A 138327-nucleotide genomic window follows, 5' to 3' on the forward strand; every position below is an offset into this window, starting at 1 on the left:
GCAGGTGGCGTGCAGGTGATGTGCAGGTGTGTGCCTGAGCTCACGTGGAGAAGGGCTCTGTGCTCACTTTGGTGGCCTTGACCCTGAATGAGGCTGTCCCTGGGTCAACTGGGCCGTGGTTGTCCTGTCATTGTTTCCTTAGATTCTGACCCACTTTCTGCACTTGGAACTTCAGCACTTGCGATCTGTCAGATGCCAATGTCCTATGAATGGCTTCTCTTTTTTTGCTTAAGTTAACCCAAATTGGCTTCCTCTGCAACTGAGTAACCCCCCCCCCGTTGGAATGTGAAGTAACGGTTGTGGTATTGGGTGCCCTTCTGCTGTTCCTGACTGTGAGAAGCCATCTCTGCTTCCCATTCATTCCTGAAACAAATATTGAAATCCACAAGTTCATTCCAGTCCACCAACATAGGGGTCATTCTGGTTTTCTGTCTTTCCATGTGTGTCCATACCTTCTTCAAGAAACTAGTTTCCCATTATTGGCATATGTTTGCTCATTTCTTTTTCCCCATGGCTGTCACTAGCTGCTGCTCCTCCCTGCGTGGCTGCTGACCTGGTCCTGTGAGGCTCTGCTTCCCCTTGCCTGGACGCCCTTCACCATCCCCAGGAGGCTCCCAAAGCACCCTGTTGGAGCTCTGACACCCCGGCAGGGCCATGCCTGAGTGCACCCACACCCAAATGCCCTCCCTGCTTGAGTCCTGACGCTCCTCTCTGACGTTCTTGGATAGAAATCATCACACTCTTTTGGGGACATTCAACTGCATACAGCCCACCTTAATCTTTAATACCTGCCGACTCTAAGGCTGTACTGGTTAGGAAAGGTAGAAAAGGGGGGGGGGGAGAAGGGGCGGGGCCGGGAGGGAAGGGGAGGAGCAGGGAGAGGAACAGTCATAGTGGTCCTGGATCTACTTTGATGTCAAGCTGAGCGGGTTTCTGAGTGGAAGTGGGGTAAAGAGGAGGAGAAGAGAGTATGACTTCAAAAGCTTTGGCCTGAGCTGCTGGAAAATGCAGCTAACATTTACTGAGACAGGGGGGACAGGCTTGGAGTGGCAATCTAGAGCAAGGTTTCTACGTGGCGAGTTTAAGACACCTATAGGTATTTGGGCAGGCATGTCTGGAACTCTAGAGAAGGAAGCAGGATGAAGAGCCGTACTTGGGGGTGAGCAAGAGTTGGATAGTGTTTACAGTCTTGGGCTGGATGAGATTGCTCTGGGGCTGGGTGGAGATGGCAGAAGCAAGTGGCTCAATCCTATGGTGGAACAGAGCCACGTTTACTCAGAAGCATTTAACTTGCTTTCGGTTTTTTGCAACTAGATAGGTAGGTAGGTGCCATCCTAAATTAAGGAGATGATTTTATTTCAGGAGGCTTCTGTTGGGAAAGGTGCCTGAATTTTAAGAGATGCCCCTTCAGCCTCTAGCAAACTCCTGCACAGCAGAGTTTCTTCTGGTCTGTGTTTGAAGATCTATTTTAATGGATTTTCTAACATTGAACTATATGAGTAATTCTCGGCATTTGGCCATGGCATGTCAAAAACTTCCTGGAGGTTTTCAGTTGCCACCTGTCAGCTTGGAATTCTCCAGGTGATATTCACAGGGAGATTCATCTGCAATTTTCCCTTCTTCTGTTACCATGTTACATTTTATGTTCTGTGATGCCTTCTCTGTACACATAATTGCAAAGATCTGCAAAACATTTTTTTTCTCCTTATGTTGAATCACAATGACCTGTTGATATTTTGAAATAATTTAATAAGATTAAATTATTAATTCTGTAAGCATGTATCATTTGCCAGTCTCTTTAACAGGTCCATCTTTTCTTGAGAATATTTTTATAACTTACACGTTGTTCCTGAGGAGTCATGTGTTTATTCCAAGTTTTCCAGTTATAAGCAAGGAAGTGAACACAAAACTCTCCAATGAACTGGAATCCTTCACAGGGACCCCCTTCCTGCTCATCATTTCCATCCTTTGGTCCACATCCTGTGTGAATCTGGACTCTGAGCTACTGGTTTTGTTTTTTGTGCTAAGCATTTCAACTTAGGTCTCTGATTTGATTTGGCTTTTTCACTATGATCATTTTTCTCCTTTATTGTTGTCTATGGATGGTTTTCTTTTTTATTCTGTCTTATTTTTGTTTTGTTGATCATTTAAAAGTCTCCTTTATTTTAAGAGGAGTGAGTTGCTTAGGATCTTGCTAATTTGCTGAGCCTCCTGCCTCAGCCTCCAGAGCCACTGGGATTATAAGCGTGGGCCACCGCGCCTGGCCTCCTTTTAATTTTTAATGCTCTATTATTTTCATACTTTATGGTTTGTCGAAAACAGTGCTGGAGCTGGGGGTCTGCACTGGAGCGCTTGGTCTTTTCAAGACTTGCCCAAGGGCTGGGGATGTGGCTCAAGCGGTAGCGCGCTCACCTGGCATGCGTGCAGCCCGGTTAGATCCTCAGCACCACATACCAACAAAGATGTTGTGTCCGCCGAGAATTAAAAAATAAATATTAAAAATTCTCTCTCTCTCTCTCTCTCTCTCTCTCTTTAAAAAAATACAAAAATAATAATACAAATTAAAAAATAAAAAAGAATGGAATAAAGGTATTGTGTCCAACTACAACTAAAAAAATAAATAAATAAAATTTAAAAATTAAAAAAAAAAAAAAAAAAAAGACTTGCCCAGGAGCTCTGATTCTTGTCCAGCAGAGGGCACACCTGGACTTGGATGGGCTCCCTGCCTCCGCGTGAGCAGCATCCCCTGCTGGGAAAAGGAGTTAGATCGTGAATCTCCGACAAGGAGAATTTTTGTTTGATGAGTCAGTGCATCTATTTGCCCAGGTGTTGCAGGATCAAGTGGCTAGAGGACAAAGGCAGGCGTAAAGTGTGTGCAGTAGCCCTGGGGTAAGAAAAGCAGTAGGGCAGAGGACACCTGAGCTTTCGCTCAGACAACAGGGGACGGGGGGCAGGGGGCGGGGCTCAGTCAGGGGACCCGGCACCGGGCTGGAGTCCCGACCAGAGGAAGCGGGGCCGCTCCTTCAGCTGCAGCGGAACGCCGTCGGGCGGGATCCCAGATCTTCAGATATTTCATGGGAAGCAAAGCATTCGGATTATCGGACAAGATCTCCAAATTTTAAACCACAATCAATGAATCTAAAATATTTGGAGAAGCCACAAGCAAACTGAATGCAACCGTGAACTGGAAGCTTTTTGGCGCGTGGCGCGGGACTCGCTGTACTCACTCAGCACGGGATTCCAGTTATTCAACACTTCCCCCTAGGGTCAGGAAAAATACAAGGACGTCTGCTGTCCACACTCTGGTCAGTACTGTACAGAAATGGCTAGAGGGCGCAGTGAAGCAGGAAGAGAGTGAAAGGAATCGGGACGCGAAGGGAAGAAACAAAGCGTCATTGTTTTCAACAAGACCGTGTGTGGGGAGAACCCCAGATGTCCCACCGCGCAGGTTACCGGCCTTAGCAAGTGCGTTTAGCAGAGTAGCTGCGTTCGAAGACCAGGAGAGAAATAATAATAGCAATATACAACACAATATACACCGTGCTCACACATCAGAACTTGTGCTATTTTAATTCTCCAAGACCCGGGGTGTGGAGGTGTCTCGCTCAGAGCTTTGTCCTCCCAGACCCAGCCCAGCCTGGCAGGGGGAGGCGGCAGGTGGCTGCCAAAGAGCCCAGGTGTTCTCCGTCTCTGTTAGTTCCTGACGTCTGTCCTGTTTTTTCAAGACCATCCCATGCTACTTTTCTGCTCTCGAATGCTACCTACCTCTTTCTTCAGGCCCTTTCACATACGGATCGTGGTTGTCTGTAGATTCCCTGTGAAATCCCACCAGTAGGCACAACTATAATGCATCAGTTTTAAAATGTGTGTGTGTGTGGGGGGGGATTCCCTGTGAGATTAGGACACCTCTGCATTGTATCCAAATCTGATTCTGTTGCTTGGTTTGTCTCTTCAGATTACAGAGACGTTTTAAAAGTGGGCCGAATATGGTGGTCCTTTGATTTTCTGGGGGACTGGTTCTGATACCATCGTGGGTACCCAAATCCACAGAGGTTCAAGTCCCTTCTGTGGAGTGGTGTAATATTTGCATATTTGCATAACCTGTGGGCTTCCTCCTGCACGTTCAACTCTCTCTACATTACTGAGAATACCTAATGCAGTGTCATGCTGTGTATTTGTTATGCTGTGCCATTTAGGTAATAATGATCATAAAACAGAACCTGTCCGTGTTCAGTACAGATGCAATTTTTAAAAAATCTGTATTAGCAATGGGTTGATCTGAGGGTGCAGAACCAGCAGATAAGAAGGACTGTGTGCCTATGAGCAATGACGAATCTGCAGCAGCAGGAAGCCAACCCTCATCTCCAGTAACCAGCCCAGCTGCCAGTCCACTGCCAGAAGTCAGGCTCCTAGGAGATCAGACCCCTGTCTCCAGCAGCCAGCCCAGGAAGCTCAGCAGGGACTTCTGCAATGATTGACCCCAAATGGCTGACAGCTATCAATAACTGACAATTATTAATATTATTAGTAACTGGTAACTTCCTGGATTTTCATCCCTATTTCCCTCATGGGACCAATCAGAGAAAGTCAAATATGCCCCCTCCCCGGTCCCAGAGGATTCCTCGCTCTGGTTAGCCTGCAGACTGCTGCTACACCAAGGCGTCCGACAGGTGTGTCCGAAGCCCGCCCCTTAGCCACCACAGAGCTCACCCCCTCTTCTGCCTGTGTGGAGCCTCTGCCAAACACAAGTGGTGGTGGCGGCTCCCTCTGGGTAGCCAGCTCGGATGCCTGTCCTTTGCCTGTCCTCATTGGCTTGGACTTTATTTCTACAGTGGGTTATTCGTTTTCATTTTGTATCCATGGGCTCTGGAGAGGTTCTTGTTAGAAAGCACAAATGTATGTCAGCATGGGTCCCAGAAGCCCAGGGAGGGCTTGTAAACGCTGAGACTGAAATCATGCTTCTTGGGGAGGCTTCTGCCCCTTCGGGTGCTGGGCAGAGCTGGTAAAGGGTGCAGGCGTGAAGGTTAGGGAAGAGGCTGTCGGGCAGAGGGCATCGGGGTGCAATCAGGATGGGCACCGCTCCAGCTGTCCTAGTGGGGGAGAGAAGCACCAGTGCCCGGATTTGGCTGAAAGTTCTGACGTCCCCAGCTTTGGGAGCAGAGATCCCCAGGCTGGCTGGTCTACCCCCAATCCTTTGCCTGGCCTGTGGGCCCCACGCTCTGTCTTCTTCCATGGGCTTTTTCCTGGGGCTGGGGGGGGGGGGCGTAGCCACGTGTTTGGTCTGTGGAGGCTCCGGCTTGCATCTTCCCAGTTCAGGGTCCTGGGAGGAGGACAGCGGCTGTTTGCAGCAAAAGTCCTGGGACTTGACTCACTGGAGGAAATTGGACGTGGCCCCATCTACGAGCTGGTAAAACTGCCTGCCTGGTTGTGGGGGATGCGTCCTGCCAATTGGCCGGTCACAGACTCCCCAGGAGCAAGGGCGGGACCCACCATGGAAGAGTGGTCCTCACCAAAAAGTAAAAATGGGGTCAGAAGGGAACCAGCCCTGAGCAGTCAAAACCAGCAAGTAAGCCATGGAGCCCAGGAGGACAGCCCTGCGGAGTCCCAGGGACACTTGGGTTTCTCCCGAGCCTGGGAAGCCCAGAAAAGGTAGAGCGGGAGTGAGGATGAGGGGACCAGACTCAGGGAAGCCGCTGCAGACCGAGCTGTTGTGTCACCACCCAGACGCCCTGGAGGGGGCTGGGCGCCCAGGCTGGCTGCACCCTTTCTCCTCAGTCCTTGACCCTGCTGGCCCCAGGCCGCCAGTCCAGCCTGTGCCCTGCCGTGGTCCCACCCTTCCTTGGACACGTGGCAGGGAAGCTCCTGGTGCGGTGGGTGGGTTCCTTATGTCTGCACACTGCGGCATCAGTACGCAACTTCCTTCCTGCTCTCGTCATTTCTAAATTCCCCGCTCCTGATGTGCATCAGAGCCTACGTTAGAGAATGAGGTCGTCCTGGGGCCAGTGTCAACTCTCCGACCCGGCAGTGCGCTGACCTCCCTGTGACTAATGAGGGCAGTGGCCAGAGGGTGGGCAGGATCAGGGGGGTGGGGTTGGTCCCATGGAGCCCCATTGCCCGACAGAGTCTGGGGTGTGCAGGAAGGCATGCGCCACCACAACCCCTGCTCCCCACCCCTGATCCCCAGAACCACGGGCCCCCAAACTCAGTCTGCCACATTCAGAATCTCCCCAGTTTGCACATGACTTTGGGGCTCCATTCCTGGTATGGTTTGGATGTGAGGTGTCCCTCCAAAAACCTCCTGTGTTAATGCAGGAATTTTCAGGGGTGAGCGGTTGGCCTGAGAGGGCCATACCCTAATTATTCCTTCCTAGTTTGGGTGGACTGTCTGTGTGGTGACTGCAGGCTGGCAGGGGTGACTGGGGGAGGAGGTCCCTGGGGTTGCCCTAGTGTAGGGTTGATCTCCCCATGACCCCTTCCTCTCTCTTTCTCTCTCTGCTTCCTTGATGCCAGGAGCTGAGCAGCTTCGATCCACCCCTCTCCCCCAAGGATGTTCTGCCTCACCTTGGGCCCAGAGAGAAGGAGTCGGCCATCTACCAACTGAGACCTCTGATACCATAAGCCAAAATAAACTTTTCCTCCTCTAAATTGTCTTTGTCGGGTGTTTTGGTCACAGTGACACAAAAGCTGACTAAAACAGTGCCCTTCTCTGCATTCGCAGCCCATCCTAGATTCTGGACCTAGGATGGGTCTGTTTCTTGTCAGCCCTTCCATGGTTTCAGGATTTAATATCATTCAAAACACTCACAGAAACACCCAGAATAATGTTTGGCCAAATGCGTGGACACCTGGGGCCCAGCCAGATGGACATCTGAGGTGCAGTGTTTCCCCGTGGTACTTCCAGCACGGAGATGGATTTATACCCAGCTGTTAGAGCCCCTGGTGATGGTCTTGTCCTCTTTCCATTCAGACCTGTGCCCTTTATGGCATCGCACAACTTCACAACTTCAGATACCACCCGGATCCTCAGGATTCTGTGTTCTCGTGTCCAGCCTGAACTCTTTCTCCAGATCCACGTATTCACCTCCTCCTGCCTTCTCTCCACTTGTGTGTCTAATGCACACCCAGCCCAGCCTGTCCCAAGCTGAGCTCTGACACTGGTGCTTTAAGCCCACCATGGCTCAGACCCCAAACACTGGCTAATTTTTCTTCCTCTTCCTGTGGCATCTGACCTGTCAACAAACCCTGTCTTTTCACTCACTTCTCCACCCTGCACCACACCCATCTGGACCCCAAGTCCCCATCTCCTATCCCTGGCATTGCAACTGGCGAGTTTGTGCACCAAGTGGGGTGATCACTGGAAACAGGAGAAACTCCTGTTGGAGAACAGTCCTCACAGTGCGCTCAGGGGATGGCTCATCTTAGGCGTCACCGGCACTGGGTCACGGGTTATCTGGACGTTTGCTCAGACGTTATTCTGGGTGCTTCAGTGAGGGCATTTGGAATAAGATCGACATTTATATGAGCAGACTTTGAGTTAATTGTGTTGCCCTCCTCAATGTGGGTGGGCCTGGGCCTACCAGCTCAATACCTGAGTAGACTGACAGACCCTCCTGCAAGTAAGTAGATCTAGTTTGCTGACTGCTTCAACCTGGGGCATGAGTTTCTCTCTACCTTCAGGCTGGAGCTGATATGTGGGCTCTTCCCAGCTCTCTTCCTGCCAGCTGTGGACTCCAACACCAGTGGCTGCCCCGGGGTCTCCAGCTTGACAACTACATATCTTGGAATCTGTGATTGTGTGAGCCAATTCCCTACCCAGGACTTAACTCTTATCCCTGAGGGACAGCTTCCAGGAACCCCAGGGGTGCCTGAAGCTGCAGATAGTGCCAAGTCTCCGACAAGCATTGAGAACTTTCACATTTTCCCTGAAGGGAAGAAATTTGCATTTCTCTTTGGCCAATCTAAATTGTTGACATAATTTTTCTTGTGCTCTGGGGACATTAATAAGTAAAGTAAGGGCTACCTGAACACAAGCCCATGAAATGGCAACAGTTGGTCTGAGAACTGAAATGGTTAGTAATGGGAGGGTAGCCTATACAGCTATGGAATATGCTAGAAAAAAGGAAAATACATATCTTGGGCAAGATAGAGCAGGACAATACATGATTTCTTCATAGTGCTTAGAATGGGGAGAAATTAAAATTTCTGGTTTGTGGATTTCTGGAATTTTCCTTCAACTTTAAATTATTGTTGTTGTTGTTGGACCATGGTCAACTGTGGGTAACTGAAGCCAGAGAATGTGAAGATGTGGAATAAGAGGGTCTACCACAATAAATAAACACATGCACATACAATCGGTTTGGTTTCTCAGGAGAGCCCTGATAAATGCATTCAGCAATCGTCAAGTTCATGCAACAGCCTCCAGATCTCTCCACCATCTGGCCCAGGACAACTTCCAGGATCGCATTCCCCCATTTCCCATCCGTCACTGTCCTGCCGTCACCTGGCATTTCCCATGCCCATCACCTGCGCTCCCTTGGGGTTCTAGGGGTGCCTTTCCCTTGGAATGGACCACTTTGCCTAGACACTGAACTCACTTCCTTGCTCCCCTCCTGTCTTGACAGGAGGCATCTCGGGCATGTGGCCTTCCCTGGCCATGTTACCAAACACAGCAGATCTCAACAGATCCTCTTCAGCACTCCTGATTTCATATTTTTCCTAGAAAAAATCATTCCCTGGGAGACTATGTTTTAATTTCCATAATAAAAGTCTGTCTCCCCACTGGAATTTCTGACTCACCTCCCATCCTGAACTTATCCTCTGTGGTATCTTGGTGCCCTGTGGGTGCCATGAAGAATGAAGGAATGAAGCTTAGTGCCAGGCATCTCCTAGGCACACTACACACATGAATCAAGGGACCCTCACACAGCATTTCAATGATTGACTCTATTTTCCAGATGAGCAAATTTAGACACAGAGAGTGCAAGTGACTTTCATAAGGTTGAACAGCTACAGGCCAAGTCTGGGTTCCTCCTCGGGCACTTCATGTCCTCCAAACACCCAACTCTAAGGCCTGATCTGGACATCATCACCAGGCGTGAGGACAATCACAGGGTCAGTGACACAAATCCAAGGGATCAGGAGATGCCATGGTAACTGACCAGGAGGGTCCACATCTTTCCTGACTGTTATGGGCCAGTTCACATCCACGTGGTGTGTGTGTGGCTAAGAACGTGCCACCCTTCCTGAGGGGGGACACCCACCACCTGGACACAGCCCAGCCTCCCCTCATCACAGCTCCTGATGTGAAAAAGTGAATTTGCTCTTTGTTCCCCCGAGGAGACTCAATGAGCCTCAGGAAAGGGGGTCCCCACTCAGGGTTCTGGATCTTGAGTCTGGGCACATCCTCCACTCCCAACTGTCCTTCCTCTTTCCCATCTGCATCCACCCCTTGACGATCTACTGCCGATTTACACCATTTTGCAGGGAGGCACTTCCAGCCTCCTGTCTGGACAAGACTCCACCCTCTGGGGACCTCAGCTCATCCCTGAGGCAACTGTAGTCTTGGGGAGGCAGCTGGTTCCCAGCCCCACCTCAGCACCAGCAGCACAAGGCACTAGTTCCCCTTTGGAGGGTGACCACAGCTGTCACTCACCACTGGCTTCCTGCCAGGGCTTCCTCTGTCCTGCCCCACCCCAGCTTCAGAGGACCCTGGACTGGCTCTGGCCCTGGCACATGCAGGATGCTGCCCCTGCTGCTGCTGGCCCTGCTCTGGGCAGGTGAGTGGGCTGAGGGAGGGGCGGCCAGGGCGGGGGTGGGGCTGAGCTGAGCCTCTGTGTCCCCCCAGGGTCCCTGCAGGAAGATGCAGGGTACAAGCTCCAGCTGCAGCAGTCGGTGACAGTGCAGGCTGGCCTGTGTGCCCTGGTGCCCTGCTCCTTCTCCTACCCCTGGAGATGGAGGGATCCCCCCAGCAAGCTCTACATCTACTGGATCCGGTCATACTATGATGGTCCTGTGGCCACAAACAACCCAGACATGGACGTCAGAAGAGAACACAGGAATCGGTTCCATCTCCCTGGGGACGTCAGGGACAACAACTGCTCTCTGCTCATCAGAGACGCCAAGAACGAGGACACAGGAAGCTACTTCCTGATGGCAGATATAGGATGGAATACAAGATATACTTTCAGAGATAAGAAGCTGACTCTGCAGGTGACAGGTAGGCGGGGCCCAGGATGGTACCCAGATAGTGAAGACCCCTGGAATAGAACAGGGTCAGGACATTAGAGCTGTCCCTGCTCTGGTCTTGGGGCCGGGGTGCTCAGAGGTGGTACTGGACCCAGGACCAGCTGGGACTCTGAGGCTCCAGTCACTCTCAGCGTCCCCTGGGTGTCCCCTCTCTCTGGGGCCCAGGCACTCCCTCTCTCCTCCTCAGCCCTCACAGAGAAGCCCGTCATCCACTCTCTGGAGCCTCTGGAGTCCGGCCGCCCCACAAGCCTGAGCTGCCGCCTGCCAGGGTCCTGTGAAGGGGGAAGGCCTCTCCAATTCTCCTGGACAGGGGCGGTCACTAGCTCCATGGCCCCCGGGGCCCTCCAGTCCTCAGTGCTCAGCCTCACCCCGCGGCCCCAGGACCACGACACCAACCTCACCTGTCAGGTGAAACTGCAAGGATCTGAGGTGACCACGGAGAGAACCGTCCAGCTCAATGTGTCCTGTGAGTGCAGGAGGCCAGCGGGGTCCCCAGGGTATTGTGAGCAGGGTGTGTGTGTGTGTGTGTGAGTGTGTGTGTGTGAGTGTGTGTGTGTGTGAGTGTGTAGGAATGTAGAAGGATAAAGTCAGACAACTCATTTGTGGAACTGAGCGCCTGGAGTCCAGGTGGGGGGTCAGAGGGACAGCACCCCCCCATCCCGGTGTCCATGGCCCCCTTGGGCTCCTCCATGGCCCACGCCCTTCCCGCTGCTCACTCTGAAGCAGGACCCTGTCTTTCCTCCCAGATGCCCCTCAGAACCTCAGCGTCGGCATCCTCTTCGGAAGCGGCACAGGTAGGAAAGCGCTGCCCCTCCCCGGCTGGGCTGGGAGGTCTCCGAAAGCCCAGGGCTCAAATCCCAGGGATGGGAACCTCCGTCCTGGGCCCTCGCGGGGGCCATCCCCCACCCTCAGCAAGGTCTCCCATGGACACGCCCAGCAATGCATTTGGGAGTCCTTTTTCTCTTCTTTTCCATTTTATTCCTGATCATGATAAAATAAACATGTACAAATTACCCTCCTGGCCACTTCTGGGGGTTGGCCTGGGCAGTGCAGCGGTCTATTCACAGGGTCATGCAATGAGTCTGCAGAGCCTTCCCCTTGCAGAACTGAAACTGCCCCTGAACAGACCCCTTCCCGCCACTGCGGCCTCTGCTCTCTGCCCTAGGCTGGCGCTGCGCCCTGCTCCTGCAGTCCTGTCCACCTCCTCTGATGGGCGGCACCTTTCCTCTTATTGGCTCCTCCATCCCCAGGGCCTTCAGTGGCCCCTCTCCCCACTGCTCCTCCGGGACCTCTGTTTCTCTTTCTCTTTCTGGGTGATCTCATCTCTCCTCCCACCCTGCCCTGATGCCCCCCCCCCAGCTCTCTGGCCAGCTCCTTCCCTGGGCCACCAGCTGCACACTTAGCGGACTCCAGCCGGTGCCTCCCCAGCACCCCTTCCCTTATCCAAGGGGTTATCTGCACATGCACCAAGGAAGTGCCTTTACCCCAGTTGTGACCCTGCATCAGTGAGTTCAAGACCTTTCCTTCTGAAGTCACTCTCCTCCTCTCCTTCCCCTTGGCCAGACCCAGCCCAAGTCTTGTCCTCAAACCTAGCTTCTACCTTCAGCCTCTTCCCAGCCTCCCTACCTCCTGTCCAACCTCTCCCGTCCAGGCCCTGCCTGGTCCCTGCAGGATCTTCTGGTCCCAGTGCTGCTCCTGTCCTTTCCCTGTTCCCAGCTCCCTTCAGCTCTGCAGAACCTCAGGACAAAGCCCGCGGCCTGCAGCCTGGCATGGAAGGCTCCAAAGTCCTGACCCTGCTCTGTCCCAGCCTTAGTGCTGCTTTGGGGGCACCTGGTTCTCATCGCTTGGTTGCAGATGTGTACATCTTCCTGGACCTCAGAGCTGGGTCAATTGCTGGCCCATGGCTCTCTGAGTCACCCCTCCCTGTTACTATGAGAGCCATCCTCCTCCATCCCGGCTCCGCCCACCTGTCCTTCTGCCCACCTGGCCTGACCCCAGGGCACCTGTATAACCTATCCCTTCTCAGTCCTTGCCACATGGTCTTGTCTTTCTGCTTGCTCAATGGGAAGAAGGAGGGAACAACAGACCCGTCAGCTCCCTGCCTGCTGTGTCTCCCCCCAGCCCTGAAGGTGGACCCACATCACTGCCTGTCCTGGAGGGTGAGTCCCTGCACCTGGTCTGCATGGCGGACAGCAACCCGCCTGTCTTGCTGAGCTGGTCCTGCAAGACCAGAGCCCTGAGTCCCTCCCAGGTCACAGCGTCTGGGGTCCTGGAGCTGCCCTTCCCGGGGGCTGAGGACGAAGGGGAGTTTACCTGCCAGGTTCAAAACCCGCTGGGTTCCCAGCAACTTTCCCTGAGCCTCTCTGTGCAGAGCGAGTAGCAGGGCAGGTGCTGGGGTGGCAACCTGGCCAGGTGTTTGGGTGGGCGAGGGCTGAGGCTGGGGACAGAACATTACCCCTCCCCTCTCCCAGGAAGCTCTTCTTCCTGCCTGTGTGTCCCTGAGAAGCAGGAGGGCTCCTGGCCCCTGGTCCTCACCCTGGTCAGGGGGGCTGTCATGGGGGCTGGCTTCCTCCTCACCTATGGCCTCACCTGGATCTACTACACCAGGTGAGCTGGCCTAGCCCTCTCCAGGGAGCCCAGGGAGGGGTCCCAGAGTTCTAGGAGGGCTGAGCTGTCCTGCCACCTGGAGCTAGAATTAAAGTGGCAGGCCCTGATCCGAGGCTCATGTTGGCTCTGCAGGTGTGCAGGTGCCCAGGGGAGCAGAGCCTAGAGGCCTGGCTGAGCCCTCTACCCAAGACAGAGTGAGGTATGGACACCCAGCCCAGATGGACCTCCCTGCCAGCTTCTCTCTGAAGACCCTGGGCTCACCTACTGACCACCTTTTTGCTTCCTGCCTGCCCATCTGCCTACCCCACCCATCCCTGCTGGTCTCACTCCACTGCCTGATTGTACCATCCTACCCCTTCTTTCCTGCCTTTCTCTTCCCCCTCCATCCCCAGCCCTGCACAGGGAGTGAACTTGGCTTCCTGCCCCAAGACCAAGAACTTGCCATCTCAACACTTAAGACTCTGGCCTCAAAACTTCCTGGTCAGCAGAGACCGGAATACACGTGGCATCCTGAACCCATGAATACACGTGGCGTCCTGAACCCAGCATTTCTTTTCCAGTTGAAGACTCTACCTCATTATAATTATTGTAAAATATTGTAGCATTTAACTATGAGTACACACTTATTAAACAATGCAACATAAAATTGATTTCCCTATTTACAATCTCTGCAGCAGTTTCTGGAACACAATTATGTCTGAACGTTTCATTCCATTTTGTTGGACGTATTTTAACTAAGGCTTGATGTGCATTTTCTTCCTTCCTTCCTCTCTTTATTTGTGCTGGGAATGGAACCAGGCGCCCCTACATTCTAAGCAGTGCTTGCCGGAGCTGACCCCGCCCTGTGTGTTCATTTTTTTGATGCATATGGTCAGTTGAGTAAGACGAAGATCTGAAGAGCGCGGTAGGCAGAAGTTCCCATGTGGGCACACCCTTGACTCCACCACCCAGTGCAGCCTGCCGATGTCCAGCCCCCCACCCTTCCATGGCTCTCTGGGCCCCTCCAGTGCACCCACCTCCACAGGGGCCACCAATACCTCTTCCAACCACATACTTCTGTATTGCCAGAGTCTGGGCTTCCTACCCCTGGTGGGATAGTGTGGGGCCTCCCTCCCACCAGTTCTAGGATTGAATGAGCAACTCTGCCCAGCCCCAAAGCCCCAGGCAATTTTAATACTTTTATTTTGAGACAGGGTCTTATTAAGTTTCCCTGTCTAGCCTTGAACTTGTGATCCTCCTGTCTCGGGCCTCCCGACTCACTGGGATTACAGGCGTGTCCACCCAGCGGGCTCATGTTGACTCTCAATATGGTTTCTCTGTCTTATCCATGATATGATATATATGGATAGTTCATTTTTGGGTTTTATATTGTTTTTGTATTTAATAGCGTATTCCATGTGTGAATGTATCCCTGGTACTTTACTCTTTCTAAAGGGTTTTGACATTATTCAGTCATAAAATAAAAAGAAGGGTCAGGAGTGGGATGAGGCAGCTACAGGGGAGGGTGAGGCGGGAGGATGGCAAATCTGAGGCCAGCCTGGGCAGTTCAGCAAGACGCTGTGTTCAATATAAAATAAGCAGGGCTGGGGCTGGGGCTCAGTGGCAGTGCACTTGCCTGGCATATGTGAGGCACTGGGTTCGATTCTCAGCACTGCATAGAAATAAATAAAATAAAGGCCCATCGACAACTAAAAATATTTTTAAAAAATCGTTAAAGCAATATAAATAAATAAAATAAGCAAAAAGGCTTGGGATTTGGCTCAGTGGTAGAGCACCACAAGGTTCAATCCCCAATATAGGTAGGTAGGTAGGTAGGGAGGGAGGGAGGAAGGAAGGAAGGAGGAAGGAAGAGAAGGAGGGAGGAAGGGAGGAAGAGAAGGAAGGAGGTAAGAAGGAGGAAGGAGGAAGGAAGGAGGAAGAGAAGGAAGGAAGGAAGGAAGGAAGGAAGGAAGGAAGGAGGAAGGAAGGAAGGAGGAAGAGAAGGGAGGAAGGAAGAGGGAAGGAGGAAGGAAGAAAGGAGGAAGGGAAGGAAGGAAGGAGGGAGGAAGGAAGGAGGAAGGAGGAAGGAAGAAAGGAAGGAGGAAGAGAAGGGAGGAAGGAAGAAGAAAGGAGGAAGGAAGAAAGGAGGAAGAGAAAGAAGGAAGGAGGGAGGAAGGAGGAAGAGAAGAAAGGAAGGAAGGGAGAGAAGAAAGGAAGGAAGGAGGAAGAGAAGGAAGGAAGGAGGAAGAGAAGGAAGGAAGGAGGAAGGAAGAAAGGAAGAAGAAAGGAGGAAAGAAGGAAGGAAGGAGGAAAGAAGGAAGGAAGGAGGAAAGAAGGAAGGAAGGAGGAAAGAAGGAAGGAAGGAGGAAAGAAGGAAGGAAGGAGGAAGAGAAGGAAGGAGGAAGGAAGGAGGAAGAGAAGGAAGGAGGAAGGAGGAAGAGAAGGAATGAAGGAAGGAGGAAGAGAAGGAAGGAAGGATGGAGGGAGGGAGGAAGGAAGGAGGGAGGGAGGGAGGAAGGAAGGAGGAAGGAAGAGAAGGAGGGAGGAAGGGAGGAAGAGAAGGAAGGAGGTAAGAAGGAGGAAGGAGGAAGGAAGGAGGAAGAGAAGGAAGGAAGGAAGGAAGGAAGGAAGGAGGAAGGAAGGAAGGAGGAAGAGAAGGGAGGAAGGAAGAGGGAAGGAGGAAGGAGAAAGGAGGAAGGGAAGGAAGGAAGGAGGGAGGAAGGAAGGAGGAAGGAGGAAGGAAGAAAGGAAGGAGGAAGAGAAGGGAGGAAGGAAGAAGAAAGGAGGAAGGAAGAAAGGAGGAAGAGAAAGAAGGAAGGAGGGAGGAAGGAGGAAGAGAAGAAAGGAAGGAAGGGAGAGAAGAAAGGAAGGAAGGAGGAAGAGAAGGAAGGAAGGAGGAAGAGAAGGAAGGAAGGAGGAAGGAAGAAGGAAGAGAAGAAAGGAGGAAAGAAGGAAGGAAGGAGGAAAGAAGGAAGGAAGGAGGAAAGAAGGAAGGAAGGAGGAAGAGAAGGAAGGAGGAAGGAAGGAGGAAGAGAAGGAAGGAGGAAGGAGGAAGAGAAGGAATGAAGGAAGGAGGAAGAGAAGGAAGGAGGAAGGAAGGAGGAAGAGAAGGAAGGAGGGAGGGAGGGAGGATGTAGGAAGGAAGGAGGGAGGGAGGAAGGAGGGAGGGAGGAGGAAGGAAGGAAGAAGGGAGGGAGGGAGAGAGACAGGGAGGGAGGGAGGATAGAGGAAGGGAGGGAGGGAGAAAGGAGGGAGGAAGGAAGGAGGAAGGAAGGAGGAAGGAGGAAGGGAGGAGGTAAGAAGGAAGGAAGGAAGAAAGAAGGAAGGAAGGAGGAAAGAAGGAAGGAAGGAGGAAAGAAGGAAGGAAGGAGAAAGGAAGGAAGGAAGGAGGAAAGAAGGAAGGAAGGAGAAAGGAAGGAAGGAAGGAGGAAGAGAAGGAAGGAAGGAAGGAGGAAGGAGGAAGAGAAGGAAGGAAGGGAGGGAGGAGGAAGGAAGGAAGGAGGGAGGGAGGGAGAGAGACAGGGAGGGAGGGAGGAAAGAGAAAGGGAGTGAGGGAGGAAGGAGGGAGGAAGGAAGGAGGAAGGAAGGAGGAAGGAAGGGAGGGAGGAAGGGAGGGAGGACGGAGGAGGAAGAGGAGGAAGGCCACCCTGGTGGCCTGGGGTAACCTGGGCGGCCCTGGAGGTGCTGTGCGACAAGGCAGACAAAGGAAGGATCCTGCGCAGCCTGTGGAGAGAGGATCTAAAGGAATCAAACTCAGAGGAGGGGAGGGCCGGACAGTGGCCAGGTGGGGCTGGGGGCGGGGCGGGCAGGGTCAGAGCAGCTGCCCCAAGTCCTCCTGGGCGTGTCCCTCACCTTCCAGGTGACTTTGACGGTGGGCGTGTCCCTCACGGGGGCGTGTCCACCACAGTGGGCGTGTCCGCCGCGTGGGCGTGTCCATCGCCATGGGCACAGCTGGGCGGCCCAGGTGCACAGTCCTGCTCCTTCCTGGTTCTTCAGAACGCGTCCCGTCCTCCTGTTTTGATGTAAATCTGTTCAGTGATTTCGGACTGGACTTTAAAGGTCATTACGTCGCGTTGCCGCGCTCCAGAGTCAGCCCTGCTCCTCCCCGAGTGTCCTTTAGCAGTAATTCAGTTCGGGATAAACTGCAGCTGTCCCTTGGCCCCGCTCCCAGCTAGGATCCTCCTGGCTGCTGGGGGTGAGCGCTGCTGCAGGGCCCGGTGTGGACCCGGAGTTGTCCCCGGAGGCTGGACTTTCTCCTGTGGCTTCACCTTAGCCTGGCGTCCTCAGTTACCCTGGGCTCTGCCCCAGCCTCAGGTGAGGAGAAGGCAGGGTTTCTGTGGAGTTCAACCACCCTGCTTTGCACCACAGCTCTGGCCCGCATCCTGCAGTTTCCTGCTCATTCTTTGGTTGGTCCCTCCGCCCCAACACCAACACTTTGTTTTGTTTTGGTTTTTTGGACTGGGACTGGAACCCAGGGACCTTTAACCACTGAGCCGCATCCCCAAGCCTTTCTATATTTCATTTAGACACAGGGTCTAACTAAGTTGCTTAGGGCCTTTGCTAAGTTGCTGAGGCTGCCTTTGAACTTGTGATTCTCCTGCCTCAGCCTCCTGAGCAGCTGAGATTACAGCCATATGTGTCCTCTAAAATTTATAGGTTAAAACATTTTTTAAAATATTTTCAAAGTTGTCGAGGGACATTTGTTAAATTAATTAATTTATTTATAATCAGCACTGCAACTCAAACCCAGGGCCTCGCAGGTGCTGGGCAAGGCCTCTACCACTGAGCCCCATATAGGTTGAAATCTGAACCTCCCAGATGAGGTCACTAAAAGGTGGGCCTGAGTCCTGATGGATCTGCCCTCACTAATGGGGTTAATGGCCTTGTGAGAGCCAGGAGGGTGTGTGCCACCCCTTCTTCCTGTGAGGATACAGTGAGAAGATGACAGCTACACAGCAGACACGGAACCCCCTGGTGCCAGGATCTTGAGCCACACTTCCTGGACACAGAAATGTGAATAATGAATTTCTGGTGTTTATAAATTACCCAGTCTCGAGTATTTTGTTAGAGGAGCCCAGTTGGATTAAGACAGTTGTTCTTCTCTTTGATTATTGTTTGTACTATTTTTGTTGGAGGAGGTAGACTGGACCTCAGTGGTGAAAGGAGAGTCCAAGCAAGAGAGAAGCTGAGCTCAGCTCCAGCAGATCCATGCCCTAGGGGAATAGCTCGTCTTCCCATACCATTCCAACAGACTTCACAATATTTACATATTGGAAACTAATTGATAGTTTATAAGTTTAAAACTATGGCATGTGTGATTTTTCAATGAACAGCAATCACTATGAAAATGTAATCCAAACTACAATGAGCCTGTAATCCCAGAGACTCGGGGAGGCTGAGGCAGGATTGCAAGTTTGAGGAGAGCCTCAGCAACTTAGCAAGACCTGTCTCAAAGTTAAAAAATAAAAATGACTGGGGTTGTGGTTCAGTGGTAAAGCACCCCTGGGTTCAATCCCCAGGACCAGAAGCAAAAGCAAAAGACAAGAAACAAAACGACAGTGACGTGACACTTCACGTCCATTGAAATGGCTATTAGAAAACCAAACCAGAAAATAACAGTTGTTGGTGAGGTTGTGGAGAAATTGGAACACTTGTTTGGGAATGTGAAGTGGTCCAGCCACTGTGGAAAATGATAGAGCAGCTCCCTGCCCCGCCCCAAATAAATACAGAATGACATGATTCAGCAACTCTACTTCTAGTAGATACCCCCCTCCACGTTGAAAGCAGAGGCTCTAACGGGTATTTGTGCACCAATGTTCATTGCACCATTCTCTATGATGGACAAAGCATGGAAGCTACCCCAGTGGCCACTAGTGCTTCAAAGAATAAGCTGAAGGTGCACACACAACAGGACCTAGTACCAAGCCCTAAAAGCCCCCATGCAGGTTCCAACATAGATGATTCTGAAGACACCTTGGGAAAGCACCAGTGGCTCCTGCTACTCGTAAGGGCTGTGCAGCCAGACCCACAGAGACAGCAGGAAGAAGAGTGGCTGCCAGAGGCCCAGGGGAAGGGAACTGGGTGTTGGTTGGTCACAGGTGCAAAGTCGCAGTTTGAAGATGAGAAAATTCTAGTTGCCCAGGAAGTGAATGTATTGAATGCCACTGAATAATACACACACAAAAATTGTGAAAAGGGTAAATCTTAGGTTATGTGTATTTCCCCAAGTAAAATATTTTTATAGATACTGTAAATCAAACAAAACAAAAATGGAACCTAGGTATCCTACCTGATGAAAGCCAGCTTGAAGGTGGGACGTCATAACACGGAGGCTGTCCCTCAGCTCAGCCTGTTCCCTCAACCACCTGCTCACCTGGTTGCCAGGAATCTAGGACTTTGGACTGCACTGCCTCTGTCCTCCACAGGGGGGAGCCCTGCAGTTGGCAACACTGCCTTATCCAGCATCCTATCAGTTTCCTCTTCAGCTCATCCTCCCAAATCCTTCACATCCAAAATTACCATTGATAGTTCCATCTCATACGAATCTCACATCAATAAAAATATCATATACCTATGTATGGACTCTCTCAGAGATCAGCTCCATCACCATTCTTGCATGTGAAAATGGCTGCTGCTTTGGCCCCAGTTCAGTGATTTGGGTTCCTTTACATTTGATGGGCACTGTGCCCTGAAGCAGGCGAGTCTGGCCTCCTCCCTACTCGGGGCCCAGCTCTCCTGATAGAGGATATGGGGTAATTTCCTTCTCTGCCTCTTTAACCGTGCCTTGTGGTGTCTGGTTGCAACTTCCTCTCCCTTCACCCACTCCATTTTTTTCTCACTCCTAGTGCACAGGACAAGGTATGGGCCTATGTGCATAAGACTCTTTGAAAGACCTAGACACTCCTGCCTGAAGTGTGCTTCTAGTTTTGGGCGGGACTGAGGCTGGAGAAGCTGGAGGGAGCAGTTTGAGGCTGACTCTGCAGGTATCTCTGTCTCTCGTCCCCAAGGACAAGCAACCTGATTCTCTATACCTTCTACTCCTTGGATCCTGGAATCCTGAGATCCCGGACACATGGTTACCGTGTTCCAAGGACCCCATACAAACAGGGTGAAACTATAAAATACAAACGTCAAGGTCAATGTCACTTCTTGAGTTTCCTCCAGGACAATAGCTGCTCTCTGAGCACCAGGGAACCCCAATGGGAATCAGTGTGGAGCTCTACATGAAGAGGGTGTGGTATGCTATACACCTGTCAACCTAAGGAATCACTCTGATAGTGACGGGAGCATCAACTCTCCAAGACGGATAACAGAGGAGGAGACTGGGGTCAGGTCATGGATGGAGTTAAGATGGGATCCCTGCTCATCATGAACCTGGAGCTAAATGGAGAGGAACCACCTTGTGTCTAGTCCCAGAAAGATGCTTCTCCTTCCTGTGGAGAACCTGAGACCCACTGCTACTTTATCCAAGTCTCAGCGGTCACCTAGTCTGAAGGTTCCCATCAGGGGCCTCCTTTGTAAGCTGGAGTGGCCATGGCGAGAACCATCCTCTGTAGCATGGCCTGTGGACCTGAATTAGGATGTCCAGCTCAAGGCAGGCAAGATCTCTGAGGTTCTGGGCCAAGGGCAGGTACAATGTGGGGGTCATAGGATCCCTGTTGACCTCCTGGGCCGGGCCATTCTGGACCTCAGTGTGGGGAGCCATTCTGACACGTGATTGGGTGACTCCCGTTAAGGGCCTGAGGCACTCTGGCTGTGTCGGAGTTATCCCGACCCTTTCCTGATGAGAGAGCCCATCCGTGTGGGGGTGTGCGTAACCACTGACCCTGGAGACCCAATCACTGACCCTGACCTTGGAGTACAGCCCCCCCTCAACCTTCATTGGATGGAATTCTCCCCTGAATCTCTTGTCCCCCCAAATAAAAGGCTGATCCCCGGCGTGTTCGCTCTCTCTCTCTCCTGCTAGCCCAGAGTAATCCTCGCTGCCCTGCTGAGCGGCTGGAGGCAGGGAAACAGGGAGACCGAGCCGTCTCGGACCTAGCATTAAAATAAGGTACTGTCTGTGTGTTTTATTTTGATCTCTTCTAACTAACTGAATGCCAGAACCTCATTAATGAAACCACTGCGCAGGCCGCGTGGTAGACCTCAGAGCCTCTGGTGTCCTGCCACATCTCTCTGACCCCCAGTGCAGTTCAACACCAGCCTCTGCAACTTAGCAGACACTGTCTCAAAATAAAAAATAAAGAAGGCAAGGATATAGCTTAGTTGTAGAGCACCCCTGGATTCTGTCCCCAGCATGCATGTATGTAATGTATGTATGAATGAATAAACAAATACCTCGTAGGTCAGGAAGCCACTCAGGGACTTGACTATTTATGTCCTGTCATGAACAGAATGTATTTTTTTGAACCTATGCAAATACGTTGCCATAAAAATAAGAATATTTCATACGAGTTTCCAAATTCTGGAAAGGAGAATAAAATAAATATACCATTTTTGTTTATAAAAGCACATTTTCTCAAATTGTCAAAATTATAGACAGCTTAGAAGAGAGGAAAGGTCTCCTTAAGACTGAAAAATGAGGCAAAAACCAATCAACCACATTTCAAACAAAATGTCCTAAAAGTTATAGTTTTCCTCATCATCAAGTCCTATGTTACCAATTTTTGCTTCCCCTGATCTTGGGTTGGCTATTTCAGAATCCCAGTTTCCCATGGGAGTTCTGGAAATTTGTACCCAGTCAGAAATCTGTATTTATCAGAGCATTTTTATCAATATTTTGCAAATAGTCATTATGTGTTGAATATCCAAACATTGAATTGTATCACATAGGTGTCTTGTAGATTGTAGCTGCTTTCAGAAACTTGCAGGAAGGAAAGGGCATACAGCAATTTGAGGTAACAGTTAGATTGATGGCTGATGACATTGTAACAGGAGATTTCAGATTTCTAGGAATTTCAAACAATTGTTGGAAGCATCTGCAGGTAGAATGACATCACATATAAGTAACACTCATGTAGAAATGTACCTCGTGGAGCAGAGCTTAGTGCCGAGACCCACCATCAGTAGCAGAGGACTTGGGAGGGGCTAGCACCAGGATATGCCAGCGCCTCTCATTCACATCAAACAAACTAATGAGGTTAACATGCCTCTTCATTAAGAGAAAAAAAAATAATCTTTTGAGATAAGCCAAGGACTTTGCTGAAAATTCACCAAGTTAATTTGAGATCAAAAAGACCAAATTTAGAATAAATTAGCATCTCAGGCTGCTGCAAAACCATAGTAGTCACAGAGTGTAAAGGCAGACGCAGAACACCACATAGCTGTAATTTTAAAAAGAAAGAAGGAAAACAAAACAAAACAAATTATTTTCCCAGGCATGGTGGCACATGCCTGTAATCCCAGCAACCCACCAGGCTGAGGCGGGAGGATAAGTTTGAGGCCAGCCTCAGCAACTTAGTAAGGTCTTGTCTCAATAAAGAATATAAAGGGCTGTGGATGAGACTCAGGGGTCGCGTGTCCTTGGGTTCAATCTCCAATACAAAAAATAAAAATAAAAAAGAAAGAAAGAAAACAAACCCCAGAACAACAACCAGAGAGGCCGGCCAATACTACAAACAAACAAACAAGTGAACAAAAAACAAACAAGCACAAATCCCAACTATGAAAGAAAAGAACCAACAGAGGGAAAGAAATTCTAAACTCGCCTCAGTGCATTGTTAAGTTCATCTTTGAAAACAAAAAAGACTTGTGAGTATCGTTGATCTGATCTTCATCTTGACGCATCGATTCCTCTCTCCCAGGCTGCCCAGGCTCTCTGATCTGTTCCCTTTTTCCCTCATCCTTTTCTTCTTTCTCTGTGGAACGATCCTCTTATGTTAACATGAAACTGTTCTTATCCTAAGTGCAGATCCACAACCTCAGTGCTTTCTCTTGTTAAAACCGTATCCCAACTTCTTGAGTTTGTCAGATCTTATAATTAATTTATGAAGATCCGTGCATTTCGACCCCCACAGTGCTCGGTCTCATGTTGGGGACACGGTACAAGCAGGGGAGGTGGGAAGCTACCTCCGCCCTGCTGTCTGTGGCTGTTCCCCTGCACAGCTGTTTCCTTCCCTCTGTTTCTAGCAGTTTGGGTTGCATGTGTCAATCAGAACTTGTAACTAGTGGGAGTCGTTGCTGGTGTGCTATGGCTGTCCCCCCTGGAACTCCTGTGGAAGTGGAACCCCACTGTGGGATAGGAAGAGGTGGGGCGGGCCCTTGAAGGGGTGCTGCGGGCTCTGCCCTCCCTGTGGATTCCCGAGCTGGTGGATGGACAGGTTATCTGGAGATGGGTCTGCTGTAACAGCCAGCTTGGGTCCTGTCTCTCGCCAGATGCCACTATCACTTCAAGACTCTAGCAACAAGAAGGCCACCACACAGATGCGGCCCCTTCCCCATGAAGCAGAGCCATGAGCCCAGCCATCTCTCTTCTTCATAGCTCGCCCAGTCCCTGGCACTGTGCTGTTAGCACCAGAAAACGGACTACGACAGTTAGGACGTACATGCTGCTGGGGAAACAGAATGACCTCATCCTACTTCACCTAGCCATGCATTTTGGATACACTGTGACACATCTGTCCTGAATCCTAAATTATCACTTTCATACTTAACACTGGCTTTGAGCTGGTTGTCTCTGGTCTTCCCAGTTCCCCTTCTCTGCATCCAGATCTCTAGTCTATTTTCTGTCCTCCTCTATCATCTCTGCTGACGTGTGTGATGGTTCCTGTGGCTAAGGTATCTATCCAAGTTCTCTGTTCTGTTGTCCTATTGGTCAATTCCCATGTCAATACAACACCGTCACAGCTTTTATAATGTAAGATATCGTGATATCTTGTGCAGCTACTCACTGTTCTTCATAATTCCTTGGCATACTGGGACATTTCTACTTCAACATAAAGTTTACAATACAGTCATGAGTTCCCCCCAGTCCCCGAAGGATGTCATGACATAATGTTGTGATTCTCGTGATTGATCTGGGTGAGGTGATGTTTCTGCAATGTTGTTTCCAAACCCATTAACGTGACATATTTTCATTTTCTTTGCACCTTGAATGTCCTTAATACAGGTGCTCTATTTCCTCTATAGAGGTGGTGACACCATGGTTTTGTTAGGTAAGCCTCTAAGTGCTTAGATATGTTCTAGTTTTATCATAATTTTTGATATGTTAAGTAAATTGAGGCCCCAAACAATCATTTTTTGCATTTTATTTAATTATTTTACAGTAGAATGCATTTTGACCCATTGCACACAAATGGAGCACACCTTCTCATTCCTCTGGCTGTCCATGGTGCAGAGCCACCCCAGTAGTGTGATCATAATGTATAGGGGTAATAATGTCTGTCTCATTCTACTGTCCTTTCCACCCCCACAGCCCCACCCCTCCCCTCACTCCCCTCTGCACAAACCCAAGTTCCTTCATTCTTCCCTAACCCTCTCCCCACTATGGATCACCATCCACTCATCAGAGAGAACATTCGCCTTTTGGGTTTGGGGGATTGACTTATTTCCCTTAGCATGATATTCTCTAATTCCATCCATTTACCTGCTAAGAGGCACAATATAATCTTTTAAAAAAATTGTGTTTGTAGTTGAGTTTCAATGGAGTGCCTTCATTTTTGTTGTTGTTTATTGTATGTGCTGCTGAGGATCAAACCAAGGGCCTCACGCACGCTAGGCAAGAGCTTTGCCACTGAGCTACAGCCCAGCCCCACAATATAATCTTAAAGATTTCTTTCTCTTTTTCTGAGAGCCAACAGCAGTTCCTGAGCTGGGCAGCTCCAAAGCAAAGTGCTTTGGGGGCTCCACGGAGGGAATGCAAGGGGGTGGCATCTGGGGGACAGATACAGAAGATAGCAAACGTCCCTGAGGCCACAGTTGTCCAGCTGACTTTGTGGATCTATCAAAGGTCCCTTAATGAGTGTTGGCCAGCTCTGACCTTCTTCACAGCAAATAGCTCACACTTTGCTTTGCAACCCCACATCAAGGGGGGCTCAAGTCAGTGACAGCCAGAGCTGGTTTCAATGGCCTGGGATCCTTCAGACCTGGTCCCTGTTTGTGGTTTCCTCCCACAGACACTACTGCCAACAGCAGCGTTTGCAAGATCCCATTTCTGTTATTCCTGTGATACGGAAATACACTTAATTTCTGTAGTTGGACTAATCTCTGGCAGCTTTGCTGACTCCCCTCTTGAGCCCCAAGTTCATCTGGTTGCACTTGGGGTTTTTCTGTCTGTGCATCACATCCTTCATGAAGAAAGCCGTCTTCTGGTCTTTCTGCATTTTTACGGGTGCCCTATGGTGGTACATAGTGATGGGATTCGTTGTTACATATCCACTCATGCACACAAAACAACAATAAAATGAGGCCAACATCACCCCCAGCACTTCCCCCGTCCCTCCTAACCTCCCCCGCCCCTTGGTCCCTTTCCTCTGCTCATCTCTCTATGGTTTTCATGAGATACACCCCAACTTTCTTTTCCTTTTTCCTCTCTAGCTTTCACATATAAGATAAAACACGTGACCTGAACCTCCTGGGTTTGGCTTACTTTGCTTAACATTAACATGGTCTCTAGTTCCATCCATTTTCCTGCAAATGACACAATTTTACTCTTCTTTATGGCTGAGTAGCACTCCACTGTGTGTATATAGCCATATTTTCTTACCATTCACCCATTAATGGACACCTAGGCCACCTGGCTGGTTCCATAGTGTGGCTATTGTGACTTGTGCTGCTATAAACATGGGAGTGCACATATTGCTGTAGTTAAGATGACAAATTCCTCAGGATAAAAACCAAGGAGTGGCCTAGCTGGGTCATATGGTGGGTCCATGCCTAGTCTTTGGAGGAAACTCCATACTGATTTCCAGAGTGCGTGTACTAATTTACACTCCCACTAAGACAGCAAAAGTCTTCCTTTCATCCACATCCTCTCCAGAATTTATTATTGTTAGAATTCCTGATGACTACCACTCTGACTGGTGTGTATGAAATCTCAGTGTAGTTTTAATTTTTTTCTATTCTCAATTCTTGTATCTTTTACTTATTTTCATGCCTTAGGACCTGATGCTGCTGTTCCATTTGGCGTGATGTTTGCTGAAGACACCTTTTAACTTGTCGGGGGAAATTGCTCTTGTTCTCAGCTGGCTCTAAGTTATCATGAAGGCCTTTGAAATTCCCAGTGTTGATCTTTTTATCTCTTCAGATTTAATGAGTTAAGGGTCATATGAAAACAGAAGCCACACTATGAATTTAGCAGAGAGATTGTGTGTGTGTGTGTGTGTGTGTGTGTGTGTGTGTGTGTGTGTGTAAAACTGAAGTTTGCCTCCAGGGGCACTTAACCACTGAGACAGAGCCCCACCCTTTCTATTTTTTTATTTTGAGGCAGGGAGTCACTAAATTGCTGAGAGTTATATTAAGTTGGTGAAGCTGGCCTTGAACTTGTGACTTGTGATGCTCCTGCCTCAGCCTCCCTCTTCACTGGGATTACAGGAGTGTGCCACTGTGTCCAGCTGTCCTTCCTCTTTCCCATCTGCATCCACTCCTTGACGATCTACTGCTGATTTACACCATTTTGTAGGAGAAGCACTTCCAGCCTCCTGTCTGGACAAGACTCCACCCTCTGGGGACCTCAGCACCAGCAGCACAAGGCACTAGTTCCCCTTTGGAGGATGACCACAGCTGTCACTCACCACTGGCTTCCTGCCAGGGCTTCCTCTGTCCTGCCCCACCCCAGCTTCAGAGGACCCTGGACTGGCTCTGGCCCTGGCACATGCAGGATGCTGCCCCTGCTGCTGCTGGCCCTGCTCTGGGCAGGTGAGTGGGCTGAGGGAGGGGCGGCCAGGGCGGGGGTGGGGCTGAGCTGAGCCTCTGTGTCCCCCCAGGGTCCCTGCAGGAAGATGCAGGGTACAAGCTCCAGCTGCAGCAGTCGGTGACAGTGCAGGCTGGCCTGTGTGCCCTGGTGCCCTGCTCCTTCTCCTACCCCTGGAGTAGGAGGGATCCCCCCAGCAAGCTCTACATCTACTGGATCCGGTCATACTATGATGGTCCTGTGGCCACAAACAACCCAGACATGGACGTCAGAAGAGAACACAGGAATCGGTTCCATCTCCCTGGGGACGTCAGGGACAACAACTGCTCTCTGCTCATCAGAGACGCCAAGAACGAGGACACAGGAAGCTACTTCCTGATGGCAGATATAGGATGGAATACAAGATATACTTTCAGAGATAAGAAGCTGACTCTGCAGGTGACAGGTAGGCGGGGCCCAGGATGGTACCCAGGTAGTGAAGACCCCTGGAATAGAACAGGGTCAGGACATTAGAGCTGTCCCTGCTCTGGTCTTGGGGCCGGGGTGCTCAGAGGTGGTACGGGACTCGGGGCCAGCTCGGGCCCTGAGGCTCCAGTCACTCTCAGCGTCCCCTGGGTGTCCCCTCTCTCTGGGGCCCAGGCATCTGGCTCTCTCCTCCTCAGCCCTCACAGAGAAGCCGGTCATCCACTCTCTGGAGCCTCTGGAGTCCGGCCGCCCCACAAGCCTGAGCTGCCGCCTGCCAGGGTCCTGTGAAGGGGGAAGGCCTCTCCAATTCTCCTGGACAGGGGCGGTCACTAGCTCCATGGCCCCCGGGGCCCTCCAGTCCTCAGTGCTCAGCCTCACCCCGCGGCCCCAGGACCACGACACCAACCTCACCTGTCAGGTGAAACTGCAAGGATCTGAGGTGACCACGGAGAGAACCGTCCAGCTCAATGTCTCCTGTGAGTGCAGGAGGCCAGCGGGGTCCCCAGGGTATTGTGAGCAGGGTGTGTGTGTGAGTGTGTGTGTGTGTGAGTGTGTGTGTGTGAGTGTGTGTGTGTGAGTGTGTGTGTGTGAGTGTGTGTGTGTGAGTGTGTGTGTGTCTGAGTGTGTGTGTGTGAGTGTGTGTGTGTGAGTGTGTAGGAATGTAGAAGGATAAAGTCAGACAACTCATTTGTGGAACTGAGCGCCTGGAGTCCAGGTGGGGGGTCAAAGGGACAGCACCCCCCCATCCCGGTGTCCATGGCCCCCTTGGGCTCCTCCATGGCCCACGCCCTTCCCGCTGCTCACTCTGAAGCAGGACCCTGTCTTTCCTCCCAGATGCCCCTCAGAACCTCAGCGTCCGCATCCTCTTCAGAAGCGGCACAGGTAGGAAAGCGCTCTCCTGTCCACAGCTGAGACCACCTCCAAGTACAGGGGACTCAGCTTAATGGAGTTGGATTCAGGAGCAGGAAGGAAGAGCCATCCCCTTCCATCACCTTCCCTCTGTGCACCCCACGTTCACACACTAGGTTCTTCTCAAAGTCACAGCCTCTGGACCCTGCCCAACCCTGTCCCTGCCAGGTCCACTTCTTACTAGGATCTCCAGGACCCACAGATCCTTGCCACCCCACCTCACCATGGCTCCGCTCTGGGGGCTCCTGCCCCTGCATGGCCTCCTGAGCCCTGGTCCTGCTGCACTGACCTACCCTCTTTCCAAGGCCACAGGGCTCTCTGCTTTCTCTGCCACACAGTCCACACATGTCCCTGTGAGACGCTGAGACTCCTCTCAAGACTCGCAGCCAAAGTCTCCAGGGTGTAAAGGCCAAGCTTTTGAGAACCGGGGAGGAATCCATTGGGGATGGGCCAAGGCAGTGGGGAGGTCCAGTCAGACCTGGGAGTGGGGGTGGGGGCTGTGCCCACCCCCATGAGTCCCCCGCTGGCGGTCTCTTAGCACCTCTTTCCCCCCAGCTTTCCTGGAAGGCCAGGCTCTGGTGCTGTGCTGTGCTGCAGACAGCAACCCTGCGGCCCAGCTGAGCTGGTTCCAGAGGTCCTCCACCCAGAACGTCTCCCAGGTCTCTGACACTGGGCTCCTGGACCTGTCCCGAGTAGGGGCTGCGGAAGGAGAAGCCTTTACCTGCCGAGCTCAGAATGCACTGGGCTCCCAAAATGTCTCTGTGAGGCTCCACAGAGACACTTTTTCCTGTGAGTTCGGGAACCCTGAGGTCTGGACATCTGGATTCTGGAGGAGGGGCACCTGCTGACCCTCCTGCACCTTCCCCACAGACCCCCCAAGGCTGCTGGGACCCTCCTGCTCCTGGGAGACCCAGGCTCTGCTCTGCAGCTGCTCCTCTCACGCCTGGCCGCCCCCCTCCCTGCACTGGCGGCTGGGGGAGGGGCTGCTGGAGGGGAACAGCAGCAATGCCTCCCTCAGGGTCACCTCCAGCTCCGCGGGGCCCTGGGCCAACAGCTCCCTGAGCCTGCACGGGGCGCTCAGCTCCGACCTCAGGCTGAGCTGTGAGGCCCAGAACACCCAGGGCACCCAGAGCGCCACCGTCCTGCTGCTGCCAGGTCAGGGGCCTGTCGTGGAGGGAGACAGGGTGTCTGAGGGGAGCCTCCTGGATCTGAGGGAGGGGGGGCTGGGTCTGGAATAAGCGGCTGGGAGTGGGGCCCTTGGCTTCCTGACTGAGCCAGCCCTGAGCAGCTCCGGGAGAGTGAGTCCTCTGCCCCTTCTTCTCTGCAGGAAGGTCCAGGCCAGGGGTGTTGCTCGCAGCCCTTGGAGGTGCTGGTGCAGGGGCCCTGCTCTCTCTCTGTCTCTGCCTCGTCTTCTTTTGCATGTAAGTCTTGGTCCTGGAGTTGTAATTCAGGATCTTTAAGGTGCGGGAAGGCCTCCAATGATCAGGATGGAAATAAAGATTTTACTACTCACAGACCCTGGGGTTGGGGGGGGGGTGCCTGAGGTCATGCGCATGGCAGTCAAGGAGCACCCTGGCTCCTTGGGGGGGGGGTAAGGCATTATCCAGACAGGTGGATTCAGGGGGGTTTAATGGAGCAGGTGAATGTGAGCCCCAGGGAGTCACATTCACACGGTGACATCTGTGTGGTGACATCTGTGCGTCCATGCAGGGTGTGGGGGCAGGGGCCACTCAGGTGTGCTGTCTGCCGCTGTGATCTCCAGGAGCAAGGGGCTGAGGCAGATGTCTGGTGGAGCACACTGAGGGACGGGAGGAGGTGGAGAGCTAGAAACGGTGGCTGAGCCCCGCTTCCAGCATCAGGAGCTCAGGCCAATGCAGAATGGCTGCTGAGGCCCCACCAGGTCACGAGAATCCACTAGGAAAGGACAGGGAGGTACGCGGCAGTGAGCAGCGAGGAGCCCCTGGATCCCAGAAACGCCACACTCAGTAGATGCATTCCTGACAGCCCTATTGGTCCACACTGCGTGTACTTGCCATTAAAGGGCTGAAGGTGAATAGCTCAAGGGCTTTCAGCGTGTTCACAGAGGAACGCACCCATCGCCACCATCAATTTAGAAGGTTTTCATGAGGCCAAAGTGAAAAAGGGTTCCGCTCCCTCTCGTCGTCACCCCCCCGATTTCCCCCCCGCCCTACCCTCTTCTGTCCCTGGCTTGGCGTAGGTGAAACCCAGTCCTCTCACTTCGCACAGTGTCTTCAGGGCTCTCCCATGTTGCAGCCCGTGTCAGAGCTTCAACCCTCTTGGTTCCTAAAGGGCACTGCTTGGGGGCGGGAGCTGGAGCTCAGTGGAGGAGCAGGTGCCCACCATGCTCAGGGCTCTGGTTAGATCCCAGCATTGGAAAAAGAAAACAAGGCTCCAGTAATATTCCACCGTACGGATGACACACATTTCCTTCACCCATTCACTATGTGATGGGCACTTGGGTTGTGTCCACCTCTTGGCCATTATGAATAACGGCTCCTATGACCACTCATAAGCAAGTTCTGACGTAGAAGGGGGTCCTGTAGGAGTGGAAATGCAGGCTCAGGCCACTCAGCCTCGTCCCTGGGTGGGCACGGGATGGAGTCCTCTCACGTCCGGGCCTCTGGGTCGGCTGGGTTCTCCATCTTCGCGGGGCAGAGGCAGGCTGCCCACTTGTGCTGGAGCTGGTCCGACTGCCTGTGTGTTCCTTCCCTCAGAGTGAAGTCCTGCAGAAAGCACGGGCCTGGGAAACCAGAGGTCATGGATGACAGGGACCCTGTCATGGACACCGTCCCCTGGGTGAGTGATGTGCGTGGGGTCATGGGGCGGGGCGGGGAGGTCTGTGCACGTCCACACTGAGGCCTTCAGCATTTCCCACACCTGCTCCCCCCTGGTCACCTGGCAGAGACCCAGGAGGTGCCCTCTCTCCTGTTCTCGCCCTTCATCTCCTGGAGCCAGTAACGGCTACGTCTGCCCAGCCTTCCTTCTAGGAAAGCTAACTGGCCCTCGACTCATCCTCCTGCCCGAACTCTGCTGGACACTCAGTCTACCTCCCTCCTCGCTTCTGCCTTTCACCCTGGACACAGGCTGCCAGAACCTTCTCCCCAAGGCTCTTACCTTCCAGCCTACCCAGAGCCCTGAGTTGTTGCCCCATTGCTGGGAGAATCAGGTCTGCACTCCCGGGCCCATCGTCTGATGGCCAGCCCTGTCTGTTCCCTGCCCTCTGGTCCAGCCACAGTGGCCTTCTCACCGTTCGCACACAGAGACACACACTTGCAGCTGTGGCCTCGGCAGGCACAGCTCCTCCTGCCTGGAACACCCTTCCCCACCCCTTTCCACCAGGCCCCCTGGTCTAACCCTCAGCTCTAACCTCCACTCCAGGAGAACGCTGTCTCCCTCCCTGCGGGCATCCCCCCCACCCCATGTCCCCCAGGGTCCTGCAGGCCTCCCTGTGCTGAGGGGCTCAGGATGCCCTCTTCACCTGTCTGCACCCTCTCACTGTATTGGTGACATTCTTCAGGACCAGGGCTGGGTCTCCCTCAGTCTGCTCCTGTCTAGCATGTTCCCCTTTATAGAACCAGGTCCACGTTACCCTGGATGGAATTACCCACGGTGCTTGGTTCCTGATCAAGCACTTAGCCCAAGCACTCTTACTCCCTCATTTTTATTCATAATATGTGAAATACCAGGAGCCTTCCTTCCAGCCGGAGGCCGAAGGCGTGGGCGATGGCTGACACCTTACCCCTGCCTGTGTGGCTGCTTGGTCCCCGCCCAGTGCTGCTGTTCTGGGTCTCCTCTTCCTAGTGCTGACATGTACATATAAGAAGCACACTCCACTTAGTTTTTCCCAACCCACAAAGGGCGCCATGTTCTGCTCACTCTTCTTGGACTTGCTTTGTGGACTCTGGATCACACTGATGATTCAGACACATTATTGTGTAGAACCGCAGCTTATTTTTCCCTCATGTACAATAGTTTATCTTGTGATCATGTCAATTATCTAGGCTCAGACAGATGGGCAGTTGAGTTGTTTCCAGATTCAGGGAGTTTTTCTTTAGCATCATGTGGGAATTGAATGGCTGGGTCACGGGTGTGTGAAGGTCCATCTTTACAAGATTGTGACATGCACTTTCCCAAAGCCCTGGTATCCACGTACACTCCCACCTGTGCCTGTGAGACCCAGCAGGTATGCCCACAGTCTTTGCAGCTTGGTTTTACCACTTGTCTCCATGTGTTCTCGTCTCACTCTCTCACTACGGTGTCAATTTGCATTTCCTTAGTGTCCAGGAAGATGAAAATCTCTACATTTTCTCTGGCATGTCAACACCTCTCTATGCAATGCCTGCCACATCCGGAGCCCGTTCCTCTACTGAGTGTTCAATCTTGTCAGATTGAACCTGAATTTGTTGGGGGGCTTTATGTATTGATACACTAATTTTTTTTTCTGGAAATATGTACCTCCCAGTGAGTAGCTAGCCTTCACTTTTCCCAAGGTGACCTTGGGTGAACGTAAGTTCTTAATTGTAAGGTGATCATATTCATGGATCATCTTTATTCTACTGAGTGTCTTTTAAGAAAATCTTTCCCATCCTAAGATTGGGATATTTGGGTAAAGTTTTTACTAAAATTTTCATATTTTGCTTTTCACGTTTAAGTGCTGAACCTACCTGGGGTTGGTGTCTGTGTGTGGTGTGCAGTGTGTACCCACAGGTACTTCCTGTGTTGACACACATGCCACTCTGTCATGCATCCTCATACCATGTGGGAGCGGGCCCCTTCTGTGGCCTCTGCTATGATGCAATGACCAAGTTTATTGTCTCCGAGCCAGAACAGTCTAGGAGTAAACAGAAAGGCCCCCATGTCTAGTGGAGCAAGACCCCTCCTCCGTCTCCTTCCACAAATAGTCTTGGCTATTCTTGGCCCTTTGTTTTTCATGTGTCTGTAGAATCAGTTTGTCAAGTTCTAAAACAGACTTCTGTTGGTGTTTTAATTGGAGTTACATTGAGCCTGTTTGTCAGTTTGGGAAGAATTTGCTTATTTATGAATCCTTCTTATCCACACAGGTATATTTGTCTTAAATCTCTTTTAGTGTTTTCAAGGAAGATGTAGCATTTCTCCACACAGGGCTTGTTCCTCTTTTGAAGTTTCTTCCTAAATATGGTTAGGGTTGCTATTATAATATCTATCTTTTAAAAAGTGTATTTTAAAAAATTTCATATTGCCTAAATGATGAGTGAGAGCCTTTTTTTTAAATGTGAGGGTTTTTTTTTTTTTTTTTGGCAATAAAAAAATATCACAGGCAGGACTTTGGTGTCATTTAGGGTCTCATTCCCTTGGTAGCTGAAGAATTCTTAGGTCTTTTCATGAGCCTGCTGATCTGTTAATGACTGATTGATTGACTGGTTGCAGTGCTGGGGATTGAACCCAGGACCTCGCTCCTGCTTCACTAATGCTCTGCCCCTGAACTACACCGCCAGCCCTTTTTATTTTTTATTTTGAGACATGGTCTCGCTAAGTTGCTGAGCCTGGCTTTGAACTTGCCGTCCTCCCACCTCGGTGTTTCAGTCAGCGATTTGGCTGCTGTGACCGAAAGACCTGACAAGAACAATTTTAGGAGGAAAAGGTTATTTGGGGCTCATAGCTTCAGAGGTCTCAGTCCATAGAGAGCCAGCTCCATTCATTCCTGGGGGCTCAAAGTGAGGCAGAACCTCATGGCAGAAGAGTGTGGCGGAGAGAAGCCACTGGAGACATCACACCAGGAAGCAGAGACAGACAGACAGACAGACAGACAGAGACAGAGGGGGAGATTCCTTCATGGACAAAATATAAATCCGAGGGGCAGGCTCCGGTCACCCCACCTCCTCCAGCCACACCCTATCCAGTTATCACCGGTTACCCCACCAGGGGATTAGTGCACTGATTGGGTGAAGCTCCTCATAACCCAATCATTTCTCCTCTAAGCTTCTTGCATTGTCTCACTCAGGAGCTTTTGGAGGACACCTTATCTCTAAACCATGATACTCGGCCTCCCAGGTCACTGGGATTACAGGCGTGCACCACGGCACCAGCCGACCTGTTCTTTTTTCAGAGAGGATGACGTCTCAGAGACTGGTGTTATCCTTGACTGTCATGATTTGCGGAGTCAGAGCAGCTGAATTCGATGCAGGTGTGATTCTATTTTCTTCAACAATCAGCTCATCCTTTTGGACTTCCTCTCATGTGCCCCGTAGGTGTATTTTCTTCTATGAGATTTCAACAATTTACCCACTTTCCCGAATACTCACTTTGAGGGGAAGTGAAAGCACACAGACCTGGCTTCCTGCAGCCACAGAAGCTGCAGCACCTCTCAGGCCACAGGCCGCCGGCTGAGATCCCTTGAACTGCCGACGAATGCGTTTCACTTCCTCGCTGTCCGTCCACACAGAGCTTCTGCTTTTTCTTTCCAACACAGATGGAGCTGAATTCCTCTGGTGGGTTCCCCAGGGCTTCTCTGTGACTGCATCCCTTTACGGTGACACCCACCTCCACAGGTGACACAGCACCTCCACAGATGTCTGGGTGCCGAGAACCAGCTCCATTGTCTAAGTAGCTTCATCGAGTGAAACTCAAATTACTAATTTTTTATTGTTGTTCTGGTGCCAAGGATTGAATCTGAGGCCTTGCAGATGCTAGGCAAGTACAGTACAAGTAAGCCACATCCCCAGCTCAAATCACATTTTTAATTTATCTTGTATCCTTTTGATTTGGTAAGCTATCCTACTAATTGAAATGATCTGTATATATAAATTGAATTATTTTGAATAATTTTAAAATTTAAAAACATCATATATTGGTTGCTGTGGGGTATTACTTTGAATCCTTTGGGATTTCGAATTAGATGATTTTGTCAGCTACAAAATCATACCAGCTTATTTCTTCTCTTTATATCCTTTGTTCCTTTTGCTTGTTCTAATGCACTGGCTGAGACTCCAGTCAAACTCAAGGAGAAGTGTGTGACCTTGGGCATCTTTTGTTACTCCTGACTTTGAGGGAAATGAACTCTCTAACTCACTATCCTGCCATTTAGGTTGGTTTCTGTCAACCTTATTCAGGTTAAGGAAATTCCTTTTTATCACTAAATCACTATACATTTTTTTATTATAAATTTTTATTGAACATTTCAAATAAAATCCAACTGATAGGATTTTTGCCCTCCTAAATCTATTACCATTGTTAGTGACAATTAATTTTTTGTTGATGTAGTTGTATTGGGGATTGAAGCCTGGGTCTTGCTCATACTACACGCTTCAGTCAAAGATTTTTCTCAGGTGAAACTACTCTGTCTTTCCTGGGAGAACCACATTGTTCCGGGCGTATGTTTTTGGTACCCTGTAGATTCAGTTGGTTAGTGTCTTTGCCTCTCTACATCAACAGACCTGTCACTTCCTTTCTTCTCCTGTCGACTTTGTTTGGACATTGATCTGCCCCGCGCGACCAGCACGCTAGCTTCCATACTAGAGGTCCTGAGCATAGAAGTTAACTAGTGAGATCAAAATAAACACACATAAACTCAATTTACCTTTTTCTTGACCAGGTCTGAGAGGCTCCTGCCTCGAGCCACCAGGTGGGGTATCGAGGTTTACACAAGAGACCAGCAGGAGAGAGGAAGTGGCCTTTTATTGGGGAACAAGAAATTCAGGGGAAAATTCCATGCAATGAAGGTCGAGGGGGACAGCATTCCAAGGTCAGGGTCAGTGATTGGTCTCAGGGTCAATGGTCAGTCACACCCCCACACGGATGGGCTCTGGCACCTAAAAAGGGTGGGGATGAGTTCTGACACAGCTTGGCCAAAAGCCTCACACCCAGTCAGGGAAGTGCCCAATCACGTGCGAGAACGGCTTCCCACACATCGAGATAACATTGAGGTGGTGAAGACAATTGCTCCTTTCTATCCTCTGGAAGAGAGTGCATGAATCTGGGATGGCTCACTTCTTGACAGGCTGATAGATGTCAAGGGCTTGGTGTTGTCTCCTCACTCCATTTTCCTAGATCAGTCATTTTATGTGTTGTGCAGTGAGCTTTTTCCTGGGGACACGTTAGTTTTTTGACAAAGGTCATGTGTGTGTGCATTCTGCAGTCTCTGTACTAGTTTAGAGAGTTTACTTCCCCTTTTATACTCCTGGTAGAGTGCCCAGTGACTTCTCTCTTTTTCTCTAGGTAGATCTCACTGTCTTCTTATTTATTATCAGTTTCAGAGAACCAACTTCTCAGATGCTTGACTTTCTCACTGCACCTTTGTTTTCTGCCTGGTTTGGTTTTGCTCTCATTTTCTCAGCCCCTGCCTTCTGCTTCCTTCCGTTCATTCTGATGTGCGTCACTAATTTTTAAGCGGGATACTTAGCTTATTAACTCATAGCTCTTTCTTCTTTATGAAAGTAGTTATGGATGCATTTCTTTAAAACACCACAAGTTTTGATATGTTATTTTTACATCAGTCAGTTCCAGATATGTTAGAGCTCATCAAAATTTCTTCTTGGAATCTTACATTATTTGGTGTTTTAAAAAATTATACAGATATTTTTAGACCACTTTCCATAAAAGATCCTAACTAGATGCCTTTTGGTGAAAATGCATGGTCTTTATTATACCGAATTTTACATTGTATTGAGGCTTGATCTGTGACCTGTACCTAATGAGGTTTTATAATGTTTCCTGTGTGCTTAAGAATATGCATATTTTTATTTCTTAAATTCTAGATAAAAGTTCCCAGACCAGTGCATTCATTGTAATATGTAAATCCAGATCTTTTCTGATAGATTCCCTGATCTGCAAATATTCGGGAAACGTGTCTTAAAATCTTAGATGATGATAACATATTTGTCAATTCCTCCCTGCAGATCTACCACGTGTTTCTCATATCTGTGTGCTTTTAATCAAAACTGTTTATTTTAGAAGCATCAATTCTCAGTGTATTGAACATCTGATCGCACATGATGTTCCTTTCCACTCACATGGATAAGTTTTGCTTTAAAGTTGATTTGGTTGGATCTTAACACAGCTACCTAACTTTGCGGTGGGTTAGATGGGGTCTTTTCAAGCCTCATTTTCCCCAACATTTTAAATCTTTATGCTTTAGCGGTGTTTTTTGTACATGGTGTGTAAGCAGCTGTTCAAGAGTGCCCTGTGACACCCTCTTGCGTTTACCCTGTCGGTGTTGATTGTGGTCATTGAGGTGGAGATTTCACATTTTATTTTTACTTGGCTCTACTTCTCTAATGTTTTGTTTTCCTTCTTTCTTACTTAAAAATCAATGCCTCTGTCTCACACAGAACACTTTCATATCTCTTGGTCACTCTTCCTTCTACTCTGTAAAATGTTGGTATTTTCTATAGATCTAAATTTTCATTCTGGGTTATTAAGAACGTATTTGTGATTTTTCCTTTTTTGAAAATATGCAGCTACACGTTTCACCAAGCTATTTTGCACCTTCACATCCTGTACTTATCACAGGATATCCTGGGGTTGTTCTCTCTCTCTCTCTCTCTCTCTCTCTCTCTCTCTCTCTCTCTCTCTGTTTTTTCTGGGTTTCCCTGTGCTGAAGCTTCTGGGGGGGGGGGTTGTGAAAAATTGAAAACAGTTTTTTTGCCCCTATTTTTACCCGGAGAGAAGAGGAATTCCAGGATCTGATGTCCCTCAGCCCTTGTCCCTTCAGCCCGACCTCCCCTTGAGCAGTGAGATGTTTTCCCCAATTGGACCTGGGGTCTCTTGGGGAGTGGTCCCCTACCCCAGCTCCCACGGGCACCTGAGGGGTCTGGTTGGGGCTGTTCACAGGTGCCTTCCGCAGGACACCTCTTTGCGGATGGACTGCTGAATGCCCCAGGACCCCCTGTGACCTGGCGGCCCTTGTTTATATGGGCAGGTGCCTTGTGGCTCTCATCTGGCCAGCATCCGGTTCATTCCCACCAAGACGGCCACTCTGGGGGGAGCGCTGGCCAGGAGAGCCCGGTTTGGGCGTGGGGTCAAGTCACAGCGCAGGCCGGTGGCCCAGCACCCGCAGTGCAGCGGCAGAGCGGTGCTGGGGACCCGGAGAGAAGAGGGCAGGCCCCGGGGGCAGCGGGAGGGGCGGCGCAGGACGCCTCCACCAGGCTCCGGGACCTGCAGGCTGCCACCCTCACGGGTCGCGGCTGTTGGAGAGGGGGGCTGCCCCTGGGCTCTAGAGCAAGCCGATGGGCTCCCGGGGGTCACGCAGTGACCACAGGCACCTGCTTGGGGGCGGGCACCAGATCAAGTCAGGAAAGCTGCCCGGCTGCCCCGTCGGGAAGCGGTTACCAGGGGTCCAAGGAGGCCAACTCCGCATCGACCACCTTGAGGAAGGAACAGGGCGAGACCCCGGAGCCGCTGAGGGCCACTGCGCCTGCTGCCGTCGGGGGAGCAGATGCCCCGGCGACGGGGGATTAAGAATTCGCAGGTGAGGATTCCTACCTGGGCCGCCTCCTGATTCCGCCTTTCTCCCTCCTCCCCTCCAGGGTCCCAGGCAGAAGTCCTGTCCCGACAGCTCTGGGGACCAAGCCTGCCCGGCTGGGGGCGGCGTCCCCGCGGGGAAGCAGGAGATGCACTACGCCACGCTCAGCGTCCACGGGACCCCGTCGGCAATGCCCCGGGGGCGGGAGGCCACCAGCAGCACAGAGTACTCAGAGATCAGGAGGAGCAAGTGAGGACACCCCAGAGCCCGGCCTGGCGGGAGGAGAGGAGAAGTCAGGACTGCGGAAGCAGGAAGCATCGCCACCCAAAGCTGAAAGCGCGGCCCGGTGGAGCAGAGAGAGGGCCACTGCGGGATGGAGAGACTTGGGCTCAAACCGGCCCCAGCGCCTTCTGGGGCATTGTTATCAAGAGAGCCACCTCACCTCTGTCCTCATTTCCCATCCTGTAAGTCAGAGAAACCGAGACATGGAAGCCACAGCAGAGGTGCGCTGCAGGGCAGCTGCTTCCTGCTTCTCCCAACAGAAAGCCTCTGCCGACAAGTTCCCCTGAGGCTGGGGGACCCGGACAGAAGCCCCTCCAGGAGAGGCCAGCTCCTCTGCCCAGCATCGGGTTCATGCTGTGACGACCACTGTGCTCTCCAGGTCATCTCTTCACCCCACCATGTCCACCAAGGGCTCCAGCATCTCTCTTCCTCCCCAATCTCTTCCTCAGCCCCTTCATGGGACCCAGAGGGCCTGTGCACAGCCTAAGAGCTGAGAATGACTTTCTTCCTGGCCTCAAACAACCTGTCACAGGCCTCTCCTTCCTCTGGTTCTCCGAGCCCTTGATGGTCTCCCTGCAGCCCCCACCATTCCCTGGACCCTTCACGCTAGTTCACATCACCCCAGCTTTGCAGCTGCAACCCTCCTCCTAGAGGCCATGCCCCTGGCTTCCGTCTGGCTCATGCCTTCCCGCTGTCCATCCTGCTCTCCAGACGCTGGTCCTTGGTGGATGGTTGAGAGGGTGGACCGAAGACAGACCACATACATGCCCTTCTCGAAACCCAAACTCGTTGGGTTTTTTAAGTGCTAAGACAAAAGCAGTGTCGGGTTTTCAAGCAGCACCCAAACGTAAATAAACAGCAATGTTGTCTCCTAAGCGTTAAAGTGGCCATGAGGAAAGGAGTGGGCAAGTCCAGTGTGGCACAGAGTATTGGATAAAGGCTTCAGTTAGAGACAGAGTCAGCTTGGGTTAATATCCCAGCCACAGGAGCTCCTTGGGTCATGACGGGGGGTGCACATAAGACCTTTAACCCCGGGACGGCACAGCTCGGGGGCTCAGCACACTACCATGGATCCCTCATTTACCCTGATAACGGTGGGACTCGCTGGGAGCTGAACCCAGGGCCTTGTGCAGGCTGAGCAAACACTATTCTACTGAGCAGTATCCCCAGCCCTGCTTTGTACTACTGTCAAGTTGAAACATCAGTCAAGTCGTGAGAAGTCAGGGTCAGTCTGTTCAAGGTCTTCACCATACACACACCTAAGAACACCAGAGAATGTCAAGGAGCAGAAGGAGATGAATTGTGCATTATGCCAACTCTGAGAAAAAGAAAACTTGTGTAGTCCTTTTTGGTGATACCAATCACACAGGGCCACACTGTTATGTTCTTACAGGATTCTAAAGCACCCACTCTTATTTCAGAATATGTACACAAGGATGGTGCTTATAGTCAAAGGCAGACAATGAGACGCTCTCAAGCGTCAGTATAGGGGTCCCTCATGAAGAGGACCTTCTTGTCCTGCTTCTGGGACTGAGAGATGACCACACAATGTGAATCTTTGTAACAAAAATGTGAAAATATAGCAAGATAGGACAAGTCTGGTGTTCTAAGAGTCATGTTTTGTTGGAGATTTTGAATAAAAACTAAAAGTTCCTCAACAGAGATTATGGCCCAATGTCAACGACAACTCATCCCGCCTATCCAGAGGCTTGATAGACTTGACAACACTAAAATTGGAACAGTTTTCTCAAAGGACTCTGGAGATAAAGTTAGGTCTGCAAAGTGTAAAGCTTACCAGACATTATTGGTTGTGGGGACACTGGGAGAGGCCCTGACAGTCAGCAAGACCCATCTGACTGAAGGCCAGGGGCCTGGCAGGGCCTGGCAGATCCTGAAATGGTGAAGGGGGTAAAGCCAGGGCTGAGTGAATGCTGAAAGGAACTCGGTCCTGGTGGAAGTGGGTCCAGGTCCCCACAACCTCTCCCCAACTCACAGCAGCCCCAGGGCTGCTCAGGGCAAGAGGAAGAGATGGAGGCTGCAGGCCGGGCTGGGTTCCCTCTGCAGTAGGGCCGAGTCCACCTGGCTGTCTTTGCGGCTCCAGTGCCTGCACGGTGTGTAGCCAAGGCAGAGCTCAACGCTGATTTATGGGTGTTTTGAGTATCTCAGCCTCTCCCCAGCATAGTCTATTCCATCAGGTAAATCCCTGCACTGCTGGTTGCAGTGAGGAAACAGCTACAGGCCCACAGCTCACACCGCTGCTGGCCCAGAACAGGCAGCAGGTGCCCTTTACCAACTCCAGCCTCGGCCGGTTCTTCCTGCTTCAGTGCAGCTCATCCCCAGCCTCCTACTTCCCCTCACCTCCCCCGACCCTCTCTGCAGGCCACATTGAAATCCCAATTCTCCGAGGGGCTCTGGCTGGCTTGGTAGCTCCCCTAAGACCCACGGAAATTCACTGGGGACCTTCCTCCTCTGGGAACCTTCCGGTGGATCACTCCTTGCCTGTAGTAAGCAGGTTGAGAATCCGCTGGAAGCAGAGGAAGGTGGTGCTGGGAGCTGGTCCTTGGAGAAATGACCTCAAACCCCTTGGACTCCCCTCCAGTGGCAGCTCCTGGGCTATGGTCTGATGGTCCATCCCTCTTGAATGCAAACCCTCCCCAGAGCACGTCTGGTTTCTTTGGGGATCCAGTGTTTGATACAGGGTTCAGGAGCACGCTCTGTGCTACCAGGTGGGTGTCAGTTGCCATCCCAACCCCAGAATGTAGGCGATGATGTGAGACCCTGTATGGCCACTCCACGAGGAGCCTCAGTTTCCCACTCTGCCAGATGAGAGTTACCAACCGCCCCCTCTCAGCTGGTGGCAAGGGTGAAATGAAGCAGTGTGGGGAGACAGCCGGGACCTGGCACCCGGGGCCTGGCACCGGGGAGTGCCAGCCGACATCCAGCTCCCTCCTGGTCTCCTGAGCAAGGGGAGAGCCAGCAACACTAAATATGTGGTCTTCAGAAGAATTCCTTCTCTCCCCTGTCTCCCACCAGAGCGCAGGAATAAGTATAGGGCAAACAGAGGGCCTGAGGGAAAGCACAGAGAGGCGCCACCTGCCCTGTTTCTTCCCTGGATCCTGCTTACCTGGGCGTCCTGCGGGCCTGGGGCTGGGACCTTGTGCCTGGGGATTTGGGCGAATGGCAAGAGTGGGCGGTTTCCTGGATTCAGAGACCTGCGGTGCTCCAGGACCACGGACAGCGCCAACCCCGAGGCCGGGGCGCCCAGCAGGCCCTGGCGGGTGGAGCGCCCCCTGCAGACAAGCTCGGGTCTGTCTCAGAGGCAGAAGGAAGCAAGTCGGGGAACCGGGTTGGTGACATTCTGTCCTGCAGGACAGAGGGGCTGTTAAGGGGGTCCAAGCTTCTCCTCAGCCTCCCCTCTGAAAGCGCCCTAGGGAAGAGAGGACTTAGCTGCAGAGAGACAACACATTTCTCACAAAGCACTGGGTTCTTCACCTCTCAGGGCCGACTACCTGTCCATACAACACCGTGTCAGACTCCTTCCCCTCCTCCTCCCACTGTCCAGTGGGCTGGGATTCATCTCTTGATTTAACTCCCTTCCTTCTACTGTTATAGAGCTCTGGACAACACTATTTTTGAACAACAACAACAACAACAGAACATTTTTGTAGCCCTATTCTGTGCCTGGCTCTATGTCAAGTCCTGCTTGATCTCACGTGAAAGAATGAAGTATCAGGAGACTCATTAGAAATATGTATTTTAGCTCATGGTTACAGAAATAATTTCTAATCTCTTCATTCGGTGTGAACAGTAATTACTCAGATTGGAAAAATGATCCTGTGGCCTTAGGGGACCCCGGGATGGAAAAATTTGTCATGAGGAGCAGAGAAGACCCAGAAAGGGCAAAATGGTGATATGGTAAGGAGAGAAGAATTGGTAGATACCATGAGGGGGAGGCCTGGGGGAATGAAGGAACTATTTAGAAGTCAAAGCTCATTCTGAAGGTGTGAGTGCAGGGCCCGCGGGAGACGTGAGAACTGGCTGAAAGATGCCAGCAAGTCCAGCTATTTTCTGGACTCAAACTGACACAAGAAGAGCAGTGTCACACCCACATTGCGGCTTGAGCCAGGGGCCCAGCTCTCAGTTACAGCCCTGACCGTGGAGGAAAACATCTCAGAGGAGTTTGAATTCAGTCATCCTTTCTGGAAGCTTCTTGGGTGGCCAGACATGAGCTGATGGCCAGGGAGGCCTTGGCTCCAGACCCTCCTGCTCCTAGAGAGAAGCTTCAAGAATCCCAAGTGGGGAGTGGGAGGGAGGGAGGGAGCCAGGCCCCACATCTGAGGGGAGTGGAGATGGACACCTGGGAAGGCAACACCTGAACTGGCCATGGGAGGGAGGAGCCATGGTCAGGCGGTCACTGGACCTGGAGTGAGAGGAGCTCAGTTTCATTTCCTGGGTGGTCCTGGACTACCCTGGCGGAGGAACTTGGGGAGCCCAATCTAGAAAGTGTCTCCAGCTGCCTGCTCCTCCTATGTCTGTCCTGGGGCTCCAGACAGAAAGGGCTGGTCAGGTGACATCGGGGATCCCAGACCTGCCCACTCCAAGTCAGGTTGCTGCTGCTTCCCGCTCTGTGAGCATGCAGAGGAGAGAGGGCTGCTGCGGGTGGACTGACCCCATGGAGGGTCTCTGGGCTCCGTGTTGGGGTTCAACAGGGAGAAATGCACAGGTAGGAGCTGCATGTGAGAAGGTCCATCCAGCGCAGGACCAAGAGCCTTCGCCTCCTCAGGCTCTGACCTTCCCTACCCTGAAAGCTCTGTTTTTATTCTAGAATCATCTCTATCTTTTGAACTGTGGAAGAGGCCGGAATATACCACCGACTTCTGATACCCACAAACAGCTGCAGCAAGCCAACCAAAGGCCCTGGGCCAATGCCACCGCCTTAGGGACCTCCAGATCAAGCTCCCCGGGCCACAGGGATGCCAGGGTGAGGGAGAGGAGGACATTTTTCATGAGACACTCCCCCAAATAGAAAATACCATCTTTGCATGTGCCAGAGAGGGACAGAGCCTCCTCCAGGGGTCTGGGCTGAGGAAGGCAGGAAGGCCTGAGGCTGAAAGGGAAGGGTCAGCGGGGGCTGTGCAGAGGCCACTCCTGTGCCACCTGTGCTCTGTGCTCTAGGTCCCCCAGTGCTGACCCAGGTACCTGACATTCACGTCCTGGAGTCTGGGCACAAAGGGATCCTGCCTTCCCCATGCAAGTTTGTGGGGACAGGACACAACAACTCTCCGGGCAGTGGGCCACCCTGAGACACGCACCCCAAACCACACTTCTTCTAATCCAAAGATCCTCTGCACAGGATCCCCAGGTGGACTCAGATCCGGTCACATTTGCTGGTTCCGTAAAGGGGCTGTCCTCATCCAGATGCTCCAGGGCCACACAGCACAGTCCTCAACACCAAAGGCCAGGGCAAGCCCCACCCCCGACCCCAGACCTCCAGACCAGCACCGTCCTGCCCCCAAGTACAAGATGTTCCAGATGAGGAACACAGGGACACCAGGGCTCTTTGAGGATGACAGACATGTCCTAGAAGAGGGCAAGGTCATGGAATGTGGGGGACAGGGGAGGAGGAGGGCGAGCAGGGGACTGCTGACTCCCCTGCTGGGCGACCTTCACAACTGGTGATGCCACAGAGTGGACGTTGTGTGGTGAAGCTCTTGTGTCAGGTCAGCTGGCCATGGGACAAACAGGCCTCTGGGGGTCCATTCATGGGTGGCATCCTAGAATCACAGGGACAGAGGCACTAGAGCAGGAAGGTGCAGCAAACTCTCTAGTTCAGGTGACCAGATTCTGACCACGGCTTTCCAGGTCATTTCAAACCAAATGCCTTTGTGGAAAAGAAACAAACAACCAACCAAAAAGTAGAAAAGCTGGATACAATGTTTCAAATATTTGGAGTCAATGGAGAGAAAAGGTTCACAGTAAAGATCTGAAAGAAGTGGGAACTCAAGAGAGAAAAGCCAAGTATATGGACATGGTTTTTATCCTCAAAATCTTTGCTGAATCCAAGCAGATGTTGAAAAGCTGAGTAGACTATTCTCAGTTACAAGGAGCTACGGGGGTAAAAACTGTGGTTGAGGTTTGTCAAAGACGAGCATCAACACTGACATGTTTCTATAAGTTTACAGAAACTTATAGAGTGGGGGACCTTATAGAGTGGGTTGGGCCAAATAGATGAGACCTGGTGAGGACTGAAACCAGACTTAGCTCTCAGGAGGCTGAGGCAGGAGGATGGCCAGTTCAAAGCCAGCCTCAGCAAATTATCCAGGCCCTAGGCAACTCAGCAAGACCCTGCCACAAAACAAAAGATAAAAAGGGCGGGGATGTGGCTCAGTGGTTGAGCACCCCTGGGTTCAATCCCCTGCACTAAAAAACAAGAACAAACGAAATGGAAAAAAAAAAAAAAACCTCACTGAAAACAAACAAAACCAAGCAAAAACAGACTTGAAATTTCCTCCATCTCTGATCAGACGAAGGTGATCCACCTGCTAGAAGCAAGAGTGGATATGCTCTGCAGAAAGATAATTTGACCCGGAGTCTAAAATTGTTTCTCTGCTTTTTCAAACTGTAACTGAGCACAGCTGGGGAAACACGGCCACCGAGGGAATGAGAACAGGGGCTCACCAGAGGACCTGGCCGTTAGCCCAGCTGTGGCGAGAAAGCCGGGGCGGTGTTCCCAAGGTTCCCGGAGGCGCAGGTGCAGTGGACAATACGGAGCATGCAGAGAAACCTGCCGAGCCAAGCGTGCCCACTGCCCCTGGGGGGGCCCACGGCCTGTGAGCTCCTGTGAGCACTCAGCCAGGGAAGTGGTGGCGTGAAGCTGGTGCTGTCATGGGCTGGCAGTGGGGAGAGCCCTCTGTAGAGGAGGGCGGAGCCAAGTGGAGCCAGGTGCCCCTGCAGCAGGTCATTCCGTAGTGTCCACGGCAAGAGCCCACTCTGGTTCTCTGCCTGGTTCCTTTTAAAATGTATTCCAACTCAGCAGTGAGCTCTTCCAGTGTGTCTCTGTTTCCTGGGCCCGTGGGGACAGTCAAAGCCTAGGTCTGCTCTCCTCTAAGTGGGTGACCTGTGAAATCCTCTTGGTGCTCAGTTGTTCTGTCATGTCTCCCAGAAGGCTCGCAAAATTTTTTTAATAGAATGTCCAGTATTTTGTATAAAAAGGTGTGGAAATGAGTGCTGTCTGAAGTGTCCTTCCTCTGGAATCAAGGACAGTCTAGCACGGCGCTGCACAGTGATGGCGGAATGGTCCTGTGGTCTGTGCGGTTCAACGTGGCAGCCGTGGCCACGTGTGGCTGTGCAGCCCTTGAAAGGCATCTACAGTGACTGAGGAACAAGTTTCAAAGTTAACTTTGGTTAAACCTAAATGAGCTCATGGGGCTGGGAAGAGCCTATTTTTGCCTTCTGGCAAGCAGAGAGTGTAGGGATAGATCCCCTCCATCCAGTCCAGGGTCGAGTTTGAAGCATGGCTGGCCTTTTGTGGGTGACCCTTACTTCTCATCTGTGTCCCTTCTTAAGTCCTAACTGAAGGTGTGGGTGTTCACTGAGTCCCTTCTTGTGGGATCCTGAACATCGAGTTCTATTCACCCCGTCCCGCGGTTGCCCAGGGAAAGTCTAAGCACTCTGCTGGGCTCGGCCAGCTGCACGGTGGTCCCTGAGTTCTTCCTGCGGCAGTAGCTCCACACAGCACCATGCTGTCTCCAGCCCACCCTGACGCAGCTCAAAGCTAGGCTTGATCCCCCTCTGAGCCGGTGCTAGCCTTCCGGCCCCTTCAGTAGAAGGGGCTTCCGGTTTTCTAGGTTACTGCCACCTGGTAGCTCTCCGACGTCTTTGGACTGGTGTGTGTGTTCCTCGGTTTTCCAGCTGGTCTCACAATCTCGGTTGACACAGGCCACTCCATCATGGCTAGGAACCTGTCTTTACCTCAAAGAGGCCCTGACCTCCCAAACGAAAATAGCATCCCTTTATATCTTTTCCCTTTATGTTGCTTTATTTTAAATTCCCAGCACTCATCGTCACCTGACCCGGTGATATATATTGATTTATCCATTATCTCTCTCCTGTGAGACTGAAAGCTGCGCGCGCGTGCGCGCGCGCGCGCGCGCGCGCGCACACACACACACACACACACACACACCATGACCCATGCCTAGAACAGCCCCTACTGGAGCTGTTATTATGTATGTTATTATTTGATCAATAAATGTTTCTAGATGAATGACGCTATGTGATCCAATGGGGAGAAAGATGTGGTTTTTGCCCTCAGAGATCAGTCCAGCTGGGTAGAACTACACTCCAAAGGGTGGGATGGTCACATGGGAGGGCCCTGTGCCCAGGGTTGGGTGAGGTGGAAAGATTCCAGGAGGACCCTGGAGGATTTAAGAGGAAGGAAGGTGGGAAAGGAAGGGCATATTGATAAGGGACCCAGCCCAGCAAAGCTCCTGAGGTGGCTCTGAGAACCTCATCTCTTCTGGGACCACAAAGCAGCAACCCTGAAGCCAAGAGCCCCCTGGTGGCCAAACCTCAAAAGTAATAAGCACTTGAATCATTCTGTGAAATATGGTATATTAAGAACTATGTAATGTTTTGAACAACCAACAATAAAATAATAAAAAATTAAAAAAAAAAGTAATAAGCAAGTGTTCACCCTCCTTTCTGCACTTGGAACCCCACCCTGGCAAGTCCTTTGGAGGGTTTTGAAGCTCAGAAAGTTTAAGTCACTAATACAGGCTCGCCCAGCTCTGCCCCCAAAGCCTGAGGTCTGGGAGCCCACGAGGCCCTCATCACCCATGCCAGAGACACCAGGATAGATTCAGGTGGGAACACATAAAAGAATAGGACAGAGTGGGGGAGGGGAAGTCCCACAGCATCTGGGAGCTCTGGAGCCAAGCAGGCGGTGGTGAGAGCCCCAGCTCAGTTACCGAGGCTTGGCTACAGGCAAGGAGGTGGACACGGGGATGGAAGGAGAGGGCGCAGCACCTGGTGGACTTGAGCCCTGGAAGGGAGGCATTCTCATGGTGACTGGGACCTGTATCTGTCACTTCAATTGACTTTGTTCATCTCACTGCATGGAGCTCTCAGCGGCTCGCCAAAGCCCCACAGAAGCGCTCAGCACACGGACCCCGAAACTCCACTGGCTCTGAAAGCAGGGGGCTGGGCCCCAGGCCTCTGGGGCGCAGTTCCCACAGAGTTCCTGGACCCCGTTCCCTGCGAGCCCCATGTGGACGGCCAGATACAAGCTCAGGAGTTTAATCACAGTGCTGTTTACAGGCATCCCCGCCCGGCTGGCCCGGACCCTAGCGAGACCTGAGCCGCTATAAAGTCGTGGCAAACACTGTGATCCCAGGCACGTGGGAGTTTGAGACAGGAGGCTCTTCAGTTTTGAGGGCTCTGCAACTTAAGGCCAGACCCTGTCAAAAAATTTAAAGGTGGGGGGTGGGCATGCTGGGGATGCAGCTCAGGGGTGGAATGCTCCTGGTTGGATCCCCAGTACTGCAAAAACAAAAAGAAAGCAACAAACAACACACACAAAGCAGTGTTTTGGTTTTTTTTTTTTTTTAAAAAAACACCCCCCACACACAAAACAACAAAAGCCTTTTTAAAAATGACAAAATGTCTTTTTTAAGTAGAGAACTCCAGCCCTAGCCCCTAGAAGGCTCCTTTGCCCCTCTATTTGCGTGGACCAAGAAAGAGGGCAAGATCAGATGCTTTAAAGCCTGTCCTACTCCATCTCGGGGAGGCGCGCAGCCTTGCGAGAACCTTCAGTGGGCACCAGCCCCAAACTGGAGCATGCGCATATCCCATCGCTTTATTGGGCTCCTCCTCTTAGGTTACGCACAGGGTCTCCTTTTTACTCCTTGGGCATGCACCCAGTTTCCTCTCGCCGCCTTTTCTTCCTCGAAAACTCCTGACCACACCCTTCCAGTTATGCCGCGCTCACGCGTCACAATGTGCGTGGCTCCCACGAGACGTGCCACACCATCTTGCAGAAGGTGCAGCAGGAGCTCCGTGGTGCTACCGGCAACTGCTACTGCGTTCCTAGTCCAAGCCCCAGAGCAGGTCTCCATAGATGGCGAAGGTGAGCAGCAGCTCCTAGCGCGCCGCCTGGCCGCCAGCACCACGTGTGGGTAGTGGCGGATGCCCTCATCCACCTCAGCGAGGCGCAGCAGGAGGTCCCGGTGCGGTGTGCGTCACGTGCCCAGCCCGGCGGAGTCCTTGCTGCCAGAGGCACCCACATCACCATGGCGCCACACAGTAGCAGGGGGCGCACCTGGGCCTCAAGGCAGAGCAGCGCGCCCTCATTGTGGTCGGAGGAGGCTCACCTAAGGGCAGGCATCGTGGGGTTGGCTTCCCTTGGATCAGAGGGAGAAGTGGGGAGGCTGCCTGGACAGCGCCCCTGCCTGTAATGGACCAGGCACAGGTGTGCACAAGAGGAAGCTTTCTCCGGCCAGGGGCTGGAGGGTTATATTTGGCTAAAGAGAACACAGCGCCTGAAAAGCTGCTGAAATTGCACTCATGCACCACAAAGAGGTGAGGCCTAGGGATTACCAGGGGCAGAGAGAAATAAACAAGTATATTCAGAATTAGGTTGTGTCCCTTCTAGAGGGATGGGGTGCCTTTCAGGACCAGTTGCAGAGCCTCCCCTGTTACAGCCCTGATCAGAGGGGCACGGTGGAGATCATCGACCTGGCTGGCCCTCCAGGGCTGCTCAGAGTGTCTGGGAGGAGGTGCAGGACTCACAAGGACAGAGGGAGGTCGGGGCCTGCAGCTGTGTTGGAGGGAAGGTAGATTAACCTGAAAGACCAATTGGATTTCACTACTGGGGACGGGATACCGCCTCCAGGAATGGCCTGATCACTTCCTCTGAAAGGAAGGAAGTCACCTCTAGAGACAGGGGCAGCATGGATGGCACCTCTGTGGGGACCAGCTGGGGTTGCACCTGTTTTAAGTGCACAAGCCTCTGTGGCCTCACAGAGACATGGATCAGCCCCCACTAGGACCCTCTCTGTTCTCCCCTTTCCTGCATCATCCATCCCCCCCCCCCAAGACCCCAGGCCTCCAGTCACACTCTTGTTGACCTCTCTGCCTGATGAACCCATAGAAATGCAACAAGATTAGGGCCCTCCTCAAACCACCATAGCACCCTGGTCTCCAGCTTGGGCTACTACAGGAGCCCCCTCACCATTTAGAGAGGTCAGGACACTGCTAGGATTTAGGATGTTCAGAATTATATCCTAACTGTATACTTACTGTCACACCAGGAGGACAGGGGCCAGTGCCACTCAGATATCTACCAGGCATCTAAAACCCCAACTTCCTGATTCCTTTAACCTAACATGCTTCTCCTTCTCCACCCTTCCAGCTGCTCAGACCAGAGGCCTTGGGGCCCAGGACCACTCTTGTCACTCTTCTTGTGGGTAGCTTCAAATTGCAGTCAGCCTTGACCTTTCCTTCAGTTGTCAAAACAAACCTAGAAGCCAAACACTTCTCAGCATCTCCACAGCCAGGTCCCTAGGCCAGACCCCCCTTGCTGCTGGGCTGTTGCAGAAGACCCTCGCTGGCCTCCTGCCTCCCCTCCTTTACAGGTCAGCATCCAGGGGGCCCCGCCCAGTGTCTTACCATCCACCCAGGAGTCTCATCTGCTTTAGTAAATGTTCCCTGCCTGAGGTCCTGAGCCTACAGGGCTCCTTTTTTTATCTGAACCTCATCCCCTCGCTCTGCCCTTCAGCCATGCTGGCCTCTGCTGTCAGGCACACCAGGACACACCAGCCTTCAGGTGCTCCCACTGACTCTTCCCTCTCCTCCCTGCCAGTGAGCCCAGCAAGTAGCCCCCAGGACTCACCTGCCACAACCATCGGGCACATCTGTCACAGCTGAGCACTGCATTCTGTCAAACCTTCTCTCCCCCAGCACTTGATCAAGTCTTCCCTCTGCCGCCCTTGGATTTCTCTCCCTACTCAGTCTCTTGGGGAGACCCCTTTATGGTTCTCAGATTGTCCCCAGCACCCGTCTTTTCATTCTTCTTATGGGTGACTCTGAATCTTAATGTTTCCAGCCTAGACCTCCAAATGCCTGAATGAAGATCATTGGCTCTTTCACATCTTCTTGGTGCCCAAACTGACCAGGTGCAGCTCCCAAGGCCGAAGGTGACTCTCAGGGATCAGTTCCCTGTCTCCCCAGAGTAGCACCACCTTCCACCTAGCATCTCTGCAGGACAGCATCGTGCCTGAGGGAGTGGGTTTCCCTTTGGTGTCATGGGCTGGCTGAGAAAAGCTAAGAAAAATAGTACGGAGAAATGACCACAGAGCACAGAAAGTAGTTTCAAAGAGTGGGCAGTGATGGGCAAAGCTGACCACACAGGTCCAGCTTCTACCAAAGAAAGGAGACTGTGTTTGATTTATTTATATCAGAAGACAGCAAAGGCTTTCTTCACCAAAACAGGATAGAGGTGGGGGCAGGTAGGCTGCTCGGTTCCTAGGGGTGACGCCCATCTCCGGAGCTGCGCGGGAACTTCTGGCAGAGCAGAGGGGGCGTTCACTGGCTTTGGGCAGTCTGTCCTGGTGGGCTGGCACAGGAAGTTCCCAAGGCCAGATCTACCCTCTCATTGGCTCTGATGCTGAAAAGTCCGCCCACATTTCATGGATGGCTTCCCGCAGGACAGGGCTCATCTTCCACTCTAACCTTACAGTCAACCTAGTCCAGGAATCCACCTCCTGAGGTCCTCATCAGAGTCTGTCCCACCCCTGATAGAAACCCTGATTTGACTCCCCACCCTGAGCCAGGGGATATTTGAGGTCCTTTATGTCCCTTTGTGGTCTGGCCCCCCAACCTCAGCCAGATAAATGCCTGGCGGGCTTCTCCAGCCCCTGCACTTCTGGCCAGGCGGAACCCACTGAATGCAGGATGCTGCGGTGACTAGACCTTACCTTTCAGTCTCAGTTTTTATCCACTCATCTACAAATGTCCACTGAGTGAGTGCCTCCTAGCATGCCCGAGGCACTGGGAACCCAGCAGTGCACAAGGTAAGAAAGGCTGCTGCTCTCTAGGCCCCAATTCTAAGGAAGAGCCAAGCCATGGATACACAAGTAAATGGCCAGGGTGCTTTCCAAAAATGAAAGGCAATCTGAGAAAACTATTTGATGGTGTGACTGAGGAAACAGGGGAGGGAGTTTCTCAGGCTGGAGCGATCAGAGAAGGCCTTGAGCTGAGGCGAGCAGGATAAGGAGCCAGGCATTAGAAAAGCTAACTACAAAGGTAATAGCAAATGCTAAGTCAGAAAGAGCAGGGCCTGGCCAGGTCCAGTTGGCTGGGGAGTGAGTTGTGGCTGAAGACCACAGAGGGATGGCATCTTGGAGGCATGCGAAGTGAAGAGCTTGAATTTTATTTTGAAGGAGGTGGAGCCTTGGATGATTTTAGGCCACGCTGGCAGGATTTGATTTATATTTTAACAGAAGCCCGTGGGCTGCTCCTGAGATGAGAGGGAGGGTGGCAAGGACAGGAGCAGGCAGAACAGTCAGGAGGCTCCTACAGTTAGCCAGGGGATCCTTGGACAGTTAAGGTAGTAGAGAGGAGGAGAAGTAGATTGTGGCTCTCTAGAGATAGAGCCAGTCGATGGGACTCCGGAGACTTGGTTGAGGGAGGCAAGTGGATGAGAAAAAAGAACTCCAGACGAATCGGAGGTACTGTCTTAAACACGTGGGAGGAAAGCCGGAGCATTTAGTGGAAGAGAAGATAGATAGGCCTGGACGGAGACAGGGGTGGGTTTAGGGCGGAGAATATGGAGTTTCGCTTGGATAAGGTCGGGTCTTTGTGAATTTTCCTGAGCCCTGAGCTGGGTCGGGTGGCGCCTCTGGGCTTCCGCAGCTGCCCGTGCACCCCGTGACCTAATCTGACCTCTCCGGGTTTATCCAGGGCAGAGGAAGGTGCGCTCGCGCTGCACCAGGGTTGGAGGGCGAGGCTTCACATAGGGCCGCAGAATCCAAAGCTGTTCAGCAGGTGCAACAGCTGCCCAGGGCTTTCCCGCCGGGCCAAGGGCACTGAGAGGTCACAACGAGCCCACTCTCTCCAGGGGAGCCTATGGGAATGCATGGATGGAAACCCAGAGGCATTTAATTCCATCACGACAGTGCGACGGAGGCGCTCACCTGGGCTGAACCGGCACTTGCAGGTTGCAAGGCCAAGGAAAGGACTCCAGGTGCCGGCGGAGTGCTTCCGCCCCCAGCAGAGGAGCTGCGCCTACAACTCCCGGCGGCCCCGGCACCGCCGCGCGCTCCGCCCGCGGCTCCTGGAGCGCACCGGGTCTCCGTCTGCGCCTGCGCACGCGCTGTGTGGATCCCGAGTTCTGCTCGCAGCCGCGCAGTTTATGCCAAAGCAGAACGGATATTTTTCAGACTTTCTGCTCTTATGGGGGTGAAAGCGTTTGTGGCGGGTGGGGCGGGGTGTGGAAAGGAGAGGTAGCGCCTGCGCTGAACGCGAGCCCGGGGTGAGGAGTGGGCTTCTGCGCGCGCCTGGGGCAGCCGCGGTACCCCGGCCGGCGGGTGGCCCGGGGTCTGCACGCGGAGCTCACCGGGAGCGGTTGACGCGAGGAACAGTTATGCGCTGGCGTCGGTGGGTCGCGCAGGCCACCCCAGCAGGTGGAGTAGGCAGCTTGGCTCAGGCTTGAAGCAGGTGAGTCCTCTAAGACCAGCACCCAAAGACGACGAAGCACGCTCCCTGGAGTCCACTGGAGCTCTGCTCCCCCGGCCCAAGCCCTCGACCTCCTTCCTGCCCCGTCTTCTGTATATGCTGAGATCTTGTCCCTCATGAGGCCCGTGATGAAGATTGACGGTGGGGGCCGATAGGGACCCCTCAGTGTCTGAGCCTGTCACTTCTGAGGGTTGAACTCTGGTCTGGGGGTGAGAGGGTCATCGCCCCAATCCCTGTCCTGTGGGACACGGGTGTATGGGGCTTGGTCAGGAGGTAGGAGGGTAAATGTGAGGTAGCCGTGCTGCAAGCCAGGACGTGGTGGGAACGACAGCACGTAACCCACCACGCCCCAAACCTTAGTCCTGCAAATCTCTCAATGAAATGCACTCAGGTGCATTAAAATAAGTTTAAAACCATAATGTAGAGCTTATGTAATTAAGTAATGTTAGATTTGTTGTAATTATTACTATATAATTATACACTGAAGTTTTATTTAATTGCAGACTACATTAGTTCTTATTAAGTTCTTATTAAGCCCATGTGGGGTGACGGACAGAATGGGTTGGTGAATGGTTAGCTCCTGCTGGACTAAGCGCTGCACTTCCCACTCACAGGAAAATGAGGGTAAGAATTGCACCTGCCTCCTAAAGTGTTTGTGAAGATAAATTTAGTCACATTGCTCTACCAAACAATAACATTTGTTTTTTTCATCTCACTCCCCATAATCAGGAATGCCTGCCTTTTCTGGACCAGGCCTGATTTTAAAGTCCTTTTAGAAGAAGCTATGAAGTAAGTTCCAGAACTCAGACATCCTAAACATAGTCTGTCATTGGCTCCCAGCTGGGGAGGGCAGGGGCGATTTGGAACCCACAGAACATTTGGCCTCCTCTGTGGACATTTGTGGTTGTCATGTGGAGAGGAGACCAGGGACAGGCCTGAGAGTTAGTGGGTGGCAGGCAGCCTGCTAACGCTGTACAGGGGAGCTTCCGCAGTAGTTACTTGGCCCCAAAAGTGAAGAGTACCAGAGTGAGAAACCCTGACTTGAGCTGTATTCTCTCCTGTGGGTTTTTACCCTAAAGCCACAGTCTACAACATTCAAGGGTTTCTATGCTGGTTTAAGTTTTCTGCTCCAGTTGATTTAATTAAATAAGTGGACCTCAACACCACATACTGAAGCCAGCCTGCCTGTGAGACTCCTCACTCCACTTGCTTAGTTGTTGACCTGAGTGTGACTTACCCTTTCTGCACCTCAGTGTCCTCATGTGTTAAATCGGGTGGTTATATTTGTGGAAGGGTTAAATGAGTTAATGTATATAATGCATTCAGATCAGTGCTTGGCATATAGTGGATTAAATGAGTTAATGTATATAATGCATTCAGATCAGTGCTTGGCATATAGTAAGTGCTGTTAAAAGGGGCAGGGGTTGGTTCTTTCTGTCATTTCCTTTGAGGTAACAATGATAAGCATTTTTTTTTTTTTTTGATACCAGAGATTGAACCAGGGGTACTTAACCACTGAGCCATGTTCCCAGCCCTCTTCCTTTTTCTCTTTTAATTTTACTTTTTTATTTTGAGACAAGGTCTTGCTTAGTTGCTAAGACTGGCTTTGAACTCATGATCCTCCTGCCTCAGCCTCCCGAGCCACTGGGATTGCAGGCAGGTGCCACTGCAGCCAGTCTGATGAGCCGTCTTGAGATCCAGTCATGGCTTGAGGCAGGTCCACTGGACAGGCCCATCGAATCCTGAGTGGCCGTGCTCATCAGCGTGCACAGTTTGGGCAGAGGCTTTGCATGAATACTTCTCAGACATCTTAGGTCTTACCCGTGGCAGCACATTAACCGTGACCAGGCTGGTGTGGGGGCTGGAGAGGGCGTGCACCCCACCTCTCATCACTCGTGGCGAAGGGCTGCGTCCAGCTGGCCTCTGGTGACTCCGCAGTCGGAGTCTACCCTGGGCTCTGGCAGTTCCCCACGTCTGCCATCTGCTTTGTCAAGTAAACGGGGTTCTCTGTCCTGAAAGGCAGTTCTTACCTCTTGAAGGTCAAGAAGTTGAGAGAGTGACAAATATCACCTTCGAGCAGAAGCGCCGTCTGGTTTTGACATGTATTTCTAGGCCTGACAGATCTAGCCAGGCTTAAATTCCATCCTTTAAAACAAACATTTCTCATGAGACGTGTCTTTGGAAAGAGAGAGTGTCAGTCAGCTTTTCCTCCTGTGACCAAAATACACAACAAGAGAGCAGAGGAGAAAGAGTGTATTTTGGCTCATGGCTCCAGAGGCTCAGTCCCTGGTAGGTTGAGCCACTGTCCTGGGCTCAGTGAGGAAGAGCATCATGGCAGAGGGGTGAGGTGGAGGAGCACTGCCCCATGCTCAGCCCAGGAAGCAGAGAGGAGGGAAGGTGACCCCTCCAGGGCTGCCCTAGGGCCCTCCTCTGCCAGCCACGCCCCCACAGTCTTTCTAACTAGGGTGGGCTGAGGAGGTTACAGCTCTCAGTCTGATCATTTCATCAACTCGGGAGCTTTTGGGGGACGCTTCATATCCAAACCATAACAGAGGCCTCTGGACGGTTGGTTTCCCACTTCCCTCTGCTCCCTGGCGCGGAGGTGTTTCCTGTGGAGCTGGAGGGCTCATCTTGACTTGGCTCTTAAGGAGACAACCACACTGTCCACAGCAGCAGCACTTTCTGTCCCAGTACCAGGGTAGAAGTCTCAAGATGGGATTCTGCTCTGTGCTTTCTAGATAAGGGGGGCCCAGTGTTACTGGGGTCAGACGGAGGCCCCTCGCCTTGGCCTGTCCAGCATTCTCCTCTCACCACTGGCTCCTTTGGTCTGACTCTGAAGAGCACATATTAGGAACCTGATGAAGAAAAGGGGACCAGGCAGCCCAGCTCATTGGAGGGTCTCCCAGGCCACATTGGTCTCCCAAGTGATGGACAGCTCACCATGGCAGCCAGAGCGAGCTTTCCACAAGTGAGAATGTAATTTTTTATCAAATGAAACAGTACCATGTCACTTGGAAAATGTAGGTTTAAGAAATTAGTTTGAATGTAACATATAAGAGTTGCTATTAAGACGTCAGAATTTTTCTTGAAGTCTTATGTGACTTTGAGAACAGTTAAGTTTTTTTAAATTTTTTTAAGTTGTAGATGGACAAACACCCTTATTTTATTGATATTTTTTAAAATGTGGAGCTGAGCATCGAACCCAGTGCCTCACACACGCAAGACAAGCTCTCTGTCGCTGAGCTACAATCCCAGCCCCAAGAACAATCAAGTTTTTAAAATGCAATTAATTTTTATCATACTTGGTTCCTTTCCACAATAGCAAAATGGAAGTCACATGAATATACTCACCAAATTCATTTTCAATCATTGTTCAGAATTGTTTCCCCAAATACAGTGGCAGTGTCTTAAGTCATAGTCCCTATAATAGTGACAAGAATTAGAGAAGAGGAATAAGAAAACACTTATAACACCTGGCTCGGAGGTGTTTCCTGTGGAGCTGGAGGGCTCATCTTTACTTGGCTCTTAAGGAGACAACCACACTGTCCACAGCAGCAGCACCTTCTGTCCCAATACCAGGGTAGAAGTCTCAAGATGGGATTCTGGGTGTCCTCACATGGGGGAGGATGACACTTGATCTGTTTGGTGACTTGTGCAGGAGGGTGTCATGCTGACACCAGAAGACCAAATACACCATCTAAGTCCAGTCTTTCCTCTTGCTCACCAGCACCTGCCTACAAAGGGACCTAGGGCCACCACCAAGGCCTTGTTGGCACCTGTGAGTGGAGCAGCTGCACAGCACTGTGGCATGGGTCAAGCGTTGGCTAACGTGCATCATTCACATCTGGGAAATGGGAATCATTGTGAGCCCCACCTTTTTTAGCACAGCAAATGTCTACAAATTGCTGCTGAGCCAACTCCACCAGAGTATTTCAAAGACTGGTCACATCACCACATCTAGCTGAAGTTCCTGAGATGTTCTTGACAGTTGGCTGCGTGAATGGAATACATTTTCCACCTCAGTGGTGAGGTTCAGAGTCTCCTTGTTTGGCTTAAAGGAAGGGTGGCTAAATCCAGGGATGTCACTTGGAAGCTTGGCTGGTATTCTATGAAGTAAAGGTAAGCTACCTTCCAGCTCAAAAGCTGGGAGAAATTCCAGCAGGTAGTTCTTCCTAATGCCTGGCCCACAACAGAGAATGTGCAGCTAGATTCTGGTTTCCTCGGGGCTCCAAAATTCAAGGATTTCCTTCCCATGCCCCACATTTAAGATTTGATCCTGAGCCTGCTTCTGCAATGAGATACTCTTCCCCTTCACTGGAAAGGGTGTGTGCCGAGGTCCTGATGAGGACCAGCCTGGTGCAGCTGTGCAGTGCCCGTGACAAACTCATTTAGGCATCTTCAATTCTGGCTAAGAGTGGTGGTCAGAACCAGTGTGAAGCGGCATGGACACTGCAGCCTGTTCATGGCACCCATTTGCTTCCAGTTTGGGGCCAACCCCTGGGGTGAATCAGGAGAGGAGAGACTGTCGCGATCTCTGGTGTCATTATCAAAGATGGAGTTTCCATAGGAAATACCGCCTCTGTTCTGCAACTGTCAGTTCAAAGAAGGCATCAGCTAGGAAACTGAAGCACAGGAGAGTGCCCCAGGATTCATCCTCATCCTACAGTTAGAGGGAGACCCTCAGGGCCTGTGAATGTCCTCGTCCTCCATGGGTCTCTGGAAGAGCAGGACTCTGCACTCTCTGGTCCTTAAGGAGCAACACTGACACTCCAGGAAGAAGGGGAGAGAAGGTGGAAAGGAGAAGACAAGGGAAGTGGGGCGGCAGAGGCTCCCTCCGTTGGTGGGGCTGTAGTTCTGCCTCCAGAACCGTTTCCCTCCCTGGCACTCCTGACGTCCTTTGGTAGGTTGGAAGAAAGGCGCCATCTTCTGCACTGCGGGGCATTTAGCAGCACCCCTAGCTTCTGACCATGGCACTCTCCCCCTGCAAGTTGGGACGAAGAATGACTTTAGACACTGCCAGGTGCACCCAGGGGATTAAAGCTCCCCTGGTGGAGAACCACTGCTCAGAGCCAGTGTGAGAGTCGGAGCACATCCCTCCCTGCTCCCCCACCCTGACCCGGAAGAACCTGCGTGACCCACCCTGGCTGCTACTCTGGCCTCTGCCTACTGCCCTTTCCAGCATTCCCCGCTTCTCACTCTGGGGCCTTTGCCAGAAGTGCTTCCCATGGCTGCCTCCTAGTCATCTTCCATGTCACCTCTCCAACCCTCCTAGCAGAAATAGCCACACACTGTTCCTTTACGTCACTGCCCTTTTCTTTTGTTATTATCTGAAACCTGCTTTTCACGTCTGCTTCACCATGTCAGTGTCATGGAAGCAGAGTTTTGACAATTTTGTTTGTGGTCTTTGTCGCTATGATAAAACCTGGCACAAAGTGGGTCCTTAGGAAATACAGTGAGTGAATAAATAACTGAAGGCTTGAGCCTTGTGCTGGGTGGGGCTGGGGTCCTAGAGATGAGCCATACAGAAGGCCTGCCCTCACAGGGTTCCAGGCTGGTGAGGCAGAGAGACCTGGATACAGATCATTCTAGTTCTGGTGACCAGAGATGTCACAGCAGTGCCAGGGACCATGAAAGCCCAGGGTGCAGGAGGGTGCAGGACTTGGAGGACACTCCCCAGACAAGGAGCACTCATGACGGCTCGTGGCTGAAGAGCAAGAGTTCACAGGGCAGAGAGGAGCACTCATCCTTATTCTCCCATTTCCTGGGGCTTTACCTGCTCAAAAATGTGGGGTCTCCAAGAAAAGGCCATCCTGAACCCTGCCCTTGGCAAGCTCCTCGTCTGGTGGGAGGGGCTGTGCAGTCCCGATCCAGGATAGATTGCAGCAGAGGGAAACATAGGCATGGAAACCATGAGGGGCTACTTGGTTCTTGTTGGGGTGTGGGAGGGGAGAGCGTCCAGTATGAGCGGTTGTCTAGCACCCTTCTGTGCAGGATGCTGGACATTCGAGAGAACTCGGCCCAGTCCTGGAATAATGTTGAGCCCATGTCGCACTGACCTATGCACATTGTGTGTCCGAATGCTACAATCCAGAAGGCCAACCCGGCCATAGGCCCCACTACAGACAAGGACATGGAGGCTTAAGAGATGTTGAGGTGCTCACGGGGAGAGCAGCCCAATTGGTATCAAGTATGACCAGAGGGTTTGGAGGGGCTGAACTGGAAGAGTGGACACATGCACAAGACAGCCATCTTTTTTCACAGGTAGCATGACACTGAGTGGCCTTGGGCCAGTCTCACACTGGCTTCTCTAACATGGAGTCTGCAAAACCAGTCAGGGAAGGCTGTGTGCAGGAGGCCAGGACAGAGCCCCACTGGAGAACAGGGAGAAGTGGGAGGAATGGTGACCTGTTTCCCTTCCCAGGATGGAACAGCAGAGGGGGCTCCTGTTATCGTTCGTGGGTGTACAGCTGCTGCTCATGGGGGCGTTCCACCAAAACCACCACCTCCGTGACCTCACCTCCTTTCTGCGCCTCCTGATACAAGACAGGTCAGAGGTGAGAGAAGGGTGGCCCCTCGTTGACCCATGGTTCTGAATGTGCCTCCTGAGCTCCAGCTCCTTTTGGTCCAGGTCTCCCCTCCAGGAACCTCAGCAGGATGTCTACTCCAACCTCAGCCAGATCCACCCTGTGGATGTCAGTGAGGATGATCTGCCAAACTGCCCCATCATCTCACCCTACATCAGTAAGTGTTTGGCGGGCCTTCCAGACCCTCAGCCCCATCCTAGGCCATGGGGAGACAGTGGCAATCCCTGGGAGTCAGGCAGAGCCTGGAGGCAGAAAGCAGTGGATCTGGTGGCTGTGGGTGACTGTTGTGGTTATCTAGCTGTATCTCAACAAATCACCCCAAAGCAACGTCCTTGAACAACCATCACTTCTCAAAGTTTATGTAGGTCAGGAATTTGGGGAAGGGCTCAGTTGGGTGGTTATGGCACAGGTTTTCTATTCAGTTGATGAGATGGGACTGCGGCTGGAACGGGAATGCGCTGAAGTCCTGGGAGCTGGCTGAGTATCTCCCTCTTCACGCCCATTCTGCTCAACTCCGGGCCTCTCTGTGTCAACTCATCATATGGGCTAGTTTGGGCTTCCTGGAAGCATGGTGGCCTTAGAATGATTACTTCTTACATGGCAGCCGTAAGCTTCAAGAGCATGTATTTGCACAAACATGGTGGAAGATACATAGCTTCTTGTGATCTAGCCTCAAAAGTGACATGGTGTCACTTCTGCCATACTACAGTGATTAAAGCCCATCTACCTTCAAGGTGTCAAGGACAGAGGCTACCCACCCCTTCAGGAGGAGGAATGTCAAATTCACATTGTAAGGAAGGCGTGATGGGTGAGAGATACTGTTATGGCCATCAGGAAAAGTCTGGAACAGGAAGGGAATGGGAGTCTGGGGTCCTCAATGAGAGGGAAGTGAGAAAGTAAGAATTGGGGGAATCTGGGAAGCATCTGGAAGGAAACATCTGGGAGTTCAGGAAGCAGATTTAGAACTATAGGTCAACAGGGAAAAGCAACAGGCGATGAGCTTACTTAAGTCCACATGCATGACTCAGAGCCCCCGTACTGGCACAGTAGTTTCCCAGGACTCCTCAACAAAGTATCACAAGCTGGGTGACGAGAGGAATTTATTCTCCAGTTATTCTGGAGAACAGAATTCTAAAATCAAGGTTTTAGCAAGGGTTGGTTCCTTCGGGACGCTCTTGGGGAGGAACTATCCTACTCCTCTCTCCTACTTTAGGGTTGCTGGCGATCCTTGATTTGTGGCATGTCACTCTATAATCTGACCATGGTTGTCTTCTCTCTGGGTCTTCACCTGGCTTTCTTATATGAATACCAGTCACTGGGTTTAGGGCCCACTCTGATCCAATGTAAATGCATCTTAACAAATTAAAACTGCAAACACGCTCTTCAGTAAAGCCACATTGAAGTTACAGATGGACATGAATTAAGGGGAGCTCTATTCAACCTGGGGCAACTGGGTTGTGGGGCTGCTGGGATAGGTCCCTAAACATCCTGGGCTTCTGCGTCTCTCAGATGGTCCTTTGAAAGTGATGTTCCCAGAGAACCTGACAATGGAGAAGGCAGTGGAAAAGAACCCATTGGTGAGGCTGGGAGGTCAATACAAACCACCAGACTGCTGGACCTGGCACCACACGGCAGTGGTGGTACCCTACTATGGGCAAGCCCAGCACCTGCAGCAGCTTCTCTTCCACCTGCACCCCTTCCTGCAGCGCCAGCAACTGCATTATGCCATTTATGTAGTGAACCAGGTGAGACAGGGATGAGGAAGGACATGGGCAAAAGGGTAGAGGGTCTGGGCATGGGCTTGGAGAGTTGGGCTGAAGATGGCACTCCCTGAGGTGAGAATGTCTGAGTATCTAGGAGGCTGAATCTGGGTCAAGAAAGTCTTGAATTGGGTGAATCTGGAGCCAGGACTGTGGGTTGGGACTGGACTTGCCAAGTCTGGGATCAGCTTGAATGGCTGGCTATCTGAGTCAAAGATGCAGTCCTGCTGAGCCTGGGGCTCTCTGAGACCAGAGCTGGCCAGGTTAGACAGTAACCTAGGGGGTAAATTAAAGCACTGGGATTGGGGGCAGCTGGATAGTAGTTTGACTCCCAGTTTTGTCTGTTACTAGCTGTGTGGTCTGAGTGTGGGAATCATTAATTTATTCAACACACTGGTATTCAGTAGAACTGTGTATGAACCAGTTTCCCCTTCATGATAGGGATGATAATGACACTTCTGTCACTGGATTGTGGGAGGGACTAACCAGGTTAACGAATGTAAAGCACTGAGGTCAAGGCCTAGCACACAGCAGGCACTCCACAAGTGATAACAACGATGGCGGTGATGATGATGACGATGACTGTGATGCTGTTGCTGCTGCCAACAACAGTGCTGATGGTGGCCATGCCGATGGCCGTATGGAAGATGGTGATGGAGATGTGATGCTGGTAGTGTTGACAGGAGTGATGGTGTCGATAGTGTTAAAGATGATGACATGACAGTGACAACACTGACGGTGGAAACAGTGAACATGATAAAGTAACAGTGATGGTGGTGCTGAAGATGGTCATGATTAAGGAGGTGATGAGGACGAAGGAAATGGTGGAGGAGAGTCGAACCCTGTGGTGGTTCCTGGGCCTCAGACCCAGTCTCCATTTGGCAAGAACAGAAACCCAGACACAATCCCTCATCACCTCTGCCTCCTTCAGATGGCCCCTTGAAAATTATGGAACCTTGAAGAAGGCCGAAGGAAAGCTGAGGCTGAAGTGACCGGTTGACTGGGGTAGGGGTGGGATACAAGAAAAGCTTCCCAGGAGAGTAACTTGAACAGCATCTTCCTGACCAAGTATGGGGTTTCCAGATCCATAGTGGAAATGAGGAGGTATTCCAGGCGAGGAAATAGCCCTTGAGAAGGCTGGCAAGGACCAGCGCGGCAGGTGGAGGAACAGACCACTGCCTGACTGGGAGGGCAGCACCGAACATCTGTGTCCACCCCAGGTAAACAACACCGCCTTCAACCGGGGCAAGCTACGCAATGTGGGGTTCCGGGAGGCCATGCAGGAGGAGAACTGGGGCTGTGTCTTCTTCCATGATGTGAACCTACTCCCAGAGGATGACCGCAACATCTACACCTGTGACATCTTCCCTGCTCATGTGTCTGTGGCTATCAACAAGTTCAACTACAAGTAGGTAGACAAAGGGAGCTACCACTGGGAAGGACTGCTGTCCCTGTCCTTCCTTGTAGTCACCCTGCCAGTCGGTACAGCGTGGTAGATGACCTCTGCCCTGTTCCCTGAAACTAAGGGTGGGAGGGGTGATGGGGAAACCCTTTGCAGATAGTGAAGAAGCTTCCTCTTAGACATGGGTGTAAACTGGGGTGGAGTGATAACTGAAGAGGGGTCAGAAGATCTGCTTCATATAGAGATGGGCAGAGAGGGCTGTTACAGAATCAGAGGGACATGAGAGGAAGGTCTGCCTGAGGGTGAGGAAGGTTATTTTAAGGGTCTGAGGAAAAAAAGATCATCAAGAAGGTCACAAGGGGTGCCAGATGATTCAGGGAATGAAGATATTCTGAGACTTAAAGAGAAGCTAACCCCAGGCTTGAAAAGGAGATGAACAAACACAGGGATCAGGAGATGTTATTGTGGAGGAGTGAAGAAGGGCTGACCCAGAAATGGACCTTGGAGACTCTTGCCAGCAGGGCCTCTGTGACCTGAAATTCCTGTGCTTCCAACTCTCTGCCTCTGAAGGCTGCCCTACCAAGGCTACCTTGGAGGGGTATTTGCCCTGCGCCCCATTCACTACCTGAGGATAAATGGCTTCTCCAATGTGTACTGGAACTGGGATGATGAGGACGACAACATTGCTACCAGGTGAGGAGCCTGAGGGTCCCACTGTGTGGGGACAGGATTCCCTAGACTGAGGCTGGCTTGGGTTTCCCAGACTGGGGAGACAAATGTATGATGTCCCTGCTCTTCCTCCTGTCCCCGAAAGGGTAAAACTAAGTGGGATGCTCCTGTCACGTCCCCACCTACTCTTTGGCCGCTACCACCTGCTAGAGGAGGGGCAGGATCATAGCCAGAAGCAGAGCGTCCGGAGGTGAGTCAGTGTGGAGGCGTGGTGGTCAGCCTTGGGCTCCCTGAAGCCGGGGCTCCCATGGCTGCCCCTTGCCACCCTCAGACTTGGTCTTCGGGCCTGGATCCACCAAAGGTGGAGACACGATGGCATGAACTCACTGGGCTACAGGCTGCTGTCCAAGGAGCGGCATCCCCTCTATACCAACCTCACTGTGGACATCAACTTCCAAAACCCAGAAGCCCCAGTGCCAAACAGAGGTATCTGGAGGCTGAAAGAGAGCTTCTGAGGCCAGGGTTTCGGGCATCCTTCCCACCCACCCCACCTGATTTTTAATAAAGGAATTCATTTTATTGGTGTCTCCTGTCTGCCATCCCTAATTCCCATCCATCCCTCCTTTTATCCACCATGCCTAGGAGGTACCTCTACCAGACATTAATGACACAAGGAAGGCTTCCCTTGGAGTGGATGCACTGAAAATGGGAATCAGAATTTTGTGTTAAATAGAGGAAGCTCTGACTGGGACTCCAGGTTGAATAGCAGAATTCTACTTCGGAAGATATCTGCATTTCAGATTTAATGAAAGTCCACGCTTAGTGAATTGTAAGAACAAACATCTGTGGAATACTTATGGTGGGCAGCCACCACTTTAATGCTTGGCTTCACATAATTAATGCAAGTAATTCACAAAGGAAGCCATGAGTTAAGGACTACTAATGGGAGTATCCATTGTGCACTTGAGGTAATAATGGTATGAAGAGGTTAAGTCACTTGTCACCAAGTTGGTGAGACACTGAGTGGGGGTATACAGTGCCCAGGCAGGCTGGCTCCAGAACCCATAAGCCTAACTCTGCTATGCCCAAGCCTTGTGCTAATTCTTGGAATGATCAAAAGATGGATCAAGTTATAATTTAGGCTGGGGGAAGGCAGTATTTTTTTTGTTTGTTTGTTAAATCACACGAAATTCTCTATTTTCACCTTGCCTATCATTGCCCAATATTAGAGGTGGTCATGGAGAGAAGGATAGTTTAATAGTGAGTCAAGATACTGGCATCAGGCAGCCTGGGTCAAGTCTGAGCTTTTCTCATGAATAGATTTGTGGTCTTGGTAAGATCTGTATCAAGTTCTCTAGGCCTAGGTATCTTCAGCTATAAAATGGAATCTGTCAGGGTAGATTACCTCCTAATGGCCAAGAAGAATGAATGAGTTAATTAACACAAGCTGCTTATAATAGTAGCTGCTTCTTCTGAAAACACAACTCTGGACTCCTCAATCCTACTTTGAGACCCTTGCACGAAGAGTTATTCATCTCTCAGTTCTTGAAGCCCACAGATCTTTTCACAAAGCTTTGGACACGGCTCACATGACAGGAAACTTCTTATTTCTCCCTGGGACCCAGCAACTCCAAAGCCATCACCCAGCCACCCTCCAGATTCTTCAGTCTATGATCCAACAGGCACTAAGTGCCAAAGGTTTGTCCCAAGAATTGCCATGAAGAGGCAATAGAGAATAATAGAAGTCAGAGATTGAGAGGGAGATGAGCAGAATGGACAGAGAGGCCTGGGGAGGAAAGGGACAGAGAAAGGAACAAAGGGGCTATGAACCATGGGCCCTACAGGAGTGAGGTGTAAGTCAGAGGTGTGGGCAACATTCTGGAAGAGGACGGAGGAGTCTGTCCTAGGGTGTGTTTGTGTGTGTGGGGGGCTGGGGTACAGAGGACCATGTGAGGAGTGAATACCTGCTGGAGCTAAGGATCCAGGCAGGCTCAGGGACACAGTCCCATCATCATCCACCAAGCACTTGATCGCTCCAGGAAATTCCAAGGGCTTAATATACTTATAGTTTGCTTCTCACTCATGGAATAAGGTACAATTGTATTCTCCTGTTGAGATAAATAACTTGCTTAGTGCATGCACAGACCTGGACCTGCTATTTCCCTCTTCAGAAGGGAATACAAGAGTTTTTGTTTCATTTTAAATATTTGTTTTGGGTGGACACATTTTTTTTTTTTTTTTACGTGTGCTAGGCGAGCGCGCTACCACTTGAGCCACATCCCCCCCCCCCCATTTTAATACTCTCCAAGTGCAGTGGTTTGGAAGATAGGAGGATCGCAAGTTCAAAGCTGGCCTCAGCAACTTAGTGGGACCCTGTCTCAAAATGGTCTGGGGATGTGGCTCAGTGGTTGAGTGCCCCTGGGTTCAATCCTGATACCAAAATAAACAAATAAATGAAACTATAATATGGGTATGATTACAAGCCTAGTAACGTGGGGTACCATCTGCTGCAAACATCTTCCATGAAGAGCCAGAAAACGAACCTGTTCAGCATAGGGCCACAGGGCCTCTGCCACATCTGCTGAGTTCTGCCAGTGGACTCAGCAGCCCTAGGCAGGACATAAGCAGATGAGCACACTACGCTCCAGTAAGACTTTTAAAAAAGCAAAACTGTTAGTTAGTCGGTAGGCCAGATTTGGCCAATGGCTACAATCTACTGACTCCTGGTATATACGACTAGGTGCCTTAATAAATAATGCCAGCAAATCCAGAGAAAAAGGCTGGTTCTGGTTATCTGTGGAGACACACACCACAGATGGTAGAGACGGAAGGAAGAGGGAGTAGAGAGCTGAGCTAATAATGAAAGAAAAGTCATAATATGAAGCTTACTACGCAGTATAATATCTGGGTTGAGCTGAGGCAGCCACCATAGTCCTTGAGTCACGTTCCTGGTGACAAAAACACTCAGGGTCGCTCCCAGGGGAACTGGGCAGTGTGAAATTACCACACAAGAGACAGAGATACGTTTTTCTTTGGGGGGTCTTGTGACGGCTCCTCTGACCTTAAGGGTCCACAGAAAGAGAGAACGAGCCATGCTGACCCCTTTTATTGAGGAGAAGCCATTCAAATGAGGAAGGGGTCAGGTTTCAGGGGACTGAGTCTAGCTTTGTGATGTCCACTGTCAGCAGGTTGACTGACCTCTAGGAAGGCCACACCCAAGGGCAGAGCAAGAGAAGGGGACACACAAAGGGCGTTTCCATGGAACATTCTATCCCAAACAGGGAAAGGGGGTAATATCACAAAGGAAGAGGTGAGTGTAGCTCGACCCCTGGGGCTGCAGGAAGGCGCGCCTATGCATGAAGACACATTTGGCGACATTTTTAAGACCCTCAAGATCAGGGGCACTGTCTACAGCCACTTTGATGTGGCCAGATCATGCGAAGTGACTGACAGGGCCTCACCAATCAGGAAAATGGTGGCCACAAGGCGTGGCAGCCTCCCACATCCTTGGGTGCAAATTCTGTGACTCTGCAGCAAGAATGTGAGCAAAACACAGAGTAGTGAGAAACCACTGATAGACAGGACAGGACTGCCTTCAGCAGGGGCTGCAGGACCCCTCCGAGACGGGACGGTGTGCAGTTTTTAAGGGAATGAAGTCCTCTGTTCTCCTCTGGATTTCCCTGTCTCCCCCAAGCTGGTTTACTGCCCTCTGGATAGCCCCCCGCAACATCCCTTGTGAGGGAAGGATATCCTGGTTGACAGGGTGACTGGACAGTTTCACTGATGACGCTGGCACTTACCTGAAAGCCACAGTGCCCCTTGAGGGGTCATAACTAGCTGTAGCTGGGGGTCTTGATGTGCCAGACCCCACTTTTCTGAAACTTATCTGTTTTAGTAGGTCCCCAGGATTTTAAGTAATAATTCCCAAGGGATTAAGTTCTTGCAGCCTGGGGAAGGCCAGGCATTCCAGATCTCATTTCCCAGCTCTTGCCTGTTTAGATAAGTTCTCTGCAGTTTCACTTTTATGGCATCTGGATTTTCTTGGTGCACAGGCCTAACGTCTGTTCTTCATTGTCCTTTCTCTCTACCCACCTGTTCACGGCTAACCTGCTAACAATATGATAAATCAATAATCGTTGATGGTACAATTCCATGATATAGATTTTCAAAAGGGAATAAATTCAATTAACACAAATTAGACTCTTTTTAAAAAAATAATTATGATCTACTCCTGTTTTGCAGTAAATTCTACTGCAAACCCCATTGAAGTACGGGAATACATACACATATACATATACAAACATATAAACATGTAGGCTGATCTATATAGCACACACGTATACATACACATGTAATATACATGCACACATTACTGACCCATGTACATACCTTGTCCTATCAGTCACTTCGCTGGCACTCTATTTTTATTTATTATTGTTTGTTTATTTTTTTGGTCCTGGGGATTACAGAGAAGCTTTTTACCACTGAGCTACATCCCCAACCCATTTTATCTTTTATTTTGAGACAGAGTCTCACTAAGTTGTTTAGGGCCTCGCTAAGTTTCTGAGGCCGGTCTCAAATTTGTGGTCTTCTGCCTCAGCCTCCTGAGTAGCTGGGATGATAGGAATGTGCCACTGCAGCTGGCTACTGGCACTTTAGAAAAACTGATATCCCACAATAAAAAAATGCAATTATAAATGAAATAATTTTTTAAAACTTTTCCACCAAATAATCTGGTAACAAGGTGTCTTGTACCATTTTATATAGAAAGTCTGTTCTCAACATATTAGTCTTATTTCTGCCTGAGAGAAAATTCATAATCCTTAACAAGACCACACATTTCTAATTTTTTCTAAAGCATCAATACTATTAATGTATAACTGGATCTCTAAGTCTGCTTAGTCACATAACTCAGGGAGTACATTTTGGCTAGAGACATTTTGATGGATTAGGAATTGATTTCTTGGTAAAGCCTTTCACAGAGTAACTGCATCTGTAAGCACTGTCTCTGGTATGGGTTGCCTGGTGTTTACTGAAATCTGACCTGTTGTTGAAGGCTTTCCCACATTCAGCACACACATAAGGCCTCTGCCCTGTGTGAATTCGCGGATGTACCTGGAGCTGTGGTTTCTTACTGAACAATTTCCCACAGTCACAGCATTCATAAGGCTTCTCTCCAATCTGAGTTCCTTGATGGGGAGTCAACTCTGGTTTACGGAGGAAGGCCTTTCCACATCTGTGACAGACAAAAGGTCTCTCTAGTGTGAGTTATCTGATGTTTGTGGAAATTTGACCTGCCGTTGAAGGCCTTACCACATTCAGGGCACACATAGGGTTTCTCCCCTGTGTGAATTCGCTGGTGCTCTCTGAATTGGGACTTGGATGCGAAAGCTTTCCCACAGTCGCTGCATTTGTAAGGCTTCTCTCCTGTGTGAGTTCTCTGGTGCATGCTGAGTATTGACTTCTGGTTGAAGGCCTTCCCACATTCACTGCAAACATGGTGTCTTTCTCCAGTATGAATTTTCTGGTGTATGTTAAGGTGTGACTTTTGGGTGAAGGTTTTTCCACAGTCACTACATTCATACGGTTTCTCCCCAGTGTGAATTCGATGATGTATATCAAGCTGTGACTTAGAAATGAAGGATTTCCCACAGTTAGAGCACTGATAAGGCTTTTCTCCAGTGTGGCTTCTCTGATGCACAGTCAAGTGTGCCTTCTGGATGAAGGCCTGCCCGCAGTCAACACACATAAAGGACTTCTGCCCTGAGTGGATTCTCTGGTGCAGGTTGAGTGTCGACTTCTGGGTGAAGGCTTTCCCACACTCGCTGCATGCATACTGCCTCTCACCAGTATGAATTTTCTGATGTACGCTGAGGGTGGAGTTCTGGGAGGAACCTTTGCCACATTCGCTGCATTCATAGAGTTTTTCTCTACTATGAGTTCTCTGATGCCTGAAGAGAGATAACGTCTGGGAAAAGGCTTTTCCACATTCATGGCATTTATATGGCTTCTTTCTACTGTGAGTCCTCTGGTGGGTAACCAATTCTGATTTCTGAATGAAGACCTTCCCACATTCCTTACAGATATAGGGTGAGCTGCCTGTGTGGCCTGTCACATATACACTGAGTTTTGGTTGTGGGGTAAAGGCATTCCCAGATTTGCTGCATTTATGAAGCTTTTCCACACTACAAGTTCTCTGCTGGGTAAAGATGTGTGGCTTCTGGGTGAATTCCTCCCCACACTCAGTACATTCACCTGGTTTCCCCCGAAGATGAATCTGATGTTGCCTAAGTGGTTGTTTACGGCTGAGAACTTTTCCACACTGATTACCTGTGCATAAGTTCTCTTCTGTAGGAACCGTCTTGCAGCTGGCATTAGAAGAGCTATGAATGAGCAGCTGACCAGAGCCAACGATGTCTTCAGGCTGTTTTGTGACACTGCTTTGATTCTGAACATTTGCTTCTAGGTTAGGTTTCAAATGTTTTACAAACGAGCACCACTTCAGAGGTCTCTTTTGTGAAGGAACAAGGAGGAGCCTCAAGAGAATGACGTTCCCGGGGTCCTTATGTACACAATTGCTCTCGATGCTCAATGATTTCTTGCTCAGGTGGTGTATTTGATTTTGCTGATCTCTCTTTGTAAGGTCAGCATCCTGCCACAATTCTTCTAAAATGGAACACCATGAACCACCTCTTGTGATTTCACTCACCGTATCATTTTGAAATGAAGCTTTCTCAGAAACTTCCTGTTGTAGGATATCAAGCCCAAATTCTTCTGGGAGGAGAAACAGAAGATGAAACAGGCATGACAACAGGAGAGAGGAGGGATCACATGGAGTTGATTGTAACGGAACATGAGGAAATCTGAGTCATGTAAACATAATGCTGAACACTCAGCCCTAAGTACACACCAAACTCTGATCTAACAGCACTCACCATGTGCCAAGCAGCATCTGATACATGATGAAGAAATGGAAGTATAGATGCTTGCATAACTGGCAACAGCACTTTGCTATCTGTGGGACCACTGGATTTAGACAAAGGCAACCTGACTGACCTTACGTAGGCTACCTAGACACCCAAACCTCAGAGAGTGAGTAAGGAGTGACAGTCAGGGCTGAAGGAGGGAGCTCAGAGTGCAGGACTTCCGTGGTTGTGGAGACATGCCTATTCATAGCCTTTGTCCATTTTAAAAACAAGTTTCCTCTTTTTGTTTCATCTTGCATTCCTGATAGCAACTTTACCCATATGTTTGCTTCATTTATTTTGGTGATCTTACACTCTTACATCCCCAGGCACAGATCTGGAACATTTTTAACTTTTCACTTCATGTAGATCATACAAATCTTGCCAAACCTGATAATATTTAAATTTCTACCAAAAACGTCCAACATAAACTATCAGAACTGTGCGAAAAAGCTTTTCCATGACTTTTTAATGTATCTTACCAATATTGAAACAAAAGAAATCCAATTTACTCCCAAATCTAAGCGTATACTCATATCCTCCACCCCCACTAAGCTTTCATCCTCTGCTTCTTCAAAACTGCTGCACGGAACAGTAACTCATACTGTGCCTTGAAAATTAGCTCCCAATGTCACTTCACCTCTCTTTTATCTGAACTAAAAAAAAAAAAAAAAAAAAAAAAAAAACCAGTTACTCTGTACCCCTCCACTTGGATACTTTTATTCCAAGTAGCCTTCTCCTAAATAGGCCGATGCTTCTACAACTCACGCCATCATCCTCTCATTACATCTCCTTTTCAATTTACCTCAGCAGATGTTTAAAATGTTCTTCTAAAATACAACAAAACACTCTTTTTTTGTCTTCAGAAATTCACCAATTCTTGTACCCTAAATGGTGTCCTCAGGCTTCGCATGGATGTAATGAAAGGTAGAGAGAACACAAAATACTCAGAGGACTGTATGCAAAGTAGATCATCTACATGGCAGACATTAAGGAAAGTATGGAAACAACGATCAGAGCATGAATAATGGAAATATTCAGGTGTATTTTTAGACTAGAAATATGGGCCATGATGACAACGTCATGAAGAATTTGTTAATCCTATAGAGAAAGAAATAACAACATGTTTTCATCAAAATCTATTGAAAAACCCAGCAATGTCTGATGTGATAAAATCTGTCAGAAACATCTTGACTCAACTCAAGAAAGGGCAGAATGAGAAAATAGGGAGCTTATTTATACAGATACCACCAGGATTAAGAAAAAGAGCCATGTAGACAGCAGGGTGTGGTGATGCACACCTGTCATCCCAGCCACTGGGAGGCGGAAGCATGGGATTGCAAGTTGAAGGCCAGCCTCAGCGTTACGTGAGGTCCTGGGGATGTAGCTCAGTGGTAAATCGCCCTTGGGTTCAATTCCCAGAACCAAAAACAAAAAACCCAAACAAACTAACAAAGAAAAAAGAGCCGTGTAAATTGTGTAGTCAACAAGAAAAAGAGATAAGAATTCCAAAGTAAAAATTAGAAGACTGAGAGAAGAGCCCAGAAATGGAAGAATCTGACAAAATTTGTCAGATTATAAGAAGTTCTAGTTTGGATGAGGATAATTCAAATTTCTGATCTTCCAAAATTAAGGAAGTGAGTCACCTCAAGAGAACTATTCTCCAGGTAAGAACTATTCTCTCAGGCAGCAGAATACAGCTTAAGCACAGGAACTAGATGTATACATGTAGGAGCTGTTGCATTACAAAAATGGAGAGTGGGGATGCAGAATGGATGGGTTCTTTCAGTCAATTCCTACATGAAGCAATGACCAGATGAACATAAAGATCACCAAACTAGGGGCAGCACAACTGGGAGCAGGGAGGACAGAGGGATCCAACACAGAAAACAAAATCAATGAATTCAGGGACAAATAAACAGCAAATTTTTAAAAGGCAAAAAACTACATGGACACAAAGGAAAACAAGATGAAAAGGAATGTACAGAGGAAAACCCCAACCAGGATCATGATGGTGAGATGCTCTATTCAGTTACTAATGAAATAAACAGCAATGAAACAACCCTGTTACCCAACACAGGGGCCACATATAAGCCAGTTTGGTTAATGTCAGGGCTAACAAGTTGTTCCAACACCAACCCTTTTGCGTTTGCACATGGGAGTGTGGACTGGTGCTGCCCATCAGAAGAGCAATGTGGTCAGTGAGTTAAGTATACCTACCTCCATGATGAGACAAGCCCACTCCCTTACTCGCCTGTAAGACAGTCTCACACTGTCTCCTGCTCTATTTCTAACGTCATGTACTGAAGCATTAGTTGTAGTTGTAGGAAGAAGGAAGTACCAGTGTCCACCACTGGGGGAAAGAAACAGTGAGGAAGACGGAGAATGCCCCCAAAGATACTCATTTCCACGTGGGAAGAGTCACTCACCTTCGCACCTCTGAGGAGGGCGTTCCGTGTCCCCCTGCTGTGAATCCTTTCCTGCATGTACCCTGAAGATCACCTCTGAGCTGGGAGTGAGGTACCCCGCTTTGAGAAGGACACAGGATTGGTGTGTGGCTTCTTGGGTATTATGTGGTGCACATCATTTCTTTATTTTTGAAGTACTGGGAACTGAACCCAGGGGTGCTATACCACCAAACTACATCCCCATTCCTTTTTATTTTTTGAGACAGGGCCTCACTAAGTAGCCAAGGCTGGCCTTGAACATGTAGTCGTCCTGCCTCAGCCTCCCAAGCTGCTGGGATTACAGGTGTGTGTCACTACATCCAGAGGCTCTTTGGTTTTAGAGGGCATCAATAAAACTTTGCAATCACTCATTAGCTAAGTCAGCGTTTTCCACTGGGCATGAAGTAGTATTTGGAGGTACCCAAAAGGAATAAAATATCACCAAGGAAAAAACCATGACATACTCTGTTCTACAAGGAGGAGAAAGAAAATCTCACAGAAGCCCATCCAAGATTCCCAAGTCAGCGGTGCTCACCCACTGAGAAGAGGTGACTATAGATCTCCAGCATCACGTCCTTGTACAGGTGTCTCTGGGCAGGGTCTAGTTGCTGCCACTCCTCCCTGGTGAAGTCCATTGTCACATCCTCAAAGGATACCAATCTCTGTAACAAGATATCCCAGCTCACTGTAAATTATTCATCATTAGTAATGTAGAAGTTACACATAAAGATGTGTTTCTGATGATTTTTCACAATGATACATCATTAGCCTTCCCACTAAATATCTATTTCATATTGTCTCTTGGGAGATTAAAAAATTTATATGAATATCCTGCCATCCATTGTGCAGTCTTGAACGGAAATGGATTATCTGTAAAAATCTAACTAACGAGGATAACCAGCTTGACCTTTATTATATGCCAGCTGTAGATGTGCTGGGTTCTGGGGGCTTGATACAATTACCTAAGCTACTCTATCAGCAGTTCAGTGATTTGCACAACAGGAAGTAAACAGGCTCAACCACAGGGTTAAAAGGGAACCTGGGAGAAATGTATGCAGAACACTCTGTTGGGAGAGGCACTGGGGACAAGCAAACATTCCTGGAAGTGGCAATCATGCTACTTAGGGTTGGTGAAGAGTGGACTGGAAATGAGGTCTGATGCAGGATGTGGAGAAAATCATTTTCCAGGAAAAAAAAAAAAAAGTATAAATACAGGTGGAGAGGGAACCATGGTTAATCCAGGGGTCAGCAGATATTCCAAGGACAGAAGCAACCTGGTGATGTTGGAAGGTGGTTGTCATCTAGGTTCCAAGGAGGTGGGCTGGGGCAGGTAGGATTGTAAAATGGGTAGGAATTTTTAACTGTGATCAATGAAGTGACAACTTCTTCAAGAAATGAACTGAGTGGAGCCAGGCGTGGTGGTGCACACTTGTGATCCCAGCAACTCAGGAGGCTGAGGCAAGAGGATAACAAGTTCAAGGCCAGCCTCAGCAATTTAGCAAGGCCTAAGCAATTGTCTCAAAATTAAAAAAAAAAAAAAAATGGCTGAGGATGTAGCTCAGTACTTAAGTGCCCCTGAGTTCAATCCTTGGTGCGAGATAAATAAATAGTGAAAAAAACATAGATCAAAAAACATTTATAGATTAAAAAGAGACTAAAGAAACCTAACAGTTAAGCAAAATGTATTCTCATCTGAAAATCTGCATGCAGAATTCAACATGTGGCCATTTCCTTCTGGAGTTGGAAATATGTTTTAAAGAATTATAAAAACACTCTTCTTGAAGAATCTTCTATTAATCCGACATTAGACATTTATAGAAATGTAAAAAGTGCCATTCTTGCCAATAAACATTATTTTACTTTAGAAGCAGATTACTTTCAACTAAAATTCTTCACATTAACACATTAGGCATATTATTTAGTTATAATGAATTAATGAATAATTTTAGAATTTCAGTTATAATGGATGTCTAATCTGCAAAATATGAATAGATATCTACCACACAGAATTTTCTTTGGTGCCTTCAATAATTTTAAAGAGTCGGTCCTGTTACAGACTAAATGTTTCAGTCCACCCCCCAAATGCTGAAATGCCAACCCCAATGTGACTGCATTAGAAAGGGGTCTTTGACAGATAATTAGTTCATGAGCGTAGACCCCTCATGAATGGGACTACCTCTCCTTTTTCTTCTTTGTTTTTTCTTTTTTTCGGTACAAGGAATTGAATCCACTTTAACCCTGAGCCACATCCACAACCCTTATTATTTTTTGAGTCAGAGTCTCATTAAGTGCTAAGACTGGTCTTGAACTTGTAATCCTCCTGCCCCAGCCTCCCGGGCTGCTGGGATTACAGGTGTGTGCCACAGTGCCCTGCAAGACTAGTCCCCTTATAAGAGAGATGAAGATTATGAGGATACAATGAGAAGATGGCATCTACAGTTGGGAAGTGGGCTATCCCCAGACACCGGGTCTGCTGAGCCTTGATCTTGGACTCCCCAGCCTCTAGAACCCACAGGATAAATGTTGTTTCAGCTGTTAGGGTGTCCTGTGGTAGCAACCTGAACTACAGACAGTGCTGAGACCTAAGTGTTCCAGACCACTCCTCTCAGGTGCTGATGCTCTCACTCATGCACAGACATACACACACATCTGTCATGGGAGCGTATGAGCTGGTAGAATGGTTTTAAAAACAACAACGAAACCCAACAAGAAAATGTAATAGCTTTATAAGGATAATTTAATATTTACAAGACAATTGGTTCCATCAAAATATTAGGTCATACCATATAATGATTTAGTATTCTTTAATGTTACATAAATTAAATGTCATCAAAATGACAACACCAAGAGAATTTCTAAACTCAATTCCCAGTATCAAGAGAAAAAATAAAAAAATGATAAAAGAAAGCAAATGATGGAAGTGACGTGTATGAACCCTTTAAAATGGTGAACAAGCACCCGAATAACGTAACAGAAATTCTAGAAGGAGACTCCAGGCACAATGCTCACGTATTACAATGCCAGTGACTGGGGAGGCTGAGGCAGGAGGACTCCAAGTTCTAGGCCAGCCTTGACAACTTGGTGATATCCTTTCTCAAAAAATAAAAAGGGACTGGGGGTCGTAACTCAGTGATAGAGTGCCCCTGAGTTCAATCACCGTACCTCAAAAAAAAGAGAGACAGAAAAAGTATAAGAAGGGCAACAGTATGGAAGGCTTTAGGAAAACAAAAATGATTTCCAATCTATAATGTGAACCCAGTTAAAGATAAATATAATGGTAAAATAAATAATTTCTATGACATCTTTGAGTACTTATACTCAAAGTATATAGTACACACCTTATAGTAATTTATATTATAATATAGTAATTTATATTATAGTTATTTAACAAAGTATGTGAGTATATAGTACACACCCTCTAGTAATTTATATTATAGTAAATTTTATAATACAGTAATTTACAATAACTTATAATATAGTAATTTATCAAAGTGTGTGAGTATATAGTACACACACACACTTTGATAAATTACTATACACTTAATATATAAATATTGGGTTTTTTGGCCTTTGGCATTCTCATAAGATTTACCTGCCATGCACGTATTTCCAAGGAGTTCCTATAGGATGCACTCCACAAAAAGAGTAACTATAACCTGAAAGAGAAAGCCAAAGGATTCAGGACATAGGGAGCTACATGCATCAGAGAGAAGAGAATTCCCAGGTGATGGTGAAGGGAGCCACCATGACAAGCCTGAGTGTCCAGTGCTCAGAGAGCTACAGGGCTCCATGCATAAGTCAGAAAAGTGCCAGAAGAGGCTTCATCAAGAAGATAAAATGGCTGGGCACCACAGCACACGCCTAAAATCCCAGCGGCTCGGGAGGCTGAGGCAGGAGGATCACAAGTTCAAAGCCAGCCTCAACAGCTTAGTGTGTCCCAAAGCAACTTGGCAAGACCCTGTCTCAAAAAGTTAAAAAAAGGACTGGGGTGTGAATCAGTAGGTAAGCACTTCTGGGTTCAATTCCTGGTACCAAAAAGAAGAAGAAGAAGATAGAATTGACAAACTGACTCTCCTGAATTCTGGTTGGCTTTACTCCCAGACTGGCTGCTTGCTGACCGTATAAACTTGAGCCAACTGTTTCATTCTGAGGCTCAGCCTTCTCTTCTATAAAATGGGAATGACAGCCACTCACAGGTCTATGGTGAAGATGAGAACAGTGGGACACAGGAGCTCTAAATGTGCTGCTCTTGATGTTAGCTAATAACTCAGTTTATGAGAAGGATATCCACACACTTGGAGGAAAATCTGTCAATATATTTACATAAAATTATTTGGTCAATACATAAAATCATTCAGTTTGGTTAAAAACAAAATGTTGTGCAGAACAAAAATCATCACATTATACACAGACAGCTGTCAAAGCAGGTTAGATAGTCATAACCAGGGAAGATGGATCTGACCAGAAGTGATCCCATGTCTTAGAGGCGTGGGCATGGCTGGGGACGGGAGCGTGAGAGAGACGTTAGTCCAAACCCAAGAACCTGCGAGGCGGCAAGGTGAGCATGTCACTAAGATTAGGAGGCATGGGCATTAGCCCCCTGTGGTCCACTCTCACAAATACTGAGTTCAGGATCCGCTGTTCCCTGCTGCAGATCTGGACAGCTGCTCTGTGTGGGAAGCCATTCTAACACGTGATTGGGTGACTCCCGTTAAGGGCCTGAGGCGCTTTGGCTCTGTTGAGGCTTTCCCGACCCTTTCCTGATGAGAGAGCCCATCCGTGTGGGGGTGTGCCTGACCACTGACCCCGGGGACCCAATCACTGACCCTGACCTTGGAGTGCAGCCCCCCCCAACCTTCATTGGATGGAATTCTCCCCTGAATCTCTTGTTCCCCAATAAAGGGCTACTCCCAGGCGTGTTCGCTCTCTCTCTCTCTCCTGCTAGCCCAGAGTAATCCTCGCTGCCCTGCTGGGCGGCTAGAGGTGGGAACCAGAGAGGGGAGCCGTCTCGGACCTAGCAATAGAAATAAGGTAACTGGTCTGTGTGTTTTATTCCGATCTCTTCTAACTAACTTTATGCCTAGAACCTCATTAATGAAACCACTGCGAAGGCCGCGTGGTAGAGCTCTGGGGCAGCTCTGCTTACCTCACAAGATCTGTGCTGCTCCTCTGGGCCCAGGACCTGGGGCTTCTGGGATAAGTGCACACCAGCTGGCATCCCCCTGGACTTCTATTCTTGGTTTCTCTTGCTAGCAGCTCCACTTTCCTCAGAAGCTGGAAGCTGGGTGGGCACCAGAGGCTCCAACCAGAGCCACTGGGGAGAGACAGGTGGACAGCAAAGAGAATTCCTGCAGTCTGGACGACTCAGCCTAACCCAGAGGCTCCACAGACACCAGGAAACCCTGGAAAGGCAACGACTGTGTGGTCACTCATCCAACGGTTGCCCCACAGAATTGGAGGGCCCTAACATGAAGGTTACTGTGTAGACACTGCAGAGAAAACAAAGCCCAACTGTAGTTATTAGGGGAAAAAAGGCTATGAGTTGAGACTGAACTTGAAGGACTCCTGTAGCTGGGCCACCTTCACTGTGAGAAGAGGAAGATTACCAACCACCAATCACTGACCTTGTCCACAGGGTCTGGCGGATACACCAGCCCTGACCCACCCATCCATCTCCAAAGGACCCCAAGGCGGGCTGCCCGGAAAGCAACGCAGTCGCCCTGGCAAACGCCCATCTGCAATCCTCCAGCCGTCACTCAGCCCCGTCCCTGGCCGGACACGCCCAGCCGCACGACGCCGGCCCGCCCCTCTCAGCCCACGGACTTGTCTTCACCCAGCTCAGAACCCCCGCATCCCCTCACCGACTCCAAAGAATCCCCACTGCAGATATACCAAATCACCTCGGCGTCCCGCGACTAGTGCAGCCCTCTATGGTCTAAACGGAAGTGCGTTCTTCGAAACTTCCGGCTTGCCAGCCTTCGCGTCGGGATGGCCTTATACAAGTGGCGATAGGCGCATGCCCACTAGCACCCCCGAAGCTACGTCTGCCAATGGTTATCAGGGCTGACAGCGTGGGTGGGTGGGTCGTTAGCGGCTCTGTAGAAACTGTCATGGCCGCGCCCAGAGGATTATGATACCGGAGGCCACCATCAAAGAACTCCCATTCCGTACAGCCAGGGAAGGCAAGTGGAATGTCAAAGAGTTAAACTCTTGGGCTGTCACAGGATGGCAGAAGACTTATTCCAATACTTGAGTGTGTGAGTGTGTGATATATATAATCACACACACACTGTACATATTTATGTGATACATATGTACATATAATAAATTACGTGTGTGTGTGTGTGTGTGTGTGTGTGTGTGTGTGTGTGTGTGTATCAGTCCGTTGCAGGTCAGGAACCGGGTTCATGTTCCCCAGTGTTGAAGATTCAACAGAGCAAAGCCGAGACAAGCGTAGAGAAAAAGTTTTATTTAAGAAAGTGAGAGAGATAGACTTCTTCAAAGAAAAGTAGGGCTTCAGAGCCAAGAGCCTGTGAGAGGATGTGCAGCTAGCTTTTTTATATGTTATACCAAAAACGAATATTACACGGAGACCCTCGAATAACTAACTCCCAGACCACACAGTTTTATGCCAATAGAGCTTTTATTGCTGGCCAGCGGCGGACACTCTACTCTCTATAAGCGAGATGGTCAGAGTGACACGCCTGCCTTCAGTTGGCCTCATATTTAAACCAAAAAAACACAAAAGGGGCATTTGAGTTTTAGCCAATGTAAGCAAGCAAGTACAGAAGCTGAATTGAGCAGTTAACGAGACAATGCAATGGGTACATTGGTATTTCCCACAGGACTTTCCAGGTTGGCAAAGCAGCAAGCAAGCAGAAAGGAAGTGGGTCAAAATGACCCTAGTTGAGTACAAGTTAGAGAATGGTTACTAACGTCTAGACAATCTCTGACAAGGCTTCATTGCCCAAGAAATATGGAAAGCAAAGAGAACAATTTTACATTGTATAAGAATTTCTAGGTAACTCTTAATGGGTACAGAGATGGGGCTTTCGCACAAGAGAAGCATTTCTTACATGATAAGGAGTCTCAGGGTAAATGGAATCTGTTTGGTCGTTGCCTAGCCAGGCCCATAACATATAGACCCTAGAATCCCCTTTTTACTGTCTTCTCTTTCTTCCCTGCATACATTTCCAAGAGCAGTGGTGCAGAGGATAGTTGTTAGCAATCCATTTGTCTTTCTTTGCCTATCAGTCCTCATCCACTGGGACCTCATCCTTCATTACCTACACTGACTGCCTGACCTTCACCCCTGCCTCCTTTTGCTGAGGAATGTAACATCACCTGTCCACTTAGGCCAGTCAGGGCTGCAGGAAGATTGCTTTTAGGCAAAAAAGAAAGCAGGTGGGGTGAGCACAGTGGGCTCATTTTGTAGAATTATCCTCTTAGTCTTGTGTTCCCACCATCTTCTCTGTCTCCTAACTTACACATACACACACACACACACACACACACACACACATGCACGCACACACGCATGTAATATATACATATGTATAATATATAATATATGTGCATATATTTCTTAGAGAAACTGGTGCGTATTCTGAAAAAAAAACCTTTTCTCTGTATGTTTCACACTAATCAAAAGGCTTTTTCTATTTTTCTTCTTCTGAATTAGTAAAAATTGAAAATCATGTGGGCTGTTGGAAAATGGGAAGTAGAGCCCAGGGAGGGTCGAAAAGGTGAACAACTGAAGTGAACTTTCTTATACATAATGATTTGGAAGCAGTGAAGCCAGAATCAGACAGGCAGTCAGTTTAGGCAGGTAAATCAAGTCAGGTCGGATCAAGGAGGCCAATTTTGAGTGAGTCCAGGAAGGTGGAGACTGTCCCCTGAGGGACTGAAATGTTAATTCCTTCAGCCCTTCCTCCACCCTTATCAAGACCTGCCCCTGCTCCAACCTGCTCCTGAGGTCACCTGTCCCAGGAGTGGCCCCTGCCTACAGAGAGCTATAATGTGTCCTGGGTGGCACCATCCTGCCCTCCCCCCTTCAGCCCACCTGGTGCCCACCTCTTGGCCATCCCTCTGAGCATTTCCTAGGCCAAGTCACATAAGTAGGAAGGAGAAAGTTAAGAGGAAGAGGGCAGGAGAACAAAGGAAGCCTAAGACCTATAGAAACACAGAACACCCTGGCTTCTGGGGACACCAGGACACCAGCTATGGCCCCCTCCTCCCTCCCTCCCGGGAGAAGTCTATGTTACCCCTTTTTCAAATAAACCCTGATTTATATGCTTGCCTCCGGGTGCTTCTCCAATGTTATACTTCATCACGTGAGGAAGCAGGACTCGTCACCAATAACGGGCGGTACCAGCAGTTCATGGTCACCAAAGAACTAAGGTCCAGTCTCACTTATATAGAGAAAAAAGGGGGGAGGAGAAGTGAAATATATAGAAACAGTAGAACAGGAATGTGAAGGGCAGAAAATGGAGAGAGTCAGGTTAAAAGGTAAAAGCATGCACTTACATAGGAAGAGGAGTTATGCAGAATGAATAAGTCCATAGCCCTAACAGTGGAGGACTAAAGCGGATAATACTGAATCTATGAGGTTGCAGAAGCTGTTCATCTGGAGAGCGGGTGCAGGAAGGAGCAGATCCTGGACTTGCTGTCCCTGAAGCCAATTTGATCCTCCCTCTGAGAGTGGACCCCAGGGGGCTAATGTCCCCACACCTCCGCGTCTTTCAGTGACATGCTCATCTTGCTGCCTCTCAGGTTCTTGGGTTGAGACCATTGCATCGCTCACTCCCATCCCCAGCACATGCCCATGCCTCCAAGAGCGAGTCCATTTCTGACCATCAGATCCATCTTCCCTATTACATGACTGACTGAACTACATAGGGCTGCCCATATACACTGTGATGACTTTTCTTCTCCTGCACAACTTTTAACTTTTCTCAGGAGTGAATAATTACATGTATCAGCTATTCATTTACCCTTCTGTATACAGGTTCATTTTACCTTACCAGAAATGCTTGGGACAAAAAGTGTTCTGGATTTCTGATTTTTTCAGACTTTGGAGTACTGGCATATACATAATGAGATATCTTTCTAAACATGAAATTCATTTATGTTTCCAATGCACCTTAAATACATGGCCTGAAGATAATTTTATACAACAATTTGAGCATGCCTGTGTCACCAGCTGTTCATGGGTTGCATGCGGGTCACCATTCTTGGATGCCTCCTTGATAGAGATACCTGGTGTCTGGGAATAACCGGTGGACATTTCGTCTGGTCAATTGCCCAGGGACAATGTGAATCTCTTTCCCACTCTGCTTTGGCCCACACACCACCTGAGATGGGTGTGCCAAGATGTCAATCAACCTGCTGACTGCAAGATATCATGAAGCAAGACTCTGCCCTTGAAACCTTACCCCTGCCTTTGATGGACCCCCTTAAATAAATCACGGGAGCCATTTTCCCTTTGTCTAGTTCCAGAGCCCATGTGGACTAGATCTATCAGGGGCTTCACTTCCTGTAAACATATTTCTGAGTATTTGTGCTTTGTTATTCGCTAATTATCTGAGATTGTAAGTTTTAGGGTGGCTTGGATTCCCCTGGGCAGAAAGAACCCCACAAAGAGATGCTGGCCATCATCCTTTCCCCTAGAAATTCCTGCATTTTTTTTTTCTTTTAAAAAAAATAATTTCATGATTTTTTTTCTTTTGTTAGTGCTTTGCAGTTATATCTAGGAGTTGGGTTCATTCTGACAAAAAAACATCATGAATGGAATTTGATTTACTGCATTTCAGTACTTCCCCCTTCTTTCCTCCCCTCCTCCCCTCCTATTCTCCTTCCTCTACTCTCTTGCATTTTGACTGCAACACGTCACACGAAGTAAGGGACAGAATTTTCCCCTTGTGGCATCGTATTGATACTCCACATGTTTTGGATTTTGCAGCACTAAAGATTTCACAGTTTCAGATGAGGGGAGCTCAACCTGTACTAATTAACACATTGCCAGATTTCCCTCCCATTGTGTGGCTCTTCTTCTAAAACCTGGCTTTCTTATTAACTAACATCAAGAGTAGCAATGACTGCACTCATTTAGAGCTGCCTGTGTCCCAGGCACTGTTCTGATCTTCACAACAGACCCCTGAGCTGCGATTAAGACCCCCGTTTTACGGAAGAGAAGCCCGAGGCACAGAATGAAACCACTGACCCAAGTTCCTGCAGCCAGCAGGCAGCCAGCCTCAGGGCAAACCAGCCAGTCTGCTGGGGATGGTCCCACTGCTCCATCTTCTTAAGGAGATGAGGTCAGAACCCTCACAATCCAATCACTTCCCAAAGCCCCACCACTGAATATTGCTGCACTGGGGACCTCATCTTCAACACGTGAGCCTCCAGGGGACATCCAGATCCAAACCCTAACACCAGCATTGAAAGGTGATCGCAGGACGCGTATCCATACGTGTGACGTGTGTGTACATGTCTCCGTATATAGATATTTATACATTACCTGGTCACATATTCCTCCATCAAGGAGAAAGAGAGACAAATTGCCAGTAAGAAGAATGCAAGAGAAGATTCCACTGGGACTCCTACAAATATGAAAGGGTAATAAGGGGAAAATATAAATAACCCCATGTGAATTCATTAGATAGGGAGATAAAACAAATATTTTTGAAGGAAAAATAAAAGTTGAATGATCTGAGAAGAATTACTGAGAGAAATGAATATATTTGTATATAAACATATATATTTACCTAGGTGTGCAGAACATGCATATTTACTTAGATGGATATCTCCTATGATCAGGAATCGGAAGACTTAATATAGGTAAGGCACACGTTTTCCCCAAATTAGGTTACAAATTCACAGCAATCCCAAACAAATTCTCAGCAAGAGGTCTTACAGAAATTGACAAGCTAATTCTAAATTTTATGGACAAGCAAAAAAAAAAAAAAAACAAAACCGAGAAAATGTTAAACAATATCCAATAATGTACCCATTAAAGGAGAATCCTTCAAGTCCCTGATTCCCATCACTTCCTCCTTAGCCCTCACCTACACAGATGGAAAATGTTTTCCAAATTCAGAAGCAGGAGTTATTGCCTAACAGACCCTGTTGGCTCCCAGGGGTCCATTGCTCCCAGCCTGACAGGCAGTCTCCATTCCTGTCTCTAGAGACCAGCAGGCCCAGCCGAGAGTCCAAGGAGCAAATCCCCAGGGGAAGAAGGGGCTGGCGGTTGTGGGACAATGACCAGGCAAGGCAGCGGATGTGACAGTGAGTCCTGGCTCATCTCGGCCCAGAAAGTCTCCAAGCAGCGCCCAGTGTGTGTGGCGTCCACGGATTGTGCACCTCCTCACGCGCGGGGGTCCAGGTCACATCCCTTCTGCAGACTCCTTCCCAAGAGCTCAGGCTCCACCTCGGAAAGAGCAGCCCCAGCCCCTGCACATGTATCCCCCACTGCAGAGCCTTCTAACAACCCGCCCAGCTCAGCACTGGACACTGAGGACAGCGTCCAGTTCTGTCGAATTCACTTCTTCCTAGGGGAGAGTAGGACTCATGTCCAAGCCTTTGCAAGAAAGAATGAAACACAAGAGCCAGAAATAAAACGTGAGGGCTCACAGGGTTGACGGGAAAGAATGCAAAACTCAAAAGCTTCTGCACACCAAGGAAATGATCAACGGTGCCAAGAGGCACCCGCAGGAACCCAGAAAGTGCACGCCAGCCACTCTGACAAAGGACTGATGTCCAGAATCTATAAGCACTCACAAAAACTTTAAAAACCAAGTAATCTAATTGAAAAAAATGCAAATGATCTGAATTGGCAGTTCTTTAAAAAGAAATGCAAGTGGCCAACAAATATATGAAAAATGTTCAATAACATTAGCCGTGGTAATAGTTAAAATAGGATGTTATTTATTTATTTATTTATTTTTTAAAGAAATGTTTTTTGTTTTTTTTAAATTTTTTTTAAAGAGAGAGTGAGAGAGGAGAGAGAGAATTTTTAATATTTATTTTTTAGTTCTCGGCGGACACAACATCTTTGTTGGTATGTGGTGCTGAGGACCGAACCCGGGCCGCACGCATGCCAGGCGAGCGCGCATGCCCAGCCCTAGGATGTTATTTAAAAACAACAACAAAAATAACAAATGGTGGTGAGAATGTGGATAAAAAGGAACTCTCATATGCTCTTGGTGAGAATCTCAACGCTACTATGAAGAACAATATGGGCTTCCTCAAAAACAACTAAAAATAGACCCACCGTGTGACCAGTTAGGCCACTTCCAGGTGTCTAGCCAAAGGAAACGAAATCAGCATACCAAAAAGATGCCCACACACCCATTTTTTATTGCAACAGTATTCGCAATAGAGCTAAGATATGGAATTAACCGGGGTGATCATCCGTGGATGAGTGAACTTAAAAATGTGTGTATATTCACCATGCAATAGTATTTAGCCGCAAAAAATAAAATCCTGTATTTGCAGACAAATGGAAGACATTACGTTAAGTGAAATAACAGATGCAGAAAGACAAGTACCGGATATTCTCTCTCCTATGTGGGAGTTTAAAAACAGTAGTCAACCTGAATGTAGAGTAGTGGTAACTAGTGGTTGGCGCAGGAGGAGCGGGGATGATGGCAGACTGCATTTGACTAGTGCACACGGTAGGCATGTATTACATGTCGCAAGACCCCACTAACATACACAATATATGATCATCAAAAATTACAGATGGCAAATGATACAGGCAAGCACTAAACAGAGTGTAGGTGGTGCCCCTATCCTACCATCAGATGAATGAGTTTTTAGTGCAAAGTGCATTTCTACTAGATAACAAAGTAAACTTCACAGAGATCAAAGACTTCATACAAAAGAAAAGTATAAAATTTCTTTTTTTTAAAGTATTTTTTAGTTGTAGTTGACCCAACACCTTTATTTTATTTATTTACTTTTATGTGATGCTGAGGATCGAACCCAGGGCCTCGCACATGCTAGGCAAGCACTCTACCACTGAGCCACAGCCACAGCCCCCAAAGTATAAAATTTCTAAACATCTACACGTGCCCAAATAGTCTTCAAATGCACAGAACACAATCATTCAGTCTTAGCTCCTTTCCCCAGAAGCTTTGGGTGCCTGGGAACTTAGCATCAGGCCCTAGACCGTGACTCCTTGGGGACTGTCCAGGTCTGCTGTGTGTAGGGAGGACGTGTGCACTGCCCAGAGGCTGACACCACACTGGCTGTTCCTGACCCTGAGTCTCATGCCTCATTCCAAGAACAGCAAGGGCCTCAGGAGTCGTGCAAGAGTCTGGTTAGAGAGGAGCCATTTCACACTGCAGAAAATGTCACCCAAGGGGAAGGATGTCAACTGGGAGGGAGGAGATGGGGTGTTCTATCTCTGTCCTCGGGGCTGCAGGGTGGTGGTGGGGGCTGCTCTCCAAGGGCGGAGGCCACCCTGGTACAGGCGGGCTGATGTTCCTCCTCTAGAAGGTCACCATCCCTCCTTGTCCCCTTCCTGTGGGGCTCCTCCCTGTCTTGCAGCTGTAACTTTACAGAGAGGAGCTCTGGGGGCAGACTTCCCCTTCAGCCCTGCAGCCCCGGCCAGCATGCTGCTGCTGCTGCTGCTGCTGCTGCTGCCCCTGCTGCGGGGCTGTGGGCAGGTGGAGGGCCAGGGGGGTTACACTCTGAGGGTACCCAGGGAGGTGACAGTGCAGGAGGGCCTGTGTGTCCATGTGCCCTGCCAATTCTCCTACCCCTGGAGCAGCTGGACTAACTGGGACCCAGCTCATGGCTACTGGTTCCGTATACGGGACAGGAAAGAGGATGCTCTAGTGGCCACCAACAATCCTGACCACAAAGTGTGGGAGGAGATCCAGGGCCGATTCCACCTCCTTGGGGACCCAACAACCCACAACTGCTTCCTGAGCATCAGAGACGCCAGGAAGACGGACGCCGGGTCATACTATTTTCGGGTGGAGAGAGATCACTTGAGATACAGTTACCTATCCTACGTGGTCTCAGTGCATGTGACAGGTAAGGCACCGGCTTCAAGGCAGTCTCAGGAGGTTACGAGGCAGCAGGGCAGGGCAAGATGGGACCCTGAAAGGTTGGGGACCAATCATAGGGGCTCAGGGACCAGCTGGGTCAGAGCCTGAGCTTCTCTCAGGGCCCCACCTCCCACCCTCCCTGCTGACCCTGCCTGTCCCCTCTGCTCACCAGCCATGACCCACACCCCTGACATCCTCATCCCTGGGACCCTGGAGTCTGGCCGACCCAGCAACCTGACCTGCTCTGTGCCCTGGGCCTATGAGCAGGGAACACCCCACAGACGTTGCTGTCCCTCAAAGAAACCACTGGACCTGTCCTCTTCACCCCTTAGCTGCAGACCTCAGGGCCCAGTGTGAATGGGCACCACCTGGCTGTGGCATGAATGCAGCTTCTCCTTGTCCCCTGGACAGACTGGACAGTCCTTCCCTCCCCATCTGACGGGACTTCTCCTCCCCCAGCCCAGTCAGCCCTGGTGGACAACGTTTGATGAGGTGGCTGCCCCAGACAAGAGGCAAGAGCTGGGACCCACTTGCCTTCTGAGTCCTTGGGCTGTGGGGGAGAGGCCATCACCTGGGGGCGTGTGAACAGCAGAGATCTGCTCCTCACAGTTCTGGAGGCTGGACGCCCACAGCTCAGGGGCTGGCAGACCCCATGTCTGGGGAGGCCAGTGTCCTCCTCGACCCTGCCTCCTCCTTGTGTCCTCCTGTGGCAGAAGGGCAAAGGAGCTCCCTTGGGTCCCTTCTGTAAGGACACTAATCTCATCCATCAGGGCTCTGCCCCAGGACCAATCACTTCCCAAAGTCCCCACCTCCTGTGACCCTCCCCTTAGCAGTTAGTATGTCACCATGTGAATTTTGGAGGGACACAGCATTCAGCCCACACACTCACCACTCTGACCTGGGGGTCTTCTTCTAAATTGGGGAAGTGGAACCAGAGGGCTTCTCCAGCTCTCTCAGAAGTTCCTCTCTTACATGCAGATTCTCTGTGGCTTCCCCAGGTCTCTCCTTCCTGTTCTTCTGTTTTTCTTTGCAATTTGGAGACTATGGAAAACAGAGGGTCCTGGCCAGCCCTTCTGACCACTGGGCTCTGCAGTTGCTCCTGCTGGGAGGGTGTCTGGGCAGCAGGGGGCCTAGGAGGGCTGCAGGTGGGACTGCCGCTGGCAGTGCAGGGGGTGGGGGGGCTGTGTGTGGAACCCCACCCCTCCCCCCAGGCATCACAGGGCACGACCCCACCCCAGGTTTGGGAGCTGGTTCTGGGGATACCATGGAATGGACAGACCCATGGGGCTGAGTGGACGAACACAGCCCAACTTTCTGTGTGCACAGAGTCTCAGAGGAAGCCATGGTGTTGGGGGGGGGTGAGCTCAGATGGAGAACTGCAGAGGAAGGCCAGGGCTGCCCGAGGGGAGCAGGGGTGGCCACGGGGAGCGGGACAACGGTGGCCCTGGGTGCTCTGCGGCCTCTCCTGGAGGACACTCATTTGACCCTCAATCACGGAGCTGTTGTTTGGGGACACATTTACCCACATGACACATCTTTCCACCTCCCCCGAAAAAGGTTTCAAGGAAAACCCACACGAGTCACAGGGCTCCCCGTCCCAGCACCCCCACGACCTGCCCCAGCTGCAAATCACTGTACTCAGGCGCATGCTGCTGCTCACACGAAATCCTGGCCACCCCCAGGGTGGACGTCCACACTGGCATTTCCTGCTCTGTGCCTTCTGTTCCTGGGACTCCTGGGGGCAGAGCCAACCAGCTCTGGAGGCCCCAGGTCCACATGCTCTGGAGTAACCGGGCAGCAGAGAGCATGGTGGTGAGGGAGTCCGTCCTGGTGGCTGGTGACTGAGGAGACGTTTGCACCTTTTAAAATCTGCCTCTTCCCTTCCCACTGTCTTCCCGTCAGTCCCTCCTCATGAGGCCTCAGCCTGGGTCTCTGTCCCTCAGGCCACCTGCCAGCCGGGTCCCTCTGTGTCCTTGGTGTTTTACCATAGAGAACTCAGCCCTGTGTCTCCTCTGCACAGTCCCCCGAGACCAAAGTCCACCAGGGCGGGAGCAGCCCTCCACACTGCCTGGGTGACCCCAGTGTGGCCCACTGGTGCCTGAGGACTTAGTGTCTCTCGCCTAGGTGGTAACTTCTTGGGGACAGTGTCCAGGTCTGCTGTGCAGAGACAGTGTCACAGTGTGTGGCTGCTGAGGGAGGGAGGAGAGGGGACCTGCTCACCCCATTGGCCTCCCTTGTCTCCTGACCCTACAATCGTCAATGGCCCTGGGGTCACTCAGGGCTCTGGTTAGAGGAAGCCCATGCGTGACATTGCAGCAACTGTCACCAAAGAGGAAGGATGTCAATAGAGAGGGAGGGACAGAGTGACACAGGGAGGGTTCCTGTCCTCTCTGTCCTCAGGGCTGCAGGCTGGATGTGGTGGTGGGGGCTGGTCTCCAAGGGCAGAGGCCGCCCTGGCAGAGGCTGGCTGAAGCTCCTCCTCTAGGAGGCCACCGTCCCCTCCTGTCCCCTTCCCGTGGGCGTCCTCCTGTGGGCTCTTAGTTCCTCAGAGAGGAGCTCTGGGGGCAGACTTCCCCTGCGGCCCTGCAGCCCCGGCCGACATGCTGCTGCTGCTGCTGCTGCCCCTGCTGCGGGGCTGTGGGTGGGTGGAGGGCCACGGGGCTTATGCCCATCCAGGTTACAGCCTGAAGGTGGAGAAGAAGAAGGTGACAGTGCAGGAGGGCCTGTGTGTCCATGTGCCCTGCCAATTCTCCTACCCCTGGAGCAGCTGGACTAACTGGGACTCAGCTCATGGCTACTGGTTCCGTATACGGGACACAATGATGGATGCTCCAGTGGCCACCAACGACCCTGACAGGAACGTGCGGGAGGAGACCCAGGGCCGGTTCCACCTCCTTGGGGACCCAAGAACCGACAACTGCTCCCTGAGCATCAGAGACGCCAGGAAGACGGACGCGGGGTCCTACTACTTTCGGGTGGAGAGAGGACGCTTGATGTACAGTCACACAAAATACTGGGTCTCACTGAATGTGACAGGTAAGGCACCAGGTCAAGGCAGCCTCAGGGAGGTCACAGGGCAGAGCTGGGTGGGACCCTGCCCTGGGGGAGTTGGGGTCCAGCATTGGGGGCTCAGGGAGCAGCTGGGTCAGAGCCTGAGCTTCTCTCAGGGCCCCACCTCCCACCCTCCCTCCTGACCCTGCCTGTCCCCTCTGCTCACCAGCCCTGACCCCTGACATCCTCATCCCTGGGACCCTGGAGTCTGGCCGTCCCAGCAACCTGACCTGCTCTGTGCCCTGGGCCTGTGAGCAGGGGACGCCCCCCACCTTCTCCTGGGAAGGGCCCTCTGTGTCCTCCCTGGGCCCCAACATCACCCACTCCTCGGTGCTCACCCTCACCCCGCGGCCCCAGGACCATGGCACCAACCTCACCTGCCAGGTGACCCTGCCTGGAGCCCGTGTGACCAGGACAAAGACCGTCCACCTGAACGTCTCATGTGAGAGCTGGGCTGGGCCACCTGGGTCTCTGATGGGGCTGGTCCCTGAGGGAGAGGGAGAGGGGTCAGACCCTGGACACTGGGTGCTGGGTCCTGAAATCATGTGGGGGCTGGGCCAGGAAGATGCAGCCTCCACCCCTCCCCACCATGAGGCTCCTGGGACAGAGGCTGATGTCCCCAGCCTCCCACTGACAGGTCTGCGTGTCTCCCTGCCCCAGACTCTCCACAGAACCTGAGTGTAACTGTGTCCCCAGGAGCTGGCCCAGGTACGGAGGGGCCTCGCTGGGGCTGGGGGGCAGGGCCTCTTCAGCTCAGGGCAGGGCTGCGTCCCCCTCAGCCTGGTGACAGAGCCCCTTATTGGGGAACCCATTGACCCCTCCCCACCCTCAGCCCCACGTCTGCCTTGAGCTCCTGTCCCCACCCTCCCAGGCTCCCTGGACTCCAGCATCTGCCTCTCACCCCACAGGGACAGGGTGACACTCTCACAGCAGACCTGGGCTTCCCAGGCCCCCTCCCAGCCTCCTCCTGGACCCGCCTCCAGCCTCCTCTTCTTATTCCCCAACAGCTTTGATCTAAGTGCTTGTGGGAGGAGGCACAGTCCAGGGCACACACAGAGCAGTCTGTCCCCAGAGCCTAGGTCCCTCCCAGAGGTGACCAGTGTCCATGCAGGCTGAGCCTTGGACTGTCCACCTGAGGACTGAGAGGTCACTGCATGTCAGTAGCACTCAGGGTCCTCGTTCTGGGTGGTGAGGGTGTCCCACTGCCCAGATGGACGCTGTTCTGTGGGCGTCTTCTGACAACCAAATTGGTGCCATGCACCCAGCCCTGGTCATCTCCCAACAGGACTGTGCAGGGAACAGTCTCCTGTGTCCCTCCCTCAAGTCAGCTGTGAGGCTGGACAGTACTTAGGGTCCAGCTGCTGGGCAGTCAGGGCCTGGGGGAGGCCTGGGCTGATGGCCCCACACTAGGGATGGAGGAGGCCTGGAGGAGCCATGTCCATGGCCTCAGGTGGAGGAGGGACCTGGGTTGTGGATTAGCAGGTGACCCTGGCCTCGTCCACTCTTCTGCAGGGATGTCAGGGCCCATGGCCCACGTGGTCCTGGTGGCCATCGGGGAGGTGGCTGTCAAGATCCTGCTCCTCGGCCTCTGCCTCATCTTGCTCAGGTCAGCACTGCCCAGGGGTGGAGAGGAGGTGTGGGCAGGGCAGGCACTTGGCGCTGAATCCCACAGTCCAGCAAAGGGGACTCAAAGTGGCCAAGAGCACTGGTGTCTGGCAGGGGCTAGTGGGTGCTGAGGACTCTGCCTGGGCCATGGGCCATTGCTGTCTGTCCCCAGTTCTGGCCCAACGTGGGGGGAAGTGGGTCTCATCAAAGAGGTCTTCATACCAGGCCTCCTCGGCCTCCCTCAGTCACCTCCAGCCCCCTGACAGGGCACAGGGCAGGGACCACTGCCCACTGTACCAAGCTGCCCCCCTGAAGGCCCTGGTCTCTTCCCTCAGAGTGCAGTCCTGCAGGAAGAGGGCAGCCAGGCCAGCAATGGGTGAGGAGCTTGCAAACGCTGTCTCCGGTGAGTCCCAGGTCAGTGACGCAGCGTCTCAGCCTCCCACATGACCAGGGACCCCTCTCTCGTCAAGGCCACTGATTGGCCACCTCCCCATGGCCACAGGTGAGCTGCCTGCCCTCATCCTGAAGCCCACCCTTCCTGCTGGGTCCCATATGGATAGTGGCTCAGGGCCCTGTCTCTACAGCAGAGCCAGGTGGGTCCCCACCTTGACCTTGCTGTACCTCCCTGGTCCCCTAGTCACCACCTGAGAAACCATGAGATTTGAAGGATGTGCAAGATCCACTGAGTCTTGTGGCATTTGTTTGGCAGAGTAGATAATAAGGTGGTCATGGGGCGAGCACTGATGGTTTTGAGCTTGTTCCACGTGCAGAACAATGCTTGGGACACTCCCAGGAGTCTTCTTATTCTTTAGGATTGTGGCCAGGTTCCCCTCTCATTGGAAGTTGTCCCTGGTGGCCCCAGGAGGATCCTTTACTCTTGACTCAAGCTCCAGGACCACAGTAGTTAAGTGTGTCTGTGAAAGGCGTCTAGTGCATGGGCCCCACACTTGTGAAGGCCTGGGCTAGCTCTGGTTTTGTTATGGGGAGTGGGAGTGGGGAGAAGATGGGAGGGTCCTGAACCCAAAGGGGGGAGTTGGGGGGCCACAGATGGTTCACTCCTAATCTTATCCTCTCTGAGGATCCAGAGTTAGAGCGCTGAGGACCTGAGACTGGCCACTCTGAAGATTACAGCCTGATTCCTCCTCATGATCAGGTCACTCCCCTCCCCTGAGTCCTGACCCACACACCATTCATGTGCTGTGGTCCCCAGAGTGTGGCCACCCCAGGAGTCATACCTGCAGCATGCCAGAGCCCTCAGAGGCTGACCTCCTCCATTCCCATGGACGCCAGTCTCCCTTATATCCTGCCCCCAAGGAGTCCATGTGGCCCAGTGTCCATCCCTCTGTAACCTTGGAGTCCTTGGGTTCTCCGTTAGGTGAAATCCCCAGAGTCAGTGTGGCCAGGGAGAACTGTCTTATCCCACATTGCTTCTCTCTGCAGAGGAAATGGGATGGCGGGTGGTGCTGGTGGTCAGAGCTGTGGGTGACTTGTGTCTGGATTCTGGTAACTATTGGGGAGCTGGTGACATATCAGTCACCAGTTCCTTCCTCGGATCCATGCTTCTTGAGTCCACATCGGCCCTCCTGCACCAGAACTTTCTTCTCTAGACGCTTCACAGAGACTGGCTAATGGCATATTCTGGTGAGAGGGCAGTGGTAGGGCATGGCATGCCACCAAACTAAGAGCAGAGTTGGGACTGTCACTAGTGAGGGACGGTGCCCAGTGTGCAGAGGCCAACGCTGGGCACCAGTGTATGCAAAAGAACTTTATTGCATGAAGGCAGATGAGGAGGGGGAGGAGGAGAGCTCAAAGCTCCCCATCTGGCCAGTCGTGGAGGGATTTAAATGACCCAGTGGATGGGGAAATAGGCCGGTTGTAACCTGGAGTGTGGGTGGCAGAGCCCACGTCTAGTGGCTGGTCCAGGTGCGACTGTGGGTATGCTACAACTGAGGGATTTCCAGTCTCTCTCATCAGGTCTGGGCTCCGGCTGTTGGTGGCCCCCCAGCTTTTAATCCAGGGCTGCGAGGCCCTGCTCCTGGGAGACTTTGGTCCTCTCGTGCCATCAAGGTAACTTTAGGCCGTCCTAAGTGCTGGGCCTCCACCTGAGGAAGCCTGAACAGTGTCTCTGAGCAGACACGGACTTTGGCACTTTATGGCTCCGTATCAGGACCTCTGGGGACCGAGGACAGAGATGAGACAGCTCCTCTCATCCTCCAGCTGCTGCCCACTCCTTCCTTGGAAGCCCTGTCCGGAGGCTCTTGTCCACCCCTGGCCTTGTCCTGCTCCTCCCCCCAGGAGCCTCCTCTGAGTCTCCACACCTGCCCGGCCTCCCTTCTCCCTCATGGCCCCCCGTGGCTCTCTCTCCTTCTGTCCTGTCCCGTCTGCAGGGAGCCTCAGAGGAGCTCCTTGTCCCTCTTGGTGATGGAGCTGCCACCACTCCCCAGTGACGACCCGAGGAGTCCCTGGGGTCTCTCTCACCCACCACACCCCACGACACGAGTCTTGCGAATGTCCCTTCCTGAAGGTGACTCACTTCCTCTGCCAACATCCCCATGGCCTCCACTCCTGGTGGGTTGTATTCACTTCCTCCTCTTCTCAGCTTACGCTGATCTCCTCCACAGCCCGTGTCCCCCTCTCTCCCACATACCGTCCCCTCGGGGTTCTTTAAGAAGGGCCCCGTCCCTCCCTGGCTCTCACCCTAGGCAAGTCTTTAGCTGACACTTGAGCCCTGCTCAGCCTAGTTCCCTCCTCTTCCTTCAGTGTCACCGTGCCTGGGTACCTCTGGGGTCATTAGTAAGTTCTCTGCCTTGCATGACCCATTTGTGAACACTGTCATGTGCAGCCTGGCCCTGGAGGGGACAAACCCTTAACAGCCCCTCTCCTTTATCTGCCTGTGCCACCCCAGGCATCCAGTCCTCACTGCCCGTTTCCAGGGCAAGTCTTTGCCCAATATTCGATGCTGGCTGAAGGTGTTTTTATCTAGTTTCCACAGCAAGGATGGTGCTGGATACATCCTCCCAATAAGTGCTTTTGTAATTTAGAAAAATGGTGCTACTGTTTACATGAACTTCTCATCTCAGGTCTTTGTTCTGACCCCAGCATTTTCCTGTCTGCCTTTCTGTCTTTAGTGACAGTTTCAGTGCCCCCTGCTCTGTCCTGCCAGATGGTGAGTGTATAACAGGGATCAGGTATTTGGTGGCTCTCAGAGTGACTTGGTTAGTTTTACTGGTAGAACAAGCTCAGAGAAACTTCTGGCTCAGTGAGATAACCCAGGAAGCAAAGCAGACCAGCTGGAGAACCTAGTGGTTTCTGGGAAGCAGGATGAGCCTGCTCCGTGTCCTGGGGAGACATTGTCTCATCCCCAGGGTGCTCCCTGCAGGCACAGCCTGAGAATGTGGGTAGAGAAGTCAGTGCCTCCGGTTTCGGGTGACCCAGCAAGATGAGCCCAACACAGAGACTCCCGGGGGACCGCCCTCCCCAGCAGGTTGCCCCCCTCTTCTTTAAGGTGTGGGCGAGCTCCGAGGTCTTCCTTTCCCAGGAAGGACTCAAGACTGTCACGATGATCAACGTGTTAGCACCTAAATCTGGAGCATTTAGCTTTTCCCAGAGGAGAACATAGTAAGGGGGACCCAACCCTCAGACCCACAGCTCTGATTTCTCTCCTCTTTCTCTGAGGAGGTTCAGAAAGGAGGAGACGGGAAGGCAGTGACACCGGAGGAAAGTCAGTCCTCTTTGGCACAGATCCATTGTCCTAAGCTTTAACAGAAACCAGCTTGGGTCACTTTCCCCAGCTCTTCCCTGGGCCTCTGGGGACGTGGGCTCCAGGAAGGTGGCATTCTGGTGTCCTCTTTGCTCAGGTGGGAGATGGGCTGATGGATGCTGTTGAGGAGAAAATGATGGGGGGCTCTGACAAGGTCTAATGGAGGTTTGAGGTGCGCTGATATCTTCTAGAAAGTCCTCCCGTGGCCAAGTGAGAAAGACCTGGAAAATGACGTGCAGAAGTCGTGAGGTCATCGCCCGTTACTAAGGAGTTGGTGGGGACATGAATTCCCAGCCTCCCGTGAGAGGTCAGTCATGTGCCGCACGCTTCTTCAAAACCAGGAGGACACGAGGAACGCTGGAAAATCACCAAGAAAGAGAAAATAGAAGACGCAGACCACATCTCCAAGAGGCTCCAGACGACAGAGAAGAAATGCCCAGACTGTGAGGACGGAAGTGCGCCAGGATGACCAGGGCTGCTGGCTCTGGGGAGCAGGACCGGCTCTGATGGTGTCATAGACTGTACCTGTAGGAGGGCTGTCACAGAGCACAGCCGACACTCAGGAAACGGGGAGTCATCTGGTCTCTCCTGGATCCACTGAAACTGTTGAATGAGCATAAACTGCACCAGCAAAGTCTGTGAGAAGCACCTTTTAAAGAACCCTGCGGGAAGACAGTCCTAAGGAAGAGTGACCCCACTTCTTGGTATTATGACGATCAATCTCTGGAATAGATGGCCCCTCACCCCTGCGTCCTTGTCACTCAGTTGTCCCCCTCTGTGCCCATGGCCCGTCTCCCTGAATCCTCCTCTCTTCAGGTTTGGGATTTTCAATCTTAGGCCCCATGGGGTTTCCTGGAGACTCAGTGTTCCTAAAAGAGCAGGGACAACAGGAGAGTCCCAGATGGACCAGGAAGGGGACGGCAGCTTTCCAGATCCCAGCCCATGGACGAGGTCTGCTTGTTCCCAGATCCTCCCTGTCAGACAGGCCAGACCTTCCCGCCCACGCTCCTGGCCTGAGCTGGGTCCCCTCCCGTGGGCCCTGAGTCCTCTGCAGAGCTGGGTGGGTTTTCAGCCCAGGCCCCACCAACGCTGCTCAGCACCGTGGACAGCACCGCCCAGGGCCTGGGCTCCCCAGGTCCCTGTCTTGGGAGGACAGTTTCCCTGTGTGCTGAGCCACCTCCCTGGGCCTCCAGACAGACGGGGTCAGGGTCAGGTTGGAAGGAGAAGGTGGACCCCAGGTCAGAAAGAGCAGGGCGCTGGCAGCCATCTCCAGGTCCGCGCTCTGTGTCTGGGAAGGTGACATCAGGCACCACGCACAGGGTGTTCTGGGGCCGGTGAGTGGAGGAACTGTCCAGCTGGATGTCTCCTAAGAGTGGGGCCAGGGCTTCAGAGGTGTGGGGAACTCAGCCAAGAATGGCCTTTGTCTCAGCGTCCCCTGGGTCACCCATGTCCCTCAGGTCTGCCCGACGTCCCCACCATGTCCCTCTGCCTGTGTCCCCTGAGAGTTCACCTTCCTCTCCAGAAGAGCAAGATCCCCCCAAACCCCAGCTGGTGCCCATCTCAGCCACCTGCCTGTGGACTGGCATTGTCTGGGGACTTGTGTGTCCCCAACCAGACGTTGCTGTCCCTCAAGGAAACCGCTGGACCTGTCCTCTTCACCCCTTAGCTGCAGACCTCAGGGCCCAGTGTGAATGGGCACCACCTGGCTGTGACATGAATGCAGCTTCTCCTTGTCCCCTGGACAGACTGGACAGTCCTTCCCTTCCCATCTGATGGGACCTCTCCTCCCCCAGCCCAGTCAGCCCTGGTGGACAACGTTTGATGAGGTGGCTGCCCCAGACAAGAGGCAAGAGGGGACCCACTTGCCTTCTGAGTCCTTGGGCTGTGGGGGAGAGGCCATCACCTCGGGGCGTGTGAACAGCAGAGATTTGCTCCTCACAGTTCTGGAGGCTGGACGCCCACAGCCCAAGGGCTCGCAGACCCCATGTCTGGGGAGGCCAGTGTCCTCCTCGACCCTGCCTCCTCCTTGTGTCCTCCTGTAAGGACACTAATCTCATCCATCAGGGCTCTGCCCCAGGACCAATCACTTCCCAAAGTCCCCACCTCCTGTGACCCTCCCCTTAGCAGTTAGGATGTCAACATGTGAATTTTGGAGGGACACAGCATTCAGCCCACACACTCACCACTCTGACCTGGGGGTCTTCTTCTAAATTGGGGAAGTGGAACCAGAGGGCTTCTCCAGCTCTCTCAGAAGTTCCTCTCTTACATGCAGATTCTCTGTGGCTTCCCCAGGTCTCTCCTTCCTGTTCTTCTGTTTTTCTTTGCAAATTGGAGACTATGGAAAACAGAGGGTCCTGGCCAGCCCTTCTGAGCAGTGGGCTCTGCAGTTGCTCCTGCTGGGAGGGTGTCTGGGCAGCAGGGGGCCTAGGAGGGCTGCAGGTGGGACTGCCGCTGGCAGTGCAGGGGGTGGGGGGGCTGCGTGTGGAACCCTACCCCTCCCCCAGCCATCACAGGGCACGACCCCACCCCAGGTTTGGGAGCTGGTTCTGGGGATACCATGGAATGGACAGGTCCATGGGGCTGAGTGGACGAACACAGCCCAACTTTCTGTGTGCACAGAGTCTCAGAGGAAGCCATGGTGTTGGGGGGGGGGGTGAGCTCAGATGGAGAACTGCAGAGGAAGGCCAGGGCTGCCTGAGGGGAGCAGGGGTGGCCACGGGGAGCGGGACAATGGTGGCCCTGGGTGCTCTGCGGCCTGTCCTGGAGGACACTCACTTGGCCCTCAATCACGGAGCTGTTGTTTGGGGACACATTTACCCACATGACACATCTTTCCACCTCCCCAGAAAAAGGTTTCAAGGAAAACCCACACGAGTCACAGGGCTCCCCCTCCCAGCACCCCCACGACCTGCCCCAGCTGCAAATCACTGTACTCAGGCGCATGCTGCTGCTCACACGAAATCCTGGCCACCCCCAGGGTGGACGTCCACACTGGCATTTCGTGCTCTGTGCCTTCTGTTCCTGGGATTCCTGGGGGCACAGCCAACCAGCTCTGGAGGCCCCAGGTCCACATGCTCTGGAGTAACCAGGCAGCAGAGAGCATGGCGGTGAGGGAGTCCGTCCTGGTGGCTGGTGATTGAGGAGACGTTTGCACCTTTTATAATCTGCCTCTTCCCTTCCCACTGTCTTCCCGTCAGTCCCTCCTCATGAGGCCTCAGCCTGGGTCTCTGTCCCTCAGGCCACCTGCCAGCTGGGTCCCTCTGTGTCCTTGGTGTTTTAACATAGAGAACTCAGCCTGGTGTCTCCTCTACACAGTTCCCTGAGACCAAAGTCCACCAGGGTGGGAGCAGCCCTCCACACTGCCTGGGTGACCCCAGTGTGGCCCACTGGTGCCTGAGGACTTAGTGTCTCTCGCCTAGGTGGTAACTTCTTGGGGACAGTGTCCAGGTCTGCTGTGCAGAGAGGGTGTCCCACTGTGTGGCTGCCGAGGGAGGGAGGAGAGGTGGCCTGGTCTCCCCAGTGGCCTCCCTCATCTCCTGACCCCACAATCGTCAATGGCCCTGGGGTCACTCAGGGCTCTGGTTAGAGGTAGCACATTGAGTGACATTGCAGAAACTGTCACCAAAGAGGAAGGATGTCAATAGAGAGGGAGGAGACAGAGTGACTCAGGGAGGGTCCCTGTCCTCTCTGTCCTCAGGGCTGCAGGCTGGATGTGGTGGTGGGGGCTGGTCTCCAAGGGCAGAGGCCGCCCTGGCAGAGGCTGGCTGAAGCTCCTCCTCTAGGAGGCCACCGTCCCCTCTCGTCCCCTTCCCGTGGGCCTCCTCCTCTGGGCTCTTAGTTCCTCAGAGAGGAGCTCTGGGGGCAGACTTCCCCTGCGGCCCTGCAGCCCTGGCCGACATGCTGCTGCTGCTGCTGCTGCCCCTGCTGCGGGGCTGTGGGCGGGTGGAGGGCCAGGGGGGTTATGCCCATCCAGGTTACACCCTGAAGGTGCCCAGGGAGGTGACAGTGCAGGAGGGCCTGTGTGTCCATGTGCCCTGCCAATTCTCCTACCCCTGGAGCAGCTGGACTAACAGGGACCCAGCTCATGGCTACTGGTTCCGTGAAGGGGACACAATGATGGATGCTCCAGTGGCCACCAACAACCCTGCCAGGGACGTGCAGGAGGAGACCCAGGGCCGGTTCCACCTCCTTGGGGACCCAAGAACCGACAACTGCTCCCTGAGCATCAGAGACGCCAGGAAGACGGACGCGGGGTCCTACTACTTTCGGGTGGAGAGAGGACGCTTGAAACACAGTTACACAGATCACAGTGTGACAGTGCGAGTGACAGGTACGGCTCCAGGTCAAGGCAGCCTCAGGGAGGTCACAGGGCAGAGCTGGGTGGGACCCTGCCCTGGGGGAGCTGGGGTCAAGCATTAGGGGCTCAGGGAGCAGCTGGGTCAGAGCCTGAGCTTCTCTCAGGGCCCCACCTCCCACCCTCCCTCCTGACCCTGCCTGTCCCCCTCTGCTCACCAGCCCTGACCCACACCCCTGACATCCTCGTCCCTGGGACCCTGGAGTCTGGCCGTCCCAGCAACCTGACCTGCTCTGTGCCCTGGGCCTGTGAGCAGGGGACGCCCCCCACCTTCTCCTGGGAAGGGCCCTCTGTGTCCTCCCTGGGCCCCAACATCACCCACTCCTCGGTGCTCACCCTCACCCCGCGGCCCCAGGACCATGGCACCAACCTCACCTGCCAGGTGACCCTGCCTGGGGCCCGTGTGACCAGGACACAGACCGTCCACCTGAACGTCTCATGTGAGAGCTGGGCTGGGACACCTGGGTCTCTGATGGGGCTGGTCCCTGAGGGAGAGGGAGAGGGGTCAGACCCTGGACACTGGGTGCTGGGTCCTGAAATCATGTGGGGGCTGGGCCAGGAGGATGCAGCCTCCACCCCTCCCCACCATGAGGCTCCTGGGACAGAGGCTGATGTCCCCAGCCTCCCACTGACAGGTCTGCGTGTCTCCCTGCCCCAGACTCTCCACAGAACCTGAGTGTAACTGTGTCCCCAGGAGCTGGCCCAGGTACGGAGGGGCCTTGCTGGGGCTGGGGGGGCAGGGCCTCTTCAGCTCAGGGCAGGGCTGGGTCCCCCTCAGCCTGGTGACAGAGCCCCTTATTGGGGAACCCATTGACTGCACCCCACCCTCAGCCCCACATGTGCCTTGAGCTCCTGTCCCCACCCTCCCAGGCTCCCTGGACTCCAGCACCTGTCCCTCACCCCCACAGGGACAGGGTGACACTCTCACAGCAGAACTGGGCTCCCAGGCCCCCTCCCAGCCTCCTCCTGGCCCTGCCTCCAGCCTCCTGTTTTTATTCCCCAACAGCTTTGCTCTACGTGCTTGTGGGAGGAGGCACAGTCCAGGGCACACACAGAGCAGGCTGTCCCCAGAGCCTAGGTCCCTCCCAGAGGTGACCAGTGTCCATGCAGGCTGAGCCTTGGACTGTCCACCTGAGGACTGAGAGGTCACTGCATGTCAGTAGCACTCAGGGTCCTCGTTCTGGGTGGTGAGGGTGTCCCATGCCCAGATGGACCCCGTTCTGTGGGCATCCTCTGCCAACCAGCACTGAGTCCATTCAGCCCACAGGAGTGGGCAGTGGATGGTCCTGAGCCTCCGTCCACAGCTGGGTGTGCACGTCAGTGAGCTCAGCTCCTGAGCACAGAATACAGCTGAGCCACATGTTCTGGTTCAAGAGCTTGAGTCAATGTAGCTGAAGGAGGTACAGGAAAACACATCCGTCACAGAAACATCAACTTGGTCATGTTCCTGGGCACAGGTCAAGGGTGTGTTTTCCTGTGCTTCATTCAGTCCATGAGTGTGTGGGGGTCCCCTCTCTGGACTCCAGGGTTCTCTTTCCTTTGCTCTCTTTGTCACTCTGACCCTCTGTCTCTTTCTCCACAGCATCCACAACCCTGGGGAATGGCTCATCTCTTTCAGCCCTGGAGGGTCAATCTCTGCGTCTGGTCTGTGTCGTCGACAGCCGTCCCCCTGCCAGGCTGAGCTGGTCCTGGGGGAACCTGACTCTGTGTCCCTCGCAGACCATGGACCCTGGGGTGCTGGAGCTGTCTGCAGAGCACCTCAGGGGTGGAGGCGAATTCACCTGCCATGCGCAGAACCCTCTGGGCTCCCAGCACATCTCCCTTAATCTGTCACCACAGAGTGAGTGTCACTGTGGGCTGGAGAGGGCCAGGAGGAGGGGACAGCACCTGCCCCACACCAGTCCCTGCAGCCACCTCTTTGGCTTGAGAGGGAAGCTCATCTCTGTCCTGCCCTCAGCTGGGGGCCTGGAACCAGAGCCTCACTGTCCTCTCCCTGCTGGGCCAAGGGGTGGGTGGATCTTGGAGGCCAGGTGGGCCTTAGACATGTGGTCTGGGCAGCAGGGCCCTTGCTTTGTGGGCCAGGACTCGTGAGGCATTTGCCTTGGGCACAACATTTAGGATGAAGCCAGAAGCCAAGAATAAAAGCAAACAAAACCCCCGTGAGAACAGAACCAGCCCAGACACTGAGCAAAAATAGTATCACGTTGCAATAATTAAAAAAGTAAAAATGGATGCAAACCAATTCTATGGTGAACAAAATACCAAATTTCAATAACCACACGGCGCCCCACCCCCATCCTAGTTCTCCTGGTCTGGGAGAGGAAAAGGAAGGCTCAGTCCAGGGTCCTGCAGGGAGCCGCAGGGAAGGGAGGAGGGATCCTGGGAGCTGAGTCTGCAAAGCGATTCCCTCTGGTGCGTCCACAGGCAAAGCGGGGCCTCTATCCGGAGTGACGCAGGGGGCCCTCTGGGGCGCTGGAGCTACCTCCCTGCTCTTCCTGTCCTGCATCCTCCTCCTCCTCGGGTGAGCATTGGTGGGCGTCGGGGAGGCCGGGCAGCACCCTGGAGAGGAGGAGGGCAAGCCGGGCACGTCCCTGAGCTGGAGGGACCTGGATGGCCGAGGGCGTGAAGCCAGGGCACCTGAGGTCCAGGTGGGCTCTGGGGGAGCCAGCCATGGAAACCCACTTCGGAGCAAGGGGCTCCAGGGCTGTCCCCACTCTCGGAGTCCAGAGCCCAGAGGCTGCCTTCGCAGTAGGAGCCTCCAGGACAGGACCGTCCTCTCCCACTTGGCCGCCCTCCTGGGCTCAGCAAGATGCAGGGGTGGGGTGGCCGTCTGCCCTCTGGGCCGCCCTGGCCCCACTGAGGCTCCTTGGTGTCCCCATTCAGAGCGCGCTCCTACAGGAAGAGGTCCGCCAGGCCAGCGGCGGGCTCGGGGGATACCAACGCTGTCCAGGTCCCGGCCTCTCAGGTGAGTGACATGGCGCATCCCGACACCTCCCGGAGATGTCCCCAGGACTGCTCTGCTGAAGTGGCTCAGCTGCTCTCCCCTCTTCCCCGGGACAGCCGGCTGTCCAGCTGGATGCCCACACCGTGGGCTGCTGACAGCACCCTCCTCCCTGCTTTCTCCCTGGCCAGGCCCGAGGGACCCCCCTCTGTTCTGCTGTCCTCCTGTTAAGCCATTGTGTCACATCATGTCTCCTCAGAGCAGCGAGCACCAGCCCCCGCACTCCCTGACCCCTTCATGGTTAGGGACTGGGATCTCGTCCCTGGACCTGTTCACCTCCCGCCTCTGTCTCCCCTTCCACCTGGTGCCATCTTCCAGGCGCCCAGTGTCCACTTCCTCTGCACTTGAACACCTGTCTGCAGGGCCAGACGGTAGACGCCTTGGCTGCTGACCCCCTGTCCCTGTTGTGGCTACTCAGCTCTGCTGCTGTGACATGAGGATCTGCTGTGTCACAGGGTCTGTGCAAATGGTGACCATGGCCCTGTGCAAGGCTGACCCACAGGGACAGTGAGCTCCTCGGCCCCTGGTGGCCCCCCACCTCCCATCAGGTCAGGAGCCTGGGAGAGCCAAGGAGCCACTTGTCTTCAGTGAAAATTTAAGGGGTGCCAAGAAAATCTCAGGAATGGAGACAAATAGTGTTCTAAAGAGCTGACAAAACTAAGTAAGGTAAAGTTAGTGAAGGTGACTTAAGGTTGTCATTCAGTCCAGAGACATTGTGCAGTGTGGCCGCATTCCCCATCAACAGAAGGGAAGCAAAGAGTAGGTTGTAAATACCGTCCCCTGTTCATCTCTAGCAGAGCCAGGAGGCACAATGACCTCAGGGCTGGTGGGGACATCAGATCCTCAACTTAGGAAATGGCTGTGCTACATATTAATGAAACGTGACCATTTCAGTTATTTTAAAGTCCTCTAAAAAAGCAACCATTAAAAATGTCACTAAAACATACAAACAGAGTGTTCCTCCAGTTGGCTCAGCTGGACACTTTCACTAATGCTGGGTTTACTTTGTTTTCCATGAATTTTAGCATTAATTTTGATTAAAAAAAAGTTTCCTTAAAATATTTCTCTCAATTTCTGACATTTTTGTCCCCTTTTTAATTTTTCTCTCCTGGTGAGTGCCCAGCTCGCTCGCCTGGCCCCGTCCTCCCCACAGCCTGCTCCCGCCCCCCACACTGGGCTCCTCTGCAGAGGGCTTTCACTGTGGTCCCCCAGAACAGAACAAGGTCATTGGTGCCTCTGGGCCTGGGCCTGCCTGTTCCTCCCTCTCAGAGGCTCTTTGCAGTCCCACTATTCATTCCTGTCACCCTCCCTGCTCCAGGGACTGTCACCCTCCTCCTTTGTGTTTTGTATCTAGAGCCTGCTTTGGAGAGTTTGGGCAGCAGAGTAGCCTGCTCTGGAATTCCTTAACCCTCAGGGAATGTCCGTGAGACCTAACAGGGACCAGCTGTGTAGGGGCCAGGGACCCATCTAAGAGACACAGCAGCAAACCTGAGGCTCGGAGCTTCTCTTCTAGACAGAGGGATGCAGCAAGCCACCAAGCAAACAGATGGTGGTGCATGGGCACAAAGAGAGAGAGACTTACTCTGGGGGAGGAAGGGTGCAGGACTGGGAGGGGCTGAGAGGTTCTGTTTTTTAGATCTGTCCTGGATGGTGAAAAGCCATGCAGCGTGAGTTTGACCATCTTAGCCGTGTTGAAGTTAGAGCTGGGCAGCAGATCCCCGGAGCACTTCATCTCCATCCATGAGCACAACCCGCTGCCCTCCTGGCCCCCCCACCCTGCCAGCCCCCCTCCTACTCACTGTCTCTCTGCCTTTGCCTCCTCTGGGGCCTCACTGAGGTGGACGTGTCCAGGATTTGCCCTTTTGTGACTGGCTTATGTCATGCAGCACGTCCTCAAGGTTTGTCTGTGTTGTAGCATGTGACAGAAGGTCTTTCTTTTTAAGGGTGAATAATATCCACCACATTTTCTTTGCCCATTTATCTGTTGATGGGCATTCTGGTTGCTTCTATTTGTTGGCTACTGTGAATGATGCACAGCTGTGTGTGCATCCTTTCAAGATTCTGTTTTCTATTCTTCTGGATATGTGCCCATAACTAGGATTTCTGGATTGTATAGTGTTCTATTTTTAATTTTCAAGGAACTGCCTGTTTCTGCAAAAGTTACACCATCTTACATGTACCAGAAACGTACGAGGTTCCCATTTCTCAACATACTTGGCCACACTGTTTTTTGTTGTGGTTGTTTGATTTCCTATTATTTTCCTAATACTGTTTATCTAATGCATGTGAGCTGACAGTTCTCTGTGGCTCTGATTTGCATTTCTCTGATCACTAGTGACACTGAAGATTTGTGTGTGTGCTTCTTGGCCATTTCTGTGTCTTTTGGAGAAATGTCTGGTCACGTTCTTTGCCCACTGTCTACTTGGGCTGTGTTTAGTGCTGACGTGCTGCAGGGTTCCTTCTGCAGCCTGGCTCTTGGGCCCTCATCAGATGGAAGGCTCTCCCAAGTGTCTTCCCATTGTGGCGAGGGTAGTGACGAGGGGGCTCTGGAGTCTGTGGTGTGAGGGTTCCAGGCAGAGGGAGCAGTGGGTGCAGTTACTCCAACAGGAGGCTGCCCAGGGCTGAGGGCAGAGCCTGGGCTCTACAGAGGGAGGCAGGTGACTCCAGGAGATCAGCTGGGAGAGGCTGAGCTTATGCAAATCCCGTCTGCTGTGGGGCTGTGCAGGGTCTGCAGGCCTGAGCACCAGGGAGGGGTTCCTCTGGCTGCTGTGTGCAGGAGAGACCCTGTGTGTGTGTGTGTGTGTGTGTGTGTGTGTGTGTGTGTGTGGTGAGGCCTGGTGTGTGTGTGTGTGCAGGAGAGACCATGTGAATGTGTGTGTGAGTGTGTGTGTGTGTGTGGTGGGGGGCAGGTGTGTGTGTGTGCAGGAGAGACCATGTGAATGTGTGTGTGTGTGTGTGTGTGTGTGTGTGTGTGGTGAGGCCTGGTGTGTGTGTGTGCAGGAGAGACCATGTGAATGTGTGTGTGTGTGTGTGTGTGTGTGTGTGTGTGTGGGGGGGGCAGAGGCCAGAGGTTATAAAGGAGGCTGGGAGGCATTTCCAGGCAGGAGGTCATGCTGGCTGGAACCTTGACTGGCCTCTGGCTGGATCCTGAGGTCAGCTGAGTGGGACCACTGTGGACGGGGAGTGGGGACTGAGTGACAGGATCCAGGATGCTTGACTCCGGGATCTTTGCCCTGAGCAGTCAGAATGGAGGCGCCAACCACTGAGGTCCAGATGAGGTAGGAGGAGGGGACTTGGGGAGGGAAGGAGGAGTTCTGTTGAAATGGGTTTTAGCTCTGGACAAGGGAGGGGTTCCGAGTACTGACAGCCCCTACTCACAGTGTTTCCATGGACGACTCCTCAACTTTACGAACATGCAAAGCAGTTCCCACTCAGAGAAGCCATATTCCAGATTTAGCATGTGGACCTTCTCCGGGACCAGGGATGGGTGGTACATGACACGCTGTGGCCCTGGGCAGGGGCAGCGTCCCCCACAAGCCACACCCGAGGTAGACCAGCGCTCTGTGGAGGCCTGCGCTGCCCTGTTGTGGGTGTGGTGTTGAGTGGCTCCGCGGTGTTCAATCTCGCTACAAAACAGGCTTTGCGTGAGAGCTCTCCCAGTGCCAGGCTCACGTGAGTGTGGTGAGTGTGCTTAAAGGTCGGGGAGGTAACTGGTGCTCCTGGGCCGTCCACTGCACTAAGCCCACTTTTGACCTTGACCTTTTTAGTTACGTTGGTTTATTGGCTGTAACTTGAGGAGCGTCTGCACACTGTTGGCCCGAGTCTGTGGTCAAGAGGGGGAGCGGGTAGGAGGGCTTGCACGTCACAGCTGTGGATGGCGAGGGGCCGTGTGGACTGAACGTGACCACAAGGGACGTTGCAGAGAAGAATGCGATGACTCTGAGGTTCAGGGATCAGGAGGTGTGCACAGGACAGAGGGATGTCAGGGCGGTGGATGGGCCTGGAGGTGTCCCGAAGCTCAGTGCAGAGGGCCTCTGCGTGGGGAAGGTGTGCAGCTGCACTTCTGCAGAGTCCAGGAGGAGCAGGGCTAGGGGGCCTCAGGGTGGAGAAGCAGCTTGAGTGTGAATTCTCAGATAATCACGAGGCAGGGGGAGGAGCCAAGTCACGGTCACTCTGTGGTGCCATCTGCTGTCCAGGGTGGGCAGAGAAAGGCCTAAGATGAGGGGGACCCCTGGGGGAGCCCCGTGGCTCTCTGCTGCCTGACCTGCTCTATTAGCTTCCACTGCTGCTGTAAGACTTGCCACAGATTTAGTGACTTCAAACAAAAATACGTGTCACCTTACCATTCGGGAGGTGACAAGTCCAAAATGGGTTTCCCCGGGAATAAAATCAGGGAGCAGGTGCTGGTTCCTGGGGGGCTCCGGAAGATGACGTTTTCTTGCTTTTGTGTCTTGGGGGCCTGGGGACCTGGGCGGGGGCAGGGCCTCTCTCCATCTACAGAGCCAGCAGCATCGTCCAGTCCCTCGCGTCCCCCACCTTCACTGAAGAGTCCCTTGTGACTACACTGGGCTCGCCCACAAACCCAGGATCCCTCTGCACCTCCATGTCCTGGACTTAATTCCGCCTGCAAAGTCTCTCTCACAAGGAAATGTATTTGCAGGTTCCAGGGACTCACATGAGGACATTTGGGGGTCCTTTCTCTTCCTCTTGGGGGGATACCATTTCTTTGGCTGGCTCCTGCCCCAGCCCATCAGGCTGTAAGCATCTCGGGGCGGGCGCCATGTCTGGTCCAGGCCTGGCCTCTCCCAAGTGCCCTGTTCCTGCCCATCTTATCATAATGCACCATTGGATTTTTGGTTTTGATTAGTCCTTATTGTGACCACCATCCATTAAGGAATGAGCTGCAAGAGGCCAGGCCTGTGTCTGCTGTGTCCACAGGGTGCACCGAGCCCCCAGCTTAGGATCTGGCACCGGGGCCCTCAGGAGGACACTGGGCTTTGGGGTCAGGAGGAAACAGATGAGACCCTGATTTTACCCGGGAGTTTGGGTGTGCTGCGTCCCTACTTCAACCTCGGTTTTCACTTCTATGAAATGGAGACGAAATAATCCCTCCCCCGTGGAGCTGTTGGGGGAAGTTCACGAGGCTTGGTGCGTGTGGAGCACTCTTGCTTGGGGAAGTGTCCATGAGGGACAGTTCAACTCTGGCGCAAAAGGCTGTGTGCATGGACACACGGGCACCCCTGCAGCCCTGGGCTCCTCCTCACTGTCCACCCTGACTCTCTCCTCTCTCTCCACTCAGAGCCGCCTGGTCCAGTCCCAGGCAGAGGAACGCTCCCCAGAGCCAGCTGCCCTGGCCGTGGCCACCCGCCCCTCAGAGGATGAGGAGATCCATTATGCAGCCCTCAGGTTTCATGAGGTGAAGGCCAGCGACCCGCAGGGAGAGCGGGCCCCCGACAATGAGTACGCGGAGATCCACATCCAGCCATGAGAGGCTGAGACCAGCCCCGGCTCAAGGACGCGCAGCCCCTTCCAGGCCAAGGAAATGTCAGGTCCCTGTAGAGGGACGCCTCTGGGTCCTGGCGCCACTCAGAACTGGAACCCAGACTTATTCCCAGCTGCGCTCCGTGCTGTGGCCACCTCCTCCTCTCCCCCCACCTGCCCACCCAGGGCCTCCGCTCTCCTCTCTGCTCCTGAGCTCAACTCTTTCTGACTCCACTGCAATGAGATCCTGCTGTGCGTCTCTCTGGGCCTGTGTCATCCACCACACTGTCCTGCAGGTCCCCCAGGTGTCACAATGACAGAACATCACACTGTATGTTGCAAGAGAGGAGTGTTGTTTGTGGTGCTGGGGACGGACCCAGGGCCCTGTGCACGTGAGGCAAGCACTCTACCAACTGGGCCATGTCCCCAGGCCTCAAGGGAGGATTTTAAATGTCCTCACCACAAGGGAATGTGTCCCAGGTGATGGATGGCTAATTGGCCCAGTGTGTCAGTCCTCAGGGTGTGAAGCTATTGAACATCACATTGTCCCCGATAAATGCACACAGTCACTATTTGTACATTAAAACAGAATAAAACTTTAAAAAGCCCTACAGGTGAGGAACTGAGGGACAGAGTCTCTCTGAACATGGGCTGAGACGTCCGCCTGCCGGGTGGGGGTTAAGGAGTCAGGCCCGTCAGCAGGGCGCCTGGAGGTGGGTGCTGAGCACCTGCGGGTCTCTGTGCTCTGAGCAGCAGGACCTGCGGGCTCTTCCTCTGGAGGCAGCAGGGTGCACCTGCCTGTGCCCTTGGCCACACGTGGCCATTCCACAGCTTTCCAGGAAGTGACCCTGCCTTAGGGTCAGGCCTGCGCAGCTCTGGCCCGGCCTCCTCCCCTCCTTCTGGCCTTGGCCTCCCAGCTGTCCTTAGCCTGTCACCTGCATGCAGTCAGGGGTCATTGACACAGGGAGCTCTCTGCTCTGCTCGCAGCTCCCCGTGGCTCCCTGATCCTGAGTGGCCCATCCCAGCCTCCTGCGGCCTCCCTCCACGCCCTCTGGGTCGTCACTGCTGCCCACGCCTCCCCTGGCCTTTCTGAGCCATTTTCCGTCGGCCCCATGACACATCCTTTGGTCCCTGGACACTGGTTCCCCCTCGAAGGCTGTCCTCCTGGTCTCCTATTCCTGTGAGCGTGGAGCTCCAGGGGTGGAGCTGAGAGGGGGAAGCAGCCATGGTTTCCCCCCTCCAGGGCCAAACCAGGGAGTGAGAAAAGTGTCCCACAGTTTGAGGGTTATCCCAGAATGAACCACGTGACCTAAGTTCTTACCGACACCTGTCACCCGAACAAGGGAAAGAATGGGTCACGGCAGTCACTTCCCAAGTAGGCGGGAAGGCACGGGACCCGAGGACTGGAGGGAGCACCCAAAGCCCTAAACCTGGGTCCCAGCCCATTCACAGCAGCGTCACAAATATCAAGGGACAAGGATTGAGAACCGTGGAATACACCTGTCCCCACCCCACAGAGCACTGCCGCGGGAGCGGAAGGAAGATGCAAGGAATGCGTGTGGTCACCATGTCCACGGGTTGGAAGACCCGTAGGTGAGGTGTCACCTGCTCCATGTGGGTTTCAAATACCCAGTCAAACCCTACCCTCTGAGTGTGAGTAGGTGCACGTGTTAGTAGATACAGGTGTGTGAGCAGACGTGTATGTGAATATACAGGAGGTGACGTTCACCTCCATGTGTACAGATGCACAAGTGACTGTGAATCTTCATGGAAATATAAAGGGTCCAGAATAATTCCGCCATCTTGCAGAAGAAGAGCTGAGGATCAGAGTCCTCTCCAGGCAGAGTCACCAGGCAGTGCAGTGGGACGGTGGACTCCATGAATGGCCCCGCACCCTGTCAGTGGACTACAAGTTCATTCCCTTGGGAGAGGAGAGGCTTTTCAATTAGTGGAGTAGAAGGAGAGGATCAAGGTTGGAAAGGTGGAAACTCTGACACTCACCACGTCACACCCGAGAAACGTCTGCGGTGAGTCAGGGACCTGGAGGTGAGCGTGAACCTGCAAAGCGTCTACACTGGGTGGTCCGCATGGTAGCTGCCAGCCCCCAGGCCTGGGCACCCCCAGTGTGCCGCATTGATTAGGCCAAACACGGTGCTTCCTTAGTGATCTTAATACTTGATATTTTAATGTATTGTGTTAAATAAAACATCATTAAAAGTGATTTCACCTTTGACTTTTTATTGTGACCACTAAGACACTAAAACCCACATGTGGGACTTGCGTATTTCTGGGTACAGGGGGGGACCTTGGGGACCGGGGGCCTGCTCTTCCGGGTGTTGTGCCCTGTGCTGTAGGCAGGCTGTTGTGGTTACTGACAGGTGCAGATGCTCTGCCCTGGGTTCCTGAGATTCCTGGGAAAAGCACCAGCCTCTCCAGGGACAAAGGTCCCCATGTGCATGACATGGAGTGGCTGCTGCCTGGCCCCACCCAGGAGGCTCTCTGGGCTTCCCTGGGGGGATTCATAACCTGCCCCCCTGCCCCTGTGGAGCCAGGCGTTGATCCCTAGTTCCAGGAGACTTCTGCACCTGTCTGCAGGACAGACTGGGGTGTCACGATGGCAGATCACAGGGGGTCATTGCTGGGCCACAGGTAGCACTGCATTCAGATATCAGCTTTCCCCTTAAAAACAAACCCAACGCACGTGCATCCACCTTCCAGGGGCTTTTATGTGGCCCTGGGCTGAGCTGTGCGAGTCTCCAGGCCAGGGGCTTTGCTGTCAGTGCACTCGTGTGCTGGAGCGTCCTGTGAGATGACCACCCCTCAGTGCACATGAAGAGACTGAGGTTCAGAGAGGCTGTGCTGCTGTCTCAGGGTTCCTGCGCTGCTCAGGGCAGGGCTGGAATTGGAACTCCAGCCTGATTCTGAGGTCTCTTCCCATCTGACATGGAGGGAGGCAGAGGGGACACATATGCAGGGGACAACATTCCTTGGTGCTTCTCAGGGAGAGGGGCAGCTGCCGAGGTGAACCTGGAGGCTCCTACCCACCCTCCGAGCTGCTCTTAGTCCTCCCCCGCCATTGTTTGTTTGTTTGTTAAATCACAGGTTGTTCTTTCCCCCTGAAGTGTCCACCTTTGTTGAGTCAGCCTGGTGATTACAGGACGCTTGGGGGTGGCCTGGTCAACCTCAGGGTCCTCAGGCTGACGTGGTCCATTATCTGATCAATAGATAATGCTGAAAGTCCCCTAAATTATCGGTCCCTCAGAATCACCCATCTCCTGGTCTGATCTGCTAATTAACAGGGCACATGGTCGAGCTGTAGACCTGGGGGTAGCTGGCCCGGGAGGGAGAGTGGCCTGGGAGTGACCGCCTGGGACAGTGGGTGGAGCCCGGGGGTCAGGACCTCACTCCTGCCCTTTGGGACCCTCTGCTCCCTGCGCGTCTTTCCTGCCCCACCTCCCGGGCTGTGCCCAGCGGGCAGCGCAGGGAGCAGTTTGTGCTGTGTTCTGAGACTCATGCCACCGTGAGCAGCATGTCTGTCCCTTTGTGTGGCCAGAGGGTCCCCTGGACGAGTCCATCCTGGCTCACTCACTCCCGTGCTCTTCCTGGGGTGTGGGGGTGGCTCCAGTCAGGGGTGTATGGAGACAGCGGCTGTGACCCTGTGTCCAGTGCTGTGGGGGGCAGGGCCACCACGGAGGCAATGACAGCAGAGTCCAGGGCTCCGGGCTCCTCCCAAGTCCACGGGGACCAGCAGGAGGGAGGGAGGCAGTGGAGAGGGCCTTGGGGAGCATCAGGGTGTCTTGTCACCCTGCTCACTGACACCCAGAGCTGTGGGTTGCAGCCGCCCCCAGAGACGTGAGTTCAAGTCCGGAGCCAGGCTGTGAACGTGACTCTGGAAGGAGGGTCCCCGCCCGGTCATCAGGTTAATATGAGGTCCTGCTGGATTCGAGTGACCCTAGAGCCAGTGCCTAGTGTCCTTATCCCAGGAGAAACTTTGGCAATGACCACAGAGTCCCATGTCCAGGCTCCAGGCTCCAGGGCCCTCTGGACAGGGACACAGGGAAGCAGCCACGTGGACATGGAGGGCAGGATGGACCGCAGCAACCCCGGAGCTGGAAGAAGCAGGCGGAGTCTTTCTAGAGACTTCAGAGGACCCTGGCCAGCCACCCACGAACTCAGACCTGGCCTCCACAGGGAGTCTGGGCCCGCCTCCCCGGGCCTCCCTGGCCAGGCCCTGTCCTAGCTGCTGTCTTGCAGTACCCTGTGAAGGGGGGTCTGTCAGGCAGCCCCCGAGGGCAGGGACCCCTGAGCTGGCCAGGCGGCCGGCACATGCCCGGGATTGGCTGCTGAGGAGTGTCTGCCCCCTCCCTCCTTCCCATCCCCTTCCCCTGAGTCTTTGTCCCTTTGTGGTGCCATGTGATCAGCACACTGAGTTAGACTTTGGGGACATTCAAGAGACAGCTCAGAAGAGCCCCGATGTCCTATCATGGGCCCTGGGCTCAGGCTCCTTAACTGCTCCAACTTTATTGTCTCTTTTTTCTGGTTGTGAAGAGAACAGGCCCTTGGTGAGGGGGAGAGACCACTCAAGAATAAACAGGAAAGTCTAAAGAGAGGAATTGGCACAGAGCAGCCTGCAGATCTGAGCCCCCCACAGTTTGTTTCATGTGAGACACATAAACTGGGGACACCCCATGCCCACACTGCGCCTGCCCCTCAGGTCCACTGACCCATACGTGTTCCTACGGGATCCTATCAGCTGCCGCTGTGCGTGGAAGGTTTCCACCTTAGAATTCAGCACCTGAGGTCTCCAACATGGCACAGAAGCTCAGCAAGTGCAGCGCCCAGGGAAGCGACTGTCTGTCTTGGGCATTTGTGGGCTGCTTCCTTCCCGTCCTCGGCACTGCTGACCTGGGGACCCTTCCAACCCCTCTGGTGACTCCAGGGCATGGGATGATGTAGATGAAGTGGGAAGGGAAACACTGAGGCAGATGGAGAGGAAGTGAAGGGTTAGAGTCAGAGCTCAGCCCAGGACCCGCCCAGCCTGCTCCCATTGGTCAGCTCTGACTGACAAGCAGAGGGGCCAGTGGCCATGCCGCCCATGATGTCATCTCTCAGGTCCTAGCTGGGGTCTTCAGTCTTGTAGGAGCCTCTGTCTTCAAGTTCCCCCCCTGACTGTCCCTGCCAGGGAGACCCTGAGGCCTTTCCAGTGCGGTTGTCCCTGGTTGGGACTCTGAGCTCTTCCCCGTCGCTCTCCACTCACCTCCTTGCTGGACGGGGACTGTCCTCCAGGTCTCAGGTCAGGGAGCCCGATTCCTCCTGGGGAAGAGTGAAGGAGTCAGGTCCCAGGTCCTTAAGTCCTGGGGACACTGAGGCCTGAAGGAGCCCAAGGTCTCACCAAGCCCCGTCTCAGGGGACCCTAGGGGCTGGAGGAGATGAACTGTGGACGTCCCCTCCACTCTAGTCCTCAACATGCCCAGACCTGACTTTTAATACCAGGTTGTCTTGACATCAGAAGAAGGATGAGCAGGACCCGCCCTGGACGGTGCCCATCCTTATCCCAGTGCAGGTGAGGGTCAGAGGTGCTGATGATGGTCTCCTGGGGAGGGTCCGGGACCCCTGGCCACGTGGGCTCCCTGCTTCCCTCCAGCCTCCAGCCCCTGAGATCAGGAGTGGCTTGCTCCAGGAGGGATGTGGCCTCAGGTGGGACCCCCCTGCTCAGCGGGAAGCTCTGAGACCTGGTGTCCTCTGAGCCCTGCCTTGTGGAGGCCAGCAGCCCGCCTTTCCCCCTGCCCTCCCAGGCTCCTGGGCGGCCCTGCCCTGCTCCTCCTCCTGCGTCTGGACACTCTCAGTCTCCTTCCCAGCTGCCTCCTCTCTGCCCTGTTGAGGATGAGGTTCTGTCCCCACCTGGGCCTTTCCTTGTCCCATGCAGGGTGCTTTCTCACGGGGTGGTGGGAGGGATCATTTGTGGTTGTCTCTTCACTTTTTATTGATAAAGACGTTGTTTTTTACTCTTTAAAACATCTCGTGTAACTGGCCTAGAGCAACTGTCCACTAGAACCTTTGCAATGGTGCAGAAGGTCTGTGTCTGCATGTCCCATGTGGTGGCCACTGGCCTCGCGGGGTGGCCAAGCACTTGACGGATGGTGTGACTGAGGACCTGAATTTTTTGCTTATTTAATTGTAAGTAATTTTAAATTTAAAGACCTGCATATGGCTAGTGTCTCCTATATTTTTAACTCAAGCCTAGAGACCCTCCCTTTAAGGTAGTATAAATATAATATTCAATGAAGTCAGTACTAAAATGTCTTCAAATGTGTGACCTTTAAATTAGAAGACCTTTCAAATAATTGTGATCTCAAGGTTTACATTTCAGTTAGGTTTAAGTTTAGCTTTAATTTTAAAATGAAGGTTTCTTCAGTGAAGAAGAACTTTGGTGTGCTGGACACCTGGGTGTATGGGCGGGTCCTTGGGGACTGAACTGAGACTGGACATGCCAATTCCAGGTGATGAAAACCGGCTGGTTGCTGTGGGTGACCAGCATGCTCTACCACACACTCCTGCTGTGACGTGCTGCCTCGCCACAGGCCCCAGGACAAGGGGACCAACTAACCAGGACTGACTTCCCAACACTGTGGCCCAACATCAACCTTCATCTCTACAAGTTGCCTCTCTCAGGTGTTTTGTTGCAGTAACAGAAGGCTGACAGTCACCATTGTCAGCATTATCACTGTCACCGAGACCATCTCACTGTTACACTTACACCACTGAATCACCATGATCGCCAGTGTCACCATGGTCACCACCATTGTAACCGGCCATCACCATCATTACCAACACGACCAGTGTCACTGCTATTTATTAACACCCACTCCAGTGGTTCTCCACCAGGGGAATCTTGCCCTCCACATGGACTCCATGGAGCCTGGAGAGATTTTAGTGGTCTCATCTGGGGGTGGGGGTGGTTTTTATTACTGGCCTCGAGTGGGCAGGGTCAGGGACCTACAATGCACAGGACAACCTTACCCCCACCTTGAAGAATTTTCTGTCCCCAAGTGACGGTGGTGCCAAGGTGAGGCACTGGTCCACTTTCTGCCCAGGACACTGGGATCCCTGTCCTCCAGCACATGTCCATGCCCACATCATCCTGCAGGGCAGCTGGGACTCTCAGCGTCCCCCAGGAAGGGCTGGGGAAGCTCTGGGAGAAGTGGCCTGCTCAGGGCCCCTGTCCAGCTGGTGCAGGGCGGGGTCTTGACCACACTGTCCCATCTCTCCCTGTGTCGTCGACCTCTGGCACCCGTGTCCCCACTTGCTTGGCAACATGTGACCACTGGGTCCCTGTCACCTGCTGGATGCCTGATGTGACCCTCCCACTGTCAGCCCTGCCCTCGAGGCAGAGACCGAGACCCACAGTTTAAACACAGAGAAACTGGGCTGAGGAGAAGGGGTCCCTGCAGCTACCTGGAGTCGTGGCCAGCGCTCACCCCCATGGTCTCCCCCCCTCTGGCCCTGGGACTGTCCACCTGCTCCAGCTCCTGGCCTGTGTCCCCTCCAGCCCTGCCTTCCCTTCTGTAGCCAGAGCTGGCCTTGAGTCCTAGCCTCAGCCCGGTCCCCCCTGCCAGAGCGATGGGCACCTGCGGAGGTAGAGTTTGACCAGGCCGTAGACCAGGATCCCACAGAGGAGGCCGCAGCCCAGGGATGTCACCAAAACGAGGAACACCACCAAGGGGCCGGAGATGGAGAAGCCAGGAGGAGGCGGAGGAGCAGGCAAGGGTCCTGGGGAGAGAACACCCGGGTCAGGACCCCACTCAGTGCTCATTCACCCTCCTCCTTGTGCCCACCCCCCTCTGAGCTTCAAAGACTTATCAGCGCTTCCTCTGGGCACAGCACATGGTGCCTGGCCCGTCCCAGGAGCCCAGCACGCTGTGGGGTGTGACCGAGTGTCCAGCCCACAGCCTGTCCCTGCTCGCAGCTGGCTCTGGGGTGACCGGCTGGCAGCCCCCTGGGCCGTTCCTTGCAGTCTCACGCTGTGTGGGGACTGTCCTGACACTGCACATGGGGACCTGAGTCTGGAACCTGAGCTGCCTGCTCCTGCTCCGTGTGATGGCCAGGGCAGGGCCAGCATGTGACCTGGGTCTGAGACCCCAGACTCCTCCTGCTCCCTGGCCTGTCCTGGGCTCTCTGGGCCTGTCGGCCTCTCCCCTCGACACAGAAAGCTGGATGTGTGGGTGGGGAGGAGCCGCCTTCCCTGTCTCAGACTCAAGTCCACGATTCCGTGACAGGCACACAGGTAGGAGGGTGGCCAGCACGGGACACGTGCTCAGTAAATGACAGCCCCCACTGTCCCCAGGATTCTCCCTGGCCCCTATGTGAGGGTCTGGAGCATTCAGAGGAGGCAGCTTTGGACCTGGACGCTGAGGACAGGGAGGACACCACCGGAAGCCGTGAGCATGGGGTGGCACTGTCTAGGCACAGCAGGGAGGGGAGACCTGGAGAGGTGACCGGGGAGGGCTGTGGCACTCACGGGGAGGCTGGATCCTGACGTCCCTGTAGAAGGCCAGCTGGGTCACCGGGTTCTCTCCGATGCATCGGTAATTGCCCATCTGCTCCCAGGCCACGAGGGAGAAGTTCAAGTTTGCATCCGAGCTCAGCAGGGAGCCGTTGTGGAGCCAGTGGTACTTGGGCCTCGGGTAGGAATGGCAAGAGCACTCCAGCTGCACCTGGGAGCCGATGCCAGCAGTCAGGGCGCCGTCGAAGCCCTGGAGGTTGGTGGACAGGCTCACGTAGTCAGGCCCATCTGCAGAGACAGGGCAGGAGACCTGCAGCTGCGCTTCTGCCCTCTCCAGCCAGGAGGGCCCCCACTGTGTACCCCAAGCTGCTCAGGACCCCCTGCCACCAAGCAGGGGAGCCGTGTCAACGACTTCAGGAGCAGTGACAGCCTCTGCCACCATCAGCCCTAGGGGCCCCTCGGTCCCAGGGAGATGGCCTCCTGTGACAGCGCAGGTTGGTGTGCCGCAGGCCAGGGAGTGTGCTGGTCTCTGTGCACCTCCACAGGCTTGGAAACTTAATCGACGGAATCACCTCAAACTGATCCTCTGAGAACCGCTTTCTTATAAGCAGCCCCCTCTGTACAAAGCCAGAGCTCAGTGACCTCCCAGGGCCCATTGCTAATCACAGAAATGGGGACACGGGTTCCCCTTGAAAACTGAGTGCAGCATGGTGCTGAGTGGGGTGGGGGCAGTTCCGGATCCAGAGCAGAAGATCTGGAGCCGGGATTCGAACCCGGACCCAGCAGGCTTGCCGGCTCTCCTGATCTGCCTGCCTCCTGGCCACGTCCCAGGAAGGCCTTGCCCCTGGCCTCTCGGCCACCGCCCCAGAGCACTCACAGGCCACAGTCAGAGAGACGGTGTCACTTTTCTGAAGAATGTCTGGGAAGCTCTCGTATCTCTGTATGACGCACTGCAAGGTCCTGTCATGGCGGCTGACCCTGCGGATGACCAGCGTCCTGCCGTCTGCAGATATGGCTATGCGCTGACTGGCCGAGATGGGCACGCTGTTCCGGTACCACTCGATGTGGGAGGCGTTGGTGTGGCATTCGGCCGCCACGGAATCCAAGTTCTCCACCACGGAGCTGGCGTTGGCCGAGATGACCGGTGGGGGCCCCAACTCTGGGTGAAGCAGGAGAAGAGGGTCAGGTGTGGGGATGCCTCCCCAGCTCTGCTCTCCCAGGGTGGTCTTGGGGTGTGTGGAAGAGAAGCCGAGAGCTTGGAGCTCAGAGGGTCGGAGAAGCAGGGCGTGGGCAACCAGCTGCCCAGGTGGGCCCTTGCCTGGGCCCCGGCTGCCCATCTGCTGCAATATGATGAGCTCTTGGCATAACAACGGGGACTGATGGTTTCTGAACCCCAAACCAGCAACCCCCATCCGAGGAGCCGTGAGAGATGGCATCTGGACCCCCCATGGGCTCCTGTTCTCTGGGTCTGGTTCACTTTACAAATGCTCCCTCCGACCTACAGCAGACCACATGGTGGGAACCTCCCCATGCCACGGAGGAGGACACTGGGGGGTCACAGAGAGAAGACACCTGGCTCAGGGCTTTGCAGCGCTCTGAGTCAGAGGCAAACACAGCTCCCTGTCTTCCATGTGGACAGTCTCCTCCCCTGCCCTGGGGAGCCCCTGGAGCTGTCTGGTGGCCCCTGGGTTAAGCTCTGTAAAATGTCCTCCCTGAAGCATGGGAGGGGCTGATGGCTTGTGTCCCATCTGTAGATAGGTGGGGGGTGACATCCTATCACTGCTTTTCGTTATATAGGATTCCATCTCAGCCAACTAGAGAGAGATTCCCACTGACCCTAAAGCCATATGAGAAATGCCCGTGGACAGAGCCAAGGCGGGTGATCGCAGTGTCTTCTAGGACCCCAGGGCTCTGCTAAGCAGCCACAGGAAACAAATTTGGTCATCAGCCTGCAGGAGCCTGTACTGGCTTCTCCCCCAGCTAATCCTCTACAAGGGACCAGGGCTGGCCAGAGTCCTTGGGAGACTCAGAACAGAGACCAGCTGAGCGTCACCTGGACCTCTGGCCAGCAGGAGCTGTGTGGTAACGCAGAGGTGGCCTTAGGCAGCTGGCCTGTGGCTGGGTATTATGCAGCAGTAAAAAGTCACACTTTCCCACATGAAACCAGAGCCCTGGAGGTGGCGAGTGGCCCTGTGAGCAGGAGAAGCTGGGGGCCATTGCCAAGGCTCCCTGTGCCGTGCCTTCCGGAGACACTCAGACAACATGAGCTCCAAGGTGTCCCCTCCTAGAGCCCTCGGGTCCAGCTCCCGTCTGCAGTGGGCAAAGGGACTACCTGCCATTCACCTAGAACCTCCAGCCAGCCAGTAGCTCTTTGGGTCCCGTTGCCAGTGTCCACCCGAACCGTGTAGTTCCCCGTGTCATTTAAGGTGCACTTCCTAAAGGACAGGTAGCCTTTGCTGGTCACCGTCAACAGGTCGCTGTACAAGGGCCCAGGGACCTTGGAATCCGGGGGCCTGAAGCTCATGATCATGGTCTCCGCGCTGTCCTCTGCGCCCCGGTACCAGCTGTATTCCTGAACACCCTCGGGCACGTTCTCCAGGGCCAGCACATTCCTGTGTCTCTCAACGGCAGTGAGAGAGTCTGGGCTGATGAAGAGCTGCCCGGAGGCCTGGCAGGGCCCACAGGCCAGCAGGCTGGCTGCCACTGGTAAGAGAAGAGGAGAGACTGAGTCCTGAGCCACCCAGGGGTGTACCCCGTAACGCTGTGTGCGAGGGAGAGCGACTCCCTGGCCTGGCCCTTCCTCTCCGCTGCCCTTGGCCGCTGCCTGGTCCATTATTTCCTTCATCATCTCCTAGCCCGCCCTCCCCCTTGGTCCCTCAGCTCCCATCCACCCTCCGATGACCGTCACGTGGACCTCAACAAAGCCCAATCGTGACCCTGCTGTCACCTCCAGTGCCTCCTGTGGCCCCAGTGTTCTCAGGGTCAGTGCAGCACATCCTCAGGACTTTCTCAGCAAGAGGTGATCAGGGGTCGCCTCCTTTGGCCTCACCTGCCCCACTCCTGCCCCACACCCCTGCACCCCTTCAGCCCTCCATGTATTTAGTTTTGAGAAGACGTGGCTTCGGGCTCTGCCTGCTCACACGGGGCTCTCTGGATGCACCCCGCTCTCCCAGTGCCAGCTGGGCCCCCGCGGTTCCCCTTCCTGACACCGCGCCTGCTCCCCGCTGCACCCTTACTTCTCAGCTCTGATGTCCCCCCAGCCTGGGTTAGGAGCCCCTGCCAGGCTCTCCCAGCCCCTGGACTTCCCTCATCCCAGCTGGGGACACTGGGGCTGTCAGGGCCTGGTGACGGGTCCCTGTGTCACCCTGTGTCTAGAGGTCCAGGGGGTGCAGGGCCGGGCACGTCTCGCTGAGCCCTGAGTGCGCAGCACCCCGAGCGGAACCCGGGTGCTCGGCAGGGGCTGTCTGGGTGCTGTTCCTCTGAGACGGTCCACACTCGTCCAGGTTCTCAGGAGTGGGTGTGCATGGGGGTGGTACCTGTTACCACCCAGGACTCTGGCAGGTGTCCCCTGCTCTGTGCAGCCCAGGCCTTGGCCGTGGGAAGAGGCACAGGAGCCGGAGACCCTGCTGCAGGCCTGCGTGGGGGCACTGGACATGTTCAGGGACAGCACTTGTGACCCCCAGTGAAGGGTGACCGTTGTACAGGTTCAGGGCCCAGAGGGTGCTGGGAAGGAGGGATTGGGTGGGATCCACCTGGAGCTGGCGCAGGGCCAGGCAGACAGGTGCCAGGGAGAGGTGGTGGCAGGCCGCGGGTGGTCCAGGTTCAGGACTCTGTGGTGTCGGGACTCAGAGCTGTGTGTGTCCCCGGGGCTGCGTGTGCCTGCGCACGCGTCCTGCGGTCTGTGTGCGTCTGCGGCCTGTGTCCATGGTGGGGGTGCCCAGGTATGTGAGCCCAGGAGGGTCCTGTGGGGTCCTTCCCCTCCCTCCCCACCGTCCTGGGAGTGGGGCTGGCCCTGGATGGGGAGGTTTCTGGCTCCCTCCCAGCCTGACTCCCCCCTGACCTTCCCTGGGTCCTGGAAAACAGGTCTGGTCCCACTTACCCACAAGGAACAGGGGCCTGCAGGGGCCGCGCCTGGGGACGGGAAGGTCCATGAACTGCTGGGGTCCCCAGGAAGAGTGTCCCCCCAGAGCCCGCAGTCTCTCTCCTCCCCGACCTGCGTCTTCTGAGCTGTGCTCTGTCCTGTCCCCTCTTCCTGGTGCTGGTCCTCCCAGGGTGGACTCTGCCCCGCAGGGCGGGAGTCGGGGAGGGGCCCCGGAAGGAGGTCATTATCTTCATGGCCTCCTGTTGCCTTGAGCTCGTTACTGGACTCTCTAATTTTCCCTGTGTCTATATTATGTTCAGGACACAGACTTGCTGCTGGTGAGCCAGGAGACACAGAAAAGCACCTTGAAGACGAGCAGAGAGCACTTTACCTGGTGCCTCGTTTCCCTTTGGTCTGGGCTTCCTTCCAGGGCTGGGCCCACGTTTTCCGTGTCCTCTCGGGTTCTGGCCGGCTGCTCTGACCCCTCCACCCTGTTCTTCCCTCCCTGTGTGGGGACAGTGGACATGCTCAGGGACAGCACTTGTGACCGCCAGTGAAGGGTGACAGACTTCCTTCCCCAGGGCCGTGGGGATGGCTGCAAGGTGCGCGTCAGACACCCAGACCCAGCTCAGGGCAGGTGCGTTTCCTGCCAGGGGACCACAGGGTGGGGGTGGTCCCGTGGGTCACCACAGGGCTGGGGCGCTCCCATCGCCTAGTGACCGCGCAGCCATCCCCACCTCCTACCACAGGGCATTATCCACGTTTCTGGTGGGGCCAGTGTAAACCAGCCCACGTCCCCAACGCCACCCCCATGCCAGGTGGGTCAGGGACATATGGTGCATGGTACAGAGGTGACCAAGCCTGTGTTGGGGCTGACGTGTTCGCTGTGCTCAACTTCACGCCATCATTTCAGCCTGCACTTCTACTTACAAAAAACTCACTCCCGTGGAACAGAATGCCCCTCACGCCTGCAGCCTCCCCGGCCCAGTTCTTGTGTGTCTTGACCACATCATTTTCTTTCTTTTTTTTTGTATAATTTAATCTGCTCTTTTGTTTATAGTGACCCTAGAAGTAATAAGCTCCATATATACAATGTCACTTGTTACATATAGTGTTTGTGTGCATGTACATAATGTAACTGTTTGCAGTGTTAGTGTGTCTAGAGGAACTTGTTACACATAATATAACTTGTTTCATAATGTGGATGTGTGTGCATGAGTGTGTGTGTGTGTGTGTGACTAGGCGGGTCATAGGCTACACCATGCACGTGTGTGTGAGTGCACTCTACGCTGTTCACACTATAACAAACTGCCCCAGGACACATTTCTTGAACCTAACTGGGTCCTTAAGCAATATTGGACTGTATGCAAACAGGGTACAGGAACGGGATGTCCCTGGTGACAGATGGTTGTCTGAGATCTTCAAAACCCCAGGATTGCACCGTGCAGAGGGAAGTCTGTGGCTATGTTCGTGACTCGTATCAGCACCCAGTTATCAAAATCATGAACTCCCAAACCTGGCTCTAAAGCTGTTATGGTCCAGTGTTTAAATCTTGCTATTGTTCACAAACCTAACAAACTCTGATCATCACTGGTGGACCACAGGAATCCCAGCAGGCACCATCCAGAAGATGCCTCCACCTTCAGGAACTCACGCTTCTTCCCTCGGGGGACCCCCGACTGGGCCTGGCCCACCCCTTCTTGGATCCTCCATGACTTGGAGTGTCTCATCTGAAACCCTGTCCCTTTAGTCAGGGGTGGTGGCCTCCAGTGACCACCCAGGGACAGGTGGGAACTTGGTGAGAAGCCCCACGGAAACTTTAACCTCCTTCTGGGGTCTAATGTTGTTCCTTCTTGTTTATCAAAATAGCAAAACGTCACAGTCCCTCCCAGGGCAAAGTGCGGCCCAGCACAGCCAGAGTGGACCTGCTGTACCCCTGCCCCTCCCTGTTATCAGGTTGCAGCCTGCAGGAACGGTAACTCGTGATATCTGGGGAGAGGAAGGCAGAGGGGTTCTCACCTCCCCCACCCCATCTGGGCAAGCCCCGTCACCCCAAAGCCTCACGCCACCAGGTGAAGCCGGGTGTGAGGTGAAACAGCCTCCTTGACCTTGTTGTGCATCCTCCTGGGAGGAATTCCTCCTGGAGCAGGAATTGGATAAAGATGGGGCGAGTCAGGAGCCCCCCACCAGCTTTCAGGGAAGACGAGGCTCAGGGGACAGTAGAATAACGTCACCAACCACAGCACTAACAGCACCAAGTGTGCCCTGTCGCTCTCTTTCCTCCTTAGTGAGACTGTAAGTCTTGAGGCAGGAGAGTCTCTGGCGGGCAGGGTCAGAGCCAGGCAGCAGGAAGCACTGGGTGGAAAAAGAGGATGGGTCCCGGGAGGCAGAGCTGAGCCCTGTAGCCTGGTCGGCAGCAGAGGGGCCCTCACCACAGTACCCACCTGCGTTGGGTGCACAGGGGGCTCCCCTACAGAAGGAAAGCTGCCTGATCTTTCTGTGGCCCCAGGTCCTCGTCTGAGAGTGGACACCTCGGCCACTACCTTTATAAACCCAAGATCTGAAACCAGGCAGAATAAAGTCAATGACCAGAAGAACAAGAACCAACAGCATCGAGGAAAACCGAGGGGGGAGACGGGCCTTCTTCATGGACACCTGGAGTCCAGTCCACCAGAGCCACGTCTACCCACAGATGTCCCAGGCAAGAGATTTGGTGCATTTTTTTTCATTTAATAAAGCATAAGGTCATATTGGACGGGTGACAACTGGGACTTTTGTGAGAACATTGATTCCGTGGTGTTGGTTCCTGGACCTGGCGCACACATTGTGGGAGAGGCTGTGACAGCAGATGTGGGGTCCAGGAGATGAAGATCCAGAAACAGCAAATGTCCAAGGGCAGCTGAAGGTCCTAGCATGCCTGTCCTGACAGGTGATAGTGACATGTCCACACCAAACCTGTCCCCATCTGGCCAATGGTGTCCTGGAGACCTTCAGTGGGCTCTGCCCAGGAGATGGGGGTCTGGTTTGTGCCCCTGTGCTCTGTTTTACCTGCTGGAAGCTGTTTATCTATGGGCGCCACGTTTTCGATGATTACTAAGAAGAAACTCCTCAGACCTACCAAGGCTTGGCTGACTCATGCTCTGTGAGCCTGCAAGTCTCCATGACTCACCACGATCGCTCTCTACTTCCCCTTTGAGCTTCAACTTCCTGGGAGCCATGTAATCACCTCAGCACAGGCAGGAAGGAAGGAGACAGTGTTGGTTTTATTTGGCACACTCCACAGAAGCGAATCCAGACTGCATTTGTGCTGGGTGTGGGGGCGCACACCTGTAATCTCAGGTGCTCGGGAGGTTGAGAAAGGAGGATCTCGAGTTCAAAGCCAGCCTCAGCAAAAGTGAGGTGCTAAGCATCTCTGTGAGACCCTGTTTCAAAATAAAAACAAAATAGAGCTGGGGATGTGGCTCCGTGGCCGAGTGCCCCAGAGTTCAACCCCAGGTATTGTTGTTCGTTGCCATCAGGAATTGAGTTTTCAACTGTAGCCCGACACTCCTCTCTTCTCCAAGGAGCATTTCACAACAAATCTTACTCCTTGTTCCCAGTAACTTGACACTTTTTCTGAGAACTGTCTCTGAACAAAATTTAAATGTGACTCTTTGGATTTTCTTTATGCCTAAAAGAAATCAACTGCGTGTCTTCATGCCTTGGAGAGGTCAGGGTTGTGGAACTGGGTTCCCCTCCTTGGATCTTGTCACTGGGCTTAGCATGTGTGTGACCAATGCGTGTGTCCTAGTGTGTGCATGTGCTTTTCATTCTACATACTAGGTCAGTTTTCCTTGAACACAGGTTTCCATTCCTCCTGGAAGATGTCTCCAAAATTAAACCCAGAGGAGAATTTTAAAGTCACAATGAAAAATATCGTCAGAATGCAATGCAAATATTTTTTTGTGATTAGACATTGTTATTAAATACAGATAGGTGATCAATATAACAGTCACATTTAGTGTGCTAGGGGCACATCTCTGTGATGAGAGGGAGTCTGTCTCTAACAGGTGGTGGAATTGAGAATTGCTATTTATTCTCTGACCAAAGATAAACTTGAACGTTCATTCAGGACTGTTGCTGAAAAGCCTTCAGCTGAGCTTCTCTCAGAGACCTGGCCCGTACTCCAAATGAGTCCTTTAATTTACTTTTTTACGTGCTAAGATCCCAGATGCACGCTTGACTTCCATTTCTGAGAGAATAAAGTGAACAGCTCAATTCTTCTCCAAATGCTTGGCCCCAGACTGAACAGGAGGAAAGAACCAGGAAGCTCCAGTAGAGGGCGTCCTACAAGTCACCTGCCGCTGCAGCTCAGAACCACCCAGGCCAGCCCAGCCCAGGGACGCCAGGACACAAGGCTGAAGGGGATGTGGCGTCCTGGGGGGCCAGGGAGGAGGGCAGTGGGCAGCACAAACCAGCTATGGACTTGACTCATGGGTAAAGGACCGATAATGACGTCTTCACTGTAACCCATGTTCCATGCCAAAGTGAGATGCCCATCACCAGGGAAGGGGCAGGGCGAGGGCAAGGTCTGGGGCTTCCAGTGTTCTGAGAGCCAAACCAGCTCTGAAAACGAGTCTCCTCTGTTTTAATTAAATCAGATGTATTTTAAACTGCTACCTAAAACGCAAATCTGTGGACACTGATGGGAACCACGTGCTGTTCAGCACCTGCAAACGCTGCATCGTGTTGGAGTCGGGCCAAACTCAGCTCCTGGGACACTCAGCAGAGACCCCGTGTGGGAGGAGGGGCAGGGCACGTCCAGATACTGTTAGGCCACCACCTGGGCAGCCCTTGGCTCAGGCAGGTGACTATGAAATCAACCCACAGAGAGGACCTTCCTGGGCCGCCCTGTCCACCATCACACCCAGCTCGGGCAGAGGTTTGCGCTGAGGATGGAGGAGGCAGGACCCTTGTCCGCCCTGGCAGTGGGCAGAGCAGTGCACAGTGGGGTCTGTCTGGCGAGGGCCCTCTTGGTCCACGTGGCCCCTGCTCACAGTGGCCTCCCGTGGTGGGAGGGCCAAGGTGCTTCTCTACTCCAAGGACAGTGACCCACTCAGGAGGGCTCCACTCTCAGGCCCTGATGGCCTCCCGAGGCCCCACCCCTGAACTCCATCACCTCAGGGTTAGGACTTCAGCACAGGAACAGGTGGGGGACGGGGACATTCCTCTCAGAGCATCAAGCAGCTGTCAGCAGCCGCAGGTGTGGGCTCCATCGGGGACAGCGTGACCACGTGGGGCAGGACAGGGTGCTGGGAGGTGAGAGATGAGAAAAGACCTGCAGGCGGCTGAGCACCACCTTGGTGAGAAGGGCAGGTGAGCAGGGACAAGGCGGACGCTGAGGAGGCCCCGCCCAGCTCTGCCCCTAGCCAGGTCACCGCCCTGGCAGGGCCCTGTCTCTGGGAAGATCCCTCCAGTCCCCGGAGAGGACAGACCACGTCCCGTCTCACATGAGGCCTCAACCCACAGCTAAGTGCTCATTGGCAGCTTGTCTGAGTCCTGCCCTGGGGAGGCCCTCGAGGGTGTGGACAGAGCTGGCTGCTGGGCTCTGAGGCCAGAGAGCAGAAGCCACTGTGTTCACTGGGAGTGAGGGAGGATGGCTGCCTCCACCGGTCACCAGGACGCTGCCCACCTTCTATGCCCCCGGTGCCCACACCTGGCTGCACAGGCTGCCTCTAGGGCTCCTCCACCTGGTGCTCTTGACCCTGCTGACCTGATGCTGGGGGCCTGCTCTCTGCAGGGTCAGATGTAGCCGCATCTCGGCCTCCACCCACTAGGGGGCAGCAGCTCCGCCATGTCCCAGTCAAATATTATGAAGTGCCTGCCCAGGTGGCCAGGGGTCCTAGGGTGGAATTGAGCAAGGCTGAGAGACAGCCTGGACCACCCTGTGACTTCCTCATGCCAACCCAGGGAGGGACCACTTCCTGGTGCAAAATAAGGGGCACAGCAGCACCCCAGTCTGGGCAGGAGCACTCCTAGACGTGGTGTCCCGTCTCTTGGGCCTCAGAGGACCTCAGAGGTCCCTGTCTGACCCCCAGACAGGATGTGCATGGCTGATCCTAAAGGAACGGTGGGCGGTGCACACATTTCCGCCCAGGCCCCTGGAATCCAGGAAGCCCAGAGAAAGGGGCACACGGGGCCCTGGTCCCCCTCTGAGTGGGTCTCTGGGCCCTGGAGGTGGGGTTTCCGTCCACTCTGTGCAGAAGGGCAAGTTCCCCTGGAGGGCGGGCCTGAGGGTCCTCTTCTGTCATTGCCCAGGCCTCGGCCCCTCCCCAGCTTCCGTGGGTCCTGCAGCTTCCCCTCCGCAGGCTCTCGCTGCTCTGCTCAGTCCCAGGAGCCCAGGACCCTCTGCCTCCCTATGCTGCGGCTGCTGCTGCTGCTGTCCCTGCTGTGGGCAGTGGAGGGGGCCTGTGTAGAGGGACCAGGGAGGGGGCACAATGATGGCCCTCAGCTTCCCCCGTGGTGCCTGGCTCAGGATCCTGGATTCCGTGTGGATGTGCTGAAGTCCGTGAAGGTGCAGGAGGGTCTGTGTGTCCTGGTGCCCTGCAGCTTCTCCTACTCTGGCTCAGGGAGTGGCCCCATATCTGGCTACTGGTTCTGAGCAGGGGCCAATACAGACCACCACTCTCCAGTGGCCACCAACAACCCTTATCGGACAGGGCGGGAGGAGACCCACGGTCAGTTCCACCTCCTCGCAGACCCAGGAACCAACAACTGCTCCCTGAGCATCAGAGACACACAGAGTAGTGACAGTGGCTTGTACTTCCTTCAGATGGAGAAAGGAAGGTTCAAGTGGAGTATTGTGCAAACCAAGTCTCAGTGCATGTGACAGGTACGGCTCCAGCTCTGGGCCACCCTCAGGGAGGTCACAGGACAGTGGCACCCTGCCCTGGGGGAGTTGAAGCTCAAGCATTGGGGGCTCAGGGAGCAGCTGGGTCAGAGCCTGAGCTTCTCTCAGGGCCCCACCTCCCACCCTCCCTCCTGACCCTGCCTGTCCCCCTCTGCTCACCAGCCCTGACCCACACCCCTGACATCCTCATCTCTGGGACCCTGGAGTCTTGCCGTCCCAGCAACCTGACCTGCTCTGTGCCCTGGGCCTGTGAGCAGGGGACGCCCCCCACCTTCTCCTGGAATTCAGCTGCCCTCACTTCCCTGGGCCCTGGGAACAACCACTCCTCAGTGCTCACCCTCACCTTGTGGCCCCAGGACCATGGCACCAACCTCACCTGTCAGGTGAAGTTCCCTGCAGCTGGTGTGACCACAGAGAGAACCATCCAGCTCAATGTCACCTGTGAGTGATGGGCCAGGACACCTGAATTCCTGGGGGTTTGAGGGGCAGGGAAGGAGGCTTGGGTCCCAGGGCTAAGGACAATTTTTGTTCATGTCCTGGGGACCTAGTTGAGTCAGGGACCTTGGAGGGCACAGGCCTGTCCCTCTGTGTGTCTGTGGTCATGGGGTGGGTGTGGGGAGTGCTGCCTCATCTTCAATCCAACTAAAAGGGGAAACAAACCACCTTCCTGTCCAGATGCTGCAGAGAACCCTGCTTCAGTGTCTCCCCAGGGGCTGCCCAGGCAGGGGGGGCCTCGCTGGGGCTGGGGAGCAGGGCCTCCTCAGTTCAGGGCAGAGCTGGGTCCCCCTCATGCTGGACTAACCTGGTGACGGAGCCCCTTGTTGGGGAACCCATAGACCCCTCCCCACCCTCAGCCCCACATGTGCCTTGAGCTCCTGTCCCCACCCTCCCAGGCTCCCTGGACTCCAGCACCTGCCCCTCACCCCCACAGGGACAGGGTGACACTCTCACAGCAGACCTGGGCTTCCCAGGCCCCCTCCCAGCCTCCTCCTGGCCCTGCCTCCAGCCTCCTCTTCTTATTCCCCAACAGCTTTGCTCTAAGTGCTTGTGGGAGGAGGCACAGTCCAGGGCACACGCAGAGCAGGCTGTCCCCAGAGCCTAGGTCCCTCCCAGAAGTGGCCAGTGTCCATGAAAGCTGCGATGAGCCTTGGACTGTCCACCTGAGGACTGAAAGGGCACTGCATGTCAGTAGCACTCAGGGTCCATGTTCCTGGTGGTGTCCCACTGCAAGAAGGGACCCTGTTCTGTGGGCAGCTTCCAACAACTGGCCATCCTGGCTCTGAGTCCATTCAGCCCACAGGAGTGGGCAGTGGATGGTCCTGAGCCTCCGTCCACACTGGGGGTGCACTGAGTGAGCTCAGCTCCTGAACCAGAGGCACCTGGGTCCCAAGCTCTTCTCATTCTGGGACATGACCAGGTGCTTCTCCCCTCAGAGTGGAGACAGTAACTCCCACCAGCGAGGGGCCAGTGAGGCTGTCCACCAAGCCAGGTGGGGAGGACCTCCTGTCTGGTTGTGCTTCTGGTGCTGGGATTGAACCCAGGGCTCAGGACCTACTGACCACTGAGGGACACCCCCTACTCCTGGAAGAACCCTTGGATCTCTGCCCATGTCAGGTCAATTTCAAATCTCCCTGTAGTTTATAAATTTACCTCCACACATTTTTATTGAGATACAACCCACCACAATCCACATTACACAAGACGTGGCATCTTGTGCCTGTGCAGTGATGGGACCCACAACCTCTGTGAAGTCCCAGAACGTTCATCACCCCAGAAGGAAGCCCTGCACCCACGAAGCAGGTCTCCTCCTCTGGCCAACACCAACCTGATCTAGTCTCTGTGGACTTGCTCTCTGGACGTTGCATAGAAGTGGAATCACACCAAAGTGGCTTCTGTTCTGGCCTCGCTCACCAGACAGTGATGTCAGGTTCTTCCCTGCAACACAGAGGAGCACTGCACTCCTTCCCAAGTGTCCAGTATCTATTGTGGGCAAGACCACGTTTGCTCATCCATTCACAAGTTGGTGGACAGGAGGGCTGATCCCTCCCTTTGGCCATTATGAACATTTGCTGGGAGGGCTGGTGTTTTGCTTTGAGTAAGGGTTTCTTATTCCTGGGGTGTAACCTGCAGGTGGAGCTACCAAGGCTCTTGTCACTGTCCCTGTGTCAGGATGCACAGCCCCTCCCCCAGCGTCAGACACCCTCAATTCCCACCAGCATTGTCCACGCGTCCTGAATCCTCCACACTCTCACCAACACTGGGGCTTTCCTTTGTGCAAACTGTGCTCTGCTGTGGGTGTGAAGGGGACAGTCACTGCAGCTTCGACTGTCATGAAGGTCCCCGTGGAGGGTGATGGGAACATTCTCCTGTACGTGTGGTCATTTGTAGGTCCCTTCAGAGGGGGTGTTTTCAAATCCCAGGATCCTGCTTTAGCCTGGGTGTGTGGGTACTTGGACACTGGAGCCCTAGGAGGGTTTTCCACACATTGGACAATGACCTGTCGTCCCCCAACCCTGTGACTGGCCACTCTGTGCTCCAGTTCTGTGTGTTGTCTGTTCATCTTCTTGATGGTGAAATCGATTGACGAAAGACTTCGTTGTGACAATGAGGAAGTTATGTCCTGTCTGTCCAGCTGCTGTTCACTCAGGTCCTGGGGGAGGCCTGGGCTGATGGCCCCACACTAGGGATGGAGGAGGCCTGAGGAGCCATGTCCATGGCCTCAGGAGTGAGGAGGGACCTGGGTTGTGGATTAGCAGGTGACCCTGGCCTCATCCACTTTTCTGCAGGGAGGTCAGGCCCATGGCCCAGGTGGTCCTGGTGGCCATCGGGGAGGTGGCTGTCAAGATCCTGCTCCTCGGCCTCTGCCTCATCTTGCTCAGGTCAGCGCTGCCCAGGGGTGGAGAGGAGGTATGGGCAGGGCAGGCTTCTGGCACTGAATCCCAGAGTCCCAGTGCTGGGGACCCAAGGGGTCAAGAACGAGTGCTGAGGACTCTGCCTGGGCCATGGGCCATTGCTGTCTGTCCCCAGTTCTGGCCCAACGTGGGGGAAGTGGGTCTCATCAAGGAGGTCTTCAGACCAGGCCTCCTTGGCTTCCCTCAGTCACCTCTAGCCCCTGACAGGGCACAGGGCAGGGACCACTGCCCACTGCACAAAGCTGCCCCGTGAAGGCCCTGGTCTCTTCCCTCAGAGTGAGGTCCTGCAGGAAGAGGGCAGCCAGGCCAGCAATGGGCGAGGAGTTTGCAAACACTGTCACCAGTTAGTCCCAGGTCAGTGACGCAGCGTCTCAGCATCCCACATGCCCAGGGACCCCTCCCCTGTGATGTCCACAGGTTGGCCAGCTCCACAGATGAGCTGTCCCTCTTGTCCTGAAGCCCACCTTCCTGCCTGGTTCCCCTGTGACCCTGGCTCAGCCCCCGTCTCTACCGCAGAGTCAGGTGGGTCCCCACCTCGGCCTTGCTGGACTCCCTGGTCCCCTCCGCACCTGGCCTTTCTTTCCTCCTAAGCCTGGCCTCCCTCATGTCTATTCCCCCTGACCCTGGTCACTTGTGGTCCTCGTCTCCCCTGCTCACTGTGTCCGACTCGCCTCTAGAGTGTGCCCACTTCCTCCACGGCATGACCAGCTGCGTGTCCCCTCCATGGACGTTGACAGGGGAACAAGTCAGACCCTGGAGGAGAGGGCCTCCCAGGGCTGTGCTGTGGACTGTCCCCAGAGCCGTCCTCCCTCCTCTGCAGACCCCCACCCCCTCAGGGCCAGGCTGCTGGGCTCCGAGACTTGGCAGGCGCAGACCCTGCTCCCGACACGCAGCTCCGGCCCCTCCTGCCTCTGCACGTCTTGGTCCTCCTTCAGGTCCAGGCGTGTGTGCGTGTGCGTGTGCTTGTGTGTGTGCGTGCGTGTGCGTGTGCGCGCGTGTGTGCGTGTGTTTGTGTGTGTGTGCATGTGCGTGCGTGTGCGTGTGTGTGTTTGTGTGTGTGTGTGCGTGTGTGCGCGTGTGTGCGCGTGTGCGTGCGGGTGTGTGTGTGCGTGTGTGTGCGTGTGTGTGCGTGCGTGCATGCGTGTGTGCGTGTGCGTGTGTGTGCATGCGTGCGTGTGTGTGTATGTGTACGTGTGTGCGTGCGTGCGTGCGTGTGTGTGTGTGTGTGTGTGTGTGGTTCCTGCAGGTGTTGGGGTAGCGTCCACCTGTGATTAGGGCTGTGACGTCACTGATGTGGAGGTCCCCCCTGTCCCAGGGTCTCCTTGCAGAGGTGGCAGGAATGGAAACCTTCACAGACAGTGGATGGGGACACATGGCCCTGACGGGGTCTGTGGGAGGTGGTGCAGGGGGCAGCTGATGGAGGGCAGCAGGCTCTGGGGCCACGGCTGTGGGTGGTGTTTGGGCAAGGCCGGCGGCGGGGTGGGGACAGGCTGGGGCTCCCTGAGGAAGGGACCTGGGACAGGGGTACAGGAGCAGGGTGACATGGCTCAGACCAGAGGCCACCGCTGTGCTCTGTGGAGTGACTGGGCGCAGAGAGGGGCGAGAGCAGAGGTGGGAGGATGGGGACTGGCCCTGCAGGCTGAGGCCAGGACCCAGGGCCTGCGAGGACATCGGGACCTGCGAGGACAGCAGGCCCTGCGAGGACAGCAGGCCCTAGGTGCACCTGGCATTAGCAGGACCCTGTGCTTCCGAGGTTGTTGGCCAGAGTGGGTCCTGGGTGCCCAGAGAAGGGGCCATGCAGCCTCCTGAGGAGCTGGGGGAGGCAGGACCAGGCAGGGTGTGGGGAGGATGCGCTGGGAAGAGCTGGAAGGTCAGAGTGTCCAGGGATGTGGTCAGTGTGGGGAGAAGGGCAGGGGTGGTGGCACCAGGCTTCCCTGAGCAACCAATGGACACAGAGGGGCAGGGCTGTGGGAGGAGGGCGGTTCTGAGAGGCTCCTGGCCCCACAAGGGATCCTGGAAGGGAGCTGGCTGCACCCTGGGGACAGAGGAGAGAGTGCAGCCTTTGGATGTCACACTGTGTCACTGGAGAACAGCATGTCACCTGGGCAGGTGGAGAAGAAGCCCAGTTGTCATTAGTGACCTTCACTGCTGCCCCTGACCAGAGCCTGCAGCTGAACTAAGGTCGCCATGGGAATCTGCAGGGACCCAAAATAAAACACAGACACAACTGACCTTCCTTCACACAGGCTTCAGGACGGGGGGGGGGGGGGGGAGAGAGGGAGGGAGAGGGAGGGGGAGAGAGGGAGGGAGAGAGAGGGATGGAGGGAGAGAGGGAGGGAGGGAGAGAGGGAGGGAGGGAGGGAGAGACAGGGATGGAGAGAGAGGAATAGAGAGAGGGAGGGAGGAAGGGAGAGAAGGAGAGAGAGGGAGGGAGAGGGAGGGGGAGAGAGAGAGGGACTGAGGGAAAGAGGGAGGGAGGGAGGGAGAGGGATGGAGGGAGGGAGAGGGATGGAGGGAGAGAGGGAGGGAGGGAGGGGGAGAGAGAGAAGGAGGGAGGGAGAGAGGGAGGGAGGGAGGGAGAGAGAGGGATGGAGAGAGAGGAATAGAGAGAAGGAGGGAGGGAGAGGGAGAGAGAGAGAGGGAGGGAGAGGGAGAGAGACAGAGGGAGGGAGGGAGGGAGGTAGGGACAGAGGGAGGGAGGGAGAGAGAGAGAACTTCAGAAGGCAGCTTTTATGTCTGGGGACTCTGTTCTTAGAAAGTGCTGTCCATAAAGGCAGAAGGGGCAGGACTACAAGGGAACAGGTGAGTGATCTCAGCCCCAGGGTGAAGGCCACACAGAAGACCCCCTTGCTCTCCTAGCGGGACCCTGCCCAGGCCACAGTGAATGCCCTGGTTGGTCAGAGCCTGGTGAGTCAGGACTGGAAGGCATGGCCACTCAGAGCGGCTCCCACACTCCAGGGCCGCAGCTTTGTCTGTTGGTCTGGCCATTTATGTGGACGCCTTCCACACGGTCAAGAGACATTTCCAGGTCAGTGTGGTCCAACCGAGAGATAAAATGTCCCGTATTTATGCACAACGTGGCCCTTGTGAACGTTCACCGCTGTGCTCTGTTGTTACCATCACTAATGTCACTCTCTTATGGACAGACAAAGGTGGCATCTGCTCCCTGTGTGCAGCACTGAGCTGTGACACTCCCTACAGCATGGATGGCTGAGCACAGGGACTCCCAGGTGAGCGCCCTCAACCCCACCAGCCCCTCTGCACTCCACCTGGCACACCCTGTGCTGTGGGAAGATGCTCTGTGCCCGGCAGTGTCTGCCCTGTTGCTCTGTCCTGGGAGATGGAAGGAGCTCTCTTGGCTGTGCTGAAATACGCTGCACGTCACACTGACCTTGTCCCCTGGGCGCCCCCGACTCTGGGACTCATTCCTCCCAGGTGCAGCTCTGGACCCTCCTCTCACCTGGCTCATCCCCGCCCTATGCTCTTGCACATGAGTGTGACTCTGCAGAGCACATTCGATGACACGTGGGATATTTGTCCTTCTATTTCTGGATTATTTCCCTTAACCCCATGTCATCCAAGCTCCGGTGTCTTGAAAATGGCAGGATTTCCTTCTTTTCCAAGGTTGTATAAGAGCATGCGGTGGGTGTGCATGTGTACGTGTGTGTGTGTGCGTGTGTGTTTGTGTGTGTGTGTGTGTGCATCAATTTTTCACAGACGATCACCCACTGGTGGACACGTAGGCTGGTCCCCTACCTTGGCCACCCCATCCTCTGAGCTTGACCTTGCTCATCTCCTTGCACAGCTCTTCTGGCCCCTCCACACTCGTGGGCTCCTGGTGTGCAACACCTGTGTGTGGGGGGGGGACGAGGACCTGCTCTGGGGAAAAGGACATTCAAGGGGGAGAGGGAACGTTACCGTCTATGAGGAAACCCTGGGACAGGGAGTGTCCTGTGTCCAGAGCAAATCAAGGGAGGACCCCCTGGGATGGGCAGTAGCTCAGTGGTGGAGTCCTTGCCCAGCTCCTGTGGGGCAGTGGGTTCAATCCTCAAGGAAGGACCCTCAAAACCAAGCCATCTGCAAATGACAAAGGAGTAAAGGTGGTGCTCACTTGATTGGTCATCTCTTCTATAAGCAATAAACGCATGGCTGGAGGCACTTCTCCAAGGTATACAAATGGTGCTAAGCACACAGACACACACCAGAGAAGTACAACCCCAAACCTCCACGTCACCCTTCACACTGCACCTGTTGAATACGTGCCCCTCACACCCACCATGAGGGTCCTATTTTAAAATGGGCAAAGCCAGGGAGGAGGAGGACGTGGGGCTGGAGGCCTGTGCTCTGTGCTGAGAAGGAGAAAGGGGCAGCCGCTGTGGAGGGCAGCGCCGTGGTTCCTCAAAAGACCAGGAACAGCTGATCTGGTCACCAGAGGTTCCACTGTGACCACCCCCAGGGAACCCACAGTGACCTGGGAGGCAGTGTCCACCCCAGGGTCACTGTGGCAGGCTTCACTGTAGCTAAGGGGAAGCGGCCACCTGTCCCTCAGCAGCTGCTGGGACCAACCCAGCCTGCCCTGACCTGCAGGGGAGGAGGACCCAGCAGGAGCCTCGGCAGGGTGCCCCCTGAGCACAGGAGGCCAGGCACAGGGACAGCACCATCTCCACTGGGGGGGCCTGGAGCAGGAGAGTTCACAGGGGAGTGGGGTCTCCATGGCGGGGCCCCAGGAAGAGGCCTCCACTGGGCACAGAGGACCCAGGGCCAGTCAGTGAGGGGACGCTGCTCAGCAGCCTTGGCCTGTGGGGCTGGAGACTGCAGCCAGGGGTGGGGCGCGGCCTGCTCCAGGGGAAGAGCCACCAGAGGGGGAGGACCGTGGACTGCAGTGGACCAAGTCCTGCTGTGCGTCCCCAGGAACAGGGCCTGAACCCCACCTTCTCCTGCTCCAACAGAGCCCCAGTGAGAGGACAGTGAATCAGTAGAAGAGCCCAGGGGTGGGGGAGGGGACAGGTGGAGGACAGAGGGGGGGGACACAGCACTGGGACTGAGTGGAGCCAGTCACCTTCCCTGCCCAGATGAAGTGTCCCAGTGACCCTGCTCTCGGGCACAACTGTAACGCACCAAGGAGACCTTCACAAAGGAACAAGGAGGGTTAACATGACATAGGTTTAGGGACACCCTGGTGGCCCCATATGTTGGAGAGGACCTGCAGCCACCAGAGCTCCCCAAGGCTGACAGCAGGACAATGAGTGGTACCACCCCGTGGGGAGGAGTTGGCAGATGTCACCTAAATGGGAACCTACACTCTTGCCAGGGATCACGCCAACCTCTCCCAAGTCTTTACCAAGTGACATGGGGACTCTCCCCCACACAAGAAGTGGCTTGTCCTTGTGTTTCTATATTTAGAGCAGCTTTCTGTCACTGTCACCAGGCCTGACAACAACCCACTGTCACTGGTAGTGTGTAGAGAGGTGTCCACAGAAGCCACGTGGGTGGTCGTCATGAAAGGAGCTCCTGGGGACACAGCCAACCAGCGATGACCCTGGAATATGAGGAGCCAGGAGAGTGGAGCAGACCTGAGCCCCTGCTGGGGGCAGGGAACCCGCAAGCTGAACACTGCATCTTGTCCTGGGAGCCACTGGGGCTGTGTGGAATCCTGACGTCCCTCGGGGGCCACTTCACAGTGAGAGGCAGACTAATGTGGAAGTGCCAATGTGTCTGACAGGGACGTCCCCAAATGGCCCCAGGGCTCGCCCAGCAGGCAGCACTCTTGGGAGAGAAGCCCCTCAGCTCTGGTTGAGGACACTGCCCCCCTCTGTGTCTCCTGAGGACACCGCGTGGCCCCTGTTCTAGAGGGTCACTGACCTGGTGTCTGCCCTGGACACTGGGACAGCTCTGTGCCCTATTGAACCCCACCCTCATGCTACCAAGGCAGGTGGCCGACTCCCCAGCACCTGCGGCTCTGGGGCAGGCAGCTGAGGCCTGAGCTCCTGCGTGGGGCGCCCCAGGTGGGGACCAGGTGGCAGCCTCTTGTGGCCTCACCAGCAGTGCAGGGAGCGCCTGGGGTTTGCACAGAGTGTCTGGCTGGCTGTGTCCCTCTGCCTTTCTTGTGCTCAGACACGGCCCTACAGAGTCCCTCCTGCAGGACTGACCACTCCACAGAATGAGACAAGTCTGGCCCCAGGTCCAGGCAGGAGTTGGCCAGCTCCTGGTGTGACCAGTATACACGAAAAGCCCTCAGGGTGGGAGGACTCAGAACCCTGCCAGTGTCACAGACTCCCAGTGTCCCCAGGGTCCTGGTCCCGACTGAGTGTTCCAGGGAAGCACCCAAGACGGGGCAGGGCCTGGTCTCCTCTCTCCTCTGCCCCTCTCTGGCAGGCCTCTGGGTCTCTGGCTGTGGGGTGTCCCTCCTCAGCACAGAGCAGATGGACTGCAGTGGTGAGCGGGACTGAGGTTCCTCTTCTGAGAACCGCCCAGGCCTCGGCCCCTCCCCAGCTTCCGTGGGTCCTGCAGCTTCCCCTCCGCAGGCTCTCGCTGCTCTGCTCAGTCCCAGGAGCCCAGGACTCTCTGTCTCCTGATGCTGCGGCTGCTGCTGCTGCTGTCCCTGCTGTGGGCAGTGGAGGGGACCTGTGCAGAGGGGCTGAGGAGCTTGAAATGTGATGACCCTCGGCTTCCCCAGGGCCCCCCCCCTCGGGATCCAGAACACAGTGTGGATGTGCCTGAGTCTGTGACGGCGCAGGAGGGTCTGTGTGTCCTGGTGCCCTGCAACTTCTCCTACCGAGGCTCAGAGACTGGCAACGTCTCTGTCTACTGGTTCCATGCAGGGGACAATACAGACCACGGCTGTCCTGTGGCCACAAACAACTCTACTCGGAGAGTGCAGGAGGAGACCCAGGGCAGATTCCACCTCCTCGGGGACCCAGGAACCAACAACTGCTCCCTGAGCATCAGAGATGCCAACCGCAATGACAGTGGCTGCTACTTATTTCGGGTTGAGAAAGGAAAGTTTAAGTGGAATTATTATACAAAAAAGGTCTTTGTGCATGTGACAGGTAAGACTCCAGCTCCAGGTCAGCCCCAGGAAGGTCACAGGACAGGGCTGGGTGGGACACTGCCCTGGGGGAGTTGGGGGTCAAGCATTAGGGGCTCAGGGAGCAGCTGGGTCAGAGCCTGAGCTTCTCTCAGGGCCCCACCTCCCACCCTCCCTCCTGACCCTGCCTGTCCCCCTCTGCTCACCAGCCCTGACCCACACCCCTGACATCCTCATCTCTGGGACCCTGG

At 53.1% G+C, this 138327-nt stretch overlaps 7 protein-coding genes and 2 pseudogenes across 22 annotated transcripts in view; 7 read left to right on the forward strand and 2 right to left on the reverse strand.

Annotated features, from left to right (window-relative positions):
* Window positions 1-9628: 9628 nt before the first annotated feature.
* Window positions 9629-14433, forward strand: LOC308638383 (sialic acid-binding Ig-like lectin 14). Of its 6 annotated transcripts, none has more exons than XM_081275794.1 (8): window positions 9629-9776; window positions 9845-10216; window positions 10433-10711; window positions 10992-11039; window positions 12367-12404; window positions 12717-12852; window positions 12985-13051; window positions 13245-14431. In XM_081275794.1, the coding sequence occupies exons 1-8, from the start codon at window positions 9740-9742 to the stop codon at window positions 13372-13374; spliced, it is 1107 nt and encodes a 368-aa protein (XP_081131920.1). In that variant the 5' UTR covers window positions 9629-9739; the 3' UTR covers window positions 13375-14431. The 6 variants fall into 6 exon arrangements, with proteins under 6 accessions (XP_081131920.1, XP_081131923.1, XP_081131924.1 ...); XM_081275797.1 differs by having other exon boundaries at window positions 12315-12404; window positions 13245-13375; XM_081275798.1 differs by having other exon boundaries at window positions 12318-12404; window positions 13245-13375.
* A 12120-nt stretch (window positions 14434-26553) lies between these two features.
* Window positions 26554-40352, forward strand: SIGLEC5 (sialic acid binding Ig like lectin 5). The gene is made up of 9 exons (XM_081275768.1): window positions 26554-26685; window positions 26754-27125; window positions 27343-27621; window positions 27980-28027; window positions 28610-28843; window positions 28925-29209; window positions 29382-29475; window positions 30790-30871; window positions 38578-40352. Exons 1-9 carry the CDS (start codon window positions 26649-26651, stop codon window positions 38764-38766), a joined length of 1620 nt encoding a protein of 539 aa, XP_081131894.1. The 5' UTR covers window positions 26554-26648; the 3' UTR covers window positions 38767-40352.
* A 19588-nt stretch (window positions 40353-59940) lies between these two features.
* On the reverse strand, window positions 59941-79495 carry ZNF175 (zinc finger protein 175; the record flags this gene model as incomplete). Of its 9 annotated transcripts, none has more annotated exons than XM_081275767.1 (6): window positions 79217-79484; window positions 78502-78844; window positions 73891-74017; window positions 70653-70717; window positions 65908-66051; window positions 59941-60061 (listed from the first exon to the last, which is right to left on the reverse strand). In XM_081275767.1, exons 2-5 carry the CDS (start codon window positions 78571-78573, stop codon window positions 65935-65937), a joined length of 381 nt encoding a protein of 126 aa, XP_081131893.1. In that variant the 5' UTR covers window positions 78574-78844; window positions 79217-79484. The 9 variants fall into 9 exon arrangements, with proteins under 9 accessions (XP_081131893.1, XP_081131892.1, XP_081131891.1 ...); XM_081275766.1 differs by having other exon boundaries at window positions 59975-60061; window positions 66010-66051; window positions 70653-70714; window positions 79217-79482; XM_081275765.1 differs by having other exon boundaries at window positions 59975-60061; window positions 66010-66051; window positions 79217-79481.
* On the forward strand, window positions 60061-65925 carry LOC308638392 (beta-1,4-galactosyltransferase 3-like). Its single transcript, XM_081275822.1, has 6 exons — window positions 60061-60269; window positions 61622-61857; window positions 63093-63280; window positions 63845-63967; window positions 64089-64193; window positions 64275-65925. The coding sequence occupies exons 1-6, from the start codon at window positions 60122-60124 to the stop codon at window positions 64456-64458; spliced, it is 984 nt and encodes a 327-aa protein (XP_081131948.1). The 5' UTR covers window positions 60061-60121; the 3' UTR covers window positions 64459-65925.
* Window positions 79496-86890: 7395 nt separating the features above from the next.
* Window positions 86891-87769, forward strand: LOC308637347 (sialic acid-binding Ig-like lectin 9; the record flags this gene model as incomplete). Its single annotated transcript, XM_081273660.1, has 2 exons — window positions 86891-87398; window positions 87585-87769. Exons 1-2 carry the CDS (start codon window positions 86972-86974, stop codon window positions 87767-87769), a joined length of 612 nt encoding a protein of 203 aa, XP_081129786.1. The 5' UTR covers window positions 86891-86971.
* A 2080-nt stretch (window positions 87770-89849) lies between these two features.
* Window positions 89850-109091, forward strand: LOC308637348 (sialic acid-binding Ig-like lectin 9). The gene is made up of 13 exons (XM_081273661.1): window positions 89850-90448; window positions 90570-90905; window positions 91124-91171; window positions 91976-92069; window positions 92404-92482; window positions 96020-96072; window positions 99611-100158; window positions 100344-100622; window positions 100841-100888; window positions 101765-102022; window positions 102607-102703; window positions 103066-103147; window positions 108483-109091. Exons 1-13 carry the CDS (start codon window positions 90013-90015, stop codon window positions 108669-108671), a joined length of 2547 nt encoding a protein of 848 aa, XP_081129787.1. The 5' UTR covers window positions 89850-90012; the 3' UTR covers window positions 108672-109091.
* A 6538-nt stretch (window positions 109092-115629) lies between these two features.
* Window positions 115630-121318, reverse strand: CEACAM18 (CEA cell adhesion molecule 18; the record flags this gene model as incomplete). The annotated part of the gene is given in 8 exon segments (XM_081275789.1): window positions 115630-115655; window positions 115658-115792; window positions 115795-115805; window positions 116293-116434; window positions 117183-117455; window positions 118045-118326; window positions 119511-119870; window positions 121267-121318. Coding segments are annotated over 8 exon segments (1281 nt in total).
* Window positions 121319-127645: 6327 nt separating this feature from the next.
* LOC308637349 (myeloid cell surface antigen CD33-like) lies at window positions 127646-128586 on the forward strand (annotated as a pseudogene). Its single transcript has 2 exons — window positions 127646-128119; window positions 128300-128586. The product of its transcript is annotated as a myeloid cell surface antigen CD33-like (transcript).
* A 9037-nt stretch (window positions 128587-137623) lies between these two features.
* Window positions 137624-138327, forward strand: part of LOC308638382 (myeloid cell surface antigen CD33-like) — a 3868-nt pseudogene continuing 3164 nt past the window's right edge. The window contains exons 1-2 of the transcript in view: window positions 137624-138098; window positions 138286-138327. The exon at window positions 138286-138327 is cut by the window's right edge and continues 237 nt beyond it. The product of the transcript in view is annotated as a myeloid cell surface antigen CD33-like (transcript). The remainder of the gene's footprint in view (window positions 138099-138285) is intronic.

Source organism: Spermophilus citellus (assembly GCF_964194105.1).
Source record: "Spermophilus citellus genome assembly, chromosome: 18".
Classification (NCBI taxonomy): Eukaryota; Metazoa; Chordata; class Mammalia; order Rodentia; family Sciuridae; genus Spermophilus; species Spermophilus citellus.

Bases quoted from the DNA above. Each gene is read 5' to 3' on its own strand.
- LOC308638383 (XM_081275794.1), top strand. From the start codon at position 9,740: ATGCTGCCCCTGCTGCTGCTGGCCCTGCTCTGGGCAG. The intron at 11,040-12,366 runs GTAGGAAAGCGC...GTCTCCCCCCAG, and splicing joins CCTCTTCGGAAGCGGCACAG to CCCTGAAGGTGGACCCACAT. The intron at 12,853-12,984 runs GTGAGCTGGCCT...TTGGCTCTGCAG, and splicing joins ACCTGGATCTACTACACCAG to GTGTGCAGGTGCCCAGGGGA.
- LOC308638392 (XM_081275822.1), top strand. From the start codon at position 60,122: ATGTGCCTCCTGAGCTCCAGCTCCTTTTGGTCCAGGTCTCCCCTCCAG. The intron at 63,281-63,844 runs GTAGGTAGACAA...CTGCCTCTGAAG, and splicing joins ATCAACAAGTTCAACTACAA to GCTGCCCTACCAAGGCTACC. The intron at 63,968-64,088 runs GTGAGGAGCCTG...TGTCCCCGAAAG, and splicing joins GACGACAACATTGCTACCAG to GGTAAAACTAAGTGGGATGC.
- LOC308637348 (XM_081273661.1), top strand. From the start codon at position 90,013: ATGCTGCTGCTGCTGCTGCTGCCCCTGCTGCGGGGCTGTGGGTGGGTG. The intron at 90,449-90,569 runs GTAAGGCACCAG...TCAGAGCCTGAG, and splicing joins GGTCTCACTGAATGTGACAG to CTTCTCTCAGGGCCCCACCT. The intron at 103,148-108,482 runs GTGAGTGACATG...CTCTCCACTCAG, and splicing joins TCCAGGTCCCGGCCTCTCAG to AGCCGCCTGGTCCAGTCCCA.
- SIGLEC5 (XM_081275768.1), top strand. From the start codon at position 26,649: ATGCTGCCCCTGCTGCTGCTGGCCCTGCTCTGGGCAG. The intron at 29,210-29,381 runs GTCAGGGGCCTG...TCTTCTCTGCAG, and splicing joins CACCGTCCTGCTGCTGCCAG to GAAGGTCCAGGCCAGGGGTG. The intron at 30,872-38,577 runs GTGAGTGATGTG...CCTCCCCTCCAG, and splicing joins TCATGGACACCGTCCCCTGG to GGTCCCAGGCAGAAGTCCTG.